General features: G+C 46.8%; 3 protein-coding genes, 2 long non-coding RNA genes and 2 pseudogenes across 15 annotated transcripts; 2 read left to right on the plus strand and 5 right to left on the minus strand.

Annotated features, from left to right (window-relative positions):
* Window positions 1-4,117: 4,117 nt before the first annotated feature.
* On the minus strand, window positions 4,118-12,248 carry LOC147572275 (uncharacterized). 3 transcript variants are annotated; one of them, XR_015246417.1, is made up of 5 exons: window positions 12,100-12,248; window positions 10,287-11,949; window positions 8,150-8,924; window positions 7,055-8,060; window positions 4,118-4,943 (listed from the first exon to the last, which is right to left on the minus strand). It is a non-coding gene; the product is annotated as an uncharacterized LOC147572275 (long non-coding RNA). The 3 variants fall into 3 exon arrangements; XR_015246418.1 differs by having other exon boundaries at window positions 8,150-8,529; window positions 8,705-11,949; XR_015246416.1 differs by having other exon boundaries at window positions 8,150-11,949.
* SLAMF7 (SLAM family member 7) lies at window positions 6,992-22,816 on the plus strand. Its single transcript, XM_025915238.2, has 7 exons — window positions 6,992-7,094; window positions 16,482-16,814; window positions 18,084-18,356; window positions 18,571-18,687; window positions 19,628-19,731; window positions 20,470-20,532; window positions 21,290-22,816. Exons 1-7 carry the CDS (start codon window positions 7,043-7,045, stop codon window positions 21,359-21,361), a joined length of 1,014 nt encoding a protein of 337 aa, XP_025771023.1. The 5' UTR covers window positions 6,992-7,042; the 3' UTR covers window positions 21,362-22,816.
* Window positions 22,817-29,003: 6,187 nt separating this feature from the next.
* LOC147572276 (uncharacterized) lies at window positions 29,004-33,381 on the minus strand (annotated as a pseudogene). The gene is made up of 6 exons (XR_015246375.1): window positions 32,662-33,381; window positions 32,120-32,354; window positions 31,747-31,830; window positions 31,468-31,562; window positions 31,100-31,258; window positions 29,004-30,039 (listed from the first exon to the last, which is right to left on the minus strand). The product of XR_015246375.1 is annotated as an uncharacterized LOC147572276 (transcript).
* Window positions 33,382-36,664: 3,283 nt separating this feature from the next.
* Window positions 36,665-39,316, minus strand: LOC147572277 (uncharacterized). The gene is made up of 2 exons (XR_015245879.1): window positions 39,215-39,316; window positions 36,665-38,776 (listed from the first exon to the last, which is right to left on the minus strand). It is a non-coding gene; the product is annotated as an uncharacterized LOC147572277 (long non-coding RNA).
* Window positions 39,317-41,786: 2,470 nt separating this feature from the next.
* LOC147572278 (large ribosomal subunit protein uL15 pseudogene) lies at window positions 41,787-43,056 on the minus strand (annotated as a pseudogene).
* Window positions 43,057-48,086: 5,030 nt separating this feature from the next.
* Window positions 48,087-76,616, plus strand: LY9 (lymphocyte antigen 9). Of its 7 annotated transcripts, none has more exons than XM_086694409.1 (10): window positions 48,090-48,256; window positions 51,830-52,156; window positions 64,511-64,786; window positions 65,281-65,586; window positions 66,679-66,948; window positions 68,438-68,605; window positions 69,429-69,482; window positions 71,752-72,005; window positions 72,380-72,451; window positions 75,435-76,616. In XM_086694409.1, exons 1-10 carry the CDS (start codon window positions 48,133-48,135, stop codon window positions 75,501-75,503), a joined length of 1,920 nt encoding a protein of 639 aa, XP_086550535.1. In that variant the 5' UTR covers window positions 48,090-48,132; the 3' UTR covers window positions 75,504-76,616. The 7 variants fall into 7 exon arrangements, with proteins under 7 accessions (XP_086550534.1, XP_086550538.1, XP_086550536.1 ...); XM_025915120.2 differs by having other exon boundaries at window positions 48,091-48,256; window positions 68,438-68,545; XM_086694414.1 differs by lacking the exon at window positions 66,679-66,948 and having other exon boundaries at window positions 48,092-48,256; window positions 68,438-68,545.
* Window positions 76,617-78,392: 1,776 nt separating this feature from the next.
* On the minus strand, window positions 78,393-110,424 carry CD244 (CD244 molecule). 2 transcript variants are annotated; one of them, XM_086694488.1, is made up of 9 exons: window positions 110,010-110,422; window positions 89,864-90,196; window positions 89,505-89,774; window positions 87,528-87,635; window positions 87,020-87,087; window positions 84,317-84,376; window positions 82,066-82,128; window positions 80,783-80,839; window positions 78,393-79,696 (listed from the first exon to the last, which is right to left on the minus strand). In XM_086694488.1, exons 1-9 carry the CDS (start codon window positions 110,065-110,067, stop codon window positions 79,616-79,618), a joined length of 1,098 nt encoding a protein of 365 aa, XP_086550614.1. In that variant the 5' UTR covers window positions 110,068-110,422; the 3' UTR covers window positions 78,393-79,615. The 2 variants fall into 2 exon arrangements, with proteins under 2 accessions (XP_086550614.1, XP_086550615.1); XM_086694489.1 differs by lacking the exon at window positions 87,528-87,635 and having other exon boundaries at window positions 110,010-110,424.
* Window positions 110,425-141,770: the final 31,346 nt, after the last annotated feature.

Raw genomic sequence — 141,770 nt, forward strand, 5'->3', positions numbered from 1 at the left:
ACACTAATTTCACTATTTCACAGTGAGTTGGAAAACGCATGCTATTGAAGATGTCCAAAAATCCTGTGAAATTGTGGTGAAAGTGTATCAGTGAGAAAGCTCTCAAAATGCTCCCGTATAGTTTTTAGCTCGGAAGCTGAAGTTCTCTATTCCACGTTTTAATGCCACGCCGAGTAATTTCACACAGAAAACCATTAAATGATAATCGGGTGCCAAATCACATCATAAGAAAAGTTCTGCAGTGTTTGCTACATGGTCACTTTGCATAAACATACTCTAATCACAGGTGTTTTGAAAAAGAAATAATCTTGAAAGAGACGTTTCTAAAACGACATGAGCTGTAACAGTACTGTCAGGGTTTAAAGCAACAGCCATTTCTCGCTTTGAGACGACACAGATTTCCCCCTGGAAAGATACAAGCATTATTTTCTCTCATCCCCTAGAGTCTTCCCCCACCTTGTGCTCTGCCACGATAGAGTTCTGAGTCCCTGAAAACTCTCATCCCTTTTCTATTCCCAATTTTCCTCTCCAAATAGAAAAAAAGGAATGGTGGGTGTCATTCACAATTACTCAATTTCTATTACTCCGGATAGTCATTCATTCACTCAACACATGTATTGAAGACCTGCTATGTACCGGGCAACGTTCTAGTTGCTGAGAATAGAGTAGTGAGCAAAACAAAGTCTTTCTTCTTACGATTTTTGGATTTTAGTGTGGTAAATACTACAGAAAACAACAACAACAACAATAATAATAATAACAATGTAAGGGAATAGGAAGTAAAAGAGGAGTGCCTGGGTGGTTCATGCAGTTAAGCATCAGACTCTTGATTTTGGCTCAGGTCATGATCTCACGGTTCGTGAGCTCGAGCCCCAAGCCGGACTCTGTGCTGACAGTGCGGAGCCCCCTTGGGATTCTCTCTCTCCCTCTCTCTCCGTCCCTCCCTCCCTCCCTCTTTCTCAAAATAAATAAACAGTTAAGAAGAAAAAATGTTTCTAATTTAAAAAAAGAAAGTGAAAGATCAGGGAGTGATAGTTTATCAAGGGGACAAGGAAACCCCCTCTAATAAGTAATACTGAGTAAATCTTAAGGAAGGGAAAGCCACGTGGATATCTGAGGGAAGAGATTTCCTCTAGTGCAAAAGCCTTGGGGTGTGCCTGGGGCATTCAGGAACAGTGAGGTGGTTAGCGTGGTGGGCGTGGAACAGGCTGGGGGAAAGAATTAGGAGATGACATCAGAAAGGTGACTAAGAGCCATCATGTAGGGTCAGAAGCCTTGAAAAGTCCTTTGCATTTTATCCCAAGTGATCTGCTAAGCAGGAAAATAGCATGGTTCGGTGTACGTGTTCAATGTATCACCCTAGGGACACCTGGGTGGCTCAATCAGTTAAGCTTGATTTCAGCTCAGGTCATGATCTCACAGTCGTGAAATCAAGTCATGAGATCAAGCCCTGAGTTGGGTTCTGAGTTGGGCATGGAGCCTGCTTAAGATTCCCTCTCTTTCTCTCTCCCTCTCTCTCTCTCTCTCTCTCTCACTACCCCCTGCCCTCCCACACTCATGCACATGCTCACGAGGTCTCTCTCTCTCTCTCTCTCTCTCAAAAAGAAAAAAAAAAAAAAAGATCATTCTAGTGACCTGTGAAGAATAAGTTCCAGGAGACCAAGGTGGAAGCATGGATATTAGTTAAATAGCCTTTGCAATAGTGTAAGGAAGAAATGGCAGTGGTGATGGTTGGTAAGACTGACAAGAAGCAGTCTGTTTCTGAGCATATTCCAAAGTCAAGACAATAGAATTTGCTGATGAATGGATATGAGATATGAGAAAGTGGAGTCGAGGATAATTGTAATTTTCTGGCATGAAAACCTTAATGACTAGAGCTATAATTTGCTGAAGTGAAGAAAACAAGTGGGGGAGGAGGTAAGAGGGAGGGGAGCAAGAGTTTGATTTGGTACAGGGGGAGTTTGGGATGCCTCATACATTCAAATGGAGATCCAGTGTAGGATACACAAGCCTGGAATTCAGGAAAGAGGTCAGAGCTGAAAACAAAATTGGGTGTTTCAAACCAAGAGACTGAATGAAATTGACTAAGGAATTGGGGTAAATAAAGAAATGAGCGAGTCTAAGGACTAAAGCCAGAGACTTTTCAATATTCATGGACGGGGAAAATTTGCATCATTAAACAAAGGAAAATGAGAAGGCTTGGGTAGGAGACAACCAAGAAAGAATGGGGTCTCATGGGCCAATTTAAAAAGAGAAAATGATTAAATGACACATGCTGCTAATATGTGTTATGTTACAAAAGTAGTTATTTTCTGTTTCAGCACAGCCTGAACATTGTTTTAGTTTCTGTCTCCAAATGTGGCTTGATGGGGTGCCCCAGGATTTTTCACTGATGTCATTCTGCCCAATTCTGCTGCTTCTCATATCAAAATAGTTTCTTTTCCTATCTTCCCATAAACTTTGGCTTGGTCAGCTCTAGGACAAGGAAAGCCATGATGGGAATCACTAAAGTGAAATTAAATGAGAATGAGAGGGGCGCCTGGGTGGCGCAGTCGGTTAAGCGTCCGACTTCAGCCAGGTCACGATCTCGCGGTCCGTGAGTTCGAGCCCCGCGTCAGGCTCTGGGCTGATGGCTCAGAGCCTGGAGCCTGTTTCCGATTCTGTGTGTCTCCCTCTCTCTCTGCCCCTCCCCCGTTCATGCTCTGTCTCTCTCTGTCCCAAAAATAAATAAACGTGGAAAAAAAAATTTAAAAATAAATAAATAAATAAATAAATAAATGAGAATGAGGCATCTGCTTCAAAACCATGGCTGGATGGATTTCAGTGAAACACCTCCTCTCCAACCTCATTTTTCTGCCAAGAATGTCAGCATTCGAAATCGCAGTATTTCAAAGCTGCTGTCTCTGCCATTTCCACATTTGTGGAAGTATGTTTACAAATGGGTGATACCTCATAATGGAAAAATCACTGGCTTGAAGTCAAAATATTTGTGTCGTATTCTGACTCTGCTAATAAAATTCTGTGTAACATTGGGTGAAATACCCTTCTATCTCTTCATCAAACTAGATCAAGATAAGTAAACAGGTGTCAACCTGTAAGCCAAGTTAGAAAAATTACCTGTGTAAAATTATGGCTGTCTGCTGGAGTCGTTGTTTACTCTCTTATCAGTTCTCATAGTTTGTCTGCAGATTCTTTTGCATTCCCTATATCAGCAGTGATGTGATCAGAAAATAGTGGTAATTTTTCTCTCTTTTTTTAAACCACATACAGCTTATTTATTTTTCTTGTCTCATTGCTCAGGCTAAGACACTAGTTCATTAACGAATAGTAGCCGTAACTAGAGCAATTCTCATCTTATTCCTGACTTCGATAGTATTGCTTCTAAATGTTCAGCCTTTACGTATGATGTTTGCTATAGTTTTTCACGAATTTTTTTAAATTATGAGTAAATATTAACTTGTACCAAATATTTTATTATGGCTTCTGAGATAATCATACGTTATGCTGCCTTTAGTCAATGTGATGGATTATACTGACAAATGTTTATAATATTGGCCTATTCTCACATTCCTGGAATAAGTGATATTTAATCATGACATATTTTCGACACACCACTAGATGTGATTTGTTAACGTTTCATTTAGGATCTTTGCAACTATGTTATAAGGGACACAGGTCTATAATTTTCTTTTCCTGTCTTTTCATAAATTTGGTATCAAGGTTCCTTTTAGATGTATGTTTATCTTAGTTTTCAACAAGGCTATAGACTTTAATAGATTTGAAAATGTTTCTTCCATCATTACCGTGTTTTTCAAGTCAGATAAGAAAAGTTATCCATGGGGCGCCTGGGTGGCTCAGTCGGTTAAGCGTCCGACTTCGACTCAGGTCACGATCTTGTGGTCCATGAGTTCGAGCCCCGCGTCAGGCTCTGGGCTGATGGCTTGGAACCTGGAGCTTGCTTCCGATTCTAGGTCTCCTTCTCTCTCTATCCCTCCCCCGTTCATGCTCTATCTCTCTCTGTCTCAAAAATGAATAAACGTTAAAAAAAATTAAAAAAAAAAGAAAAGTTATCCACGTTGAATTCATTTCACAAATTAACAAAGTCCTTTTAAAAGATGTCACCATGATTTCATTGGAGTCAGAAGAGAGAAAGGATATAAAAACACATGATCGTGTTCCTCGTTCCGGAAAAGATGAGGTAGACACATTTCTCTTTATTTTCCCCACTAAGTACAGATAAAAATACTGGACATTGTATATAAAACACAACCACAAGATAATTCTAAAAGCTGGAGAGGTGGCACCTGGGTGGCTCAGTCAGTTAGGCGTCCAACTCCTGATTTCAGTTCAGGTCATGATCTCACGGTTTGTGGGTTTGAGGCCCACGTAGGGTGGAGGCTGCTTGGGATTCTCTCTCTCCCTCTCTGTCTCTCTGTCCCTCCCCCCTCAAAATAAATAAATAAACAAACATTTTTAAAATATATGGATAAATATAATAGACTATCCTCCTCTTGAGTTTTCTAAATTATATTTGATAATTGAAGCAAAAACTATAACATTACCTTACATGGTCCTCAATGTATATAAAGGATATATTTAAGATAAGTTATTAGGAAAGGATAGTAAAAGAATCTAATACAAGTAAGGTTTTACACTTTAGTTGAACTGGTAAAATGTCAATACCAGTAGACCATAACTTATGTATGTGTAATAAAATGCATAAAGCAGCCATTTAAAAATCTGTTCAAGATACACTGTAGATATGGGGCGCCTGGGTGGCTCAGTCGGTCGAGTGTCCGACTTCAGCTCAGGTCATGATCTCACAGCTCGTGGATTTGAGCCGCACGTCGGGCCCTGTGCTGACGGCTCGGAGCCTGGAGCCTGCTTTGGATTCTGTGTCCCTCTCTCGCTGTGCCCCTTCCTCACTCGTGCTCTCTCTTTCTCTCAAGAACAAATAAAACATTCAAAAATATATATACACTGTAGATAAATCAAAATGAAACTATAAAAAACATTCAAGGGGCACCTGGGTGACTCAGTTGGTTAAGGGTCTGACTTTTGCTCAGGTCATGACCTCACGATTCGTGAGTTTGAGCCCCACATTGGTCTTTGTACTGACAGCACGGAGCCCGCTTCAGATCCTCTGTCTCCCTCTCTCTCTGCCCCTCCCCTGCTCATGCTCTTTCTCTTTCAAAAATAAATAAATACTGGGGCGCCTGGGTGGCGCAGTCGGTTAAGCGTCCGACTTCAGCCAGGTCACGATCTCACGGTCCGTGAGTTCGAGCCCCGCGTCGGGCTCTGGGCTGGTGGCTCGGAGCCTGGAGCCTGTTTCCGATTCTGTGTCTCCCTCTCTCTCTGCCCCTCCCCCGTTCATGCTCTGTCTCTCTCTGTCCCAAAAAAATAAATAAAAACGTTGGAAAAAAAAATTAAAAAAAAAATAAATAAATACTAAAAAAAAAGAATGAACTGAAATTTAAAAAATATTTCAAGTGACCCACAGAATGACTAAGACAGTAAAACAGAAGAATGGCAATGGCAACAAAGAAGAAGAAACAAAGAAATAATAAAATGGTAGACTTGGGCTCTAGTAAACAATAATCACATTATGTAAACGAATGGAACAGAATAGATAACCCAAAATACACCCATGCAAGTATGGCCACGTGATTTCTCCGTAAATTGCAGAATCATTTAAATATAGAAAGGATTATCTTTTTGACAAATGGTGCTGGAATAATTGAACATCTTCAGGCAGAAAAAAGGAACCTCAATCTAAACCTCACACCTTACACAAAAATCAACTCAAGATGGAGCAGAGATTTAAATACTAAATATTAAAACCGCAATAAGATACTACTGCACATCTATTAAAACAGCTAAAATAAAATATGGTAACAATAGCAAATGCTGACGAACATATAGAAGAATCAAAGCTGTCCCAAAGTACCAGTGGGAATGTAAAATGTTACCACTCTAGAAAATGGTCGGTCAGTTTCTTAAGAAATTAAACAGACATTTACCATCTGACTCAGCAATCATACTCCTGGGCTTCTATCCAAGAGAAACTTTTTTTTTTCTACTTTTTGAAGATCTGTGATTACTAGTGAGACACATTTATGATTGTTATGCATCCAGCTCTTGGTTTTAGCTCAGGTCATGAGCTCACGGTTTGTGGGATCGAGCCCCATGTTGGGCTCTGCCCTGGCAGTGAGGAGCCTGCTTGGGATTCTTTGTCTCCCTCTTTCTCTGCCCTTCCCCCACTCTCTCTCTCTCTCTCTCTCTCCCTCCCTCTGAAAATAAATGAACAAACTTAAAAAAAATTTTTTTAATGGAGTATCTATTTCAGTCGCTTATGCATTGGGTCGTCTGCCTAATTCTTACTGATATGTAAGACTTCTTTATGTATTATGGATATAAGACTCTTGTGGAATTAAAGTATTAAAAATATCTTTTCAGACTATGTGGCTTGCCTTTCTGCCTCTCATAATGGTTTCTTTTAATTAAAATAACTTTTTAATTTTGCTGTAATATTGTCCAAGCCTTCACTTTCTCGTCTAGGAAATAAGAATTATGGTGGTATCTCACAGGAATTAAAAACAAAAAGCGCATATGCTCCTGGGATTTAGCAAAGCCCAATAAATACTGTTATTATTCCCTGTGCCACCCTTTGTTCCTCCTTCTGACCTTCTCTTTGCTTCCACTTCCTCTGTTCTGAATATCTGAGAGATGATGTAATATAGCAGAAAAGACTGGCTGTGTGGCCTTAATCAATTCCTAGCCTCTGTGAGCCTGGTTTCTTCTCTGTAAAATGGGGTCTGCATCACCTTCGGGGCTCAGTTCACTCCTGACACCTTTCATTGACCACCTACAACTAAAGTGAAACAAGCATGGGAAAAAAAAAAAAAAAACACAAAACTAGAGACAGCTCATGGTCACATGTCACTTTCATGGTCCCTCCTATAAAAACGTCAGCTAAAGGAGAGGTGTGTGCACTGTGCGAAGGAGGCGGAATCATTTGAGTGACTGACACCCAGACAACAACATGCTTGCTTACCTAGCAGGCTTCATCCTTGTCCTTCTCTCACAGCATCCGGGTGAGTCCAGACCGTCCTGTCCTCCTGACTGCCTTCCCCATCCTGTACACCTCTAGGCTTTGGGGTCCACTCTGGGACTCGGGCCAACTCAGGAAGGAAGTTCTGCTCCCTCGTCTCCTATTATTTTCTGCATCTCGTGACCTCGAAATCAGAGGACAGGAAGAAACAAGAGGAGAAAGGATGGCTCTGGGGACAGTCGCCCCTTCTGGTTGTCCCAGGGAAGGAAGGGCTGAGGGAAGGGTGCTGGATATCAGAAAGACCTGTGTTCTGCCATGATTTAAATGAAAGATGTTATCTTCCCCGAGCCTCAGCCTTCCTTCCCTTGGAGGGCAACTTTAAAATCAAAACGAGAGCGTACTGGTGAATGTTTCCTTATTTATAAGTATACGTTTTTTAAATATTTAGAAGTCCATATTTAAAAATAGGTTTTAAATATACTTAGAAAGATATTTTCAATGACTGTGCATAACAGGGAGGTTAATGGCAGGAAAGGTTTGAATTTTCTCTCTTAACCAGGCCAATGCAACCCGTGTCCACTCAGAAGAGCGTCTCCTACTGTAGGCACTTTATGTTTACTAACACGAAGGACCGAGGCTGTTGCTTCTCCGGTCCCAAGGGTTCTACTCTTTGAAGATGTTACTAACCTCAGAGCTCTCAGAAAGGACCTGGAGCCCCATCGGTTAGGACTATCTCTCCAGTCACCCAACTCGCAGGGCACCCCCATGAGGTCTCCTTCTGGGGACTTGGCACAGGTGGTCCGTTTGTGGGCACCCCACGACTTCCTGCGGCGACCTGCCCCAGACCACACAGTCGGTCGCTGCTGCCAATCCTTCCCGGCCTCACTGAGTGCTCAGCATCAGCAGACCCTCGCCTCCCCTAAGTTCATTAGAATTTTGCATGCTTTTAGGAAGCTCCTGGCTCGAAGCAGGTGGTCCTACCGTGGGCTTTCGCTTTACAAATGGCTCCCTGAATAGAAACAGTAATCAGAAGTGGAACTTGAAAAATGTGAAGTGGGGGAGGAAACAGCGGGGCTTTTCAAACCCCCAGGTGCTTACCTGGAACGCGAGCTGTGGGCAGCACTGGGTGCTACACCCCCCGTGGTTGAAGGGAGTCCACGATTGTCCTAGGGCCTCTAGTGGGCAGGGCAGAGGAAGCAGTGCCAGCCCTGGACAAGGACCCCCGGGTTTGACCTCGTCGTATTGTCGTGAGTAAGGTCCTCGGCCTCTGTACGCGAGCGCATAGCCTAACTTGCAGAATTATTGTGATGTTTTAAATGAGATACCAGGTACCAAACAAGTACAGTACTAATCGCATGTATTACGCTCCTGCTGCACATGCAAGGCGTTTTTCACACCGTGTCCTCATGAGCCTGTGAGATAGACGTCATCACCCTCCGTTCTTAGATGGACAAACTCGGGCTGGAGAGGTCAGGTATCTTGGGCGAGATGGTACAGCCGTTAAAAAGTAGGGCAGGGACTGGGTTTCCAAAGCTAGTTAGTGTTCTTTTCATCACACCCAGTTGCCTGACAATGCGCTGGACCCCGGAGAAGCCCTCTGTAATTGCGGATTTGAGCTGAATCTTCCCCAGGAGAGCTGTTGAGATTCCTTACCTCTCCAGCTACCCGAGGCCAAGGTAGGGACTGAAGATGCCCAAGAAGAGAGCAGGTGACTCCAGGCTCAGGATGTGGATGTACCAACAGGAACCACCTTGGCCACATTCAGAGGGGCCAAGAAACAGTGCTTGTGGACTCAGGATTCTCATCTGGAAAATGGGCTCAATAGTCTGCTTCTCCCTCACAGATTTTGGGAGGACTAAGTGATACAGCGGGGCTGAGGAGACCATGTTTTCAAAATTTTTTTGACTTTTCTCTATTTTTGAGAAAGAGAGTGAGAGAGAGAGACAGGGCGTGAGCAGGGGAGGGGCAGAGAGCGAGGGAGACCCAGAATCCGAAGCGGGCTCCGGGCTCCGAGCTGTCGGCACAGAGCCCGACGCGGGGCTCGAACCCGCAAACCGCGAGCGAGATCGTGACCTGAGCCAAAGTCAGACGCTTAACCGACTGAGCCACCCAGGCGCCCCGAGGAGACAATTTAAAGAAGGAAAACAAGCCTAGGTGGTTCAGTCGGGTAAGCATCCGACTCTTGATTTCAGCTCAGGTCATGGTCTCACCGTCGTGAGATCAAGCCCCACGTCAGGCTCGGCGCTGGGCGTGGAGCCCACTTAAGATTCTCTCTCTCTCCCTCTGCCCCTCCACCACCCCTCTCCAAAAAAAAAAAAAAAAAGGAAAACAGAAAACGTGGGTGAGCAGGTATTGAGGAGATGTTGAAAAAAACCGGAAGAGCCAAGAGGGAGTGGGGGTGTAGATGACCGAGGGGCAACCTCTGTCTCACGTACCTAAGACTGATTTAAAATCCTTTCTGTGGTAGGTGAGGTAAGGGGAAGTTGGGTAAGGAACAGTAGTTTCCAAAATTGGTGTTTTTCTTTCTTAAGCAACAGTTTGCTTTTATGAAACACAACCTTATGCAGAATCAAACATGTAAATTACTGCATGGAGTGGAAGCCTCCCTGTCGCAAGAAGACTTCCCCAGCCTCCTTCCCATCACCCCTCCCCATCTCTCACCCCCTGGACCTTCTCTCAGCTCTCCAGAAACACCCTGAGGCGCTGCCACCGGCCTCAGGGGTGGCGGGGGCATAGCTTGGGAAGCCCTGCCTTAGGAGTCCTGGCTCCACTGACTGAGAACACGTCACCGTGACCCTTGGAGGGAGCATCAGTCTCCTCATCTGTGAGGTGGGATAGGACTTCGTAGTCCCTAAGGTCTCTCCCGGCTCTGAGATGCTCTGGCTTCCATGAAGAGGATGCCATGAGATGCTGGTACATTCTAATGGACCGCTAATGGACCGTTAACCAACTGAGCCACCCAGCTCCCCCCTTCTCCACTCATCTCTTAAGTCTTGTGGGGGGAAACAGGTTATGGTGGAGGAAGTGATAACCCAGAGGAAAGATACGTGACAAAAGGGAGGAGCTGTTGTCCCTTCCTGTTGTGAACAGTGTCTTAGGGCTGATGCTCCTGCTGTCAAAACATCAGAGTCTTGGCCGGGACAGAAGGCAGAGGGCCTCCTGCTCCAGCTCCCCCCCCCCCCCCGCCACCTCCAAAGGCAGGTTGGCAGGGGACATTTGCTGCGGGAGTTCTTACCATGCGGGGTGATTGGGCATAACCATTCTGCCGTGAATTAGCCAGTGAATGGTCAAAAGCATTAGGCTCCAGACCATCTTCTGAGAAGTTCATCCTGCTGAGAAGCCAACCAAAGAAGTTTGGGGAAATCTGTTTCTCACTTCTAGCCATCCTTAGGGAAATGGAAGTCAAAATGAGACGCGTTCTCAAGGCCTGTCTCCTAGATAAGGCTCCCCTCCCCACCCCCCGTTGGCAGACGGCTCTGAACTTCTCAAAATGCTTTCAAATCCATGTCGCCCCTTCATCCACCCCAAATTCTGGCAAATAAAGGTTATTTTTCTCGATGAGAGTTGAAAACACTGAAACTCAAAGTGCTCAGTGGCAAGGCAGCCGTGTGAAGAGCTTAGGCCTCTGAGACAGAAGGACCCGCTAGCTTCCCGTCCCACATCCACCACTTCTCGGATTGGGGCCGTGGGGAAATCACTCAGCATCTTGGAACCCCAGTGTCCTCATCAATAAGGTGAAGTTTTAGCAACCTCTATCTCATGGAGTTACTTTCAGAAATAAAAAAGCCTAACGCCCATTAAACCAGTTTAGGAGCTAAAGAGTGATACCAAGTGTTTGTTGCTTATCACAGAGGAACCAGAATGAACACGGGTCTCCTGGCTCCCCGTTAGGCCAGAGCACTACCCCTTTCACACTGTTCCATACGGCCTGGCCATCCCCATCCCTCCCTGGGTGTGACCCCAGACCTCACCACCAGGTGACCGGTTATTGGTCAACAAATGGTACGTTCACCCACCGCCCAGCGGAATAACTCCTTCTGGGGACTTTAAAGTAGAAAATCAAGTGTGGTAAACTTCAGGGGGTGGACGTGAGAAAAAAGTGGAGGCTTGCTCAGGGAAGGGCTTTATGGGTCTTGAATAATACTTGGACGGGCAGAGAGACGGATAAAGCACAAAAAAATGTGGGGTGCAAAGTAAACTGGGAGTCAGGTGAGGGAGGCTGGCTGCTTGTCCGGCGGTAGTAAGTGACGTCATGTCTTCTCACGACATCATAGGGTCATCCTGCCCTTGGGCAAAAGCCCTGGACTTTTTTGAAGAGTCAGCCCAGTTCATGTGATACTGTTGACCTAATTACCATGCCAGAGGAAGGCTATCCCTTGAGCTAGGTGCCCGTCAGTCTTACCCAACCCATGCAGCTGCTACAAAATGAGGAAAGGGTAAGGTGGATGCGGAAGAGGCGAGTTAGGACAGTCACTGCACTGGTCCTCCAGGTGGGAGGGTAGATGAGTCTCTTGAGGCCCAATCCTCCCGGGCCTTTTTGGTAGGTGTTAGTATCCACTCAATCTCTAGAGTGTCCCAATCTTACAGATCACGTTCACTTTCCCTACTGTAGGTTCCCCAAACGCCTGCTGCATCCCGTTTTATAACCCATACAGGTAGTTAATTAATGACTATCTCCTGACCCCATGAGTAGGAGTTGCTCCCTAGTTATATCCTCAGCTCCTAGACACAAATATGGAACTCCTGGCACAAATGTGGAGCAAAATAAATCCTTGCGAGAGGAAGGAGTGACTGAAAGAGGAAACCATGACCTACCTAGGCATGGTAAAATTCGATAGGATCAGGGCAGGTGGAAAAGCCAACCACAGAACGCGAAGCTTCGGTTCAGTCTTGAAATACTGAGAAGAGAAGTCTCTTGTTTCTGGATCCCTTTTCCCCCCACCAACTCTGAAGAACTGAGTTGTGAAACTCTGGGAAGGTCTTTCCACAGAGGAGGAAATAAAACTGGTTAGGACTCACCCACCCGGCCCCCTATCCTCTGAACTCACATTTGGGGAATGGCATGGAACCACTTTCTTCTTTCATGACCCGTCTTTTCATCCTGAAGATACAATTAAGGTAGAACGATAGACTCCCTCTAGGCTCCTGTGGGCAATTTGCACCGTGAGGTCTTCCAATTTCATACTGACAAGGAGCAATGAATTTGGAGGCATGTTTTTTTTTATATATATATATATATCGCCACACGAAATTTGCAGCTCTTGACATTCAGCCTGCAAAAATAGAACCACATGTGTGAACAAGTGAGAAGAATAATCGTGCATGGCCTAAATGGGTGCACACAGCCACTAAAGCCACATCCTTGCATTTTGCCACCTCCCCAGCTTACACATCTCCCCCCAAACCTCATGCGAAAATGATATTATTCAAAGGTGCCCTAAATCCAGGATTGCACCTATTTAGGGCCAGGGGATACCCAACCTTCATTTGACTGCAGAATATTCACCTTATTGTTGAAGTAAAAGGACACAAACATTAGTTGATCAGTCAAAAATTGAAAACAAAATGGACTTTGTCTGTTGCATGTACTGGGACTATTTAGACACCCGTTGAGATGGTTAAGCCACTGGAAACCATCCTACTTCAGTATTAGAGATGCAGGGGAGAAGCTTTTTGAAAAATCAGATTATTTAACATAATGATTTAATAAAGGCTTGATGGATCTAAAATATATATGCACTGACTGATAAATTATGGTGACAAGGGGCCAGAAATGTTTCGAACAGGAATCAGCCCCTCAAAAGGCATTTACCCAGGGGAAGAAGCCATAAATTTATCCCCCTCCCCTGCAAAGAAAAAGGTTGGGAAGAAGCCAGTACTTTTGGACACAAATTTACCACCACCACCCCCAAAAAAAGGTTGGTCAAGATCCCAAAACTGTGATCGAGGGACTAGGGGGACTAGGTGAACATTTAGTGGCATCAGATTCCCTTACTCTGGGGCACCGGCAGCTCAGCTCAGGCTTGAGGGAAGTTCACCGAAGGACATGAAGGGGAAACCAGGATCTGTGAGGCCCAAAGTCTTCAGGGTTGACATCTGAGCCCTCCTGGGAGCTGATGAAGGGGAGAGGGCTAGAGGTGGCACAAATGCCCCAGGGCCTTCAGACTAAACCAATGGGGGGACATTGGGTTAAATCCTCAACAAATCATCACCTACTAGCTTTGTGCCTTTGGACAAGTTACTTAGGGTTTTTTTTGAATCTCGGTTTTCTCATCCAACCATGAGCTGACAAGCTTTTGCTGTAAAGGGTCAGATAGTCAATATTTTAGCCTTTGCAGAGGATATAATCTCTATTGTAACTTCTCAAGTCAGCCTTGGTAATGGAAAAGCAGCAAGAGACACTATGTAAGCAAAAGAACATGGCTGTGTTCAATTTGAACTTTCTTTACCAAAACAGGCAGCGGGCCACATTTGGCCCATGGATTATAGGTTGCTGATCCCTGTGCAAAGGGATCAAAATTCCAAGTTTTCAGGATCGTTTTACATATTAGGCATAATCTTTACGACAAGGGATGGGCACGGATTCAACCTTAATACATAGCAACTCTATTGGGAACTCTGTCAGAGTAGTTGGGTTGTAACAGAGACTATGGAAAAAATAGTGCAGCCATTTTCGATATCTGGATAGGCCAGTACAGGAATTTGTATTTTACTAGAAGAGGGATAAGTTACAGCGGTGCCACTGTGGTAGAAAATATTATGGTAACACTCAATGCTAAAATAATAATAATAATAATCCAATGAAAAATGAGCAGAGAACCTGAAGAGGCATTTTTCCAAAGAAGATGTAGGGATGACCAACCAACACATGAAAAGATGCTCAACATCACTAATTATCAGGGAAATGCAAATCAACCGCCATGAGATATCACCTCCCACCTATCAGAATGGCTAGGATCCAAAAGACAAGAAATAACAAGTGTTGGTGAGGATGTGGAGAAAAGGCAATCCTAGCACATTGTTGGTGGGAATGTAGATGGTGCACCCACTGTGGAAAACAGTATGGCGTTTTCTCAAAAAATTAAAAACAGAAATATCATATGACCCAGTAATTCCACCACTGGGTATTTACCCAAAGAAAATGAAGACACGAATTCGAAAAGATATATACACCCCCCCTTTGTTTATTGCAGCATTATTTATAATAGCCAAGATGTGGCAGCAAACCCAAGTGTCTATGAATAGATGAATGGATAAAGAGGATGTGATGTATATACATGATGGAATATTACTGAGCCATGAAAAGGAATGAGATCTTGCCATTTGCAATCACATGGTTGGACCCAGGGGAGTTACGCTAAGTGATAGAGGTCAGACAGAGACAGACAAACGTCATATGATTTCACTGATATGTGGAACCAAAAACAAAAAAAATTGAAACAGACTCATAAATACAGAAAACAAAGTGGTGGTTGCCAGAGAGGTTGAGGGGTTGAGTGAAATAGGTGAAGAAGATTAAGAGGTACAAACTTTGAACTATAAGATAAATAAGTCACAGGGGGGAAAAGTACAGGACAGGGATTAGAGTCAATAATATTGTAATAACTTAGTCTGGTGACAGGTGGTGACTATGCTTATCATAGGGAACACTGCGTCACGTATAGAATTGTTGGCTTACTGTGTTGCACACCTAAAACTAACATGAAACTCTACTTCGATTTAAAAAGTATGGCAACATATAGAAATAGAACCTGGATGCTTGGTCAATCATACGGAGCCACTGAGGCACAGGGCCCGGGACCTACGATAGTTTTAATTTCAGAATCAGAAGAAAAGTAAGTATAATGATAACAATTAATATATAATAATGAATCCAGCTGGCATTACAATTCATCGTTATGCCAATGCAGTCATAAAATATAATTTTTAATATTTTTATGGTCGAAGGACCAACTACGGCAAAAGTGCACGCAGCCTACAAAAGTCATAATGGGGACCAGCAGTTACCTCATTATACTACAATGGTCAGGAACCTATAGTTTGGATGCTCTGTTGGATTTGGAAAAGATTTTCTTGGGGCATCTGGCTGGCTCAGTAGGCAGAGCATGCAACCCTTGATCTCGGGGTTATGAGTTCCAGCCCCACGCTGGGCAGAGAGATGACTTAAAAAGGTTTTCTTCAGGGCACCTGGGTGGCTTGGTTGGTTAAGCGTCCGACTTCAGCTCAGGTCATGATCTCACGGTCCGTGAGTTCGAGCCCCGCGTTGGGCTCTGTGCTGATAGCTCAGAGCCTGGAGCCTGTTTCAGATTCTGTGTCTCCCTCTCTCTCTCTGCCCCTCCCCTGTTCATGCTCTGTCTCTCTCTGTCTCAAAAATAAATAAATGTTAAAAAAAAAAAAAAAAAGGTTTTCTTCGTTTTTTTCTTTTTTCCTTTCTGTGCTTTCCGTGATGGAACTAATAAAAATTCTCTTAGAAATTTCAGCGTGACGCATTACGGTAAAAGGCAGAAGGGAAGAAAACTGGGTTTTGTGCTTTTATGGAGAACACCTTTAAGAAGCTTTGGGTTCTGGTTTTGGTTCACCACTATTCGTGATCCTTGAGTAAGTTCTCTCACCCTCTGGCATTTAGTTCTCTCATCTGTAAACAGTGACCTATAAGACCTCGACCCTGTGGGTACTGATGTGGGCTTTCCCTCTTACAGACTGTAATTTCCACAAGTCATTTAACCTCATTGTGGCTCAAGTTCCATATATATATATATATATATATATATATATATATATATATATATGAATCCTTCCTCTAAGCATTGTTTTAAGAGTTAAATAAGCCTCACTACAAGTCCTAATCATTGGGCGTAAGGATCACGGGTGCCCCTGGACATACTGCAGGGCATCCAGTAACTCACCCCTTGCCTTTCCACTCAACGAAGGACACTGAAATTCAGGTCAATGAGAACCTCACTCAAGGATGATCTTGAATGCACCTTAATCTACCCTAAAACAGAAGACCAAGTTTCCCAGATATTGTTATCATTAGGAACTTAGAGCTCCCTCCCCAGTGTCTGGTCTGTGCTTCTGCATCCAGATCAGTTCTCCCAAGGGAGTCTGGGGGAAGGGGACAATAAGCTCCCCACTTGTCCCCTAACGGGAACTTGTCAAGGATGGAGCCGGGCCTTATGACCTACCTCAGAGTGTGGTCTTTCCAGACTGAGGTCTCTGGGAAGGGATGGGTTCGCCTGCAGTCACTGCTTTCAGGCAAGGCGCTCTGACCTCAGTGCCTTCGTGTGAATGAGGTTTCAAAGGGTTTCCCAGAGGTTGGTTGGGTTGGCTCCACAGGGTTTCTCAGGACCTTCCCAGGACCCAAAGCAGGCGAATAATTGGTGACAAGGGCAGGGACATGGGTTTATTTTACGGTTCTCTGTCTCTGCAGGGCCAGCAACCTGTGGAGCCCCGAAGGAGCTGGTTGGTAACCTTGGTGGGTCTGTGACTTTCCCTCTGAAGCTCCCAGGAATTCAGATAGACACTATCGTCTGGACGTTCAACACAACCCCTCTCGTCACCATAGAGCCAAAAATGCCAGACAGACAAGCCAACGTCATAGTGACCCACAGTCGTAACAAGGAAAGGGTGAAGTTTTTACAAGGAAACTACTCCCTGAAGCTCAGCAAACTGAGTAAGAATGACTCTGGTGACTACCGCATGGTGATATACAGCTCTTCCCTCAAAGACTCCTTCAGCCAGGAGTATAGGCTGCGTGTCTATGGTGAGCAGAATCGGTTCCCAAAGTGGATGACTGTTTTCATAAAGTGGTAAACTCTGATACTGGAGCTGTTCAAGCAAAGGCTGGATGAACTCTTAGCAAGAATGTGGAAGAGGGAACTCTTGTATGGATGAAGTGAATGTAGTTGACCCCTAAGTTCCCTTCCTGTTCAGAGACTGTGAGAGGCAATGCAGATAGACAATGGATGATGTGGGACACAGCGACCACACAAGCCAAATGCTGGGTGCTCTACCTACTAACTGCATAGCCTTCGCCAGGTTACTTAAGCTCTATGAAACTCCGTTTCCCTATCTGTAACGAGGAAGAAAGTGATCCCTATCTTAGAAAGACTTTTGTGTATAAACATCAATTACACCTTCTCCCCTACCAACGCCAACCAATTGAGAAATGGACACAAGAATCAGGAGGAAGATAAAAATATCAGTTATTTTTTCTGACGAAGCTAGATAGTAGAAATATTTTCCCCCAACTCTAGATCACTCAGGGAAGATGAACTTACAAAACAATGACTCAACCAGCTGTAAGAATAGTTGTCTCACTCACTGAGCTACAGTACAAGGGATGCCAGGAGATGGGCCTCCAGGTTTGCCCTTAAGAAGTAGGCTATGGACCTTGAGCCAGGTGGTCCTCCATATAGACATAATTGAGGGGATCAGGGGGACACGCGTTATGTGGCCAGACTAGCTGCGGGAGGGGAAAAAGGTCAAACCACATCTAAACAGAAATCGTAACAGCGCAAAGTAGACAGATGTAGTAGAGAAATGTAGAGGGTGGATGTCAGGCTCTCACCATCTCATCAATGAGCAAATTGCTCATTCTCTAGGGGAGAACAGTGAGCAGAAGAGAGAGGGGGGGCACCAGAGGTATTATTCCCACACTATTGTCTCCCAGAGAGTAAAGCGAGAGTCGCTTCAAGGAAGCCTGAGGACAGAAGAATGGGGAGCCTCTGGAAAAGATAAAATTAGCTCCCATCTACGATGCATCTAGCACAAGGCTGGCCGTATAGCTGTGCGTTGAAAATGGCGGCTGCTTTCTTGTTGTATTATTATTATTTCTACTGCTATTGGTGCTTTTAGGTAGCTGTGGGAAAGCAGACCTAGGTAGCTCTTTCCCAGATAAGAATAAGAATTCTTCCCTGGACTGCTGCTCCCTCTCTGCTCTGTAGCACCACAGAGATTCAGCCCGAGATCTACAAGAATAATTCAGAAAAGGCATAGTTTCCACCCTTGGTGGTCTGTTTCTCTTTTGCAGAACACCTATCAAAGCCCAAAGTTACCATGGGTCTGCAGAACAATAAGAATGGCACCTGTCTCACCAACCTGACATGCTTCATGGACCAGGGAGGAGAGGATGTGACCTACAGCTGGGAGTCCCTGGGGCAGGCAGCCAATGAGTCCCATAATGGCTCCATCCTTCCCATATCCTGGAGGCTGGGAGAAAGGGACACGATCTTCATCTGTGTGGTCCGGAACCCCATCAGCAGCAACTCTTCAAACCCCATCTTTGCCTGGAAGCTCTGTGAAGGTGACTCTCTCTCCTCTCTCTCTCCAGGGGCCTCTGGTCTCAGGACCTATACCTTCTTCAGTCCCTGGTCCCCTTGGGAACAGCCCATGAAAACTGGAGACCCCCCGGAACTTACCAGACTGGGAGGGAGGTGGCACTTGCCTCAAAAGTTGGGTCATTTTCCCTATCTGACTCTTCTCCCTTCCCTGTGCCCCCACCTATTCTATCTTTAAAGGTGCGGCTGCTGACTCAGAATCCTCCATGATCCTGGCTTCCCTGGGGGTGCTGTTGCTGATCAGTGCCTTTGCACTGATGCCAGTTCTGTTGATTATGCAGAGAGAAAAAAGAAAAGGTAGAGTATACACTATTTTTGCCTTCAGCCTCATCCGTGCATGTGCTCCCTCGTTTATTCAACAAACATACGTTGAGCTGTGTGCCAGGCTCAATACTAGGCACTAAGGATACAGAAATGAAGAAGCCATACTCTGTGTCCTCAAGGAGAACACAATCAACCTTCACTCCTTAGTTCTGGAGTAAGAGAGTGCTGGAGTCCTTAACTCCTCCCCTAAGACCAAACTCCTCCCATTTCCCTCCCCAGTGCCACCCCTACCCTTCCCCCAAAGGGACTTACTGGCGTGACTCTCCTGATGACACAAACCCCACACTGCTGACTCTGCTCCCCCGACCCGGGAGGTGACAGCCTCCAACTCTGAGGTCCCATAGAGCGGCACACCCTAATCAGCCCTTCCAATCCCCATCCTTGTCAGAGGCCCCAAACCAGTTCTGGCCCTCGTCACCGGACCAACTCCAGAGACCTCTCTTTACTCTGTACCTCAGTCTAGATACATTCCTCCTGGAGAAGTCTGTCTCTGCCTCTTTCCATGCTATATCCCAGGCTCTGCATCCCTAAACCCTGCTGATTTGTTTTCTCAGGTTCCCACTGATACTGTTTGTGTGGGGTGTTGGGGAGGGACCTAAGCATCAGTTGTGTATAAATTGCAAATGTTAAAATCTTTCTTCCCTCTTGAAAGAGCTCTGAAGGCATTTCTGACTTGCTCTGCTTCTCCTTTTGGCTGACTTGGTCCAAAAATTGGGAAGTGAAGTGCTGAGAGTAACCAGCTCATCGTGGGATCTCCCTGAGTGTAGCACTGAGAGTCCCATGTCCTGAAACACCCTTCAGTTGTAGGGACTCAGCATGGCAGTAACCTTAAGTGGGTCTTCCAGGGGGTGAGCTGGTGGGGGTGGTGAGTGGAAGGAGGTTTGGCCCTGATTCTCTCCCACCTCACTTTCAGAGTCCATTGAAGGGAGGAAGGGAATGGACACTCATCAGGAAATTCCTAACTACTACCCCCCGTCTGGAGAGACCCCAGTTTACGACACAGTCACTTGCGTTGATGTGAGTCCTTTTTCTATCTTTCCTGGAGCCTGATCTTATTCTCTAAGGCCCTTCTTGCTTTAGTTGAAATTTCTGCATGGACTTGGGTAACATGGCTATGAGGATGTATAGTCCTTGAAACCCCATGTGTCTCCCCAAGTCCTTATGAATTCTGTCTTGTGCAGGATTTGGTGGCCTCTGTTTCTGACCCAGCCAGTAATGCTCACCATGTGATCCATGGAATCTTCCCTTCCCTCCACAGTTCATGAGGGCCACTCAACAGGCCCAATTTCTTTTTCAAAGGACGGCAGGTAGAAAAGCGTGACTCTGGCCTGATGTTTAAGTTATAATGTAGTTCTGTCGTTTTGACCCATCGGTGATCCTCACATATTTGCTCCAAGGACCCTTCAGGCTAATGGAAAAATTTACTTGCAACTTTAACAATATTACTTCCCATTATACTTCCATCACCTTAGGCTGCTCATAGCTCACAGGACTTCTATATCTTACACATTTTTAAACTTATTTAAATACAGCACAGTTTAACAATCGGGCAATGTCTTCTTGAAAAGGAGTTATTAATAATTATAATAACACTCACCAACAAGAGCTTCTCCCTTCCCCATTCCTCTCTTCCTTCCAGAACCTCTCTTCCTTCTTGCCCCTTCTCCCATCTCTGCTTTCCCTTACTCTAGACTCTGGGTGTCTCTTTGGCCTTGTCGAGCTGACCCTATGATTTCTTCTTTGTTTTTTTAATAGCAAACTATTCCAGAGGAAAAGCCAGAAAAAACACTTTATTTCTCAGTGCAAATACCTCAAAAGGTAAGAAGCTTTAGAGCTGAGATTCACCTTACTTGTCTCATCCTTTTTCCTGGTTCAAGCTTAGCGAAAAATGTCTTGGGCCCCAAAGATCTTGTATTCTCTGGTATTAAACGTTTCCCCAGTATGTTCCCATTCTCTTTGCTGGGGGTTTACCCAAGAATAAACAGAATAAATGAGAATTATGTTTTAGGAGTTCAATGGGGCAATATGGAACAAATAGAAAGGGAGAGAAGAAGCTCTAGGGAAAATCAGCAGGATCCCGAAGACTTGGGTTGAGAAAAGTCCAAGGCTTGGGTCATGCCTCAGAGGGCTGGGGAGGCAATGTCAGCTTGCTGCTGAGCCACCAGTAAGCCGGAGGTGGGAGAAATTTCTGCTGCTTTTCTTTGGTCTAGCTACGTTGCATCGTGTTCGCACCCTCTCCCTAGTCAAACTACTAACGTGCTAAGCTTTAATAGCTTAACCCTTCACAGATCACGCTTCGCAGAAGTGGTGATACTGTCCCGTCTCTCCTCCCAACCAGATCAGAAAAGATGAGGATGGGCCAAGCACTTTGCTTAGTTAGCACTTTACTTAGGAAAGCAATAGGATTATTGGAAGTAAAGTGCAGCTCGTTAAGCATTCAACAAGATAAATGTGGTTGGAACTTAAGTAATAATTGGGTGACCCTGGCTAGGAAGAGCGTCTGGGATGGTGGGGTCTTCTGGTGGGATCCAGAGCCCTCCCACCTCTACCTCTGATCTTTATATCTGCCTAACAGATGGAGGAGCCCCACTCTACACCCATATCCCCAGACACACCAACGTTATTTACCTATGAGACCGTCAACTAAACAGCAGTGCATTGCTTCTGCCTCATGAAGATGGCGAAGAAGGAAGCCCCTGCCCCTCCCAAAGCCAAAGCCAAAGCAAAGGTTTTGAAGGCCAAGAAAGCAGTGCTGAAAGGTGTCCACAGTCATAAAAAAAGAAGATCTGCACGTCACCTACATTCCGGCGGCCCAAAACACTGCGTCTCCAAAGGCAGCCCAAATATCCTGGGAAGAGCAGCCTCAGGAGAAACAAGCTTGACCACTGTGCCATCATCAAGCTCCCCCTGACTACCGAGTCAGCCGTGAAGAAGAAAATGGAAGACACAACACACTTGTTTCATCGTGGGTGTCAAGGCCAACACGCACCAGATCAGACAGGCCGTGAAGAAGCTCTACGATATTGGCGTGGCCAAGGTCAACACTCTGATCAGGCCTGATGGAGAAAAGGAAATATATGTTCGACTGGCTCCCGACTATGATGTTTTGGATGTTGCCAACAAAATTGGGATCATCTAAACTGAGTCCAGCTGGCTAAATCTAAATATAAAATTTTTCACCATAAAAAAAAAAAAAGAAAATGGTAAAAAAAAAAAAAAATCACTGAATTGAGCAGAAATATCAAGGAAGAATGAATTATTGACTTCCTTCCAGAGCGACTATCTTCAGATTTGAGGTCCTTCAGATGAGTTCCTAATTCCATCCACTCCTGAGAAATGTCCTCAAACCATGAATGGGTAACCATCTTTTCCTGGAAATGTGATGGTGAGTTTATCAGCCAACCCCAAGCAAGGGGCTTAGAAGTGTCTCCACAAAATGTAAATGCAGCGTCTGTCATAAGACTGACAGCTCCCATTCTAGGGCTTGGAGGTCAGGAGTGGACCTAGAGTCTGGCAGCCAAAAGGGCAAGAATATAGGAATGGCAGACATTTCCAGAAGAAGCAGACGTAGTAGCCAGAAATGGATTCACTAACCACCTCATTAACCGTGTTCCTGGCACTGTGCTGAGCCTACACTGATTTTGGTCAGGTGTGATCTCTGCCCTTATGAAATTGGTTCCTCATGAATGACTTCTGTGGGCATTAGGAGCAGGTCTCACCACAAATCCCCAATAACCGGAGAGCCAAGTGTGGATCCACAGGACCTGGAGGTCAAAGAACACAAGGACAGAGAAGCCAGGCAGAAGACTATGGCCGGATGGAAATTTTAAAGTGTGTTGGGACTGAAGACAAGGACTGCTGCCTCAGCTCTATTTACACTCCGTGCTGTAGGTGAGAAGGTCGTGCCTTAGGGCTGTACAAAAGCCCATCTCAATGGAGACATTGAACCTGAAGACACATTTCGAATCTATTATAAAAGACGCAGAACTAGAGGTGATCATGTATAAATATTTAAAGTTGTGTAATTCATTCAACCAATATTTATTGAGAATCCCCGCCAGGTCAGTCTGGCAAATAAAATGTATGTAATCCCCGCCCCTCATAGAGTTTCCCTTTTTAATGAAATGAAAAACGTGGGGAGGAGGATAGTTACTTTTGATATATTTATGGACGCATCTTGAAGGAAAATGGTGGGAAGGGATATGATGCTCCAGGTCTGAGGGGGCCTGAACTGCCAAATCACAAAACGAAAACAGTTTTGTTTAATGCCTTTTATTCAAAAGAAAGCAACCCACGGATTGGGGGAGCACAGTGACTCCCAAGCAGTGGAAACTCTTCTCAAGGGACTTGGGAAAAGAGCAAATTTTATAAAGCATTTGAAGAGGCAACATGGAAACAGGGCATAATTGGCTAGGAGGGTAGGGACTTCCTGAGTAAGGTGAACATCCCCACAACAGGTGAGTTTTCTATGACGCCCCTCTCCCACCCCCATCCACATCCCACAATCTCTTGCAAGGAGCCAGTTGCTTTCATGTAAAGTAAAGTTTTATCCTATGGGTCCTCACATGACTCCTACAGGACAAGCTGGCCTAGGTACTTGTGTCCACTCTACAAATGTTGAAATTGAGGCAAAGAGAAACTGCCGTATACAACCAAAGCTAGAAAAAAAGCAGTGCCCACTCCACCACCCATCATCCACCAGAGGATGAGGAAGATGGGGACTCAAAGCTAGAGAGGGGTGGGGGCACCTGGGTGGCTCAGTTAGTTAAGCATACGACTTCGGCTTAGGTCATGATCTCATGGTTCATAGGTTCAAACCCTGAGTCAGACTCTGTGTTGACAACTCAGAGCCTGGAGCCTGCTTCAGATTCTAGATCTCCCTCTCTCTCTGTCCCTCCCTTGCTCGCACTCTGTGTGTGTGTGTGTGTGTGTGTGTGTGTGTGTGTGTGTGTGTATCTCACAAGAAATAGATATTTTAAAAAAAAAGGCTAGAGAGGAGTGGATCCCCCTCTTCCCAAGTGTAGCATGAGGGAAATGGCATAGCTTTGGAGACAAGCAGTCTGGAGTCAAAAGCCCTTACTAGCAGAGTGACCTTTGCCAAAGACTATTTTCTCATTTCTTGTTTCTATTTTCTTATTTCTAAAGCCATTATAGGGCTTGCAGTGTGGGATTATATGAAACCAGTGTTAAGTGCATGGTATGGAGTACAAGATTCATATATGGCTCATGATGCTTGGGAAGGGAATAATACAGGGGGAAAAATGGCTAACTTCCTACAAGTCAACTTGGATAAGATACAAAAGCATTAAAATAGAGAATCAGCCCTTAAAAGGGAGGTGTCTGGTGTAGGGGAGGAGAAACTTTCACTTCTTCCTTTCTAGGTTCTTTGGCTGGTATAACAATTAGATTGACAAGACAGATTAACAGGTGAAAAGAATTGGTTTCATATATTCGGGGGCCACATAAAAATATGAGACCCAGCCAGTCAGGTAATTGAGGCTTTAACACTATCCTGAGCTAAGGAAAGGGGTAGGGGTCTAGGATTTCAAAGGGGAGAAAGGTGATTCACAGGAGGATGAGAAGAGCAAATGTTTTGTACACAATGTTTGCCCTGCCGTGTAGATAAGTCTCTTGGATGAAAACATTACCTCTGGTAGTGGCTCTCTTTCTGGTACAGACCCTCTTTCTAAATTCTGTTAGAATTAGAATTTGGAGAGGCAGAAAGCTTTTCCTGAGCCTGCTGGGTCTTGATTGATGACAGTTCCAAGTAATCCACATGCCAAAGTGGCACATTTTGAGGTGGTATATTCTGCTTCCCCGCACTGGAGTTAAAAAATAATTAACAAAAAGTAGGTAATACAAACAAACTTTATTAAACACTTCATGAAGTGGGCAGTCTCCAATCAGGGAACTGCACAATGGAGTAGAAGGCAAGAAGCCTTTATAGGATAAAGAATAAAGAGCAAGGAAGAGAAAAATAGAAAACATCTGATTGACTAGAGCCACATAGCCAGCCTTGTTTGGAGTGAGAAGGTCCCAAGCTGGCTTGGCATTTGGAGGTTGGTTGACTGGAAATGCCACTGAGTTTCTGGTCAAGTGGAACATTTGCAGGGACACAAAAGGTATTCAAGTTTTGATTTGCTTCCGTGGTACCTTGAACAGAAGTGGCCCATCTTGGACCTAGAAGTGTATTTCAACACTGGTTTACAGCAAAGGGGGCAGGAAGAGATGGGGGAAATGGAAATTTATTTTCCTCCAAGTGTTGAAAGAACTTGGAAACAATGCTTCCCGGGGCACCTGTGTGGCTCAGTTGGTTAGGCGCTGGACTCTTCGTTTTGGCCCAGGTCATGATCTCACGATTCATGAATTCATGTACCCATGGCGGGCTCCATGCTGACAGTACAGAGCCTGCTTGGGATTCTCTCTCCCCTCTCTATCTGCCTCTCCCCTACTCAAGCATGCACACACACTCTCTCCCTCCCTCCCTCCCTCAAAATAAACTTAAAAAAAAAAAAAAAAAAGCTTCCTGGCAAAGAATGGGATTGAGAATCATCTTGTCTCAAAAAGACACTGGGAGATTTACATACAAAGATTATGCATTATTTTCCCATTTATTATAGTGAAATTCTGGAAACCACCGAAGAGTCTACCCACAAGGAAAGGTGAAGCGAACAGGCACGTTAGGAATTATGGGCTATAAAACTAGAAAATGTTATGACTTTGACTTTGAAGGGTCGTTGAATGTGCCACCTCAAAGTATGCTTCTTGAGCATAAGGATTATTTTGAGCTGATTATTTTTAAGAAACCGCAGACAGAGACGATCTTTTGTCCTTCTTGTAAGGGACAATTACATCTATGAAAGAAAGCTCCATATGTACAGGTGTCTCCCTCCTGTACCAGAAAGAGAAGGATGGCTCTGAATTACAAAAGAATCTTATCAACAGAGGAGGCACCAACTTAAATCTACAGGACAACCATACCCTTTATTATACTTTTCCTGCTAATTTCCCATAAAGGGCTTCTCCCTCAAAACATCTTTCTTTTGCCTTTAGTTGAAGATGATATTTAAGATGGTGGCTTGGGCCATTTGGGGGAGTTTTATTCAGTATCTGGGTATTTCCCCTGTATATGTGTTACTAAACTTCTGTTTTGTTTTTCTCTTGTTAATCTTTTGGTATGAGAGGTGGAGGGTCTCAGCCACAGAACCCAGAAATGGATAGAGATTATTTTCCCTCCCCTACAACGTCACAAGTGAAAAAAAGTCGAAAGTAAAATTTAGTGTGATGTATGATTACAACTATGTTTTAAAAATACCAATGCAAGGAAAAACTTAGAAGAAAAAACATCAGAATATTAACGCTGGTTGGAGGTGGGTGGGGCGGGGCAAGTGATATCTTAGGTGGCTTAGTTTTCTTCTGCTTATCTTCATTTTCCAAATGTTCTTTAATGAGAAATCATGTCTTACATAATGGAGTGGAAGAAGTTTTAAATAAATGTTCAGTGAGAATAAAGAGGTGTGACCCACTGTGAGGAGTTGAGGGGAAAGTCTGAGACCCCTATCCTGGGGGCGGGGTGCCGTGGAGGAGGATGGAAAGTGCCTCCTCCAGCTAAGAATGAGGTGAGAAGAAGAGAGAAGCCCCTAGGACAGTGATGATCAGAGGAAAAGATTACTCTGCCTCAGAGAAGGTGGTTTGAGGGTGGAGTAGCTTTAGAGTGGGCGAAGCTTGGGAGGGGAGAGTAATGACTGCCAGGCTTCAGAATGCATCCGTGCCCACCCCCTCTCCTTTAAGCCAGTTCAAACGGTGAAATAACTAGACTTAGCCCCCCTTTTTAAACCAGTGACAAAACTGAGCCCAGGAATCCCAATAGATCTGGAGTCTGGACCCTCAGTAAGACCTTTACCAAACCCACGCACAGAAAAAGGCTTTGCCTCATGAGCTCAACTAGCAGGTAAAGGAAACCGCCTGCTTGTTAGGACATCAAGAGTCATCAAAGGTGGCAAGCACCCAAAGCAGTGTGGTTTGGGGTTTCTGAGCTGCTGATACTGGATTCTCAAATATAGAAAGTCTGGTTGGGGAGAGAAAAAGCTGTCAGGCAGGTATTCACTTACCCAGGCATGCGTGCCTTTATTACTGACTCATTCAGCGGGACTTAATGAGCATCGCTAAGTACCAGGTACTGTGCCGAACACAGAAAATAGAGCAGGGACCAAACAGAGGTCTCTGTCCTCAGGGCGCTTAATTCTAATGAGAGAGGCTATGATATTGAGAGATAGTAATAAATATAAATTTGGTCTGTCTCCCAGTTTCCTTCCACACAGCTCCTCAAACCCTTGGAATCTTCAAAGAGATAAGTGTCTTTTTGTAAGCGAATGAGGTGACTGGTGGCTGAAGGTTCCCAGATAGCCTCAGGGTGTAGGCTGGTTGCCAGAGGAACCCACAAAATGATTAGAGGGTTGGAGCTTCAACCCCATTTCCCGTAAATTCCCTACCTCCTATCCCAACATCCAGGGATGGGAGAGGGGCTGGAGATAAGGTTTTGTCACCAATGTCCAACGATTAATGGATCATGCCCACCTAATGACACCTCCATACAAAGATTGTGTTTCCTCAGTTCTGTGAAGCATTCTAGCAAATTATTGACTCCTAGGAGAGGGTTGTGGGAACCCTTAGACCACCGTGGGCTGGTCAGAAGTATGGCGCGCCCAAACCTGCCACTGGCCTCTGAAGCGGGCAGTCTCTTGGGACTGGGCTCTTCACTTGTCAGGTCTGACGCTGATAGTATCAAAATTTTATTGAACTGTAGGACTCCTAGCTGGTGTTGGAGAATCGGTTGGTGTGGGTGAAAGAGCCACACAAAATTTAGTGCCAGATGTGTTCGCTTTGAGCAGAAAAGAACAGAGAAGTCATCCTTTAGTTGGTGCAGTAGAGAGGGAAAAGAGTTTCCTTTTTAAAATTTTTTTTTTTTTTCAACGTTTATTTATTTTTGGGACAGAGAGAGACAGAGCATGAACGGGGGAGGGGCAGAGAGAGAGGGAGACACAGAATCGGAAACAGGCTCCAGGCTCTGAGCCATCAGCCCAGAGCCTGACGCGGGGCTCGAACTCACGGACCGCGAGATCGGGACCTGGCTGAAGTCGGACGCTTAACCGACTGCGCCACCCAGGCGCCCCAAGAGTTTCCTTTTTAGAGGCCAAGAGTCAAATTATTCTTCAAATACCACTGCAGTGGCAATGACTTGTATGAAAGAAAGATGCATGGTGCAGTGGTAACCTGCACCAGGGGTGCTGCCAGGATCCAGGAAGGTTTCTCCCACACGGTAATGATCGAGCTGAGATCTACGGCGAGTAAGAGCTACTTACAGGAAAGCAGAGCCAGGGCAGAGGGCAGAGCCTGTGCCAAGACCCTTCGACATGGTGAGAGGACATGAAAGAAAGTCAGTGTATCTGGACCAAAGGAGTGGTGCTTCTAAAATTTCAGCGGAAGAAACCGATTATAGGGTGTCAAGGCTAGACCCCAACAAACTACTTAGAAGGTGTTGGGAAGGAAAAATTCCCTCTGCCCTTCGAGGTCCTTCCAGCTGGACTAAGAATCAAACTGACAGGAGGCAGATTAACAGGAGAAAATCAATTCAGTTTTCTGCGCGCAGGGAAGCCACACAGACATGGAATTCCAAAGACAGTGAGGCCGCACGAAGCCTGTGTGAGCTCAGGAAAGAGGTAGGAGTCTGAGGATACAGACGGGAGGAAGGCCGTTGGCGGGAAGGTGAGAGGAAAGGTTTGGAGAACAAATATGCCCTATTAGGCAGCTACGTTTCTTAGGTAAAAAGGAATCTCTGTTAACAGCTCACTTCCTGGGGCACCAGAGTGGCTCGGTCAGTTGAGCGTCCTGCTCGGCTCAGGTCATGATCCCAGGATCATTAGATGAAGCCCCCACATGGGGATTCACAGTGAGCGTAGAGCCTGCTTAAGATTCCCTTCCTCTCCCTCTGCCCCTCTCCCCCACCCACTCAAAAGCACCCCATCAAAAGCAGAAAGAAAACACACACGGTTACACACACAATGGTACAGGTCCCAGATTTTTACGACACCTGACGGTCTTTGAACTTAAGACAAAATGTTCTCAACTCTCATCCGTTGGTTATTCATTCATTCAAAAAATACTGAAATATCCACCACAAGCCAAGCACTCTGTTGCCCTCTGAGTTTGCAGTTGTGAGTTAAACAGATACAGCTCTTGTCCTCATGGAGCTGAGCGTCTTGCGGGGGAGAAGAGACGGTAAACAAAAAGACCAACAAAGAAGTATTTATTTACGGATTGTGATAATTTGACCAAACTGAGCTGAGTACAACATTATGAATAAGAGGAAAGATTTGCTTAAGTAAGGTGGTCAAAAGGCTGCTCCGAGGAGAAAAAATTTAAGTTGCCTCTGGGCCCATTTCCTTCAATGTTAACAGAAGATGAATACACATATTCACAACACTTAATCACTTCATGAACCTTCTTATGTTTCAAACGTTCGACTTTTCTAAAATGAATAAGCCCTCTTTTCTTTCTGAACACTTTAAAGTATGATTGAACAGAGGCACCCGGGTGACTTAGTCGGTTGAGCGTCTGACTTCGGCTCAGGTCACGATCTCACGATTCGTGGGATCGAGCCCCGCGTCGGGCTCCGTGCCGACAGCTCGGAGCCCGGAACCTGCTTTGGACTCTGTGTCTCCCTCTCTCTCTGCCCCTCCCCCGCTCGTGCTCTGGCTCTCTCAAAAAGAAATCAACATTAAAAAATAATAATGAAATAAAATAAGATTAAACAAAACATAAACAGGTTATTTTATTTTTTAAGTTCAGTCATTTTGAAAGAGAGAGGAAAAGAGAGCACAGGGAAGGGGCAGACAGAGAGAGAGAGGGAGAGACAGAATCCCAAACAGGCTCGGCCCTGTCAGTGCAGACGTGGGGCTCGAACTCGCGAAATGTGAGATCGTGACCTGGACCAAAATCCAGAGTTGGATGCTTAACTGACTGAGCCACCCAGGTGCCCCAAACAGGTTGTTTTAAACCGAAGCTATGTCACAGCTTGTTGGCGATTCCGAACTCCGTTTGCAAATGAAATAGGGTTTATGTCTTACTCGGGATTGGTGTCCCTCTCTCACCGGGAGATGTCGGCAGCAGGTGGCACTCATGTCTGTGTCTCACAGGGTGACCCCCCTCCTCACATTATTTCTCTTGACTTCTCCACGTGTCAAGGTCGAATGTATCCAATCAGCAAAGGTCCCAGGACCAAAAAGAGAAGAAATTCTTTCTTCAAGGAGCAAAGTAGGAAGGAGGCTGAATGAAACAATGACCACAGGTTAGGAACTGGCGTCAAAGGAAGGAAAGAGAAGAAATGGAAGACAGGCAGACAGGGGAAGGGATTTCCAAGAAAAGAAGTCAGAAGTGTGGGTGGGCTGGAGGCCCCTTAAGGAAGCCGAATCAGGGGGAAGGAGGTGGACTGCCCTCCGGACGCCCTGGAAGGGCCGGGAGAATGTTAGCGTCTGCAACCCGTGACCATGTGTCCTTGGGTCCTGTCACACCCAGCACAGGCTGCTCCCTAAATACACCTCAGAGTCGCATGTTTCACGCCTATTCCATGCTGTATATTGGAGACACAGAAGGAACTAAGAATGAGCATTGGTCTCATTCAATGGAGAAGCCAGACACGGTCAAAGGCTCTCGTACAACTCGCTCTGTCCCCGCTCAAGTCATTTCGTGGGGTCAGGGGCGAACTGTAACAATTGTGACTGAGCTCCCAGAGGGGTGGCGATGTATCCAGACCTCTCCTCGAAGCCTCCAACAACACAGGCACCTTCTAAATGCTCGGGGCGGGGGGGGGGGGGGGGCGCCTGGCTGGCTCAGTGGGGGGGAGCATGGGACTCAGAGACAGGGAACAGAGAGACGTCCAGAAGTCGGCCAAGAAGAGGGAAGAGGGACAGAATGTGTTTGGACCGAAGCGGTTTCCCGCAGCGGCCTGTGGACACCGGGAGAGGCCGTCCCGGATGCCACAGGAGCCACAGCCTGGATCTCCCTCTCAGAGCAGCTCCAGGCTTCTCTGAGGACGCGGCCAAGGTCTGGGGCTCCTCCTCAGTGGGTCTGCAGGAGCGGGTGGGCCGGGGGAGACCCAGGAGTGAGCCAAGCGCAGGGTCTGGGGCGGACAGACAGAAGCTGGACAGCAGGCCCTGGGGTGATGGCACCAGAAGCGTCGTTTCCTGCCACCCCAGAGACACTCACTGCCCTCAGTGATCCCGCCCGCCTTTTCCTCGACCAGCCCTGGAGTCCCCAGCAAGCCAGGTGGGGATGCTAAGGACCTAGGCCCAGGCTGTCAAGGAGGGGGCTCACAGGAAGGGGTTACCTGCCCAGAGGGGCCCCGTGGGGACTGAGCCCGAGCTCTGACTGACCGGTTCCTGGCCGTGCAGCGATAGCTGTCGCCGACCCCAGAAGTCCAGGTGACGTGAGAGTGGTCCCCCACCCCCGCCACCCGGCCAAGAGGGGCCCGACTGTACCGCGCATCCTCTCAGGCCTGTCGCAGGGAGCCCGTCAGGGGGACACAGCGGGCCCCACCCTTCGCCATCCGGGAACCGGCAGCGATATCGGGCTCCCGCAGCTTCTCTCTGTGCGAAAGTCAAGTTTAAGCTCTGAGGAGACTCTGGCCTGGTCAGGCAGGGCAGAGCGGAAAGGTGAAAGTTCAGATGTGAGCCCTCCGCCCCCCCCCCCCCCCACAGACCCGCAGGGTGAAATCCTTGGTGGCGTTGACAAATAGGCAGAGTTATCCAGGCTCCGGAGGGGCCAGGGCCCTGCAGCCTTGGGGACCTGATCTGCAGAGAGGACACACAGTCGTTCGCTGTAAGGTCCCTAAGTCCCAGCAGCCAGGATTGGTTTGCCTCCGGGTCCTGGTTGCATAACAGCGACAAGCTGTCCAGAGCTCCAGGTAACCTTTTCCACTTCCTGCCCGGCTGGGACCTCCAGGGGCCGAGTGGCCGACTCCCCAGGGATACCTACCGAACACTGTCTCCCCGACCGTGTCCCCTCCCAGGATCCCTGGCCCTGCAGACAGACAGAAAACCACAGCTTCAGTGCTGGGGTCTCCCTATGCACTCAGGGCAGCCCAGCACCCCCCCCACCCCCCACTGCTGAGCGCCTCCCGCCCAAACTCCTCCAACCTCCCCACTGGCCCCCCTAGGCCTTCTCCTCCTTCTCCCCCGACCACACTGGCCCAGACGCCCTCTCTCGAGGGTGTTAGCCCCTCTCCCCAGGGCCTGCGCAGGACCAGGACTCCGTCCTCCACCTTCCGTCCCCTCCAGAGCTGCGGCACAGGGCATGTGCTCCGGGGGGCCAGGTACCTGCACACAAGAGCGGCGCTGAGACGGGTTACTGTTACTGACTGCGTCCTGGACCGCGCAGGTGAAGGCCACAGCACTGTCCCCGGGGCCTCAAGGAGACACCGAGGACAGACCCTCCGCAGGACACAGCAGTCCGGGGTCCCAGAGGCATCCGGCTGTAGGCCACAGAGGTTCCTCTGCTTTCTGCCACACAAGTCAGGATGAAGATGCATTGTCCATTGTCACTGATCCTGGAGCTCGGTGCGACACGGGGCCGGCCCAGCTGCGCTGCGTGTACAAAAATCACCAAGGGAAGACTGCAGAGCTACCCTGGGCGCTCCCTTCACCGGGCAGAAGGCACGAGGCACTGACACCGAGGTGGTTCACCACCCTGAGTACGCACAGGGAGAGACAGAGGCCGAATCTGCCCACGTCTGTTGGAGAGCTTTGAGCTTTCAAGGCCAAGTCAGTGGCCTTGAGAGAAAGGCCACTATCTATTTTGAGAGAGGGAGGGCACAAGTGAGCGAGGGGAGCAGAGAAAGAGAGAGAATCCCATGAGGGGCAGGGGTGGGGTGGGGAGAAAAGCAGGGCTCACCCAAAGCGGGGCTCGAACTCATGAACCACGAGATCCTGACCCCAGCAGAAGTCAGACGCTTAACGGCTGAGCCACCCAGGGGCCCCGCTTCATATGCTTTGATTCCCCCGGAACAACCCTACGAAATAGATAGGGGAGGTTTTGTACCTATTCCATTTAACAGGCTCAGAGAGCTTCCAGTAACTCGCCCAGAGTCTCAGCCATTGCGTGACTGACCCAAGACCCAAATCCAGTGGCTCGGACCCCAAAGCCTGGGTTCCCACCCTTGCGCTGACCTGCTGCAGGCCCTGTGTGTCTGCGCAAGCGCGGAACCGTGTTGTAATTACATCTCTCCCCAGTAGGGGTCTCTGCAGCATACTTTGAGTTTCCGGGCGCCCAACAAGGCTTCCCCAAGATTGGGCCCTGTGCCTTTGAGGTTTCTCCCGCTCCTTTGTGCTCTCTTCAACCCACACCCCATCCCTTCTTCCCCCCAGGACCAGGAACTCAGATGCTTCCAGAAGATACCCATGTGGCCATTATTCGCCTCCCCAGGGCAGAGCCAGGAGCCTTGGGGGTTGCAGGGAGAGCAGCAGCTGCGGACAACGGACAGTCAGGACACTCAAGAAGGCCACAGGCACGCGAGAAGCCTGTTCTGTCATTTGGCCTCAGCCCTGGGGCCCTCCCCATGGCAGCCGCAGGGGCGGCTCAACTGGGCAAGAGAGGACCACACAGCCCAGAATGTCCCCCCGGGGGAGAAGGCAGGCTGCCACCTCCCCCCACCCCCACTGTGTCTCCTCCAGCCTGGGCCCCACACCCTTCCCCCACGACTCCTTCTGCAACGCATAAACGCAGTGACAAACCAGAAGCGCAGGATGTGGCAACAAGGTGCATAAGTTCTATTCCCGGCTCTGCCACTTTTGTCGAGGGGTCGTTTTTTCTCTCCGACACTGTTGCAGCAGCTTAGAAATAAAAACCCCTTCCTGCCAGCTGCAGGGCTGTCGTGAGGCCCCAGTGACTTGGGAAACTCCCTGCGAAGGACAAAAGTCTGGCCTATTGCCTTCGCTATTGCCACCTCGCTGGAGCGTAGCGAGAGGGGCTCTCCCACAGCGCTGGGCCCACCCTAGTCAAGAGTCCCACCGACGTCCCAGAAGCCCCAGTGCCCTCGCCCTGTTTGAGAAAAGGCCATGGCCGGCCCGGCCTGATTTATGGCAGAAACGCTGTCTCCCCGACCATGGGAACCTGACCGTGGAGCAAATGCATCTTCCTGCACTTAAATAAAGGAGGCGGGGCAGGGGTGGGGCGGGGCCGGTGCCTGGTTGGCTCAGTCAGTTAAGCGTCCTACTTCATTCAGCTCCTGTCATGACCTCGTGGTCTGTGGGTTCGAGCCCTGCATCCAGCTCTGCGCTGACAGCTCACAGCCTCGGATTCTGGGTCTCCCTCTCTCTGCCCCTCCCCTGCATGCACCTTCTCCGTCTCTCTCTTTCTTTCTCTCAAAAGTAGATAAACATTCAAAAAAAAAATTGTTTTTAATGCCTCATCAAATAGGAATATTTCCTATCACACAAACTCAACCCCGAGAAGCTTCTCTGAAGCTTTCCCTCCAACACTCAGCTTCCACGTGTTCATCCTCACTCGCTAACCGTAGCTTTTTCTTCCCGCTGGAGGAACAGCTCTGCCATGGCTCCCCGGTGACTTTGCCCGTGTCACCCAGGCAAAGGCTGGAACCACGGGCTAATCTGAGTCTGGGCAAAATGCCCTGCGATCCTCCCAGAGCACGAGAGGACAGTGGCCTGTGAGGCCCCGAAGCCAGCTCCACGGACCTCTCTGTCTCCACTGGGAGGCACTCGGGTGAGTCAGTTTCTTATGAGGAAGGACGTTCCTGCTCTACCCGCTCAGGACAAAGCTTCCGACCCCCCCACCACCAGCACTGTGCTCAACTGACCCCATTGGCCTTTCCTTCTGGTGCGAAGGACCCGGGTTACTCTTTTCCTATCGATGTGAGTAATAAGTAATAATAATACTTTCTAAATGAGTCGTAATATGATTCTAAAATGGGCTTACTCTACTTCTACTGGCCACACCAGTCTACCTTGGCCTTCCTCACTGCTGTGGAACCTTCTTGACATCGTTGGAATATCATCTTGCCAAAACTAGCCAGCACCCAGGCACCCAGCTGGCCCAGTGGATACAGCAAGCAACTCTTGATCTTGGGGTCGTGAGTTCGAGCCCCACATTGGGTGGAGAGCTTAGTTTAAATAAATGAAACTATTAAAAAAAAATTGGGGGGCGCCTGGGTGGCGCAGTCGGTTAAGCGTCCGACTTCAGCCAGGTCACGATCTCGCGGTCCGGGAGTTCGAGCCCCGCGTCAGGCCCTGGGCTGATGGCTCAGAGCCTGGAGCCTGTTTCCGATTCTGTGTCTCCCTCTCTCTCTGCCCCTCCCCCGTTCATGCTCTGTCTCTCTCTGTCCCAAAAATAAATAAACGTTGAAAAAAAAAATTAAAAAAAAAAAAATTGGCCATGGGGCGCCTGGGTGGCTCAGTCGGTTAAGCATCTAACTTTGACTCAGGTCATGATCTCATGGTTCGCGGGTTCGAGTCCCGCGTCGGGCTCTTTGCTGACAGTTCAGAGCCTGGAGCCTCCTTCAGAGTCTGTGTCTCCCTCTCTCCCTCTCTCTCTGCCCCTCCCCTGCTTGCACTTTGTCTCTCTCTCTCTCTCTCTCTCTCTCTCAAAACTGAACATAAAAAAAAAACAAAAAACTAGCCAGCACCCTTGTCGAGAAATGAAGGCTACCGCTGCTCGGTAGCATGACCCGTCTCTGTGGGCAAATTCTTGCAACACTGACACCCAGTCCCAGGAACCAGAAGGTTTGAAACTGACCCAGGTGTGCTGCACAGTGACTCAGAAAGAAAAGGCTGCCTGGTTCCAGAAGGCTCCGGACCCTGATTCAGAATGGGATCCAAAAGCACCAGCTGCGTCCCTGGTCCCAGGCCGGGTGCTGAGTCTCTGTCGAAAGTTGACCTGGGATGTCCTGGGACAGTGGCTGTGGGGACAAGGGGTGGGAGAGGGGCTGCTGCCCTGTGAGAGTAGGCGCCCCAAGCCGGGGACGTGTCAGTTTCCTGTGAACCCACCACGCCATCCGCCGGACAGCCTGGGGTCCACTTGTGTGGCGCTGCGACGGCTCCCACGTAGAGAATGACGCACGCCGACGGGAAGCCTACCAAGGCGGCCGGTGTGGGCGCGCTGGCCCCGGGGCCTGCGCCCTGACTGAGCAGCTTGGCCCGTCCTCGTCGCCTGGAGTGCAGTGACCCATCAGGCCTCGCCCAAGTGCCGCTTCCTTGCTGGGCTCCGTACTCGTGATCCAGCCATGCCCCCCACCCCGGTTTCCTTCAGCCCGTGCTTTCGTTGGCTTGTTGGGTTTTAAGCATTCGCTTCGCCCTGTCGCATACAGAGGGCCCCGTGCGGGTCTCTCCTGGTGGCTCACAAGCCCCAGGAGAGAAGGCGGAAGGAAATTAGCATCTGAGGGAGCAAGGCAGGGGGGTGGTTCGGCCTCTGGGTTAGGTAGGTGCCCTGGGCGCGTGTAGGGCTTCTCGGTCTGAATCCTGTTTCTGGTTCAGGTGAAGGGAGACACGGGGGGATCAGATCAGGACACGAACCCCAAACGTCGGACACCGTGCCGAGTAGGGGAGGCGCGTCACAACAAACCCGTAAGGTGATTGTTCTTATTCCCTCTTTAGAGAGAAAGATCGTGAGACTCAAAGCTCTTGAGAAACTTGCCCCAGGTCACCAGCCAGGAAGCAGCAGAGTCCATATGAAAATCCAAGTTCGTGTGACCCCACAGCTGACACTCTGTCAACTCCACCATAGTGCCAATGATGGGCTTTCGTCATCCTTAATTCCACCCCCCCGGGTCCCGCTGACCCCTGTCCTCACCACACACGCAGCACAGGACCCAGGACACAAAAGCATGAGTAGATGTTTCCAGAACCGAGCCGAACCAAAGAACTAAACATTTTTTTTTAATGTTTATTTATTTTTGAGAAAGAGAGTGTGAGCGGGAGAGGTGCAGAGGGAGAGTGGGGAGGGGGACAGGGGAGAGCCGGATCTGGGGCTTGAACTCACGAACCGTGAGATCATAGCCTGAGCCGAAGTTGGACGCTCCACTGACTGAGCCACCCAAGCGCCCCTCCTTTAAGGCACCCTATCTTTAAGGCAGTTCCTGTCTTACCCATTATTTTGCCATATGCCTGGGAGATGTCCCTGTGGACAGGGGCCACCCAGAGCCTGGCCTGGAGAGAGAAAAGCTCCCAGATGGGCTTGCTCTGTGAGGGAATAGGAAAGCAGGGGTGAGGAGAACCCGACATGAATCTCCATGCCAGTTCTGCTGCCTCCGTCGAGGACGCTGTTCTGGGAGCTTCCGTGTTGCCGCTGCTGGGCTGCACTCACCTCCATTTTCACAGATCGCCAGCTGTGTGTCCCCAAAGATGTCACCTAGTCTCTCTGAGCCTCAGTCCATCATCCGCAAGGTGTGTGTGATACTGTCTGCCTTATCTCTATCACAAGTATGTCGTGGGGATCAGATTTTTTTTTTTTTTAATTTAAGCAGACGTTGTTTATAAACGTCTGTAGGGACCAAGGGCAGGCCACCCCAAGAGGGGCCAGTTGGGCATATTTGGTTATTTTTTTTTAATGTTTATTTATTTTTGAGAGAGAGAGAGCGCACGAGCAGGGGAGGGGCAGAGAGAGAGAGAGAGGGAGACACAGAATCCAAAGCAGGCTCCAGGCTCCGAGCTGTCAGCCCAGAGCCCAACGCGGGGCTCGAACTCACAGACCTCGAGATCATGACCTGAGCCGAACAAAATCGGACGCTCAACCAACTGAGCTACCCAGGCGTCCCTATTTGGTTATTTCAATAAGTTACTGGGGCGCCCTGGTGGCTCAGTCGGTTGAGTGCCCAACTTCGGCTGAGATCATGATCTCACAGCTCCTGGGTTCGAGCCCCGCATCAGGCTCTGTGTTGACAGCTCGGAGCCTGGAGCCTGCTTCGGATTCTGTGTCTCCTTCTCTCGCTGCCCCTCCCCTGCTTGCACTCTGTCTCTTTCTCTCTCTCTCTCTCTCTCTCTCTTTCTCTCACTCTCAAAAATAAATAAACTTTGGGGCGCCTGGGTGGCGCAGTCGGTTAAGCGTCCGACTTCAGCCAGGTCACGATCTCGCGGTCCGTGAGTTCGAGCCCCGCGTCGGGCTCTGGGCTGATGGCTCGGAGCCTGGAGCCTGTTTCCGATTCTGTGTCTCCCTCTCTCTGCCCCTCCCCCGTTCATGCTCTGTCTCTCTCTGTCCCAAAAATAAATAAACGTTGAAAAAAAAAATTAAAAAAATAAATAAATAAATAAATAAACTTTAAAAAAAGGTTTTTTCTTAAGTTACTTAAGAGGCAGCCAGTACAGGGGTTCTCAGACCCTCCTCTGACCCCTGAACACAGGAAATAAATCTCCCATGTGAAAGGCACCTTCCCTGGACCAGGAGGTGAAGAGTATCCTTATCACCAGAGGTGAGAAAAATAAACAACTATTTTTCACTAAACTACTCCCTGCCCAACGTCTGTTTAGAATTCTTTACTAGTTAAAGCCCCAAAGCTAAGCGTTCTTTGTCCGCTCAATTCCTCGCAGATTTCTCTAAAAAGTATAAAGACTGCCTTCTCGGGCATGTCTGCAGGTCTCCATTTCATTATCGGGTCTCCATATGCACGTCCTCAAACTCAGGGTGTTTTTTTCTCCTGTGAACCTGTCTCACATCGATGTAATTGTCAGTTCGGGTGGGAGACCTTGAGGGTAGCGAAGAACTTTTCCTTCCCTTCACCGCCAAGTTTTAAACGCACCAAGGGATCCACCTTTGGGGCCTAGGGGCCCCCCTAAAGCCTGGGGTGCGGACAACCCTGAAGGCAGGTGACCTTCAGAACTGTGCCCTCGTTTTCCCCCCGAAGGAGAGTGAAAGCGAAAGCGTGAAACTTGCTTAGACCGGAAAGAGCCTGGCCCAGTCACCGCAGGCTTCTGGCGAGCTTCGTTCTCCCGGGGCCTCTGGTTCCCAGGCCTGTCTCTTGCCCCCGCTCAGGTCCTCGGGGACAGGAGCAAGCAGTGCGAATCTAGAGGGACAGAAACAGCTGCCAAGTGCCAGGCCTGAGATCCCCTCCTCAAGTCATTTCATGACGGAGGGTGACTCACAGGGGCTGGTGGGAGAGGGAGGAAGGGGACTGGGACACCCGAAGGTCATGCGTGAAATGGCAAGATGAAGAGGCAGGTCCTCGATCCCATGACCCCGCCATCAGCCAGTGTAGGGACACCCGGGCTCCCTGTGACTCGTCAGCAGAAGAAATGTGAGGGTGACAAGGACACAGACTGGGCCTGCGCGGTCTGAGACGGCAGCATGTGCAACACACACACACACACACACACACACACACACACACACATAGCCTGGCTCCTGGGACGCAGCATCTTCAGTGAAAATTACCCGTGGCTGGAGCAACACCCTGCGCGGGCAGCTGGAGGCGCCTGGAGGGTAGTGGCAGGGAGAGACTTACCCACGAAAAGACCAAGCAGGAGCAGGGACCCCGGTAGAGAAAGGCCCATAATATTCACCGGCAGACCGGCCTGCCTGCCGACAGGTGGGCCGACTGCGAATGTGTGAATATCAGCCCCCAGTCATTTCCTGTTTTTAGGGTTCACCACAATAATCACATGCGGCTTTGGAGTCACAAGATGCAGAGACGAGAGGACACGGGAGAGAGAAGGGTGGGAGGCCGCCGTGAGCTACTTAAGAGCCAACGCCGATGATGCTCACAGCCGTGCTTTAGACCCTTCCGAGGTCCCCCGTCCCCTACAAGGCAAAGCCTCGGCTCACAGCCCTGGTGGACGAGGCCTTTCACGTTCTCTTGCTTCCTGATGACCTTGGCCTCCTGCCGCGTCGCCACATCTCAGATCTTGGACTCCAGGCCGCTGCACGCTGCTTCTAGAGTCTCCCCGCACCGCCCCGAGGGCTCCTCACCCCCGTAAACTGGCTCCCGCAAGCTCCTGACCGCATTGCCCTCGTCTCTGCCACCTACCCCACCTACCTCGCACTAGCTGGCTCCCACTGGCCCTCCCCAATGTCATCACCACCGTGGGAAAGACTCTCCTGAAGGCCCAAGCTAAAACAGACGCCCTCTTCTGGCCTCTCCGGGTCCCCCGTGCCTACCTCTATCATGACATCTATCCCGACTGTATATAAATACCTGCTCACCTGCACGTCCTCCCAAGTACACTCAGCCCCTCGAGGGTAGGAGCCTTCCCCGCTCTTCTTGCAATTCCCAGTGACTGGCTCAGCGTCAGCACAGAGTAAGGGCTCAGTTCCTGCGTGCTTGGTTGAGCCCGTGAGCAGACGGGAGTCAGCAGGCGGAGAAGCTCAAGTGCAGATGGCCCGAGGACAGAAGGGTGGAAGGCACGGGCTGCTGGCTGTAGCTTCTTTAGCACAGGGCCCAGGCCGGAAGGATCCAGGGGACAAGACCCTTGGGACCACCTCTGCCTGCAGCCATGAAACACTGGGCCAGATGTTATCTTGCTCTCTTGCCCTTTTGCTGGCGTGGTTGAAGGAGTTGCAGGAAAGTCCTGATCCGCGGGGAGAGGGGTGAGGGGAGAGCTGGCACGGGTGTGGCCGCCCCTTCCCCCCACCTCTCTACACCAAATAGTCCCGAAGGCTTTGCTGGGCTAGGCAGAGCGCTGGCGTCTCCGTGAGGATGTGACCGTGACTGGCGTCTCCTGTCGGGCCCCGTACTTCTCACACTTTGACCGGTGTCTCCCTGGCCTTCAGGGCCTAGAGGTCAGGTGCCCCGGCAAGACTTGAAGAGGATCCGCATTGCTTTTAACAAGGTACGACTGACCTCTCCTCGGCCACGGCCTGCAGACCCTTTGGTCCTCATCTTGTATGACCACCAGTTAAATTTGACAGTGGGACCCTCCCTGCTTGAAAGTCTCTCCTCTCTTGGACTTCTGGATGCCACTGTCACTGAGTTCTCTTCACTCATTTCTTTGCCATACAGATGAGCTCCTGCCGGGCGCCACCAAGGCGCCGTGCAGAGGTCTGGGCGTCCAAAGACGAAAGGAAGTCTCTGCAAGCACATTGTTCACAGGCTAGTGGGAAAGAAAATCACGTTGATAGAAAAACAAAGTAATGCGGAATGGTTTAGCCTCAGGGCTGGGTACTGTGGTGTGGAGGCGAAGCTTTCTGATTTGAATCGCACCTCTGCTGCCTACTGATGACCTTAGCACACGACCTCGCAGGCAATAATACTTCCCCATTATCATTTATTTCCTAAGAGATGGGTTTTGTGCATTAAAAAATTATCCATAGGCAGGGCGCCTGGGTGGCTCAGTCAGTTAGGGGTCCAACTTCGGCTCAGGTCAGGATCTTGCGGTTCGTGAGTTCGAGCCCCGCATCAGACTCTGTGCTGACGGCTCGGAGCCTGGAGCCTGCTTCGGATTCTGTGTCTCCCTCTCTCTCTGCCCCACCCCTGCACGCGCTCTAGCTCTCTCTGTCTCTCAAAAATGAATAAATGTTTAAAAAAATTTTTTTTAATTATCCATAGGCTATATTGCTTTAAAGAATTCATATTCAGAGCGCCTGGGTGGCTCAGTTGGTTAAGGGTCCCACTTCAGCTCAGGTTGTGATCTCATGGTTTGTGGGTTCGAGCCCCGCATCGGGCTCAGTGCTGACAGCTCAGAGCCTGGAGCCTGCTTCGGATTCTGTGTCTTCCTCCCTCTCTGCCCCTCCCCTGCTTGTGCTCTGTCTCTCTCTGTCTCTCAAAAGTAAACTTAAAAAAAAATTTTTTTTTAAAGAATTCATATTCAATTTACTAAAAAAAGAAATTCAATTTACTAAAAAAAAGGCCAGTCTTAAGGGCAGTTCAGCTTACAAATCATATTCTATTTACAAATCTGGCAACCCTTAACCCCCTTCTTGGGGGCTATTGATAATATTTGACTCACTTTACAAATGTATGAATCGATTCCTTTAAAAACTTTAAATCCCACTGTTGAATGTAATATGTTTAGTTTCCTTTTAAAGTGTTTTCTTTTTTTTTCAAGGTTGAAAACAGATTTTATGATATAGCTCTTCTGCTTGCTTTTCTTTGTTTAAGACACAAGATATAAATATTTTTTATTTTTTTATTATTTTTATTCCAGTAGAGTTACCATACAGGGTTATGATGCTGTGCACGGCAGGGGCACACCTTCATCCGCACCACCGGTGTGCCCCATCCCCCCAGCACCTTGGACGAAGTATTTGAACCAACAAATAAGATTCCCCAAATACTTAAAGAAGGCTTGTAAATCGGGGCACCTGGGTGGCTCAGTGGGTTAAGCGTCTCAGGTCATGATCTCACGGTTCTTGAGATCGAGCTCCGAGTCGGGCCCTGCACTAACAGCACTGTCTGCTTAGGATTCTCTCTCTTTCTCTCTCTCTCTCTCTCTCTCTCTCTGAAAATAAATAAATAAACTTAAAAAGAAAAAGAAGGCTTGTAAATCTAGTACATTGAGCTTCTAAGTACGGTCATTCTTAAATTGCCTTAAAGTATTGCAAGCTTCATATAAACTTACTCATACGTTTTTGGTTTTGTTTCTAGGTTCTGTTTTTTTTATTCTCCCACTCGTCGTATTTTCAGAGGACACGATGCAAAACAGGCCTTTCAACTCTAAGACACACACACAAGCTAGTGACGAATATTCTCGCTTTATAGATGAAAATGTTCAAGGTACGTCGTGGGCCAAGTCCTCCAAGTGCTGGTGCTATCTCTTGCACGCTTTCTGAGGTGAGTTGGCAGGGGAGCCTGGGCCCTCATACCCTTATTCCTGGAAGCTGTTAGGTGGCTTTCCAATGCACAGAGAGAGAGAGAGGTAGGGGTGCAAGAGAGCTCGTGCTCAGACCGGAAGAGAAAAGCATTTGGTAATATTTAATGGACCTCCCTCCATGTGGCTTCAAGCTAACAGGACACAGGCTCCGCCCACACCCTTGATCGTCTCCTCGGCTCTTCTACTGAAGAACATGGCCTTCACGATGACAGGCTCTGCCAAGGTTGACAGTTGGGCAGAAGCTCTGGTTCCTCCTTAAGTGCTAATGCCTCATGCCAACTTTTCCGAAGTAACCTGGATGATTCTTGTCAAAGTTGATCCCATGGTGATGCATGCCACCAGCATTACCCCAGTCTCTTGGGTGCTTCTGGTGCTTGTCGATGTGGCCATGGCCATGGCTCACGTGGCCCGGAAGTTTCCTGCATGTCGGCAGCCCAGAGGAAAGAGCTGGTTTTTGGTTTTTTTTAATATAATTTATTGTCAAATGGGCTAAACATACACTGGGGAGAGTGTGCTCCTGCTTTGGGGGGTAGATTCCCGTGGTTCATCACTTACATTCAACACCCAGTACTCATCCCAACAAGTGCCCTCCTCGATGCCCATCACCCATGTTCCCCTCTCCCCGCCCCCGCCCCACCCCATCGACCCTCAGTTTTTTCTCTGTATTTAAGAGTCTCTTATCATTTGCCTCCCTCCTTCCCTCTCTGTTTATAACTATTTTTTTCCCCTTTCCCTCCCCCATGGTCTTCTGTGAAGTTTCTCAAGTTCCACATATGAGTGAAAACAAGATATCTGTCCTTCTCTGACTGACTTATTTCACTCAGCCTAATACCTTCCAGTTCCGGGGCACCTGGGTGGCTCAGTCGGTTGAACGTCTGACTTTGGCTCAGGTCATGATCTCGAGGTCTGGTCCATGAGTTCGAGCCCCATGTCAGGCTCTGTGCTGACAGCTCGGAGCCTGGAGCCTACTTTGGATTCTGTGTCCCCCTCTCCCTCTGCTTCAACTCCGCTCACACTATCTCTGTCTCTCAAAAATGAATAAACGTTAAAAAAAAATTAAAAAATAATACCTTCCAGTTCCATCCGTGTTGTTGCAAATGGCATGATTTCATTCTTTCTCACTGCCAAGTAGTGTTCCATTGTATATATAAACCAGATCCTCTTTATCCATTCGTCAGTTGATGGACATTTGAGCTCTTTCCGTAATTTGGCTATTGTTGATAGTGCTGCTATAAACATTGGGGCACACGTGTCCCTATGCATCAGCACTCCTGTATCCTTTGGATAAATTCCTAGTAGTGTTATTCCTGGGTTGTAGGGGAGTTCTATTTTTAATTTTTCGAGGAACCTCCACCAGTTTGCAGAGCAGCTGCACCTGTTTGCATTCCCACCAACAGTGCAAGAGGGTTCCCATTTCTCCGCATCCTCGCCAACATCTGTAGTTTCCCGAGTGTTAATTTTAGCCACTCTGACCTGCGCGAGGTGGTATCTCAGTGTGGTTTTGACTTGTAAATTTGCTCACAAGGTTAAGGCATTATACTTCATATGAACTTGGGTTCAACTGTAACACCGCTAAGTGGTGACAGATGTCAGCCACACGTGTGGTGAGCACAGCATGCTGTATAGACTTGTCGAGTCACCATGTTGTACGCCTGAAACTCATGTAACATTGTGTGTCGACCCTACTTCAATAAAAATTAATTAATTAATAAAAACAAAATCGCAAATGTAAATCAATTACTCAGTTACATAGTTCAGATCAGAACCACAACGTTACCCATTACTTTAAAAGGCTAGATGTCTCAAATAATACATATATGTGAGCAAAAATTACTGATACCTTGAGCACGCCTACTCTGAATTCCTTCTCTCTCCAGGATTGAAAACGTAGCCACCAAGGACCCAGTTATGTCATCTCAATTCCAGCTGTTTTCTAGGGCACCTTCTCCACCAGCTAAGGTTGCTTAGGGACCAGAAACATCACTGAGACGTTAACTGCTGGTCCCTACCCAGGTCCCTTCACCTGCTTTGTCGACGTCCTCTAAAAGGCTGGTCTCATAGCCCATGTCCCTAGATTCGACTTGCACAGCGATATCGCCTAAGTCTTCCCTTTACTGTAACCCTAGCACTTGCTTTGATGTTGCGTTGCTTTTTGCTCTTAAGACCTTTAAGTGTCTTTCTGTTTGGGTGTAAAGAGTTTTAACCTTATTGAAATTCTGTATTCTTTTCATATTCTTTGAATTTGCAGGAGTAGAAACATGTTAAAACCCCATATAATATCCAAAGTGAAGTCAAAAAATATAATCGTGTAAAACGCAGGGTCACCTTCGTTGCAAAGTTAATGAAGGGCTGGTTGGGGGCTGGCAGTGAGCCTGTGCAGCAGAACGTGGGACAGTGGCTACAGGATCCAAATTGCAGCCCACGCTGGGGTTTGATGCTCTCTGGGGGCAATGCCCAGGAGATGGGCAATTCTGGCACCCATGGCCAGCTGGACTCTTGGGACAGTAGCAGGGATTCCAGAAATGTTCCAGTCGTTTGTCCACATTTGCTGGCCTGGCCCAAGGACACTGAGAAACTGGAGATACCAAAGCCAACCTGCCTCTTCCCTGATTCCCAACACGAGGTGCCTTTTTGTCCACAGCTCAGGGAGAAGATTCGCCTTCCCTCTGTGCAGATAGGGACTGAGTGAGTACAGGACCTTTGCCAACTGCATTATATCAAAATTCACATTCTTTTAGGTTTTACGGTTCTTAAATGCTAATACTTCAGTTGGATTCTACGTGTCACAAGACCGTGTCCACCTGTGTCCACACTACAAAGAAGGTTATTTCAATGACATTTCCCTTGCTAAACCTCAGTTTTTTCAACTCTAAAGTGAGGATAATAAGAGTACCAACTAAGGGCGCCTGGGTGCCTCAGTCGGTTAAGTGTCCTACTCTTGATTTCGGCTCAGGTCATGATCTCACAGTTCATGGGATCGAGCCCCTGTGTCAGGCTCTGGGCTGACAGCACAACCACATAGGGTTGATTTGAGGAGCAAAAGAAAATATATGTAAAGCACGAAGCGTCACTCATCGTTGCTATTCAATACAGGTTAGTGACGAGTCTTATTATTATCAGTATCTTGGAACCCTCTCCCGCCTTTGCCCTCTCCTCCCACTCAGACTGGCTGCCCTCTTGCTCTTACCCAGGCTCCTTAATAGCCCCCTACCTGTGCTTTCACTGCAGTCCCCTCCCTTCCATGCCCTCCCCCCGCTGCTGGACCAAGTTTCCAAAAGGTCTTTGAATAACCCTGCACACCTGCTTAAAAATACCTGTTGGATGCTCTTTGCCTTTAGTCTGACGTCCTGCTCCATTCAGGCTGCTCTTAACAATAACACCATAGACTGTGTGGCTTATAAACAGCTGAACTTTTCTTCTGACAGTTCCCAGAGGCTGGGAAGTTGAGGGACCAAGGCACCAGCAGATTCGGTATCTGGTGAGGACCCACTTCCTGCTTCAGAGACGGCCATCTTTCCCATTGCCATGTCGCATGGAGGGAGGGGTGAGGGCGAGCTCTGGGGCCACTTCCACAAGGACACTAATTCTGTTCACTAGGGTTCTACCCTCATGACCTAATCACCTCCCAAAGGTCCCGCCTCCTAATATTATTTCGTTGGAGATAAGACTTCAACATATAAATTTGGGGGGGAGGGGGGGACACAAACATTGAGTCCATGACACCTGGGTTATAAGACCCTTTATCCGGGCTTCTTGTGGAAACATCTGGCCACATGCCCTGCAGTTCTCTCTGGACAATCATGCTGTAGCCACAGGGCCAGGACTAGAGTGAGGCAAGAGAGGTGCCTGCTGCACAGAATTAAGGAGGCCCTGACTCTCAGGCTTGTGCAGCATGAAACTCTGAAGACGCCCTCTGATAGGAGATGCCTGCCATCCAACTTGTCCCCTCTCTCCCCCCTTCCTCCCAGACTTCCTGGGTTCAAGCTCTTACTTAACTATAAAACTCAAAGTAAGCTAATTACCCTCGTTGTACCTCAGTCTCCTCATCTATAAAATGGGGGTGACAAAAAATACCTGTCTCATAAAGCGGTCGTGAGGGCTAAACGGATCCGTGCATGTCAAGTCTTACGAGAGGGTCTCACGCCTGACAGGTACTCACTGGATGTCACCGGAAACGACCCGTGCCCGCTTCCTGAAGTTTTCTTTCCAGGTCCTCTCATGCTACGGCCTTGTAGCAGCTGTCAGCGCAGAGCCTGCTGGGGATTCTCTCGTTCTCTCTCTGCCCCTCCCCCACCCGCTCTTTCTGTCTCTCTTTCAAAATAAATAAATGAATAAACAAACTTGAAAGAGGACATGTTTTAAAAATCAACAGGGATATAAGGGAACTCAAAACAGAATACAAACAGTAAAAAAATCAAATTTCAGGGGCGTCTGGGTGGCTCAGTCGGTTAAGCCACCAACTCTTGATTTCAGCTCAGGTCTCGAGCTCCCAGTCTGTGAGCCGGAGCCCTGCATCGACAGTGCCGTGCCCGCTCTGGATTCTCTTCTGTCTCCAGTTTCCCTCCAGTCTCTCCCCCCGCCCCTCCCTCTCCATCAATGTACTTAAAAAAATTAAAAGTCTCTCCGTTGTATGTGACTTGAAGCCAATGCAAACTGGCTTAAGCAAAACCGTGAATTCATTGGACCATATTTGTTATCGACTGTTGTGTAACAAACTACAGAACTCAGCAGCTGAAAGTAAGCATCTTGTATCTCACAATTTCTGTGGATCGGCAATCCGGGCACGGCTTAGCTGGTGCCTCCGGCTCGGGATCCCTCACTGGTCAAGGTGTCCTCCCGGGGCCAGTACCACCCGCCTCACCCCTGTAGCTCTTGGCAGCCTCGAGTCCCCATGATCTGTTCGCAAAGACATCACTTCCTCGTTGGGTTTTGGCTGGTGGTCTCCCTGGCTCCTTGTCTTGAAGTCTTTCGCTCACAGCATAGTACCCGGCTCCTCAAAAAGAGCTGGGAGTTGGAAAGAGAGAGGGAGACGGAGGGAGAGAAAGAGACCGAGATGAAAACGCAACCTTCCAGAACCTAATCTCAGAAATGACAGCTTATTACTGCTGCCACATTCTACTCACGAGCAGTAAGCCACTCCACCCAGCCCACACTCAAGAAGACGTGATTACAGGGCGCCTGGCTGGCTCAGTCAGTAGAACATGCGACCCTTGATCTCCTGGTTATGAGTCGAGCCCCACAGTGGGTGTAGAGATGACTTAAAATCTTAAAATAAAAAAAAGAGGTGATTACACACGGGCACGATTACCAGGAGGTGGAGATATTGAGGGGCCACCTTTAGGGCCGAGTTTAGAACCCAAGTTTCCTGATGCTGAAGAAGGTGATTCCCCCCATGGATGTGCAAATCCCACGAAGGCCCTGAAAAGACGTGGGACCCCCTACCCCAGCCTGAGCATGTGGGAGGAGTCTGTGGTACCAGATATAAATAACCCTCCCTGGGACACAGACACACACACACACACACACACACACGCGCGCGCGTGCGCGCGTGCACAAGCAGGGAAGCTGTGGTAAGCACTTCCTCTTTCAGCCTGAGGTCTGAGAGAAGATCATCATGGCGGGTCCAAAGAAACACCCAGATGACTGGGTGCTACGGTCCTTCTCCAGGAAACCACAGAAGAGTCAGCCGCACGTATTCTCTCCCTTACTGTGGACACATCTCCTCTTCCTGCTCGTGGGTAAGTCCACATTGCGGCCACCACCGCTTGCTCGTGGTGTCCCTCTGGGGCCGGTCACATTCTTTGCCGGTAAACTCAGGAAACTCTTCTCTTCGTGGTCATTCTGCGGGTTCCACCTCATTCCCAGCTGTGTCTCCGTGTGTGAGTGCGTGCACAGTCACTCACCATGAGTAGATGGCATCCTAGCCCCAGTCTCGTAAACAAGTCTGGGCTCAGACTGTGTTCCTCTCGCCCTCACGTTTTCCTGCTGAGAAATGCTGAGTGGTGAGTTTGCTCCCCACACGGTGTGGATAGAATGCACGGAGAGATACGGAAGTTTCCCCTGATGACTAGCCACCCCCCTTTCTTCGGGACACATAGAACTCCTGGAACTTCTTTCTACGTTCTGCCATGTTTACCTTCTATCCCAAACTTCAGGCTTCCCTGGGGATCTGGAGATGGTCTGGTGGCACTGGGCCTGATGGCTGCTCTCTGAGTGTCCTTTTCTCCTCACATCCTACCTCCCCATCAAGGCCCAAGTCCTGCAAGTTTCTGGGAAACGTCTCTCGGCAGCATGGCCAGCAGGCAGAGCTGACCCACTACCCCAGGGAATGTCTCAGCCACCCGGTGTGGTGGCATCTACTGTCCCCTGGTAATCCTATTTTCCCCAGGGCCTTGGAGCACGGTACAGTAACATAGGGACCCGAAAAGTAGTGGGAACAGGAGGGGTAGGCAGTGAGGGGAGTTCTAGAAGAACTCCCAGATGCATGTATGGAAGAGAGGGGCCTAGATTCCAGGGCTGAGGTCAAGTCTGAACTCTCCTCATTTTCCATTTTCATCATTGCTCACCGTAAAAACATCGGAAGCATCGTGGCTCTTTATATCCACACCCAACTTTTGGGGTGCTTCTTGGTTGTGTTGGATAAACCCGAAATTAGCCAATGCAATGTCACCCAAGCCTCAGGTGACCAACAAGTCAATTTCCAGGCAGAGAGGCATCTCCCTCTGTCTAGCTCCACCAGACGGGATAACCTCAAACTTCCCTGTTTTGGTCTAGCAGGGAGTTACCTTGATGCTTCTGTGGATCCAAGGAGTGGTTTCAGGAACTTAGGAGACAGTAGGGTGAAAAGTCCTTCCGTTTTAGTGTGTCAGGGAGCAGAACGTCCTGTCCCCTGTTTGGAGAGTAAGGATTCCTGTCCCCTTCAAGGTCCTTCCAGCTGGACTAAGAATCCAATTGACACGAGACAGATTAACAGGAGAAAATACAACTTAATAGTGTATGTATGGGGAATCCACACAGACACGGAATTTCAAAGACAGGCAAAATGAGGTCTGTATGTCATCCCAAACTAAGGAGAAGGGGGCAGGGGTCTGGGACTTCCGAGGGGAGGCGAGTAGTTCACAGGGCGACAAAGAGAACAGATGTTTGGTAATTAGATGTTCGCCGTGCCATACAGATGGGTCACGCAGATCAGATTTATTTCTGTTCATAACCCTTATCCTGGGAAAGACCCCAACTTAGAGTCTTCTATGTAGTGAAGGGAGGGGCAAAGTTCCTCTTGAGCCCACACGGTCTCGATCGCCTTCAGCTCAGAATAACCTTCATGCCAAAGTGGCTTACCTTGGGCCAGTCGGAAACATTTGAAATTAAATCCTTGTTCCATTACTTCCGAGCTGTATGAGTCTCTGCGTCCTACGTAGAGAATGTGATTCGTAAATTGGATCATGCAAGACTCTCTCAATAGATTAAAAATGATACATGTCAGTGCTCGGTACCTAGTTGGTAGAAGCTGATTGTTATAATGATCACTAAGTGGCTTATTTGGAAACTAGTAAAGGCAGAGAAGCCAAATTCAGTTATCACGACCGTTGAATGCCGTTTGACGATTTGCCACAATAATAGTTCAAAATAAGTAGTTCGAAATAAGGTGGCTGATACCTGTTATGTAGCATTGTTTGCTTCACCAGGTAACAGGGTTTGACCGACACGAACCGCCTCCTGCTCCCCTTGCTGACAGTCTGGGGACCTTTGCTGATCTTTGATGTGAAGAGAGAGCTGACCGACCCTGTCGTCTCAAGCAAATAGTTAAAACGCTTGAAATTTTAGCTCCTCATCTGTGAACAAAAAGGTGGGGGGGGGGGGTGGCTAGTCACCAGGTAATTTTGAGGATTGAACGAGGTGATTTCTCCATGACGTAGCAATCGCCAGCATCTTCCAGATGAGAAGAGCTCTCTGTAAGGCAACTTCAAGCCAGCATCGAAACCAATCAAGTTTCTCCCTTCTGACTACCCCCCAGAATTCACCTGAAGTGACCTAGCCTAGCTTGTCCAAGGTCCCTAGCTCTGCGTCCTTCTAGCTGCCTCTCCACAAGGTCCAAGTGCTTGGATGATGATGGATAGAGAACCCTCCACACACACACCTGATCTGCACCAGTCTGGGAGTCTCTTCTCTGTATCTGCATAATTCTGTACCTTCTGGGTATTCAGAGCATGTCTCAGCCTTTTTCCATCAGTCCAGGCTGTACCTGGGCCTTTCCTCTCTCTCTCTCTCTCTCTCTCTAACATTTTTTACTTATTTTTCCGCCCAGATTCCTGGAGTAATCTGGGGCCTGAACCCATCTGATCTAGTCCGGAGTTTTCAGAGGACTCTCCAGAGCCTCAGAAGTCCTTGAATCTGGGGATCCAGGCTGGGGTCACCCAGCCGACATTCCCAGGGCCCCTACAAGGAAATGAGCTGCCTCGGACAGATGCCGGGCCTCTGGAAGCCGCGGTAACAATGTTTATCGGGGATCTTGGTCTCTCCTGAGATGAGGCAATTAGGAGAGGATTCGACGCTACTTACTGTCCCGAACCCCAAACCTTGCTCCTAAGGACAGACCAGATTTCCCCGGCCAAGGCAAAGCCAGTCTGAGATCCCCTGGGCCATGAGGGAAAGGAAGAGTGAGACAGATGCTCCGTTTGTTGCTAACATCTTATTATGAAAATTCTTGAGCCCAGAGAAAGCTTGAAAGAATTTTACACTAACACTCAGATGCTTCCCACCCTGGACCTGCCATCACTTGGATTTCACTCGCCTTCTCACACACCTGTCCATCTATCCACGCTGTTAGGCATCCATCTCGCCATCTAATTTTTAAAAAGGTGCTCCTTTTTTTTTTTTTACCTCTTTTGGTCTTTATGATTTACAGCAACGTGATTTTATTCCAACCCTACCATCTCTATTCATTCACACCCATAACGAACATTTCTGTCCTATAGATGAGTAAACTGATTCTCAAAGAAATTCAAAAATTCACCCAAAGTCACAAGGCTAGTTTCCCTGCTGGGACAGAGACCTAGAATGTCTGTTTCACTGATTGTTGTAGATGCATTCATGGGAGAAAGTGAATGAAAGTTAATTTGGGGAATGAATGAATGATTTTGTTAGGCAACAAGCCTAGAGGAAGGAGGGCTGGCATTTTATTTCATTTCTCATCATCTGGGATTTATTCCCACTATGTTTTTATTGAATGAGTGAATGAATGAATGAATGAATGAATGAAGGCTGACTTGAAGGGTCCAACTGCTCCTCCACTCCCTCTTCTGTCGCTGTAGGACTAGAAGCCTCTGGAAAGGACTCACCCCCAACAGTGGTGCCAGGGATTCTAGGGGGTTCGGTGACTTTCTCCCTGAACATTTCAGTGGACACAGAGATTGAGCACGTCACCTGGAATGGTCCCCAAAATGCTCTTGCTTTAGCAGTCACAGAAACACAAGTTATCATTATGGACAAAAGCTACCAGAACCGACTGAACATCAGCTGGAACTATTCCTTGTCTATCAGCAACCTGACTTTGAAAGACGCAGGATCCTACAAAGCCCAGATAAACCGCAAGAATTCTAAAGTCACCGCTGATGAGGAATTCATCCTGCGTGTCTATGGTGAGTTCTAGAGGGCTTCTGTGGGTTTTGATCTTTTGGGATTTTTTTTATGTTTATTTCTTTATTTTTGACAGAGAGGGTAGCAGAGAGAGAGAGGGAGAGGGAGGGAGAATCCCAAGCAGGCTCCACGCTGTCAGCACAGAGCCTGACGCTGGGCTCGAACTCACAAACTGCGAGTGAGATCATGACCCGAGCCAAAATCAAGAATCAGACACTCAACCGACTGAGCCACTCAGGTGCCCCTAATCTTTTATTTTTAAAAGCAGATTTTTTTTTTCTCTCCAGCAGTTTATCCCTCGAGGACAGATAGGACTATCTTGTTGGTCACTTTCATCCGGTTCCATAAATATAGATGTCAGAGTGAAAACACAGACAAAATAGGTTTAAAAGCCATTTGTATTCTCTTTTCTGTAACCCTGTTATAATACCCTTTACCCATCTATACTAGCTTGCTAGGGCTGACATGACCAAATACCACAGACGGGGTGGTTTAAACAACGGAAACTTATTTTCTCACGGTTCTGGAGGCTGGAAGTTCAAACTCAAGATATCAGCAGGTTGGGTTTCTCCTGCGGCCTGGCTTCCAGGCTTGCCAATAACTACCCTCTCGACACGTCCTCACGCGGTCCTATCAAGAAAAGAGAAGTTAAAAAGTGTCCTTTTAAATAAATTGTTTACTGGTTAATGTAGAATCCATGTAAGTCACTCTTTATTTTTGGGTTTTTTATTTTAATTCCCGTATAGTTAACATACAGTGTTATATTAGTTTCAGGGTACGATATAGTGATTCAACACTTCTGTACGTTACTCAGTGCTCACCAATATGAGTGTCACCTGTTCCCTTTGTCCCCTTCACCTGTTTCACCCATTCCCCCACCACGCCTCCCTTCTGGTGACTAGCAATTTGTCCTGTAGGGCTGAGAGTCTGTTCCTTGGTTTCTAATTTCAACTTAATTCCTTCTTTATATTTTTTTTAAGTCTGTTTATGTATTTTGAGAGAGAGCGTGCGCGCTAGATGGGTGGGGGAGGGGCAGAGAGAGGAAGAGAGAGGGGAGAGAGAGAGGGAGAGAGAGGAAATCCCAAGCAGGCTCCGCCCTGTCAGTGCAGAGCTCAGTCCCACGAACCATCAGATCATGACCCGAGCAGAAATGAAGGGTAGGACACCCAACTGACTGAGCCACCCGGGCGCCCCTCCTTAATTATCTCTTGAAAGGCTCTGTCTCCGAATTCAGTCACATTCTGAGGTACCGGGGATCAGGACTTCAACATATGAATTTTGAAGGGACACGATTCAGTTCATAACAGTCTGCCCTCCGGCCCCTCCAAAACTCACTTCCTTCTCATATGCGAAATACATTCATGCCATCTCAGCAGACACCCCACTATCAATTCTACGTCCAAAAGCTTATCTAGATATCATCTAAAGCATTATGGGTGAGACTTGAGATGTAATTGGTCTTGAGGCAAAATTCCCCCCGGGCTGTGAAGCTGTAAAACCAGACAAGTTATCTGTCTCCATACTGGGATGGTAGGATAGGCATAGGATAGACATTCTTATTCCAAAAGGGAGCAATAGAAAAGAAGAGAGCGGCCATGGACCCCAAGGAAGTCTGCGATCTAGCAGGCCAAATTCCATTAAATTTTAACCTTTAAGAACAATTTTATTTGGCCCTATGCTCTATCCTCTGGGCCCCCTGGGTGGCCGCCCCCCCGCCCCCTCCTTGGCCCTGGGCAGCAACCCTGACCCCTGGAACCAAGAAGGAAATCGCCCCACCAACGGCCCCTGGGTCTGGGCCCTCTAGGCCGGGGGGGGGGGGGGGCAAAGGCAGTGGCAGCCCTATCCATCTCTGAACTGCTCTTGGGCATTGGGCATATTCTTCCCTCTTCTCGAAGGATAAGGCATGATCTCAACTGAGTAGCTCTATTGGCCCATCCTGTAGAATCCCACAAGTGTGACAGCGTTTCTTAATTTTGTCCCACCTCTGTCCCTTCAGTCCAGGCTGGAAACACTTCTGCTGATAGAGTTGACTAAATCCATGAGTCACACTGTAATCTCTTCAGCAAATGTTGTCTAGCCACACCTTATAGGCTGAGAATTTTCTAAATCTTCAAGTTCTGGTTCCTTCTTTCTCAACACTTCCTTCTTCAATTTATGGCCCTCCTCTAAAATTTTACGACAAGCAGAAAGGAAAAACCACATAGTGCCCTCAATACTTTGCTTAGAGATCTCTTTAGCGAAATACTCAAATTTATCATTTAAATGTGCCGCTTTCTTTTTTTAAAGTTTGTTTCCTAAATTTTTTTTAAGTTTATTTCTTTCGAGAGAGAGAGAGAGTGTGCATGTGTGAGCCGGGGAGGGGCAGAGAGAGAGAAAGGGAGAGAGAGAATCCCAAGCAGGCTCTGCACCGTCAACGCAGAGCCCGACCCAGGGCTCAAACCCACAAATCATGACATCATGACCTGAGCTGAAATCAAGAGTTGGATGCTTAACCAATGGAGCCACCCAGGCACCCCTGAATCTGCTACTTTCTACAAAACACTGGAACGCAATTTTTCTAAATTCTTCACCACTCTGTGACGAGTGGGTCACTTCCTCTAGTGTCCAATAACATGTTCCTCGGTTACATCTCATACCTCGCCAGAAACACCTGTAGGGTTCATATTTCTACCAATATTCTGCTCATGATAATACCCTGTGTGACTCTAGGATAACGGAAGCTTCTTCTTCAGCTCTCCTCTCTTCTTTCTGAGCCCTTACCAGAACCAACTTTAACATCCATATTTCTACAGTCTCTTGAGGACAGTCTAGGCTTTTTCTAACACATGCTTCAAAACCCTCTAGACCTGTAGCCATTAGCCAAGTCCAAAGCCACTTCCACATTTTTCGGTGTTTGTTACAGCAGCAACCCATTTCTGGTACCAAAATCCATACTGGTTTGCTAAGGCTGCCATAACCAAGTACCACAGACAGTAACTTTAACAACAGAAGTTTACTTTCTCGCAGCTCTGGAGACCAGTCAAGATGTCGGCAGGTTGGGTTTCCTCCAAAGCCTCTCCCTTTGGCTTGCAAATAGCCACCTTCTCTCTCTGGGTTCTCACACGGTTGTCATTCTGTCCGTGTTGTCTGTGTCCCAGTCTCCTCTTCTTAAAAATTTGTTAATGTCTTTATTTTATTTCTGCGAGAGAGAGAGACAGAGAGCGAGCGGGGGAGGGGCAGAGAGAGAGGAGGACACAGAATCCGAAGCAGGCTCCAGGCTCTGAGCCATCAGCACAGAGCCCGACGCGGGGCTCGAACTCACAGACCGCGAGATGGTGACCTGAGCCGAAGTCAGACGCTTAACTGACTGAGCCACTCAGTTGCCCCCTCTTCGTGTAAGGACACCAGTCATATTGGGTTAGGGACCATTCTAATGACCTCATTTTAATTTAATGACTTCTCTCTCCAAACACAGTCCTATATCCATATAAAAACATATTCTTAGGTACTTGGAGTCAGGGCTTTAACATCTGAACTTTGGGAAGACACAATTCAGCCTATGACACCATCTTTCTATCAGGTAGGTTTTTTTAATTGATTTGTAGAGGGCTCCGCATATATTAAAGAAATGGAATTCTATGCTGCGAATAGAAATAGACTGAATCAACTCTATTGAATCAATGATCGATTCTATAATGAATCAATGTGCACCGACATACAATTCCCAAGATATAGTGTTAATTTTTTTTTAATTCCAGCATAGTTAGCATCCACTGTTATATTAGTTTCAGTGATTCAGCAGTGATTCAACACTTCATACAGCACCCAGTGCTCATCACATGTGTAGCCTTTTTTAAATGTTCATTTATTTACTTATTTTTGAGAGAGAGAGCACACATGAGTGGAGGAATGGACGGGAGAAAGGGGGTCAGAGGTTCTGAAGGGGGCTCTGCACTGAGAGCGGTGAGCCTGATGTGGGCTCGAACTCACAAACCATGAGATCATGACCTGAGCCAGTCAGATGATCAACCGACTGAGCCACCCAGACACCCTCATCATAAGTGTACTCTTAATCCCCTTCACTTAGTTCATCCATCGCCTACCCACCTCCCCTCTGGCCAGCCATCAGTGTGTTCTCTGTAGTTAAGCATCTTTTTTTGTTGGTTTTTTTTTTTCTTTGTTCATTCTGTTTCTTAATTTCCACATATGAGTGAGATCATATAGTATTTGTTTTCCTCTGACTGACTTATTTCACTTAGCTAAATACTCTCTAGAGCCATCTATTGTTACAAATGGCAAGATTTCATTTGTTCTTATGGCTGAATAATATTCACTTATATATACCATATCTTCTTTATCCATTCATCAACCGATAGACACTTGGGCTGTTTCCATAATTTGGCTACTGTAGATAATGCTGCAACAAACGTAGAGGTGCATATATCTTTTCAAATTAGTGTTTTCATATTCTTTGGGTAAATACCCAGTTGTGGAATTACCGGATCATATGTTAGTTCTATTTTTAATTTTCTGAGGAACCTCCATACTGTTTTCTGCAGTGGCTGCACAAGTTTGCATTCCCACCAACAGTGCACAAGGTTCCTTTTTCTCCACATCCTTACCAACACTTGTTTCTTGTGTTTTTTTGTTTTAGCTATTCTGGCAAGTATGATATGATGTCTCATTGTAGTTTTGATTTGCATTTCCCTGATGATGAGTGATGATGACCAACTTTTCTTTCTTTTTTTTTTTTTTTATCTATTTATTCTGAGACAGAAAGACAGAGAGAGAGACAGAGAAAGAGAGAATGAGCAGGGGAGGGGAAGAGGAGGAAGAGAGAGGATCCCAAACAGGCTCTGCATGGTCAGCAGAGCCATAAGATCATGAGAGTCAAAATCAAGAGTCGGTCGCTTAAACAGCTGAGCCACCCAGACGTCCCAAATATCTTTTCATGTGTCTGTTGGCGTCTGGATGTCTTCTTTGGAGAAATGTCTGTTCATGTCTTCTGTCCATTTTTTAATTGGATTATTTGTTTTTTGGGTGTTTAGTTGTATAAGTTCTTTATATATTTTGGACACTAATCCTTTATGGAATACGTCATTTGCAAATATCTTCTCCCGCTCAATAGGTTGTCTTTTCGTTTTGTTGATTGTTTCTTTTGATGTGCAGAAGCTTTTTATTTTGATGTAGTCCCAATAGTTGATGTTTGCTTTTGTTGCCCTTGCCTCAGGAAACATATCTACAAAAATGTTGGTATGGCCAATGTTAGAGAAATCACTACCTGGGCTCTCTTCTAGGATCTTTATGACTTAAAGCGTCACATTTAGGTCCTTAACCCATTTTGAGTTTACATTTGTATATGGTGTAAGCAGGTGGCTCAGTTTCTTTCTTTTGTATGTAGCTGTTCAGTTTTCCCAACACTATTTATTGAAGAGATGGTCTTTTTTCCATTGAATATTCTTGCCTCCTTTGCCGAAGATTAATTGGTATATAATCCATGGGTTTATTTCTGGGCTCTCTATTCTGTTCCATGCATCTCTGTGTCCATTTCTGTGCCAGTGCCATACTGCTTTGATTACTAAAGTTCTGTAGTATATCTTGAAATCTCGTATCATGATACTTCCAAGTTTGTTCTTCTTTTTCAAGATGGCTTTGGCTATTCGGGTTCTTGTGTGATTCCATACAAATTTTAGCATTGTTTGTTCTAGTTCTGTGAAAAATGCTGTCGGTATTTTGGCAGGGAGTGCATTAAATCTGTATATTGCTTTGACTAACCTGGAAATTTAGTAATATTTGTTCTTCCAATCCATGAGCATGGAATATCTTTCCATTTCTTTGTGTCTTCTTCAGTTTCTTTCATCAGTGTTTTACAGTTTTCAGAGTACAGATCTTTCACCTCCTTGGTAAAGTTTATTCCTGAGTATTTTATTAATTTTGGTGCAATTGTAAATGAGATTGTTTTCTTAATTTCTCTTTCTGCTGCTTCATTATTAGTGTATAGAAATGCGATGGACTTCTGTATATTGATTTTGTACCCTGCAGCCTTACTGAATTCATTTATCAGTTCTAGTGGCTTTTTTTTTTTTTTTGGTGGAATCTTTAGGGTTTTCTATACATAGTATCATGTCATCTGCAAATAGTGAAAGTCTTACTTTTTTGTTACCAATTCAGATACATTTTCTTTTTCTTGTCTAATTGCTATGGCTAGGACATACAGTACTAGTTTGAATAAAAGTGGTGAGAGTAGACATCCTTTCTTGTTCCTGACCTTAGCGGAAAAGCTCTCAGTTTTTCACTATTAAGTATAACGTTAGCTGTGGGATTTTTTATATATGGGCTTATTTTGTTGAGGTGTGTTCCCTCTAAACCTACCTTGTTGAGGATTTTTACCGTGAATGGATGTTGTTCTTTGTCAAATGCTTTTTTTGTATCTATTGAAATGATCAGATGGTTTTTTATCCTTTCTGTGTTTATGGGATGTATCATGTCATTTGATTTGTGAATATTGAACCACCCTTGCATTCCAGGAATAAATCCCACTTGATCATGGTGAGTGATTTTTTTTAATGTATTGCTGGATTTGGTTTGCTAATTTTTTTGTTGAGGATTTTTGTATCTATGTTCATCAGAAATATTGACCTGTAGTTCTCTCTCTCTCTCTCTCTTTTTGGTAGTGTCTTTATCTGGTTTGGAATCAGGGTAATGCTAGCCTCATAGAATGAATTTAGAAGTTTCCTTCCTCTTCTATTTTTTGGAATGGTTTGAGAATAAGAGGCATTAACTCTTCTTTAAATGTTTGGTAGAATTCATCTATAAAGATGTCAAGTCCTGGATTTTTGTGTTTTGGGAGTTTTTTGATTATTGATTCAATTTCATTGATGGTAATCAGTCTGTTCAAATTTTCTATTTCTTCCTGATTCAGTTTTGGGAGGTTATATTTTCTAGGCATTTATCCATTTCTTCTAGATTGTGCAATTTATTGACATATAATTTTTCATAATATTCTCTTATAATCCTTTGTACTTCTGTGTGTCAGTTGTTATTTATCCTCTTTCATTTTGGATTTTGTTTACTTGAGTTTTCTCTCTCTCTCTCTCTGTCTGAGTCTAGCTAAAGGCCTATCAATTTTGTCGATCTTTTCAAAGAAACAGCTCCTGGTTTCATTGATCTGTTCTATTGTTTGTTTGTCTGTTTTGAAGTTTTGATTTCATTTATTTCTGCTCTCATCTTGATTATTTCTTTCCTTCGACTGGTTTGGGGTTTTGTTTGTTCTTCTTTTGTAGCTCCTTTAGGTGTAAAATTAGGTTGTTTATGTCAGATTTTTCTTGCTCCTTGATGTAGGCCTATATTGCTATAAACTTCCTTCTTGGAACAACTTTTGCTGCATCCCAAAGATTTTGGACTGTTGTGTTTTCATTTTCATTTTCTACGTGTATTTTTTTTTATTTCCTCTGATTTCTTGGTTGACTCATTCATTGTTTAATAGCATGTTATTTAACCTCCATGTGTGTGTATTTTTTCCAAATTTTTTCTTGTCATTCATTTCTAGTTTCATAGTGTTGTGGTCAGAAAAGATGCAGATATGACTTTGATTTTTTTAAGTTTGTTGAGACTGGTTTGGTGGCCAAGTATGTGACCTATTGTGGAGAATGCTGATGAGCACTTGAAAAGAATGTGTATTCTGCTGTTTTAGGATGAAATGTTGTGAATATATCTATAGATCCATCTGTTCCAATATGTCATTCAAAGCCACTTGTTTCCTTGTTGATTTTCTGTTTGGATGATCTATCCATTGATGTAAGTGGGGTGTTAAAGGCCCCTACTAGTATTGTATTACTATCGATTACTTCCTTTTCTTTATGTTTGTTATTAGCTGCTTTATGTATTTGGGTACTTCTACATTGGGTTCATAAATATTTACAATTGCTATATATTCTCATTGGATTGTACCCTTTATGATTACACAGTGTCCTTTTTCTCTTGTCACACTCTTTGTTTTAAAGCCCATTTTGTCAATTATGTAAGTATTGCTTTGCCAGCTTTTTTTTTTTCATTTCCATTCACATAATCAATGATTTTCCATCACTTCACTTTTAATCTGCATGTGTCTTTAGGTTTGAAATGAGTCTCTCATAGGCAGCATATAAATAGATCTTGCTTTTTTTTTTTTTTCAACGTTTATTTACTTTTTTTTGGGACAGAGACAGAGCATGAATGGGGGAGGGGCAGAGAGAGAGGGAGACACAGAATCGGAAACAGGCTCCAGGCTCTGAGCCATCAGCCCAGAGCCCGACGCGGGGCTCGAACTCACGGACCGCGAGATCGTGACCTGGCTGAAGTCGGACGCCCAACCGACTATGCCACCCAGGCGCCCCAGATCTTGCTTTTTTTTATCCATTCTGCCATGCTATGTCTTTTGACTGGAGCTTTCAGTCCACTTACATTCAAAATAATTATTGACAGGTATGTACTTACTGCCATTTTGTTGTTTGTTTTGTGGTTGTTTTTGTAGTTCTCTTTCTTCTCTGGCTCTCTTCTCTCACCATTTGTTGGCTTTCTTAGTGATATACTTGGATTCTTTTCTGTTTATTTCTTTGCATATCTATCAAAGACAGATATGATTTTTGATTTGTGGTTACCATTAGGTCTATATATAACATCTGTTTCATATAGCAGCCTGTATTAATTTAATGGTCATTTGAATTTGAACCTATTCTTTACTCATCTCCCTCCCACATGTTAGGTATATGGTGCCATACTTTACATCTTTTTATTTTGTGAATCCTTTGACTGATTTCTACAGATAAATTTATTTTTATTGCTTTTGTGCTTCCTACTTCTCTCACTCCTACTTATGATCTTTCCTTTCCATTCAAAGAGTCCCCTTTAACATTTCTTGTGGGGCTGGTTTAGTAGACATGGATTCCCTTAACATTTGTGTCTCCTTCTATTCTGAATAATAGCTTTGCCTGATAGAGTATTCTTGGTTGCAGGTTTTTTCCTTTCAACACTTTGAATATATCATGCCACTCCCTTTTGTCCTGCAAAGTTTCTACTGAAAAATTAGCTCATAGCCTTATGGGATTCTCCCTTGCATGTAACTGTTTTCTTTTCTCTCGGTGTTCTTAAATTATTCTCTTTATCACTACTTTTTGCCATTTTAATTCCTATGTGCTTTGGTGTGGACGTCCTTGGGAGATTTTGGGGGGCTCTCTGTGTCTCCTGGATCTGGATTTCTGTTTCAGAAATCAGATTCAGCAAGTTTTTACTATTATTTCTTCAAATTCTCTTCTCCTTCTGGGATCCTTATAATGCTATTATTACACTTGATGGTGTTGCTGAGCTCCCGGTCTATTTTCTTTCTTTTTTTTTTTTAATTATTTTTTTCCTCTGTTCAGCTTGATTGTTTTCCATTACTTTATCTTCCATGTCACTGATCTGTTCTGCTTTCTCTGGTCTTTTTATTCCATCTGTGTATTTTTAATTTCAGTTGTTGGGTTCTTCTCTGTGTGGTTCTTTTTATGTTTTCTATCTCTTTTTTTAAAGAGAGGTCTTCCACTCCACTGAGGTCCTCCACTCTTCTCAAGTCCAGTAAGTATCTTTATGACCATTACTCTAAATTCTTTATCAGACATACTACTTATCTCCATTTCTTTTATTTCTGTTGCCATGATTTTGTCTTGTTCTCTCATTTGGGACATAGTCTTCTGTTTCCTCATTTTATCTAACTCTCTGTATCTGTTTATATGTGGTAGGAAAGTCAGTTTCATCTCCTGCTCTTCAAAGTAGTGGCTTGGGGTGCCTGGGTGGCTCAGTCAGTTAAGCATCCAGCTTCAGCTCAGGTCATGATCTCACAGCTCATGAGTTCAAGCCCCATGTCAGGCTCTGTGCTGACAGCTCAGAGCCTGGAGACTGCTTCAGATTCTGTCTCCCTCTCTCCCTGCCCCTCCCCTGCTTGTGCTCTGTCTCTCTGTACATAAAATATAAATAAACATTTGGAAAAAGTAGTGGCTTTATGAAGAAGAGGACCTAGAGTGCCCTGCAGTGCAGTGTCCCTTGTTCACCAGAACTTGGAGCTTCAGGGGTGTCTCCTACGTGTGTTGTGTATGCCCTGCTGTTGTGGCTGGGCCACTTTTGCCTTCAGTCCAGTCATCTGCAATGGCTGTCCTTTCCTGTTGTGGGCAGGGTTTGGTCCTTGTATTGTTAGTGGGCCAATCTGGGGCCCTGGCCTTGAGTCAATTCAGACCAAGCATTTGCCAGAGATGCAGTAGCACTGAACTGCAGGGTGCTTTCCTTGTTTTGTTTCCAGAAAAGCTTTCATTGGTGGGCAAGGCCTGTAGTCAGACCAGATGTCTGTCCCCGGCCCATTGCTGGCCCCTGCTGGCACTGCTTGCACACTGCCAGGCTTGTGGCCTCACTTTGGATGGGCTCCACCCAAGAGTGCACTGGAGGGGGCAAGGCCACAAGAGAAAGCAGGGGCAGGCTTGGCAGCATTATCAAGGTTTGCGCTGGTTGGTTGCAGAAGGGGACCTGTAGCCAATGGGAGCCAGGCAGGCTGGGTTGGAGGGGACAGATCTGCAAAAGCGGTGGGGCCGGAGGAGGAGGGATTAGTGTGGAGGACAGGGTGTCTGGTGTTAGCAAGGTTTGTTCAGGTCTGCCGTGGGAGGGGACCTAGAACAGAGGCATAACTGGAGAGGGCATATCTATGGGAGAATGCAGGGATGGAGTGTGCGGCTAGCAAATTAGGTATTAAGTGTTGGCCCTACACTGGTTCCCACAGGTGTCCATGTGTCTGGGCTGGCGGGCCAGGGAGGGATGTGATTTCCACCAGCTCCCTTGTTCCTGGAGAAGCTCTCAACAATCTCTGCCCCTACAGCACACACTCTGAGATTAGTAAACAAATGTCTTTCCCATATATTACAGGGGTTTCAAACTGCTGCTTCTATGTTGTATCTCCAGAGCCGTTTGTGGTGCTGCCTTTTTAAGGGCAGGTACTCAGTTTCCTCTCCCCCTCCCAGAGCTGAGCCCACTGACTTTTAAAGTTTCAGGTGTTAGGGCACCTGGGTGGCTCAGTCGGTTGAGCATCTGACTTCAGCTCAGGTCATGATCTCACAGTTCGTGGGTTTGAGCCCCAAGTCAGGCTCTGTGCTGACAGCTCGGAGCCTGGAGCCTGCTTCAGATTCTATGTCTTCCTCTCTCTCTGCCCCTCCCCCACTCGTGCTCTGTCTCTCTCTTTCTCAAAATTAGACATTAAAAAATAATGTTTAAGTTCCAGGTGTTAAGCCCCACTGATTGTAAGAACTCATGAAATTAGGCCCCACTGTTTTTCAAAACTAAATGTTATGAGGACTCATCTTCCCTGTATGAGAGTCTGTTTCTGTCCCCTCTTGCACCTTCCCTCCCTTGGACAGTCCTGTGTGTCCATTTAGCTCCCAACTGCATCTCTGCCCTCCCCACCCTCTTTGATGTGACCTCTTCTATACATTTAGCTGTGGAGAGTTTGTTCTACTAGTCTTCAGGTCGTTTCCTGGGTTATTTACGTTGATGTGGGTGCTACCTGGTTGTATCCATGGGACAAAGTGAGCTTGGGGTCCTCTTACTTGGGGTCCATCTTCCCCAGAAATCCAATATGTTGTTAGATTTTTAAAGGGTTCAGAACAGTATATATAGTACGCTATCATGTATGCATCTATACCTAGGATATTTCTAGAAAGATCAACAAGAAATGCCTCGGAATAATTCCTGGGGAGAGGAAATAGGTGTCTGGGACAAGATAGCTTGCTTTTTAAATTATATACTCTTTCGTGTATCTTTTCAATTTTATGTATTACTAATTCCCCAAAAAAGCAAACTTAAACACACACCTGTACACACACACACACACACACACACACACACACAGTGGATAGGGGAAATGGAACAAAAGGGAAGGAAAGGACTAGGAAGGAGTTCTGGAAGCACAATGGGTCATAAATTCAGATCAAAAGACAAAAGGAACTCAAAAGTCTAGAGGCAGAGCTCCCTACTCCACAGTGTTTGGGGCTGACTCATTTATCCATTTATTCACCAAACATTCAAGAGTGACTTTCATGGGCCGAGCCTGTGTTAGACGTCCAGGCACAGGCATTGGCCCTGTCCTCAAGTAGTTCAGATACTGATGGGGAGAGGAGTAATCAGTCATGTTGAGTCATGGAAATAACACCTGTCGAGGATCTACGGAAATGTACAAAAGAGGCAGTCTAGCCTGAAAACTTCCCCTTGAAGGATGCTGACTTCTTCCTTCTCTGCCTAGCTCCTCTGTCATCATCACCTTCTTCTCTCAGCCTTGTCCTGCTGCAGAAGGAGTGTGAGTAGTCTCATTGCTGTTGTCCATACAGAGCAGGTGCAGGTGCCTCGAGCTGTCGTGAAGTCCGTGAACATGTCTGATAGTGCCTCCTGCAACATTACCTTGATTTGCTCTGTGGAGAGGGCAGGGACAAGTGTTCTGTACAGCTGGACCCCGAAGAACACCCATGCTTCTGAATCCCATGGGGCCTCCACCATCACCATCTACTGGATGCCATGTGACCCAGACCTTCCATACACCTGCACAGCCAGGAACCCAGTCAGCCAGAGCACCTCCGGCCCCATCCATGTCCGGCAGTTCTGTACAGGTACAGGTTCCACTTAGGCCCTCCTGGCGATTCCAGAAAGTCTGAGTAGCTATGGAACCCTGCCAGGGTTCTGGCAGGACACAGGTGGAATAGGGAAGCAAGAAGATAGGCTTGAAGACCCCTCGTACTCTACCATCTGAGGCCTGAGAGAGACTGATGGGGCATCTAGGAACTACCAGGGAACTGAAACTCTAAGGGTAGAACAAGGGAAGGGAAGAGAGTTTGGATGAAGAGATCCAGTTTGTTCTTTGCTTGGGTGGGGGTATCCCCTGGGGTCTCCTCAGAAGGTCAGGAAGGGCAGGAGAGGACTGGGTATGTGAAAGGCAGAGCCAGGTGCATATCTGTCTGTGACAAGTGTTCCGCGGGGATGCCTCGTGATAGGAAGGGAAAGGGGGTGTGGGCAGGAGAGCATGTGGGACTTCAGTCTCCTTCAGGCAGGCTGAGGGTTAATAGGGCCAGTAACTAAAGTCACAATGTCTCATCTCTGATTGCAGCTCCGGGAGCCTCCAGAGGAGGATCAGCGGGGGAGACAGTGGTGGGGATCCTCGGGGAGTCAGTCACCCTCCCCCTAACACTCTCGGCCAGTCACTACGTGAACAACATTGTCTGGATGTTTAACACATCTATTATCACCAAAAAGCAGGAAGTGAAGCCCAAGATTCCTGACAAGAACTCTGGCCAAGACTACTCCCTGAAGATTGGCCAGCTAAAGATGGAGAATGCTGGCCACTACTATGCCTATGTGTGTTCAAAGGCCTCCAGAGTCATCAGCAGAAAACATTTCACCCTGCTCATCTACCGTGAGTTTCTGAGCAGAGCGCTAAGCATTAGATTCCTTCCCTGAAATGTTTCTCCTCTTTGCTGCTTTCCCTGCCTCCTGCTTCCCTCAAGCCTCTCCTCCTACCAAAATGCCTCAGGCCACCTGAACAACTATTGGGTCCACACCAGTCAACTCACAGGAGGAAAAATTTTTAACCAGCAGCTGGGCAAAATCCACCTTCCAATGTCCCCCTTCTAGACTTCCAGTTAGGTCTCCACCATCCAAATTTCAATACTCGCCACTGTTTTCCTGCATCACTTATCGTTTGTTTTTTTTTTATAGAATATTATCATTTTTGAATAAGAGAACAGCTGGCTGGAGTGGAATTGGAGAAGACTGAGGAGAAAGCCTTTAGTGTCCAAAGACCCTCTGACCCCCCATGAGGGCTGCTTGGCTCTCCTGTCATCACATCCCCTGCCTGGGTTTGTTGATGTCTAAGTAGCTGAAAAGAGTCACTGTCCATGGTTCTGCTAAAGTATGCTGGAAGTCAGCTAGTCCACGTCGATAGCAGCTGTGACTCAAATATAATTTTTTTTTAAGCAAGAAGATTTAGTAAAAATAATAATGCATTGGGAACAACTGATGCCCATCTTACATTTCTGTTAAAATTGTTAACATTTATTGGGCACTAACTCTGTGTCAGTGCTGCACTCACCTCTCTACACTTTATCTCCTGAATAAAAAAAAACTTAGACGATGGCACCTCAACACATAAGCCTTGAAGAGTCTTTGGAGCACATGGAATGTTGTGCTTACTTGTGTGGAAGGGTTTGCTCGTCCTTCACAGGGTACTCCATAGAATGATGTGGTATCTTTGTTTTTCTACTTTTTATTAACTCCTTTAACATCCAAGCATCAAAGGCCCAAGAGTTGAAGTGGTATGTCTGAGATTTCATGGCCACTAAGGGAAAGGCCAAGTGCACTCCAAAATGTCTGTGACTCCTGGAGGCACTTTCTCAGCCCTAAGGCAGTTCCAACACACAATTTCATGAGCATATTCTGAATGAGTAAAGACGTGGTGACTGCCCAGTGGGTGGGCCTGACTCTACATTAGGTCTTTCTCCCCACACAGGGAGGCTGAAGAAGCCAAAGGTTACCGGGAGCCTTGAGCTCACTGAGGATGGCATCTGCAGGGTCAGCCTGACATGTTCAGTGGAGGACAGTGGACACAATGTGACATACTTATGGACCTTCCTACAGAAAGGAACTGTCATGTCCCAAGGGGGATCTCACCTCAATATCTCTTGGAGAAGTGATGAAAATCATCCCAACTTCACATGTACCACCAGGAACCCTGTCAGCAAGAGCTCCCAGTCATTTCTTCCCGGTGACATCTGCCCAGGTTGCCTTGGATCCAAGAGTCTGCATTCTGAGTGGTTCTTTATGAAGTGCAGCGAAGGAGTGTGGGCGAGAGTACTTTAGAGTAGCACATTCCAATAGAAATATAATGGAAACCACACATGGAATTTACATTTTCTAATAGCCACATTAGATAAAGCAAAAAGCAACAAGTAACATTAACTTCAGTAATATATTTTGCTTAACCCACTATATCCAAATATCATCATTTCAATATGTAGCCAATATGCAATTATCCTTGAGATAATTTACATTTCATGTTGTGCTAAATCTTTGAAATCTGGTACGTTTTTACACTAACAGCACATCTCAATTCAGATGCCACATTTTCATGGGAAGTACTTGATCTGTATTCAGATTTCATAAAACTTAGAGTTGAAAAGCTAGATTTACATATCCAAGTTGCTCCAAACCTACTTATCAGGTTTTTCAATAAGAAACTGAATAGCCATACTTCAATTTCAATTTTTTTTTTAATTTTTTTTTCAACGTTTTTTATTTATTTTTGGGACAGAGAGAGACAAAGCATGAATGGGGGAGGGGCAGAGAGAGAGGGAGACACAGAATCAGAAACAGGCTCCAGGCTCCGAGCCATCAGCCCAGAGCCTGACGCGGGGCTCGAACTCACGGACCGCGAGATCGGGACCTGGCTGAAGTCGGACGCTTAACCGACTGCGCCACCCAGGCACCCCACAATTTTTAAAAATTAAATAAAGTAAGCAATTCAGCTCCAGAGTCATCCTGGCCACATTCCAATGGCTCCTGCCATGGCTCGTGGCCACTATACTTGAGAGTAGAAGCAAGAAATGAAGCCCTGGTGGCTCTTACTAGATGCCAGGCACTAGTCTAGGTCCTTGTGAGTTTTAACACAGTCAGCTTTACAATAATCTAATGTGGCAAATATTCTTATTATTCTCCATTACATGAAGAAACCGAGACTTGGAAAGTATAAGGGACTTGAGCAAGGCCACACAACAAAAGCATGATTGAAACCCTGAGCTCTGTGCTCTGTTCTGCTCTAGAAGGAAGTAGAAAAAAGGAAGGTTTACCTAGAACGTGACAAGGCTAGGTCAGGCTAGCAGATGGATTTAGAGCCCAATTAAGTGGGAATTTTGACTCTGTCTTGAGCCTGGAACTGCCCTTATACCATTGCCAGAAAGGGGCGGTGTAGTGTGATGGATAAGGGTGTTTAAGAATCAGGCAGCCTACGTTCAAATCCCGTTCAGGATGAACTCTGCGACACTGGGCAAGGGGCTCTACCTAGAGACAGTGTCTGTCATAAGACAGACTATAGCTTCTTGTCCAGAACAATACCTGCTCAATGAATAGTTGTAGAATGAATGAAAAGGAATATGCTCTGCAATAGCATGAAATTTTAAGAGGCAGGTAGGATGGTCGTTATGCTGTGTCCACTGATTGTTCCAACCTCTCTACCATTATTTATACTAATACCATTCATTTCCTCTCCAAAGGGCACGAGAGAAACATGAAGCTCTACATTGGACTCTCCTTGATGTCTCTTATTCTTCTGTGCTTTGGGATCTCCATCTGGTGGTGCATGTGGAAGCAAAAAGGACGGCGTGGGTTTCTGAGATCAATGGCATCTGCCCTAGACCATATCCTGGGACCTTTGCAGGCTTGTCTGTCCTCTGATGATCCCCCCCTCCCCCACACTCCTTTCCGCACCCCCCCCCCCGCCCCTCCTCCGTCTATCCGAAGACCTCATTTCTTCTCAGAGTGATGGGGAGGAGGGGTGCTCGTTGTGGGGAAGGCAGGGAAGGAGCTGGCCTTAGGGACAAACGTTACCAGAGACTCAAAAATGACCAGAGCTCTCCATCTCTCACCCCTACTTTGTCCTTCGAGCCAGCTTAGTTCTTTCCTACTGACCCCAGCCGATGGGTGGGGTGGAGTGTACCACAACACAGCAATTGCTCTCTCCAGACGCACACCTACTAGGGGATCCGCCACCGGGAAGAGAAAAAAGAGGTTTCCCTCCAACTCTCATTTGAAAGATCTCTGATTGGCCTGGCCTCGGGTCATGTGACCATGGCTTGGCCCAATCACCGTGGCCAAGGGGATTAGCTATTATGATTGGCAGCTCCCTCGGAATCTCATATTGCAGTGGAAATGGACTAGTTCCCAGAAAGAGCCTATTGGTTAGAACACGTAGGATCCCTGGAATAACTGATGCGAGCCAACAAACCAATCTGAGGAGTGGCTACCACAGATGGGGCAGAGGGATGGCAGGAGGCTCCAGGGCCGCCTTCTCAGCTGAAGATGACCTTAGACTCTGGTCACCCTTTCACGTAGGTTCCTGCTCACATCAGGGTTCACCTCCTCCCTAAAGCCTTTTCCTTGGCCGTGTCCCCAGAAATCTCTCCCCGTCTGTTTCGACGCTCACGAAATCAGACGCCTCTCTCCTCACAGCCCTACTGATAAATCTTCTCTACTTTGGTTTCTCAGACTCAGTCCCAGACTCCAGCTCCAACCAAGCTGAAACCCCAGCGGATGCGCCAGGTAATATCCCCAATGACACAGGCTATGGGGTCCCTGGGCCCGATGGGAGCTCCAAGGCCTGGCTATTTATTCTATGTGGTCTGCCAACCAGCGACATGAGTATCACCCAGGAGCTTGTTAGAAAGGCAAATCTTGGGCACCACCCCAGAATACTGAGCTCTAGTCCGCATCTTCACAAGGTGAATCATATACCTATTAAAGTCTGAGAAATAATGTGGTTTGGAGAAGGAAGGCGGTTTGGGGTACAGAAACCACAATGAGGATGGACTCCAGAAAGAAGGTGACCAAAGCTAGGAGAGGCAGCCTGCCCTCTGGGGTCTCTAGAGCTCCTCAGGCTTTAATCATTATCACTTGAACTTAGCCTCTGATGAGGGTGGAGTGATTTTCCTCATTCTGAGAATGGAGACACAAAGGCCAGATGGAATGGCAAATCCGCGGCAGAAGCCAAACTAAAACCCAATGAAAATTAAACCCGTGAGACCGTCTAGACACCTATGACCCAAGAGCATCACTGAGGAAGTAGTTCCCCAATTTCTGAAAAAGCTAAGGCATGCTTTCTTCAAACAAAATACTGCGCGACACCCCAACAGCACAAAGTGTGTGAAGGCGGGCCTGTCCTGACAGGTGTTGGGGTGGTGAGCTGAGATGCCTGCATCTTACCTTCCCACCCCCGTTCCCATCCCTTGGTGTCCTCAATTACCACCTTGAGCTCTAAGCTCTGGAGTTCTAAGGAATCCCCAAACTCCACCCACTCAAACAAATCCTCCTTTTAAAAAACCCCTGGTAACCCCTCCTGGAGGAGCTCCCCCATGGAGATGTACTAAGAGGAGGGACTGGGTGGGAGGCCAGGGGCTCAAACAATCCAACAGTGCACGCTTCTCTGAAGAAAAGTATAACCAAGAGAAAGGGGCCAAGAAACAGGACTGAGGCTAAGGGTGGAGCTTCCCACCAGCTGCCTCCTCATAGCTGGCAGGGCAGACTCTGGTCTCCCCCAGCCTGTGCCCTCATTCCTTGGCACCCTGGGCACAGCAGGAGGAGGAAGGTAGTACTGGGGACACCACTGTCACCCTGCCCTTCCGCCCTCCCCAGCGCACCTTTCCTCCACTCCCATGGTCTGCTTCTTTAACCTCTCCACCATTTCTCCAAAGCCTCTCCATCTTCTGTCACTGCCTAGGTTCATGCTGTCACCATTTTTTTTGTTTTATTGAATAGGATTTTTTTTTTTAATTGAAAACTCATATAGTCACATGGTATACAATGAAATCTCCCTCCAAATCCCAATCTCCTAGTCTCTCCAGCAGCCTTCACTGTTAGGATGTATTTCTAAATCCTTTCAGAGCCTTTTAATGCATTTACAGGCGTCAGATATATTTGTGCGTGCGTGCATGTACGTGTGTGTGGTGGGTGTGTAGGTGGGTGCCTTTCATTTAATTACACATATGGAAGCAATCTGTAACGTTTTTCTGAAACTTGCTTTTTGAATTTAACAGAATATCCTAGTAATATTAACATATGTATATTAAGACTGACTCCCATTTATTCCATCCTACGGATGTGCCTTAATTTATTTCACCAGACCTCATCACTAGACATTCCCATTCCTTGTTCCTTCTTCCCTAAAATAGCGTACTAGTTTCCTAATTGGCCATTCCTTCTCCTTTCTATCCCTCCTCCTTCAAGAGCAGGTCTGGGGCACCTGGGTGGCTCAGTTGGTTAGGCATCTGACTCTTGATTTCGGCTCAGTTCATGATCTCACAGTTGTGAGATGGAGCCCCACGTCGGGCTCCTGGTTGGGCAAGGAGCCTGCTTAAGATCCTTTCTCCCCTCTCTCCCTTTGCCTCTCCCCCGCTCACTCACATGCCCATGTGCATTCTCTCTCTCTCTCTCTCTCTCTCTCTCTCTCTCTCAAGAAAAAAAATAAAATAAAATAAAGAAGAGCAGGCATAATGACCTTTGTGTTTTCCCAGAGTACCCATCATGGCACTTATGATGGTTCACCCAATGGGGCCACTTCTGCTCCCTGAGAGTTGCTAAGTCGTCAATGCTTGAAGGGAAGGAGGAAGGGAGAGTGGGATGGAACCCCCTAAGGGAAGACTGGAGAACAACGTTTCCTCCAGTTCTTAGGGCCTCACCCGGGGTAGAAGTCAGAGTAGCTTGGCTCCTTCCACAAAACAAGAAAGAGGCGGGGGCGGCCATACTTCCTACCAACCCTGCACCATGTGTTCAAAACGCACCGCTGGCCACACACTGTGCAACATGCTCTCCCAAGGGTATGAGAAGCTGGACACTCTTCTCAAGACTGCCAAGCAACGGTCTAGGCCCCCCTCTGCCAGCAGCTCTGACAGCAGTGGAACAACCGAGGAGACGACAGACATGGTCAAGGCTGGAAGATACCAGGAGGACACTGGACCTGACTCGGCTTCTGAGACGCCAGCAGAGTACGATCTCCTCATGCTGAGGAATGCGCCTGCACCTACGGCCCAAGACAACACGGTGTATGCGCAAGTATTCCTCAACTTGCAGGTGAGCCCTTTTGACCAGTACACCTTCCCTCCTCCTCCAGTTCTAACACCATCCAACATCCCGGATGACTTAGTCCCCCCACACGGGGAGCCAGGACCAGCAGCACACGAGCAGACAAGTGTGGCTCTGCTCATGTTAACCAAACATTGGGATCCCTTGGAGTGAAGGAGCTCGTCCTCAGCTCCCAATGTTGGGCTATTAATAAGGGAGATGTCAAACAACCAGAAGCACTGTACCCACCGCACTAAGACAGCCACCGCCCTCTGTGTGAAATCTGAACCTGGTGGGTGTCCCCTCTCCTTAGCGGCTGAGAGTGACACCCTGAAAAGCTCTCATCTGGTGCGTACAGATAGTCTGATGTTGATCTGTTACAGGGAAAGACCCTAGTTCCTCAACAGAAAGAGGGTTCGGCCACAATCTACAGCTGTATCCAGACACCCCAGAAGGTGAGAACAATTTTCTCTGTATCCCGAGGCTCTTAAAGTAAGGAATTATTGTGCAGACCATTTTAACTGAAAGTCCTAGATTCCCATGGCAAAGGAGCTTAAATCCTACCCACTGTCCACCCCCCCCCCCCCCAGACACACTCCGTGGTCAATAGAGATGCTTACACAAATGTTTCCGATTTATATCTGTTTGGCCAAAGGCTGAACATTTCTAATTGAATTAATAATATTTTATACTGATTGTTCTTACCACTAACTAGCATAAGGGGCTGCAAACACAAATAGTGTATAATCTATGTATATTTCTAAATCTATTTCTTTTCTTTTTCCTTTTTCTATAGCTAATCTTTATTGCTTACGTTGTGCCAGGAATTGTGCTAAATGCTTCACAAGTTGTTGTTGTTGTTGTTGTTGTTGTTGTTACTGTTGTTTTTAACGTTTACTTATTTTTGAGAGGAGGAGAGAGAAAGAGAGCGAGCAAGCAGGAGAGGGATAAAGAGAGAGGGAGACAGAATCTGAAGCAGCTCCAGGCTCTAAGCTGTCAGCACAGAGCCCGAGGTGGGGCTCGAACTCACGAACCGTGAGATCATGATCTGAACTGAAGTCGCATGCTTCACCAACTAAGCCACCCACATGCCTCCTAAATCTATTTCTAACCCATCTCAATCCACCAAAATGGCAATTTCCCCAAATAATTAGAAATTAGCCAAGAGTCCAATGCCAAGATGTTTTGGAGAATGTGCCATTAACTACAACACATTGGTTTTATTGTGGTGTTAAAAGATCCCTTAATGGTAGAACTTACCATTAAATAATAATAATAACCCACTTTAACACGACATTTTACAGTTTACAAAACATTGATATTCTCGCGTGATCCTTAGGACAGCTCTATAAATGTGCTGTCATCCCGAAGCCGAGATCCGGAGAAGTTAAATTTGCCTAAAGTCATACAGATAGTAGTTGGACTTTAAGTATTAAAAACCACAAGGAGCTTTAAAATAATCCTGAGTAATCTTAAACAATTAACCTTGGCTTGAATCTAGCTGCCTGCTTCACTTTCACTTCCCTGAGAACATTGGGTTCATATATACTTTTGCTTTCAAATCTCCAGAATTCCCTCCCTGTTTTCCTCCTTGTTTAAACATGTCCAAACAAGATTTTTTAAATGAGTATTTTATTTATTTTGAGAGAGAGAGAACGTGCAAGCAGGGGAGAAGCAGAGAGAGGGAAAGAGAGAACCCCAAGCAGGCTCCAAGCTCAGCGTGGAGCCCAACACGGGGCTCGATCTCACGACCCTGAGATCATGACCTGAGTCAAAACCAGGAGTCGGATGCCCCACTAACTGAGCTGCCCAGGTACCCCCAAAACAAGACTTTAAAAAAAAAGAACCCTCAAAGCTTTTCAGTTATGCTACTACCCTGTGATTGATGAATCAATCAGTAGACATTTATTGAACACCTTTGGTTTGCCCAGAACTGGGCTCAGGGCTCTGGGGATTCAGATGTGCTTAAGGCACCATCCTACACCTTGAAGACCTGTTGTCTTATTGGCTTTCGGTGGAGGAGTGGAGCCACTTCAGTCACCTGCAGGGGCAAGGAAAACACTCTACATTAGTTGGGCAGTTCCCAAGCGTTTTCCAGACATTGGAAGCGGAAGATACCACTGCACTGAGGTAGACAGGAAAGGCTCCACGAAAAAATTAATTTGAATTAGACCTTAAAAGATGGAGAGAGGGGCGCCTGGGTGGCTCAGTCCGTTAAACATCCGACTCCAGCTCTGGTCATGATCTCGTGGTTCGTGGGTTTGAGCCCCAAATCGCGCTCTGTGCTGATAGTGCAGAACCTGCTTGGGATTCTCCCTCCCTCTCTCTCTCTCTCTCTACCCCTCCCCCACTTGGGTTCCCGCATTTACACACTCTCTCTCTCTCTCAAATAAACTTGAAAAACTGGACAGAATTTGCTCAGTAAAAGTTTGTGCAGATGTGTAGCTCAGTTCAACCACCATTGGCCTCCTGTCCTGTCTTGTGGGAACGTGGCCTATGCTGAGCCAGTAAGGGACATCACCTATGGCCTTGAGGCCACACCTGTACTTTTCGCTGGATTCTCTCTGACCTGGCCCTCTGTGTTTGGGCCAACACTGGTCAATCTTAAAGTCAGGGACGTCAGTCCCTGCTCTGAGTTTCAGAATGGCCTGGAGTCCCCACGTGTCCGGTCAGTGGTACATGGGTCCCACCCCAGGGACTCCAGACCCCTGCAGCCACAGCCTAAGTGGAAAGCAATGCATTTCCCCAGCCAAGGTCTTAACAGGATTTATCCCTTGCCTTCAGAATTTTGAGGACCCGTCCTGATTCCGGGTCCCCTAAGGCTCTCGCCCACTTGGGCAGGAAATTCTCAAACTTATTTTCTCACCCAAGTCCCGGCACGACATCTCGAAGGTTTAAGCCACCGTCAAGCTATTGCCGGCCCCCCGCCTCCCCGCCTCCCCTGCTCCCCGCATCCGCTCACATCTCAACTGTTCCTCAGAGCCCTCCCTGAACAGTCTCCAAAAAGGAGTCCTCAGAACCCTGGGACCACGAAGGCCTACTGGTCTGGGCCATGACTTTGATCCATAATCTCTGCCACCCGAAATAGCTTGACGTCTTTACATTCTCCAGCTGGGGCAGAGGCTGAGTTCATGAGACCATGGCTTCTTGAGAGCGAGGCCTTTTATTGTCATTTTTGTGGCCCCTCACCTTGCAGCGCTAAACTGTCCTCTCCCTCGCAGAGAGCCTAGCCAACTTCCCATTAGGAGAGTCCCCATAAATGCCTGCCGTCAACTTGATGGATTGTTCCATTGCTGGGCCAGTCCATATGATCCGACTTCTACACCATGGACCAATCTTAGCCTGGCCTCACCTCCCTGTCTCACCGGCACAGGGGCGAGGAAACCAGGGCCTCCCAGGCTTTACTAACCATATTCTTGCGTGTCTTTTGGCTCACAGGTGGTGCCACCACCACAGCAGAATGATCTGGAGTCTCCTGAAACCCCTACCTATGAAAATTTGGACTGAAAGGAAAAGCAGCTGCTGCTTCTCTCCCTGTGGTCGGAGAGGGTTCTGGACTGTGCAGGGCCTGATGCTCTTGCAGACAGAGCACTTCAGAACTGCCTTCAGCATCTCAAAGGTGCCTGGGTTTGACCCTCGCCCTTCCTTTCTAAACCCTTGTAACTTCCCAAGCCCATGAACAGATCAGAACAGGCTCCTTCTTGGAGTCCCTGGCTTTCAAGATGCCCCTGCTCCATCCATCTCCACGCAGGCTCAGTTTCCCCCCCTCAGTTCAGAGGCACCACCTTAGAGCTTTGCCAAGGCTGGCCACATGTGGCCGAAAGGGCCCTGGACCTTCACACCATCTTCTAAACAGGTGATAAAATGGATCCAACAGATATTCTCACTCATGGGCACGAAGATCTGTGTAAAATTATGTCCACTGCCATATCTTTTAAAATAGAAGGACAGGGGCACCTGGGTGGCTCAGTCGGTTAAGCGTCCGACTTCAGCCAGGTCACGATCTCGCGGTCCGTGAGTTCGAGCCCGCATCGGGCTCTGGGCTGATGGCTCAGAGCCTGGAGCCTGTTTCCGATTCTGTGTCTCCCTCTCTCTCTGCCCCTCCCCCATTCATGCTCTGTCTCTCTCTGTCCCCAAAATAAATAAACGTTGAAAAAAAAAAAATTTAAAAAAATAAATAAATAAATAAAATAGAAGGACAGAGGGGCACCTGCGTGGCTCAGTCGATTAAGTGGCCGACTTTGCTCAGGTCTCGCTGTTCGTGACTTCGAGCCCCACGTCAGTCTCTGTGCTGACAGCTCGGAGCCTGGAGCCTGCTTCCGATTCTGTGTCTCCCACTCTCTCAGCCCCTCCCCCATGCATGCTCTGTCTCTGTCAAAAATAAACTTTAAAAAAGGGGCGCCTGGGTGGCTCAGTCGGTTGAGCGTCCAACTTCGGCTCAGGTCACAATCTCACAGTTTGTGGGTTCAAGCCCTGCATCGGGCTCTGTGCTGACAGCTCAGAGCCTGGAGCCTGCTTGGGATTCTGTGTCTCCTGCTCTCTCTGCACATCCCCCCCGCCACTTGTGCTCAGTCTCTCTCTGTCTCTCAAAAATAAATAATAATGTAAAATAATTTTTTTTAATAAAAAAGTAAATAAACTTAAAAAAATTGAATGAAAACAGAAATAGCCTAAATGTCCATTTAGGAAGAATCTGGCTAAATGCCCAATGGCGTATCCAGGCAACAGCAAGCCCTGCCACTTTTGTAAAGAAAGTGAAGACCAGTGTGTGCTAATAAGGAATGAGCTCTAAGAACAGAAAGAACAGGGTCCAACACAGTACGTATCACTTGCTACCAGTTGGATAAAGAAGAAATGTGTATCGGGGCACCGGGGTGGCTCAGTCGGTTAAGCAGTCGACTCTTGATTACGGCTCAGGTCATGATCTCATGGTTCGTGGGTTCGAGCCCCACATCGGGCTCTACTCTGGCACCACAGTCTGTTTGGGATTCTCTCTCTCCCTCTCTGAAAAATAAATACATGTTAAAAAAAAAATAAAAACGAAGAAATGTAGATCTGTATGCTTATGTAGTTATGCAAAAGCTCTGAAAGAAAATAACAAAAAAACTTATCAGTGGCTGCCTCTGGGGAGTGAACTAGGTTGTTGTTTTCACTGTATGCTTTTCTGTACCTCTTTTTTTAATCATATGTGTGTATCATTCTTTGGATATCTTTTTTAAGGGCTTAAAATGCCCCTTCCACATAAACTTCCCATATTTACCCAAAGGAACTTCCCTCCTTATTGTCAGGTCCGGCTGTAGAACAGTCATAGTATGTCTCCTCTCCCCCAGACTGTAGCACAGCCTTATCCCCATGAGTTGTTCTACCCTTGACTTATAGTCATGATACTATAGTGTACGTTTGTGTCACATGCACCTCGAAGCCCATTTTTTTTTAAATTTAAGTTTCTTTATTTTTGAGAGAGAGCGAGCGAGCACGAGCAGGGGAGGGGCAGAGAGAGAGAGAGGGAGACGCAGAATCTGAAGCAGGCTCCAGGCTCTGAGCTGTCAGCACAGAGACCAACGCAGGTCTCGAACCCACCAACCATGAGATCGTGACCTGAGCTGAAGTCGGATGCTTAACTGACAGCCACCCAGGAACCTCAAAGCCCATTTATGTCCTTTAACGTTGGAATTCTGCTGTCATACTCTCCTGCACGTGGCCGTGGAGTCAGTAAATCTTCTGTGTCCTACAGTGGGTACCCCCCCGGGGGCCAAGCAGTGCTTCATACACAGCAGGAGCTTAATTACTGCTTGTTTGCTGGCTGGTCGTTGCATGGATAATTATCCTTGTAAGGCATTATTTCAGAAGCCCAATGAAGACACATAATATGATGATGTTGTACATTATTACACCCCAGAATACAGCGTCCCCAAAAGCCCTGGGCCCCTGGGGTCTCTTCTGCTCCTTAGATAAATCGGGCCAACTCAATATCTACACGACTCAGGATGCATGAAAGGCCAAGTCAATGGCGAATGTCTTTGGTGTTCATCTGAACTGTTCCAACACCCATCATTTCCTGCTCCTTCTGCTTCCAGACTCCTGACACTACAACTCAGCTCCCAGTACATGCCCCGGAACCCCCAGACTCCTTTTGCATATGTTTTCCTGGTGTTTAGCCCTGACACCTCCTCCAAAATGAGGTCTGTCCACATCTGTCTCCAGGAGGAAGCCAGCCAACCGGCCACACAGCCCCCAGGGGACAGGGACCAGGCAGGACATGAGCAAGTGTGTACTGTGTGGCTCTCCCCCACGAGACTGAGTGGCCCCGGATCTGGGAATCCCGGGATCGTCTGCTCCAGTGTGAACAAGGCTGGGAGACCCTGATAGATTGCAAGGAGTCCAGACCCCTCTCCGTAGGAATCAAACAGACATGTGTTTAGTGATGGGCACAACTGCCCTTTGGCTATGACAGAGAGGAAAAGTACAGAATATGGAGGGGAAGCATTCAGAAAAGAAATTTAGATTGCCTCCGAATAACAGCATAGTCTTCTGTTAAATTCATATGTTAAATACAGAGCGGGGTAATTGAAGAACCAGGCTCCACATGCTGCCTTAGGGCGTCTGGTCTCTGAGTCGGACCTCTTCCCGTTCACCCTCACCCGTCTCCTGGGCTCAGCCAGTCTCAGGCCTGGGCCCCACAGCTTGGTGGAAGAGTCTGGCCCGAGGACTCTGGGAGCCCAGCAGAGTGCCTAACTCGCAGCTGCTCGGCTGGCTGAGCCCTCCCTCCAGCATGCGCCGTGGAGAGCGCTCATCGGCACTCAGAACTTGAACAGAATATGGTCTCTAATTGTGAAGAAGCTAAGACAGATTTCTGAATATGTGTTTTTAATCAATAACGGGTTAATAATCACACATCATACCGCAGACAAAACTGGTCCCACGGCCCAGTTACTGGGACAGCATGGACTCACGGTGATTTTTCCACTCTGAGATGGTTTACTTTGTACCATCTGCTCTCACTCCTGCCCTCTCCCTTGTGACCAAGCGGCCAGAGGTAAAGGTTTACTATGTGGTGGGGGAGTTTTTCCTCTGTTTTTGAGGACAGCCTAAGTCCGGTCCCTTGGAGAACCTGCCGGCAGCTTACAGCTACTTAGTTCATCCTCGTGGGGTGGAGCTGTTTCTCTCCCCCTGAGTCACCATGATCTTTCCTTCCCCTTTGGAAGAGGGGCCTGGGGCAGGGGAGGGTCTAGAAATGTGGTCTTCTCAGATTAAAGAAGAGGAGAGATGAGGAACACATTAGAAATCCAGGGGAAGGGATCTTGATGCTAATAATACAACACTCTGCATTTGCATAGCATTTGAGAGACTGGTGGTGCGCCCGCCCGTGGACCTGCTTTGCAGTCTTTCGTGAACTACCCAACCTCTCCGCCCAGTCTTGTCCAGTCTGTAAGTTGAGAGATATTATTTAACAGTCTTGGCTGAGAGAAATCATGTTAAGAACAAGATATAGACCCTGAACGAACTCCCGTATCCTCTCCAGACCAGGCACCATTCTGTAGACTCATGTGGTATCGTCCACTGGGCTGAGTCCCAAAGCAGATACTGGGATGTGAGAGAAGGGAGACCAGCGGCAGCAACTAGGAATACACAGAAAAGTTCTCCAGCTCCCTGCGGCTCAGTCGAGCTGGGTTCTGGGCTTTGAGCTGTCTCTTTCCAACCTGCGGGAGAGAAGAAGAACTTCAGACCCTCCCACAGGAGAGCCTCACAACACCCTTGTGAGGTATGAATTGTTGCCCCCATTTTACAGATTAAGAAGATGAAACGTGGAGTGGTACCACAAATAACTCAGGCTCAACAACGAATATGAAGTAATGGAGGGGCTTGAATTCAGTTCCTCTGGCTCCAATCCTAGTGTTTGTTTTTTTAACCACCGTTCTTCATGACCCCATCCTAGATTGCGTTGGCCCACTCAGTGTCCCCTACAACACCGGGCTGTCCCCGGGGCTGTCCAGTTGGCGTTAATGTGGGGCTACAGCTGAAGTGCCAGGAATCCCAGCAGACACCCATCCGCCTTCTCCCTCACGACCACTGGCAACATCTTTCTTGGACCACAGGTGGAAGCTCTGGTGTACCATGAGTCTAGTGGGTGGGAGTGCCCTCCATGCCTTCGTTTCTCTGAGTAGAAGTGGGAAGTACAATTATCTCTACCCCCATAGCATTCTGTGAAGATTAAATGAGATAACTGACTTGAAACCACTGTCGGGCTACAATACACCGGATACACCTCCGATATACCCTCAACTGTTGAGTCTCTATTTTCCAGTCCTTAAATGGCCTGATGGGAATCCATTCAACTACCAGGATCAATGGTCACTTTACAGTGTCCGCCCCCAGCAGCAGCTTAAGATGACCTGTGTCCTAGAATGGTTCCCAATTACTTGCTAACTTTAGAAAATCGTTTAGATTTACTTATCCTCCCTTCTCCACACTCCTGCCTTACACACCCTTGGAAAGGAGAGACATCCAATGTGCAGCCCACAACTGGGGACTAGCCAGAGGACAGCCCTAATTTAAAACCCAAGCTCCCCAGTGGGAGTCCAACACCAACACATGATACAACCTTGAATTAGACCCTCACTTTCCTTCGACTTCAGATTCTTTGTCTCTAAAATGAAAATTTGGATTAGGGGATCCCTAAAACCTCTACGATTCTGAGACCCTATGCATGACTTTTTCACAAACGTACAACTTCCAGGCCATCCTGTGGGCACTAGACCCCTCCGGAAGGAGCTCCAGAATCTTACCTCTTCATAGATAGTATTATTGAGGGAAGGGCCGTGGTTCTTCTTCTTGGATTCAGACTGGAAATTCAGACAGTAAAGAGTACTTAACTTCAAGTTGGGAAATGTCCCACTCCTAACTGACGTGAGGCTCCAGAACAGACCTCTGAACCCACTTCCCACACCCACATACCCCTCAGGCCCGCACGCATACACATTCCCAGCACATACACATGTGTCTTCAGACAGACCTGATACAAATACCACCTGTGACCATGCGTCTCATCAACACGTAATAGACACACCCCCGCAGCGTAAGCAGTTCTAGAACACACGTGAGAACTAACCGTAACACCTACCCTGACCCTGACCACGGTGAAACACTGGAAATGCTGGAATTCAGAAGCACTTTCAGTAATATGTAGTCTCCCAAACAACACCAAGCATGTGACCCTGGTGCCTGTGACCATCCATATGTCCTTGTATTACGGCACAGAACTTAAATACAAATATCTCTTGAGGTGGAAGCCAAGTTGATTGAATGGCTTATTGGAAGGAGAGTGAATAAAAAAGCCTGAAAACCTGTTTGAAACCTCTCCCCCCATTTGACCCTGACCTGCAAGTACTCAACACTTCCGCAGTTTGGCACATTCCCAACTTCCCATACTCTCATGTTAAGTTTATGTCTTCATACTGTGACTCCAACCTTGGAAATACCATTCTTCCAACCCCTCTCCCACCCAAGGTGAAAAGATGACCATGGGCACCGGGTACACATAAGACCTGTGAGCTCAGCTTGGAGCAGGGTTCGAGAGGACCATGACGGGTTGCCTCAGCCTAGAGCCCTCCATCAGCAGATGACTGGCCAGAACCGTTTTCTGGTTCCCTGAAAATCACCATTGCGTCTCTCTAGGTCCTGACTACTCCTCTGGCTCTGGGCTATATTCTCCCACATTGGTAACCCCTCTGGTGTCTCTCTCCGCCATAGCCTCAGCTGACCTGCTAAGGACTCCATGGTCCCTGTGCACAAAGCACTGCCCTTCTGTCTCTGATTGTACTTGTCTCACAGAAACTCCTAGAGACACTCCTTTAATCCACTGTTCTCTTAGACTCCGACCTGTTCTTTTTCTCCAAATAGACTTCTAGTTAGCCCATTAACATTTAAGTAGAGCCCTTGAACCCGAGCTGCTCAGATACACACACAGCAGAAGACATCTCACAGGGAAGCACACACACCACACTCGGCAAACGCGCACCTGCCTGTGCACACGCAAAATACACAGCACCCCCTGCGGGAAAAGACTCACCTTCCGGGAAGGCTGTACCAATGCATACAAGGTGTTTGCTTCTTGTGATGTGGAAGCAGAAGGCTAATGAGAAGACAAGTAAAAGTATTTCAGAAGCATAGATCCAGGACAATCCTAGGGAGGGAGGTCACCTCTTCCACGCCTCCCCCCAGTTCTGCCCGGACAGAGCTGAAAATATTATTCAAAGGAGCCCTGGACTCCAAGAGGTCAGACAGCCTGGATGCTGGTCCTGCTGTGTCAGTAAACATAGCTGCTATCCGTTCAGCACTTACTGTGTACTGTAGGGCCCCCCAACCCTTATAATACACCCCTGTGATAGGAACGATCACCATTTGCCCCATTCGGCAGATGAGGTTCCTAAAGGGAAAATGGCCCAAGTCAGACAGTATGTTCGCAGGAGAAGCAGAATTTAAACCCCAGACTCTCCACAGCGCTGTCCTCAGCCCCTCAAGTGCCTCCCTTTGGCAACATGCCTTCCTTCTTCTGCACCTGAACCAGGTGTCCTCAGAGGCAGGTAACCGTCTTCCTTCTAAGAACTCCAGAAGACGAGGCTCCTTCTCACTCACTCAACCTCTCAGTCTGGGATGACCTCTTCCTTGCATATATTCAGACTCCTTTCGTGGGAATCCAATGTGGCTAAAGCCAGAAACCTGGCAGATATCTTACATCTCTCTGGAAGGCGCTTTGACTTGGACCCACTACCAGGGAATCACATTATCTTATGGGGAGCAGGACGAGGAAACGCCCAGCTTGGGAATTCCAAAGCGGCCATGAGGGTTGAGCACCTCTCTCCCTCCTCCCCTCCCTTCTTCCTCCGCTCCCCTCTTCCCTCATTGTCCTCCCTTCCCCTCTACCCCATTCACTTTCTCTCTTCCTCCTCTCTTGATCTTTCTCTGAAGCCTGTCACCATCCCCCAAAGATTTTCTCTGCCCCGCAGCTTAGCCACCAAATTGGAGAGGCTGCTCCTTCCGGACTTAATTCTTTAAAAAATAAAAAATTAACGGCTCTGGAGTGGCTCAGTCGGTTAAACCTCTGACCCTTGATTTAGGCCCATGTCACGATCTCACGGTTTGTGGGTTTGTGCCCCGTATCGGGCTCCGTGCTGACAGTGGGAAGCCTGCTTGGGGTTTCCTCTCTCCCTCTCTCTCTGCCTCTCCCCTGCTCGTGCTCTCTCTCCCTCTTTCCCTCTCAAAATTAAAGAAACATTGTTTACAAAAAAGAGTTGCTTTTAATTTTTTTTAATTTTTAAAAATGAAAACTTAAAAATCTTTAAGCCATTTTTATCAGAGACTTTTCATCACTGCCACCTAGAGGCAGTGTTACCCTTGAAGGAGATACCCTGGCCTAGGGTGTAATGTCGTTTTAGTTGTCGAAATTAGAGGATGTTTCTCCAGTTTAGGGGCGAATGTCTGTAATCCCAGCATGTTAGAGGTGGGGAGGGGCAGGTGGAGTGGAGGCTCAGAAGCCCTTTAGCTCAGCTTTGCCACCACCCAAGTCTGTGGCCTGGGGCACGTTAGTTAACCTGTGTCTGTTTCCTCATCTGAGAAATGGAGGTTGTGTGAGACCTACTTCGTGAGGCTGCTTTGTGAGATTCATTAAGAAAATAGACGTGGGGGCGTCTGGGTGGCTCAGTCGGTTAAACGTCTGACTCTTGAGCTCAGGTCACGATCTCACTGTTCATGAGTTCGAGCCCCATGTAAGGCTCTGCCCTCACAGTGCAGAGTCTGCTTGGGATTCTCTCTCTCTCCCTCCCTCTGCCCATCCTGGGCTCTCTCTCTGTCTCTCTCTCAAACTAAATAAAATAAACTTTAAAGGAGTGAAAATAGACATAGTAAGGACTTAATAAATGTTATCATGAAGTCATAATAAAAGAGAACAATCCAGATCCATTCCTGAAAACACATATAATAAAGAGCAGAGATCTTCTTAAAAACTATAAGGGCCCCAAGTATTGGCAGTAGCAGGGAGGGAGAACAGAAGCTGGGTCCCCTGACGAGCTCCCTCTTCCTGCTGACTATCTGGGCCATACCTGCTGCCAGGCATGGAGAGAGAAAGAATGCCTGCACTGGTCTTCCCCGCTCTGTTCAGCTCTGCCAAGGTACTTCAGAACCACATGGATCTTTCCACCAACTTAACGCAGACTCTAGGAGCACCAGGCTCTTATTTTGCCGTTCAAGAGTGCGAGCTTCCGAAAGGCATCAGGAAGCCCCATAGACAGGTATGGAATGGATTCGAGAAAACAGAACCGTACCTGGGACTGGATCATGGAGTAGATGGTGCTCCCTTCTCCAGGGGGATTCGGCTTCTGCTCCTGCACAAGAAATTGTAAAAGGGGGGTGGGGGAAGGGCCTGGGTAGCTCTGTCTATTGAGCATCTGACTTCCGATTTTGGCTCGGGTCATCATTTCACAGTTCGTGAGATCGAGCCCAGCGTCAGGCTCCACACTGATGACACAGAGCCTGCTGGGAATTCTCTCTCTCCCTCTCTTTCTGCCCCTCCCCCGCCTGCTCTCTCCCTCTCTGTCTCTCTCTCAAAATAAGTAAACATTAAAAAAAAGAAAGAAAGAAAAGAGCCCCTGGGTGGCTCAGTCAGTTAAGTGTCCGACTTCGGCTCAGGTCATGATCTCACGGCTCATGGGTTCAAGACCTGCGTCGGGCTCTGTGCTGACAGCTCGGAGCCTGGAGCCTGCTTCCGATTCTGGGTCTCCCTCTCCCTCTGCCTCTCCCCCCTATCTCTCTCTCAAAACTAAACAAATATTACCAAAAAAAAATTTTTTTAAGACGGTCTCCTGGAAGGAGGTGGTCATTAGTCACCCCAGGATGGGGAAAAACAGTAGAAAAAGCAACTCACACTGGAGTCATTAAGTGTCACGTGCAAGGAACCACCCAGGTGTGAAGGGATCCCACCGAGTGACCCTGTCCAAGGGGTCTCCGGCCACTTCCTTTACTTTGGTAACTTAGAAACTTGCATTTGCCACATAACCATTGATAACGGGTTGAGCTCTGAGCCTTACGTCAGGGCCTTCACATTCAGAGGTTTTCACTGTTTCAAAGCCCCCTCTCTAGATCCAGCCTTAGCAGCTAGTCTGCCCTTGGCCTCCAGCCAGCGCCTGGGCAGCTACGGAGCCGGATGAAGTCCTGGACACAAGGCCAATGGCGCGTGCCTTTCCTGTTCTCTTCCTGCCCACAGGAGACGGGGCTGAAGGTGTTTTGTGCTGCCCACTCCTGACTACATACTTCCAGCTGGGCTCTGATGAGGAAGTGAGAGGAGGCCAGCAGGGCTCGTTGGACAAGGAAGAAGCTAAGAGCAAAAAAACAGCAGCCGTCTTGGAGGGCTAAAGAGTTGTGGGCATCTGGCAAGAAACAGGAGCTTCCTCTTTTTCTTTTCTGCCCAGACCTGAGGGAAGTGTCTGCAGAGAGGTCAGAAGCGAGCCCCAGAGGAAGATCACATGAACTTGAGATTTAGGCCTGCAGACAGAACCCTGGAGCCAGGAGGGAAAAGCCAGCAAGGGAGGAGGTCCCAGAGGGAGGCGCTCCTGAGTCAGAAGCAGAGAAACAAGCCTGAGTCCCCCAAGGGGTTTCTTATACTCTAAATAGATTTCCTCTGGGGGTGGCTGGGTGGCTCTGTTGGTTGAGTGTCCGAGTTCGGCTCAGGTCATGATCTTGCGGGTCTGTGAGTTCGAGCCCCGTGTCGGGCTCTGTGCTGACAGCTCGGAGCCTGGAACCTGCTTCGGATTCTGGGTCTCCCACTCTCTCTCTGACCCTCCCCTGCTCACGCTCTATCTCTGTCTCTCTGTCAAAAGTAAATAAAACGTTAAAAAAAATTGTTTTAACTAGATTTCCTCTGTTCTCCTTCATAGACCTAACTGAAAGGAGAGGCAATTTGTCATGAGCATGGGCTTCAGTGACTGCAGTCAAGATACACTTGCCCTCAGGAATTTGTCCCAGCAAATGGTGGTGATGGGGGGAAAAAAGACCCTTTGTGTTTCTTACCCCATTATTCCACTGCTGAGCAAGGAAACAGGGGCGGGGGTAGCTGCCCCGATTCGTGGTTCCCCCCAAACCCAGACCTGAGGGAAGTGGCTTCTCTGTTCTACAAGGCCTCACGCAGAGGAGCCCAGCCCCTGTGACTTCCTGCCTTGCCCTCTCAGGCCGAGCTCCAGGAATGGGGATAGGAAGAGGGCCTTCCTACCCCCCCCCCCCACCCTGCCCACTGGGCAGTTCGGTTAGGCACTGCCTTTCCCCCAGGTCTGTCACCACTTCCTGCCCTGTCCAGGGGCAGAGCGGTGGGGGGCACCCTGCACCGTTCTGCAGTTCCCTTCTCTGCTGCACCCCCCCCCCCCCGGGGACCAGGCGGAGTTGGCCCCTGCCTGCCGAGGCTGGCTGGAGAGGTTCCCAAGGAGGCCACGCCGGCTTCGCGGCTTCGTGCTAACCTAGCTCCCTTCTCCAGCACCTCAGCCGGACTCAGGCCTCTTCCCAAAATGCCGTGAACGCAGACCACGGGGCCAGCTACAACGCTCTTACGCTTTGGCTGGTCGGCCTGGCATCCTCCGCAGCCTGGGCGACGGCCAAGGGACCCAGAAAAGCAAACTTGGACTTGCAAGGCACGAGACTCTGCGGCCAGGCGCAAAATACGAGACAGCTGGACTCTTCCCAGGGCTTAGCCCAGCTGGAGAGGCTGGGCAGAAAGGAGGACGCCGGGGCACCATTTGGCCAGGCAAGAGCAGTGCTCCGCCGTCTGCTGGGGATTTGTCGGGCTCCGTCCTTCTCAGCAGGTTTTCTCTTGTTTTCTGCTTTTCCTCCACAGCCAGAGCTAGCAGGCTGGTGGGGAAGACGGACGGAAAGGCCACGGGTCACTTGGAAAAGACACTAGTGTCCCTGCTCCTGATGGCCATCCTCCCGAGAAGCATCTCCCAGGCTAGTGAAGAGACACCCCGGGCCCTAGGGTACCGTACCTGATTCCTCTTGATTTGCACGTTGTTGACATCTTCATAAACCGTCAGAAACTCCTCTGTGCCGTTCTCTGTGAGAGAAAAGCAGCAGAGACAGAGATGCAGAGACCTCCCGAGGACGTCCTGTCCAAGCTTCTGCATTGCATGGTCCCACCTCCAGCCCAGGTGGCCAAGACCTCGAGAAAGGTTCTAGAAAGGAGGCAGACGGGTGCTCTCCCCAGAAGGCCAGCACGGGACCAGCAACCACCCGACACACCTACTCCATCAGGCCCCGGGCAGCACCCCAGCAAGCCGGCCACCGGCAGGTAGATCTGCACGTTGGGCTGTATACACCTCGAGGAACCCTGGAAGGCGTGAGCTGGGAGAAAGGCCCCCCAGACACACACACACACGCACGTGCACGCACACACGTCCCAACACTCTACAAGAGAAGCAGGTGCTGTGCTCCCAGGCGGATGCGTTGGGGGATGGCAGGTCGGGCAACAGCACGTCCTGGGGACCCTCCACTTACGTGACTGCTTCATCTTCCTCCTCCACACACAGAAGCCGGTGAGGGCGCCCAGGAACAGCGTGATTAGAAGGACCACGATGATCACCAACAAGTGCAGAGACTTGTCCTCTGGGGACATGGACGCGTGAGGCCTGAGCACTCAGCCTTCTCTCTCCTCCCTTCCCGTCTGACACAGGACTTGCCTGAGACCCACACTCCTCTCTCAGGCCCCGCTGAGCTCGTCAGCAAGGCTGGCTCTCTGTGCAGTGGGGTGACCTCCCCCGAGTGATGCTAAGAGCGTGACCTCCCCCGAGTGATGCTAAGAGCGTGGATACTACTGTCTCACAGGCCTGGCTCCGTGCCTTTGGGCAACTCCCTTAACTTCGCTGAGCCTCCATTTTCTCACTTACAAAAGGAGACAATGTTGGGGCACCTGGGGCTCAGTCAGTTAAGCGTCTGACTCGACTTCAGCTCAGGTCATGACCTCACGGTTCGTGGGATCACGCCCCACGTTGGGCTCCTTACTTCCGGTGCAAACACTGCTTGGGATTCCCTCTCCCTCTCTCTCTCTCTCTCTCCCTCTCCCTCTCCCTCTCTCTCCCTCTCTCCTCTCTCTCTGCCTCTCCCCCACTTGTGCTCTTGCTTCCTTCTCAAGATAAATAAATAAACTTTTTTTTTTTTTTTTTTTTTAAAGAAAGGAGAGGGGCAGGGCGCCTGGGTGGCTCAGTCAGTTAAGCGTCTGACTTCGGCTCAGGTCGTGATCTCACGGTTCGTGGGTTCGAGCCCCACCATCGGGCTCTGTGCTGACAGCTCAGAGCCTGGAGGCTGCTTCGAATTCTGTGTCTCCCTCTCTCTCTCTCTCCGCCCCTCCCCCGCTGACATTCTCTCCCTCTCTCAAAAATAAACAAACGCTTTTTTAAAAAGGAGATAATGTCATCTACATAAGGGGGTTGACCACACGATCTGATATGTGCACGGCGTATGTTACATCTGTCCATTCTTTTGTTAACTCAACAGAACGTATTGCACCCCACTACGTGCCGCGAAATTCTCCCATTTCCCCTTCCTGCCCCTCCTGCCTCCGCTGCTCTTCCTCATTCGAACTTCCACATTTAACGTCAGTGTCGCACATGCAGCCTGCTGTATCAGCCCGCCCGCAAGGGGAGAAGGGAAAGGAATTACGTGCTCTTCACAAGCATTACCTCATCTAATCCTACCGTCAGTCCCGCCAGGTACCTGTTATCATCCCCCATTACCCGGCAGAAAAACTGAGGCTCAGAGAGGTTGGGGAAACTGCCTGAGATCACGGAGCTAGTGAATCATGAGACCACAGCTGACATGACCCAAAAGCCAGTGTCCCTGTCACTCCAAATCACTTCGGCTTGCTCATTTCTTTTTTGCCCAGGAATGCCTAGTTTTGTGGCCCCTGCTGGGCTGTAAGCTCTTTAAGGACAGAGACAGCAGGTAGGTTTTTACCTGCTGCGCCCGTGCTGATGGAACATTTTTATCTGATAAAAACCGGTGCAAACTTAACTCAGGGTAACTCTTAGGATGTGCATGAGCAATAAACCAAGAACTCTTCCAGGAACCCCTGTGGCCATCCTGATGTTCCCCTGCCCCAGGACACTGCTGTTACCTCTTGGGGAACTACATGGCCTGGGGGAGTTATCACTTGGGAGGAGGAAATAGGTTCCCCATCAGTCTCTCCCAGGAAGGGATAATCAGCAGCCATAGCAGGGCTGTGACTCATCAAACAGACCAGCATTCCCTAAAATGAAGGAAAAACTCGAATCTTCTGGGAGATGCTTGATGGGGATGAAACTCATCCCGACTAAGATAAGCCTGGTTTATGGGAACTGTGTGCCCAGAGACCAGGACTGCCCCAAGGAGATGCTGCAAGGCAGCCAAGGGATCTCATGCCCAGGTATGTCGGGCATGAGCCTGGTTATGGGGTCCAACACTTTCAGCCCCTGTTAGAGCCCAAAGTGCTCCACTTACGCTGGGAGTCACCCGGACAGTGCAGGATGAAGGTGCGGTTTGTCCAGCTGACCGAGTTGCTGACATTGCAGGTATATATGTGCGAGCTGTTGGCGTTGATCTGGTCCTCCAGCGTGCTGTGATTCCTTGCTCTCTCGATCAGCACGCTCCCTCTATACCAATCATAGCTCACGTTATCACCGCTGGGGACCGAGCAGGACAGAGTCACTTGGCACCTCCCTCCCTCCAGGACCTTCGAGTCCTGTAGTACGTGGGGCTCCCCTACGTGATCTGGAAGCAGAGATTCTGATCAGAAAGGCACTGGAAATAAAAGTCCTACAGGAGTCCGAGGGGCAGGCCACGCCGTTCTAGGGACTCACCAAACACAGAAACCTGGAACATGTAGTTCTGAACTTTCCCACGCTCATCAGTCGCCTCAAAGATGTAGAAGCCGCTGTCCTGCTGCTGAGCTGCCTGGATGGTGAGACTGAAGTTCTGGGTTATAAAACCGAATCTTTTGTTGAGATGACTCAAAGTCCAATTTTTATCGCTGCAATAATTAGACCCACACTTCCATGTCAGTATCACAGAAAATTCTGAAGGTGAGGGCCCCGGCCTCTTCCATTGAACAGATTCTATGTTCTTTGTCAGTGTCTTGGGAGGCCATAACCGGAGACATGTTCCTGAGAGTCCAACCACACGCTTAGCAGAATCTAGGGATTCCAGAGAAGAGAACTCAGGCTGGAGGAGGTAGGAAGGGCATCAGCCCTGAACATTGTGGGCAATCGGATGGGACTTCCCTTGTGGCAAGAAGATGGGGACACCTATGAGGAGACCAGAGGCTAAGAGAGCCTAGAAGTGTACTTCCCTTTCCTGCCTCCCCTCTCCCCAGGCTCTGTGCCACTTGTCTAAAGGAGCCCACCGGCCAGTAATAATAGCTAAACTCTCTCGACTTACTATTGTGGGCAGCAGATTTTAAATACTTCATGTGTTTTAACTATATTTAACTACATGTTTTAACAGTGACCTTATGAGAGTTTTATCCCCATTTTACAGGTGAAAAAAAAAAAAAAACTGAGTTAGAAAGAACTTAAAAGTAACTAGCCCAAGCTACACGGTAAGAACAATGAGCTTGAAATCCACTCAATTTGCTTTTACAGGATGGGCTCTTAACCACAATGTTACAAACACCATATCCGACGTGACTCCCTCCCTGCGGTGCTGAGGCAGCCACTACTGGCCAGCGGTGACTGCTGGAAATTCTGAAGGGCCACACCCAGGAAGCCTGGCCTTCCAAGTTGAATCCATAGCTCGCTCCGCTGTCCTCCCACAGAGCGAGGTTCATAACCCTCTCTGGTAGCACTTAGCACATCAAACTGTGGTCATTACTTACTAATGTTTGCCAAGTTTCTAGTCCCTAGAAAGTCTCCATGGGGATTGATCCCTAAAGAATAATTAGAGAAAGGGGCGCCTGGGTGGCTCAGTTGGTTGAGGGTCCGACTCCGGCCCGGGTCGTGATCCCGCGCTTCCTGGGTTCAAGCCCCGCGTCGGGCTCTGTGCTGACGGCTCGGAGCCTGGAGCCTGCTTCGGATTCTGTGTGTGTGTCTCTCTCTCTGCCCCTCTCCTACTCTGTCTCTCTGTCTCCCCAAAATAAATAAACATTAAAACAAATTTTTTTAAGAAAAAAAGGAGAATTAGAGAAAAATAAAAGCACACTGCCTTGGTATATGCCAGCACTTGTCCTCCACAGGGATCGAGATGTATGCTAATTAACAGGGGTGTGACAGAGCTGCTTGCTGTTGCCTGACCTAGGAAAGCCTAGTGCTGTCAGTGAAGAAAAACAGAAGTTTCAGTGGCCATTTTTGGCAGGGGAGCTATGTGGCATGGCCCCGTGGATGCAGGAAATGAAAAGGTCTGCCAGAGAGGCTCAGAAAGAATTTGGAAGAGAGAATAAGAGATGGGGATTGTTATACAAACAAATCTGTTAACATAGAGGACGTTGAGGGGAAAGCGAGGGAGAAGGAGATTTTTAGATGTCTTACATGCATTATAAATGCCCTCACTCCCAACCACACCTTCACCTTGGCATTTCCTCAGGAGCCGGAGTAAATAATCAAAGAAAGTTTAATTACTATTTGGTTGATAGACTGTGTTTCTTTGATCTTGACACTCCTAAGAATAAAACACATAGGGTTCCTGGGCACCTGGTTGGCTCGGTCAGTAGAACATGCGACTCGTGATCTCAGGGTTGTAAGTTTGAGCCCCGTGTTGGGTGTAGATACTACTTTTTTTAAAAAAAGAATCTTTAAAAAAACACAAAAACAAAGAAAACACACGGGATTCCTATGCATAGTCTCATGATTTGAACTGGCTCAGCCCATTGCCAAACTTGAAACAGACATTGTGCCTTTGTCTCCTATGGTCCTATGTATGAGAACAGGCCAACCTATCAAATATTGCACAGAGATCCTGAGAACAATCCCCAATGGTTACAATCCCCAGTGTGACCAGGGCCCTGAAGAGGTGGGGCCTCTTTGTGTTTAAGACATGCTTCCTGACTCCAGAGGGTTTGTGATCTGAGAGCAGAACATACTTTTATTTCACAGCATACACTGAAGAGTTAAGAAAGTCATCTAAAGAATTCTTTTTTATTTTTTAATGTTTATTCATTTTTGAGAGAGAGACAGCATGAGGGGGTGAGAGGCAAGAGAGAGAGAGGGAGACACAGAACTCGAAGCATGCTCCAACATGCTGTGCTGACAGCTCAGAGCCTGACACGGGGCTCGAACACACAAACCGTGAGATCATGACCTGAGCCAAAGTCAGACGCTCAACCGACTGAGCCACCTAGGTGCCCCTAAAGAATTCTAATTCTAATAATGGAAGACCACATTAATACATGCTAACCAACCCTCCCACAAAGAAAAACTAGAAAAAAAAAAAACGAGCAAAATATAAAAGCATGTTGCTAAAGGCATCAGGGAGCTAACAAAACAGTGAAATATTATGGAGCCAAGATCTGGAAGAAGGAAACTCAGAGAGGTAAGACCAGCATTTTTTACTTCTATCCCTGGAGGTTTGCAATAAACTCAAGGAACTAAAAGAACATGGGGTTCAGGGACCTCGTGTTAACAAGTGGGTATACCTAACATCCATCAGATTTGGTGGTAGTACCATGAAGAGCTACACTCTGAGAGTAACAGTGAACAAGAAGTAGACAAGATCTCACAGGAACTGAAGCCTAGTTTTGAATGATCTCAACTCTGAACTGGATTAAAGTGATCTAGAATTTCCAGTATTTCTGACCTGGCTGTCTACTAGAGGCAAATGTAAGTTATTCCTGGAGGAAAATAACATCGACACGGGCATTAAGTTATTTCTAATGCATAGTGTCCAAAATGAAATAAAAAAACAAGCCAGCATAAGAAGAGGAAACGTGTTCAGGGCGCCTGGGTGGCGCAGTCGGTTAGGCGTCCGACTTCAGCCAGGTCACGATCTCGCGCTCCGTGAGTTCGAGCCCCGCGTCGGGCTCTGGGCTGATGGCTTGGAGCCTGGAGCCTGTTTCCGATTCTGTGTCTCCCTCTCTCTCTGCCCCTCCCCCGTTCATGCTCTGTCTCTCTCTGTCCCAAAAATAAAAATAAACGTTGAAAAAAAAAGAAGAGGAAACGTGTCCAAAACCCAAAAGAAAATACAGGCAATAGAAACAGGCTCAAGGGGCATCTAGATAACAGAAGTATCGGTCATAAACTTTAAGGTAATTATGTTTAATGTTTCAAGGAATTAAAATTTAAAGTTTGAAAATTTCAGCAGAAAACCAGTGTGATAGAATGCAAATCTGGCCATGCCTCTTGCAATGTGACTTTGTGGCTCCTCCCCTCGTCAAAAGATGGGGTTCGTTTCCCTACCTCCTGTAACTGGGCTGGCCTTTGCAATACATTGCAGCAAGAATGAGGTTGTGCCGATTCTAAGCCTATGTCTGAAGAGGCATCGCCCATTTCTACTTGTTCTCTGGGAGCCTTGTCTAGCTGACGTGTTAACAAGTCTAAGATAGCCTGCTGGAAGATAAGAGATCACACAGAGCGAAGGGAAACAACCACAACTGAGGCCACCCTAGATCTGCTGCCATCTGTAGCCAACCTGACAGCTGACCATATATGCATGAGTGACGCAAGCAGAAACCAAAAGAACAGTCCAGTGAGCCCAGCCACAATTGCAAGCTAGCACATTCGCTGTTGTTCTAAACTACTAAGTTTTGGGGTCGTTCATTATGCAGCAACAGTTATCAGAGAAAATGGATTTTTTTAAGAACCAAAGGACAATTGTAAAAATGAAACATAAAATAACTGAAAAACTGGAACTGAACTCATTGGAAAGATATAAAAGCCATTTATGCCACTGAAAAGAGAATCAGAAAACTGGAAGATAAGGCAGAACAAAATATTCAGATTGAATTACAGAAACACAAAAGTGGGGCACCTGGCTGGCTCAGTCAGTAGAGCACGTGACTCTTGATCTCAGGGTCGTGAGTTCAAGCCCCATGTCGGGTGTGGAGTTTACTTAATAAAAAACATATATTTCAAAAATGAGGGTGCCTGGGTGGCTCAGTGGGTTAAGCATCCAACTCCTGATGTCAGCTCAGGTTGTGATCTTGCGGTCGTGAGATTGAGCCCCACATGGGGCTCTACGCTGGGCAGGGCCTTCTTGGGATTCTCTCTCTCCCTCTGTCTCTGCCCCTCTGCCACTTACTTGCACGCATGCACTTTCTCTCTTTCTCAAAATAAATAAGCTTAAAAAAAAAAAAGAAAAGGATGGAAATATACAAGAAAAAGTGTAAGAAACGTCTGAGATACGGTGAAAAAAATCTAACCAAAGCGTAACTGGAGAGCCAGGAGAGGAGAGGGAGATAAATTCAAAAGAAATAATGGATGAGAATTTTCTAAAACCGACAGCCAACAAAACAGATTTGTAAGAAGCAGACTCATAAATATAGAGAACAACTGGTGGCTGCCAGAAGGAGGGGAGATGGGAGGATGGACAAAAATAGGTCAAGAGCATTAAGAGATAAAACTTCCACTTATAAAGTAAGTCAGAGAGATGAAAGATGAGATGAAAAGTACAACATAGAGAATATAGTCAATAATATTGTAGTGACCAGGGCGCCTGGGTAGCTCGGTCCATTGAGCATCCGACTCTTGGTTTCGGCTCAGGTCATGATCTCACTGTTTGTGAGTTTGAGCCCCATATCAGGCTTCACACTGATAGTGCAGAGCCTGCCTGGGATTCTCTCTCTCTCCCCCCCTCTCTCTGCCCCTCCCCCATTCACTGTCTCCCTCTCTCTCTCTCTCAAAATAAATAAATTTAAATAATAATAATAATAATAATAATAATAATAATATTGTAGTGACCTTGCATTTGACCAGCAGCAACTATACTTATTATGGTCAGCACTGTGTAATGTATAGAATTGTCAAATCACTACTTTGCACACCTAAAACTAATATAACATTGTATATCCACTGTAGTTCAATAATAAAAAAACTAAATAATAAAAATAAATAAGTATAAATAAAATGAGGAAACTGATAATAAGCTAGAGCACAAAAAAAAAATTCTCTAAGACAGATTTATAGAATGTACTACAAATACCAGGAGCACCTAGGTGGCTCAGTTGGTTGAGCATCTGATGCTTGATCTCAGCTCAGGCCTTGGTTTCAGAGTCATGAGTTGAAGCCCCATGTTTAACTTGTTAAAAAAAAAATGTGCTACAAATCCCAAGCAATATTAAAACAAAACAAAAAAACCCTAAGCACACTTTTAAAAATTATGCGAACCAAAAGCAAAGAGAAAAATCTTAAAATAGCCAAAGGGGCAAAAAACTAAATGGCGTTCACAAAAGAAACAATTTACCGCTGACATTTAAACATAAAAGATAAAAACCAGAAGATAATGAAATGATATTTTCAAAGTGCTGATAGAACATAACTACCTACCTAGAATTTTATACCAGTGAAAAAAAATACTTCAAAGATGAAGATGAAATAAAGGCATTTTCAGAAAAACAAAAACTGACAGAAATTGTCACAAGTGGATCCGTATTAAAGAAAATGCCAAAGGATACCCTTCAGATACAGAAAATGACCCAAGATGGAAACTCGAAGATAAGAATAAATAAATGAAGAGCAACAGAAACCATAAATACATAGTTACACATAAATGAATGCTGACTGTGTAAACACATAATAATGAGGTCTTGCGGAGTTAAAATATTGAGAGCATTAAAATACAAACAATAATAACACTTAATTTGAAAACAGGACGAAGAAAATTAAAGTGCCTTGTCCAGAAGTGACAAAAAACTAGTACTTTATATTAACTTTGATAAGCCAATAAGGCATCCTCTAATCTGTAGGCTGATACCTAAATGAACAGTAAGATGATATGTAATTATGAAGTTAATGCATAGTGTGAAGAAAGAATGAAGAAATAAATGTAATCAATCCAAAAGGAGAAAATAAAGAATTAAAAAAAAGGAGTATAGAATAGGTGGAACCGGGGAAGGTAAACGGCAATATGGTGGATTTAAATCCAAAACACTAAGTAATTACATTAAATATAAACAGACTTAATACTCAGATAAAAGGCAAAGATGATCAGACGGTATTAAAAAATAAACCCAACTACATGCTTCTTACAAGCACCATTTCAACATTTTTTTTTAATTTTTAATGTTTATTTATTTTTGAGAGAGATAGAATGTGAGTGGGTTGGGGCAGAGAGAGGGAGACACAGAATCAGAAGCAGGCTCCAGGCTCCAAGCTGTCAGCACAGAGCTCCACGTGGGGCTCGAACCCACAAGCTGTGAGATCATGACCTGAGCCGAAGTCAGACGCTCAACTGACTGAGCCACCCAGGCGCCCCACCATTTCAACATTTCTTACAATTGAAAAATACATGGGGCACGTGGGTAGCACGGAGAGTTAGGCATCCAACCCTTGGTTTTTGCTCAGGTCATGATCTCATGGTTCATGGGTTTGAGCCCCACATCAGTCTCCATGCTGACAGTGTGGAGCCTCCTTGGGATTCTCTCTCCTTCTCTCTCTGCCCTCCCCCACTTGCTCTTTCTCAAAAATAAACAAATAAACTTAAAAAAAAATTTTTTTAATGAGAAGTATGTTCCAGGGGTGCCTGGCCGGCTCAGTCAGAAAAGCATGCGACTCTTGATCTCAGGGTCATGAGTTTGAGCCCCACACTGGGTGTAAAGATTATTAAAAAATAAATAAATAAACTTTAAGAAAATGAAAAATATGTTTCATACAAACACTAACCATAAGAAGGTTGGTATAGCTATATTAAGATTAGCCTACTCTGACACTTAAAGTCTACTTTGAACTTTAAGGGAAAATGCATTATTAAAGATCAAGAGGGATCACTATGTTGTATACCTAAAACTAATATAACACTGCATGTCAACTATACTTTAATGTTTATTTATTTTTGAGACACAGTGACAGAGTGCAACCAGGAAAGGGGTAGAGAGACCAGAAGACACAGAATCCAAAGCAAGCTCCAGGCTCTGAGCTGTCAGCACAGAACCTGACCAGGGCTCGAACTCACAAACTGCGAGATCATGCCTTGAGCCGAAGTCGGACGCTTAATCAACTGAGCCACCCAGGCGCCCCATATGTCAACTATACTTTAATAATAAAAAATTTTTAATTAAAAAATTTAAAAACAGGGGCACCTGGGTGGCTCAGTCAGTTGAGCGTCCGACTTCAGCTCAGGTCAAGATCTCGCAGTTTGTGAGTTTGAGCCCCGTGTCAGGCTCTGTGCTGACAGCTCAGAGCCTGGGGCCTGTTTCAGATTCTGTGTCTCCCTCTCTCTCTGCCCCTTCCCTGTTCATGCTCTGTCTCTCTCTCTGTCTCTCAAAGATGAATAAACATTTAAAAAAATTTTTCTTTTAATTTTAAAACAGATAATTAAGTCATTAAAAAAAAAAGACAAATAAGAATGCTTAATAAAAACACAAAGTCCAATACACCAGGAAGATGTACAGTAAGTTTGTTTGAACAATTTAAAATTGTTTCAGCCTTAAAATTTACAGAAGTAAAAGGAAAAATGGAAAAAAGCCACAGTCATAGCAGGAGCTACCAATAATACCCCCAGTAACAGATGGAAAAAGCCAGCCAAAAATAATAATAATAATCAGTAAGGATATAGATTTGAAAAACAAAACTAATTAACAAATTTGACCTAAATAATCTATTTAGGATACTTCACCCAGTAATGTCAAAATTTACATTATTTTCAAAAGTACATCAACATTTTGGGGAGCCTAGCTGGTTCAGTCAGTGAGGCATGCAACTCTTGATCTTGGGGTTGTAAGCACCAGCCCTACGGTGGGTGTAAAGATTACTTAAAAATAAAATCCTACAGGGGCGCCTGGGTGGCGCAGTCGGTTAAAGCGTCCGACTTCAGCCAGGTCACGATCTCGCGGCCCGTGAGTTCGAGCCCCGCGTCGGGCTCTGGGCTGATGGCTCGGAGCCTGGAGCCTGTTTCCGATTCTGTGTCTCCCTCTCTCTCTGCCCCTCGCCCGTTCATGCTCTGTCTCTCTCTGTCCCAAAAATAAATAAAAATAAATAAATAAATAAAACAAAAATAAATAAATAAAATAAAATCCTACAAAAAAAAAAAAGAGAGAGAGAGAGAGAGTACATAAACTTTTACAAAATTTGAACCATAGGTAGAGCCATAAAACGATTTTAAAACTAGAAATCAACATAAGGAAAGATACCTTACAAAAAATTTCTATTTGTTTGACTGAACTCAAGAGAGAGATAAGAAATCACAACAGAAATTAGGAAATATTATGAACTAATTAATAGTGAAAATACTATATATCAAAATTCATGGGGCAGCTCTTTCTGCCCACAGGTCCCGTCCCTGTGCTTTAATAAAACCGTAATTTTGCACCAAAAAAATGAATAAATAAAACCTCATGAGATGCATCTAAAGCCATGATTAAAGGGGAAATTATATATATTATACATATATTTAAAAATACATATAGGGGCGCCTGGGTGGCGCAGTCGGTTAAGCGTCCGACTTCAGCCAGGTCACGATCTCGCGGTCCGTGAGTTCGAGCCCCGCGTCAGGCTCTGGGCTGATGGCTCGGAGCCTGGAGCCTGTTTCCGATTCTGTGTCTCCCTCTCTCTCTGCCCCTCCCCCGTTCGTGCTCTGTCTCTCTCTGTCCCAAAAATGAATGAACGTTGAAAAAAAAAAAAAATACATATAAATACATATATTATAAAAATATCAAGGTTGAAAATCAATTATTTAAGCATCAATCTCAAGAACCCACAAAAGGAACAACAAATTAAGTTCAAAAAAAGAGAAAGGATGCAGAGAAAGAGGAGGTGGAAAATAATTACACAACAGAGGATCAACAGCCTTTTTTTATTTTATAAAAAAAATCAAAATATGGTTAATGCATAGATAGATTGATCAAAAGAAATGTGAAAAGGTACAAATAAGCAACATCAGGGTTTTTTTAAGTTATCACCACAGTTCCTACAGATATTAAGACCTTAAGAGTTGTAGGGGTGCCTGGGTAGCTCAGTCAGTTAAGCGACTGACTCTTGATTTTGGCTCAGGTAATGATCTCAACAGTTGCATTAGTTCGAGCCCCACATTGAGCTCCACGCTGACAGCACAGTCTCCTTGGGATTTTCTCTCTCCATCTCTCTCTGCCCCTCCCCTTCTTGTGCTCTCTCTGTCTCTCTCCAAATTAATTAATTAATTAATTAAAATGTATATTTTAAAAAAAGATCTTAAGAGTTGTAAACTGCTTTCCATCAATAATTTTTTATAATTGAGATTAAGTAGAAAAATTTATTAAGTACATTGAATCTATACTGAAAAACCTTCCCACAAAGTAAACTCCAGACCTAGTTAGCATCCCTAGTTAACTCTAAGAAATATTTTAAAAGAAAGAACTCCAATCTTACACAAATGCTTTTAGAGATGGGAGATAATATTTCCAAATTTGTTTTATTAGGTTAACATATTTATCAGGTTGACACCAAAATCTTCAAGGATATCACAAGAGAAGAAAATGCAAGGCTCTTTCACTCAGAAACAAAAAATCCTAAGCAAAAACTAGCAAACTAAATAGATCAAAATATATAAAAGAACAAGAAAGCACGGCCTATTTATAAGGGGGAGGGGCGAGGGGGGAAGAAAGTAACAGAAACTACTTGTGAAGAAGCACAGACATTGGACTTAATAGGTTCTCTTAAATATGTTCAAAGGGCCAAAGGAAACAAAGAACTGACAAAGAACTGAAGGAAGCCAGAGGAATGATGTCTCAACAAGTAAAATATCGGGGCGCCTGGGTGGCTCAGTTGGTTAAGCGGCCGACTTCGGCTCAGGTCATGATCTCGCGGTCCGTGGGTTCGGGCCCCGCGTCAGGCTCTGTGCTGACAGCTCAGAGCCTGGAGCCTGTTTCAGATTCTGTGTCTCCCTCTCTCTGACCCTCCCCCGTTCATGCTCTGTCTCTCTCTGTCTCAAAAATGAATAAACGTTAAAAAAAAAAATTTTTAAACAAGTAAAATATCAATAAACAGAAATTATAAAAAGGAATCAAATAGAAACTCTGGAGCTGGAAAGTATAACAACTGAAATGAAAGATGCACTAGAGAGTTTCAACAGCACAACTAGAAGCTAGGTCAATTGACATTATTCAGAGTGAGGAACAGAAAGAAAAAAGAATGAAGAAAAATATGTGAGATGCCCTGTGGGATGCCAGCAAATATACCAACATGTGCATAGCAGGAGTCCCAAAAAGAGAGGAAAGAGACAAAGGGGCAGAAAGAATCTGAAGAAGCAAGGGCTCAGAACTTCCCAAATTCAATAAAAGCCATGAATATACACATCTAAGAAACCCAGGGAACTCCGAGTAAGTTAAACGCAAGAGATCCAAACTGAGATAAACCCTAAAATGTCGAAAGCCAAAGACAGAATCTTGAAAGCAACAAGAGAGAAACAACTTGTCACACACAAGAGATCCCCAGTGAGATTAACAACCAATTTCTCTGTGGAAACCATGAGGCTAGAAGGTGGTAAGGTGACATATATAAAGTACTAAAAGAACAAAGCTACCAACCAAGAATTCTATATCCAACAAAATTATCTTGCATAAAAATGAAGGACCAATGAAGAAGTTCCCAAACAAAAGCTGGGAACTGTTGCCAACAGATCTGTCCTGCAAGGCATGCTTGAAGGGACAAAGATGTGAGGCAGTAACTCAAAGCCACGTGAAGAAATATAGAACAGCGTTAAAGGGAATTACGTAGATAACGATAACAGCCAGTATTATTGCATTCTGGGTTTGTAACTCCTCTTTTCCTATCTGATGTGGAAAAAAAAAATACTCAAAACAACAATTATAAATCTATGTTAATAGGCACACAACGTATAAGGATGCAACTTGTGACAACATGAAGTGGGGAAGAGAGAGCTGTACAGGAGGGTTTGTATTCTCTTAAAGCTGAGTTGGTATTAATTCAAACTAGCCCCACACCCTATCCCCCAGAGGGCAGACAGGACTGGAAGCAGAGTTAATAACTGATCACGTCTGTGTGAGAAAGCCTCCATAAAATCCCAATAGCACAGGGGCGCCTGGGTGGCTCAGACGGTTAAGCATCCGACTCTCGACTTCGGCTCAGGCTATGATCTCACGGTTCGTGAGTTTGAGCCCCACATAGGGCTCCGCACTGACAGTGCAAAGCTTGCTTGGGATTCTCTCTGTCTCTGCCCCTCCCCTATTCTCACACACCTGTGCTCTCTCTCTCTTTCTCTCTCAAAATAAATAAATACACTTTTTTAAAAATCCTTGTTTAAAAAAAAAAAAATCCCAATAGCACAGGTCTGGGAAATTTCCAGGTATGTGAACACGTCCACACCGGGAGGATGACACACACCCCAACTCCATGGAGACCGAAGGTCCCGCACTCAGGACCCCCCACCCCAGACTTTGCCTTATGTGTCTCTTCATCTGGCTGCTCATCGGTATCCTTCGTCATCTCCCTTAATAAACTGGTAAACATAAGTGTTTCCCTGCTCCAGCAAATTAATCGAACCAGAAGAGGGGGGTGGTCCTTGGAACCTTTGGTCTCTAACCAGTTGTTCAGAAGCACAGGTGACAACCTGGGTTTGTGACTGACGCGTAGTCTTGTGGGACTGAGCCCTTAGCCTGTGGGGTCTGACGCTATCTCTGGGTAGACAGCATCAGAATTGAGTTGAATTATAAGACGGACACCAAGCTGGAGTCACAGAGAATGGGTTGGGAAAACTCCCACACAGGTGGTGACTAGGAGTGTCAGAAGCAAAGCATTCTGTGTGAGTAGGAACGGAGACACCCGGGAAAGGAAGCCAAGAGGGGGAAACTGGGTGGTGTTCCAACACAGTTTTTTTTTTTTTTTGAAATGTGAGGGGAATGAACGGGGAGCGGAAAGCCAGCAGAAACGGAGCAGTTGAAGGTCAGAGATGTCATCAGGGGTCAAGCGGGTCTTGGACGGACTCGTGGATGAAGTGGTGATGCCCAGAGCACGCGGAAAAACACCGGCCACGGAAAGGCACAGGTGGATGGGGTTGCTCGTGGGGGTAAACGAGGTGCTTGACATTGGGGAACCCCTCACCGGCGTCTCTGACACTGGGGAATGGTCAGCGGGTTGCTGGAATCCCTCCCTGGCATCCGCTTTCTTGCAGAAGGAGGGGGTAGGCTCATGAATGAAGCCTGTGTCCGTGGCACAGACCCTGGGTGAGATGCGGAAGGTCTGGAATCAGCTTTCTGGGGAATAGGAGGAGCTGAGGGCCAGAAACAAGGATTCCCAAGACACCTGTTGCTCGGCTGAGGTTGGAGGCTCCGAATCGGTGGTTGCTCTTTGGTGCTGAATTACCCTCTGCAGCCCTCACCAGCCTGGTGTTGCGGGGGAGGCAGGAGGTTGGAACCGGCCGGGGCTGGAAGGGGATGCAGGCGGGGTGTCGTGGGGAAGGTACAGTGGAAAAGTGAGCAAGCAAGCTACTGTATACTGGGTGCTGTGACTCAGTCCCTGTCCCGGGGGGCTTATACGCCAAATGGAGACCCAAGAAATGCCAGTGTGAAAACAGAACCTTCGCACAAGGTCAGCCCTGCTGGGTGAGAGATGGAGAAGGTCTGACAGGGAGGGCTGGCTTTTTCAGAGGGGAGAAGCCACAGCAAATTCCGGTGGTCAGGGGAGGCCCCCGGGGCCACCACCACTGCTGTTGCTACTGCTTAGCAGCTCTGGGGCCCCTCTTCCGGTGGTTAAGAGCAAATGGAGTAAAACAGTAGCTCTGCAGAGGGAGGGCAGAGGACAGGTGATCAACTCCACCGCCAACTCGGGACGACATGGGCAGCCCCCATGGAGGGCGGTCAAGGACTCCAGGGAGTCGCTCAGCCCAGAGCCCGGGTGCCGAAGCCGCAGCCTCTAAAGCCAAGCCGTGCAGCGTCTGCAGTCAGCTCCCTCTGCCTTGGACCTGCTGGTGGAGGAGGGGTGCGGCCTGAGAGCCTGGGAGGCAGGCGGGGGAGAGGCTCGGAGCAGTTTGCTTCCACCAGCCAACAAAAGGATGTTGAGGTTTTCTCAGCTCAGGGTTGTGCCACCAGGCTCGGGGTGAAGGCGACGCAGAGGGCAGCCGCTGGGGACTTAGTGAACAGAGCTCAGTGAGATCCCAAAAGTGCTGGGGCAGGGCCGGCTCCAGTCAAAGCAAAATCATAAAGTAGATAAAACACCCTCCAGGGCCCACGTCCCATATTCCCTCCTGTCTTCCTTTTGACTTAGCCCCACCCTTGGGGCGCTTCACTGGCTATATCGACTCCTCTGCTCAGACAAGGCAACCCCCTAACCTCTGTCGACCTTACTCAGCCCATGCCCTGCTCCCCAACTCCTTGTATCGGTTAACTGGATCAGCTCATTTCTGCTATCTTTCTCCAAGGTAACAGGTGCACTTGCTTTTTGTTTCCCGTTCAAACCCGGTGTTTTCCCTACATCCGTTCAGCTGTCCCTCTGCTCACATTATCTTTCTACCTTATCCCCGACTCCTAAGCAATTCTTCATCCTTTAAGGCCACCCCCAGGCTCCGCTCTCCCACCAGAAGCAATCTCCATTTTCTCAGCTCCCACTGTGCTCTAAATGAATCTTGCCCATCAGTGACACTGAGCGTTTTCGGTCTTCCCTTATCATCGCTGCTGCGCAAGCCTGTTTTCCTCCGTCTGAAAGATTCTGAAGGATACGATCAACAGGTTCTGTCTGTGCTTCACCCACAGAATCTCTAGAAGTTCTTGGAACACAGTAAAGCCTTAGTGAAGTTATTTATTTAATCAATTAAATTCAAGAATGCATCTCGGCTAACTGCCAGAAAGGACTCTACTGTAGGGATTTCCAAAGAGAGGTGGTTCCCTGGGCTGTGACCTTTGCCTTCCAGGCTCCCCACCCTCGAGCCTTCACTTCCCATTTGTAGGGCCTCAAAACAAAAGCCAGCAGCCCTGAAGCATCATGGGACTCTCATATACTGCTTGGTTCAACCATTTTGGCCAATGGTTTGCCAGCATCTGCTGTAAGAGTGCACACATACCCCCACGAGTCTAGACATATACTCAACAGATGCATGTAAACAAAAAGCATGTACAATAGGCTCCCAGCAGCATTATTATAATAGGGGAAGGACCCCAAAAACAAACCAAAGATTCATCAGTAGCATAATGGACGAATAAGCTCGTACATATAGTCATACATTGAAATGCCGCAGAGTCATATCATACCAGCTACAAGTAATAACACAGATAAATCTCATCAGATGTTGAGCCAAAAAAGCCACACACAGGGCACGTAGCACATGATTCTGTTTATATAAAGATCAAACCAACCTATAATGTCAGAAGTCAGAATAATAGTTGTATTTGGTGTTTTGTTGTTTTGCTAGTTTATTTATTTGTTTTGAGAGAGACAGAGCACGAGCAAGGGAGGGCCAGACAGAGAGGGAGACACAAAATCCGAAGCAGGTTCCAGGCTCCGAGCTGTCAGCACAGAGCCCGACGCGGGGCTTGAACCCACGGACCACGAGAGCATGACCTGAGCCGAAGTCGGACGCTTCACCGACTGAGCCACCCAGGCGCCACTAATGGTTGTATTTGTGAAAGAGAGAAGAGCTAACAAGTGGAGAGGATGTGTGGTAGATACGCAAGCGTGTTCATTTCACAGTAACACACTGAGATGTACGTTTCCCATTTTGCACGCTGTTCTGTACATGCGTCACACTTTAATAAAAATGTCTGTTTACGAAGACAATGGCCCAGCTATCCCTAGAGTGATGTCTATGGAACCAGTTCCCTCCGGGATGGTGCTGCAGCCCCGAGCTCTCTGAGTCCCAGTCCACCCCCTCTGCCCGATGACTTCACCGTTCACTTTGCTTCACGGGAGGTGCAATGAGGAAGAGATAAATAAAAGGAAGGGCAGCCGTCTTAGAACTTGCCTGGATCCCAGCCAGAGGGGTCGGAATCAGAGGCTCCTTCCTAAGAAGTGAAAATTCAACACAATCTGTAAGAGCAGCCGGCAAGCAAGCCTTAGAGTCTAGAATCCATGAAATGCTGCCCCGCCCTTTTGCTTTGTCCACGGCCCCTGGGCATTCACAGTCTAGCATGTCCTTTGGGGTTCGCTCAGTTCACGGCTGTGATTATAAACCGAGTCCTGTGACAGATGTCAGCTCCGTGAACAAGGCGCCCATGTAACGATTCACCATTGAATCCTCAACACCTAAGCCCAGGGCCTGGCCCAGAGGCGCTCAGGCACATCAGGGAAGGAGCAGGAATCAAGAGTGTGGAAACAATTAGAATGTTTTACAATACAACAGAATATAATACATAATACAACATAATAATAGCACTGATTGTCTTGAATGCATGTTCTTGTGTGTTAAAAATGTTGCCTTCTCTGGGGCACCTGGGTGGTTTTGTCAGCTGAGCATCTGACTCTTGATCTCGGGTCAGGTCATGATCTCGCGGTTCGTAGGGTCGAGCCCTGCGTCAGGCTCTGCTCTGACAGTGTGGAAGCTGCTTAGGACTCTCTCTCTGCAACCCCCCCCCCCCCCGCCGCCTCTATCTCTCTCTCTCAAAAATAAATAAACTTAAAAAAATGTTGCATTCTCCCAAAGATCCTGGTTATGATGGTGAAAACACCCTCAGAAAAGAGTCCCTCGTTAAAACTTATCATCTCATGCAGAATTCTCTAATTCACTTTTGACTCAATGAATTAGCCAGCAAATTAGTCTCTCTTCTTGAGTCTGATCACCAAACTAAGTGAAACATAGTCCCTGCCTCCAAAGAACTGAGTAACACGAGGGATCATTTTGGGGGGCTCGGTATAAGAACACCTTTCTTTTTTTTTTTTTTTTTTTAATTTTTTTTTTCAACGTTTATTTATTTTTGGGACAGAGAGAGACAGAGCATGAACGGGGGAGGGGCAGAGAGAGAGGGAGACACAGAATCGGAAACAGGCTCCAGGCTCTGAGCCATCAGCCCAGAGCCCGACGCGGGGCTCGAACTCACGGACCGCGAGATCGTGACCTGGCTGAAGTCGGACGCTTAACCGACTGCGCCACCCAGGCGCCCCAATAAGAACACCTTTCTAAGCACGTTATATACCGTACCTTCCCTAATGCTCACACATCGCAATAGAGCAGCCACCACTGTTGACTTCACCTTGTGGATGAAACACTGAGAAACAAGAGGTTAGTTAACTTCCTCAACGCCACGGCGTAGTCTGTAGCCTAAAATCTAGAACAGCTTTTCCCAGTGAAACTCTCCGGTAGACAAATAAACTCTCACTTTATTCTACGGATTCTTTATAAAGTAGTCACCCATCTATTCAACCAATAAGGATACATTGAGACTCTAATTGTGCCAGATCCTGTTCTAGAGGCTGAAGATACAGCCATGAACAAAACAGAGCAAAGCCCTGGCCTCGAGGATCTTATGTTCCAGTGAGGTAAAGAGGTGCCTGGGAGACGGAAAATAAAGAAGCGAACAGTAGAGCCCACACAAGGGAGATGAGAACTGTGGAGAAAAATAAGCGGAGAGGGAGGTAAGGTGTTGCAGGGTGGCAGGTTGGCACTCTTAGTGGGAGGCCATCACTGAGACAGTGGTATTTGAGCAGAGTCCTGAGGGGCTGCGGGAGCAGGCCAGGCGGCCAGCAGGGAAGCGGCATCCCAGGAGAGAAAACAGAGTGCAAAGCCATGGCACGCGTTTCGTGCATGTATCGTAGCAGGTCGGGGAGGCTGAATGCAGTGCTATGGGAGAGAGGAAGGGGTTGGGGGTCAGGGAGGCCAGATCTCATAGGCCACCGTGACATGTGTGGCTTTGACTGAGCCTGGAGAAGCCATTGGAAAAAGCTTTGCAAAGCACGAGAACGATAGAAACTTCTTACATATATATTATGCATATCAAATTCTTCAGTAAGCCAAGTTTTGTTGTTTTTTAAAGGGTTTCACTGCCATCATATGTCCTGATGGGATGCTCTGAAATAGAGCATCACTGGTGTGGTATTCCTGCCCAAAATGCATAGCCTGGATCACACAAAGGAGCCTCAGACAAACTCAGATTCAGGAGCCTTTCACCAAAACAATGTCTGGTACTCCAAAAATGTCAAAGTCATGAAAGAAGAAAAAAGGCTAGGGAACAGTTGTAGATTAAAAGACATAACAGGGGCACCTGGGTGGCTCAGTCGGTTAAGTGTCCAACTGTTGATTTCAGCTCAGGTCATAATCCTGGGGTGGTGGGATCGAGCCCCTTATCAGGGCTCACGCTCAGCTTGGAGCCTGCTTAGGATTCTCTCTCTCCCTCTCCCTCTCCCTCTGCACCCCCCCCCCCCAAAAAAGACAGACCAAAAGAAGGAACACCTGGCTGGTTCAATCGGTAGAGCATTTGACTCTTGATCTCGGTGTTGTAAGTTGTGGGTGCGGAAGCCTACTTAAAAAAATTTTTTTTAATAAAAAAACAAAAGACATAACAAAAAAATATGTAACTGAATGTAATATACGATCTTGATGGGATTCCGCACCCGGGGAGAAGGAATGCCATTAAGCCCGTTTTGGAGACAACTGGTAATATGTAAATATGGTGTCTTTGATGGTATCTATGTTAAACTTACTAAGTTTGATAACTGTGCTGACATAATATAAGAACGCCCTTGTTCTTAGAAGATACATGCTACAAAATTTAGGAGTAACAGGGCACAATGTCTACAACTCAGTCTCAAATGGCTCAGCAAAAATTATTATTATTATATTATACTATATATATTATTATGTATATTATATATAATATATATTATATATACTACATATAATATATATTGTATATATAATATTAAATTATTATTATACATTTATACGCACATATATATATATATGGACAGAAAGAAATAAAGCAGAATCCTTTGTACTATGCTTGCAACTTCTCTGGAACTCTGAGCTTATTATTTTAAACTTTTTAAGGGTTTAAAAATGACAGCAAATAAACAGGACAGCAGCTTCAATCAGCTTACACCAGGCCAGCCCCACAGATGCAGGGCACAGCACGAAGAGAAAGAAGTTCCTTGAGACCAAAGCCCAGGGGCCCCAGAGCCCGGCTCCTGCTCTCCCTGCAGTGGGTGGGCTCAGCCGTGCCCAGAGACAGTGCCACGGCCCCGGGTGTGGGCACGGGGCCGCCCCTTTCTCCGGTCACACAGATTCACCATCTCAGACCGCCTCCACTTCTGGCACTCCCATCCCCAAAGCCAGGCACCAAATCCCGTCAGTCCTGTCTCGGCTGTCCCAGCCGCTTCCAAGGCTCCTAAGACGGGGTTCCAACCCCCCTCTCCTGCCGAGGGTCCTGGGTCACTGGGTCCCACAAGGGCGCACACGGGAACCCAGGCTCCAAAGCTCCCTTCTGCAACCTGTTCCCAGCACCCTCTGCCCTGCTCTGCCTGTATTTGTTATAGATTTGTAAATACAAAGTCATTTGTATTTATATTTACAGCCCCCACCCCCCAGTCCTCCGGAACCTAGACTGTGTCTTTAAGGACGCAGGAGTGCCTGAGATGGGTCTTGAAGGGGCTTCTAACAGGCCCTGCACAAATACCGTCCAATGCCCCACGCTCTGCCCTTTGCACCCAGAGGGGGCCCTCCTCTTACTTTCTCAGCCATGATGCCCCTCGAAGAGCCACTGATCTAGAATGCAGGCTCCCATCTCAGAGCACCCTGGACTCCACCATCAGAGAATTGGGGGGGTTGGGGGCAGCCCTCAGCTCTGGAAGTTTCCGGATACCATCTCCTTCTTCCCCCCCTTCCTGACCGCCTGACCCAAGCCAACATTTCCTGAATAATTCTCAGGTCCCTAGGAGCGCCTGAGGGGCTCAGTCGGTTAAGCGAAGGACTGCGGCTCAGGTCATGATCTCACAGTTCGTAGGTTCGAGCCCCACATCAGGCTCTGTGCTGACAGCTCAAAGCCTGGAGCCTGCTTCGGATTCTGTGTCTCCCTCTCTCTCTGCCCCTCCCCTACTCTCTCTCTCTCTCTCTCTCTCTCTCTCTCTCTCTCTCTCTCAAAAATAAATAAACATTAAAAACATTTTTAGGGACGCCTGGGTGGCGCAGTCGGTTAAGCGTCCGACTTCAGCCAGGTCACGATCTCGCGGTCCGTGAGTTCGAGCCCCGCGTCGGGCTTTGGGCTGATGGCTCAGAGCCTGGAGCCTGTTTCTGATTCTGTGTCTCCCTCTCTCTCTGCCCCTCGCCCGTTCATGCTCTGTCTCTCTCTGTCCTAAAAATAAATAAACGTTGAAAAAAAAATTTAAAAAAAAAAAAAAAACATTTTTAATAAATAAATAAATAAATAAATAAATAAATAAATAAATAAAAAATGCTCAGGTCCCTATAGCCTCTGGGCTGCTGGAGGCTGCCGAGGCCTAAGGGACCAGGCCATTCATGCAAAGTGGCTGTTGGCCACTCCCTTCCCCTCCGTGCTGTTTCCCTGCCTCGGGGAGCAATCTATCAGTCTCCGCTTTCCAGAACCACCCAACTTCCTTAGAGAAACCCAAGCCCAGGGGTCACTTCTCTCTGTTGGTAATCGTACCAAATTAGAGCAGATTTCCTTTGTCCTTCTTACAGCCAGCAAGAGGACGCTTTCTCCCCACTACACAGAAAAGTCAATGGAAGCCGGCGGAAAGGAGTCTCCTTGCCCCGGGCTGCCCGGATTGCCGAAGGCATGGCCAGACAGACAGGCTTCTCGGGGGCCTCCCACACCAGCGCCAGCCCGTTCCGTCCTAACCAGCCCGCCCGGAGCTGTCAGGAGCCACCCAGACTCACACTTGCAGGTGACCACGTAAGTGGGCACGATCCAGAGGCTCAGGGCTCCACTCCCCCTGCGGGCCCCAGTCCCAAGTCCAGCCTCTCCCCCACCCACGCCAGGCTGGGCCTCCTTACCTTGGCCCTGAAGCCCCTTGAGGAACAAAAGTGTGAGGACGAGAGACAGCCCCCACATCCCCAGAGGACAGACGGGTCAGCCGGCTCCTCTCCCGCCAGACACGCTGCTGGGCACGGGCTCAGCTGCAGCCAGCCAGCAGCAGAGTGACTGACAGGGGAGCAGAACTGCCTTGCTGTTTGTCCGGCCACAATTTCCTCAACTCAAGGCTGTTCTCAGCGGCTGAGAGCTAACAAGGCCACTGAGAAAGTCCCAGTACATGGACCTGGTCCGACAGTTCATACAAGCTGAGCTTTCAAAGTTGGCCTCAAGTGGGCGGGTGCTGAGAGTTCACAGTGACTCACAAAACCAGCTTCCAAATCCTGTCCATCGCTCTGCCCCAGCAAGGCTTCCTTGTTCAAAGAGCAGACTCCCGGGACATGTTCCGGTTCTGGAGGAGGCTGCATGGGGACCCAAGAGCCATTATCCCACACTGCCCCCATTCCAACAGGCACTGTGAAGGTGGGAGGGCTGGGGGCGCGTGGGCTGACAAGTGGAGCCCTGCCTAAGGGGGTGAAATGTGGCAGGAAAGGAGCAGGGGACCCCAGGGAGGTCGAAGAGCTGGGTAAGCTCTGCAAGTTGATACCCGGGTCTAAGCACAAGCCAACTGCAACATCCTTACCTAGACTTGCTTTTGCTTGTCTCCTATCTGTGCTTCTATATCCCCTCCTTTCCTCTTTTTCTACTTTCCCGCGGCGTCCTCTCTGCCTCTCTTGCCTTCTGTCACCCAGACAGGACACAGACCTGCCTTTGCTGTGCCTCCCCGCCCACACTTCAGTTCCACCCTCCGGGAAGGCCAGGCAGCTTTGATCCTTCTTATGCCCCCATGGAGGGGCACAGGCGGTGGTCCCACCTTCCCCAGAAAGCATCCGCTTTGAGGCCTTCCCCCGGAGGCCCCCTGCCTTTTTCTTTCTTCTGATTTCCCCTTCGCAGCAAATACTTTCAGTTCCCTTTAGGTCAGTCCCGTTCTTTTTTCATCCTTTGATCCATTTCCAATCACCCCAGCTGAAGCTGGGCTGAAGGGAGGCAGACTAGAGCCTTGGCTACCGAGGAAGGAAGCAGAGCGTTCCGGACAGAGCGCAGAATTGGAGGCAAAGACACAGTATACTTGAGTGTCAGGTCAGCAACTTAACAGCCTGTGTGATCCTGGCCAAGTTACCTTCCAAGCCCGTGGGGTCGGTCCTTGGCTCGGGTTCCTCGCAGGCTAGTTTTCAGGATCAAATCAAAAACTGTAGCTGAGAGTATGCATGAAAAAAACTCTGGACACAGGTAAGGTTCCATGTTTTTTTTTTTATTTTATTTTAGAGAGAGAGAAAGAGGGAGCCTGTGAGTACGAGTAGGGGAGGGGCTGGGGGAGGGAGGGAGAGGGAGAGGGAGAGGGAGAGAGAGGGAGGGAGAGAGAGAGAGAGAGAGAGAGAGAGAGAGAGAGAGAGAGACAATCCCAAGCAGGCTCCATGTTCAGGGCAGAGCCCCACACGAGTCTCGATTCCACAACCCTGGGATCATGCCCTGAGCTGAAATCAAGAGTCAGACGCTCAACTGACTGAGCCACCCAGGCGCCCCCCTTTTATTATTTTTTGTTGCATTTTATTTTTCTTAACGTAGCCCTGCGTGACTTATTCCAGCTGGTGCCATGGCTGTCAACTGTGCTGTTCTATGTCTCCTCCCAAGGGGCAGCCCCCACCCTTAGATGAGGCCAGAGCCCAACTAGCCATGCCCTTGACCTCGAGAAGGGGTGCTCAAGACTGATGCAATAAGAGTAAATTTCCTGCCACAAAAGATGAGGGACAAAAGCCAACCGTTCAAAGCAACTAACCAGCAACATTTACGAACCGGCTTCACCGATCCCGACCCCAACACCAGCTCCATCCTGTCTCCATCAGTTGCGTGGATGCCCCACCAACCCCTGGAAATGAACTGGGACCAGACATACCACTTGGGTCTTGTGGTCTTGTCAGCTAGAATGCAACGGGAAGTTACTCAAATCAGAGAGCTGAAAGCTATCAGCAGAAGGGAGGAGGAGAAGGGACAAAAGCAGGGAAGGAATGTGTTTTGTTTTGCAGAACTAACAGTTCTGCCCAAAGAGATGCCCAGCTAGGTGTGCCTCGCCTGATCAGCCCCTGATGCAAGCCAGCGTGAGCTGGGTTGGAGCTGAGGACCCCTGCAGAAGCCCCCCTAAGTTGTCCTGAAATTACCCTTAGCTCGTCATAATACTAAGATCTCCTCTGGGCAGAGTTTTCTGCCACTCTTCGAACATATGTGGTATGCACCAGCCTGTTAACACGCTAGGCGTGTGCGATTGAACTGAAGTGCTTTTGTAAGCTCCCTGCCCAAGTCTCCTGACACACTGAATGAAGGCTTCCTGTACTAACCCCACGGGAGACAGCCCTTTGAGAGCTCTCCCCCCGTCTCCTTACTTGTAGCAAGTAATGAAAAGTTCTTTGTTTTCAAACTTCCTTGGGGTGTACTCAGTGCATGCACCCCAAGCAGCGAGCCTCTTGAGTTCGGTTACAGTCTTAACCATACTCTACCACATGATAACTGCTATTCGTCTCCACGCTGCCCTGCCTGACACTGAGTGATTCATCATGAAGTCTGTGCTCTCCCTAGCTAGTGTTTCCAGAGCCTGGCCCAGTGTCTGGTTCTTAATAGTCAGTTACAGAGTGTTGAGGGCTGAAGGAATGAATGATTTCCCTGAAGAAAGCATTTTCCATCCATCCTGAGATAGTGCTAGTGAGCTAAGCCATTGCCATCCTGCCTTCATGGGGTTTAGAACTTGCCCTGCAGGGTCCTCGTACGGAGGGCCCTGCTGTGCAATTCGGCCACTTTAGCATGAAGAACCAAACCCCTACAAAGTCCACCTGAACTCAAGGACTCCCATAGCCCCACTTCCCATGCAGAGTCTCCAGGTCTCTGTGAGTCTGGGACATTGAAAATTCAGTGACCATCCAGGAAGTACAGGTTCATCAAGCCCTCCCTCTCATCCTTCTTTTTCTCGAACCATACTGGCATCATGTTTCGCTGAGTCAGGGTCATTCCTGTATCTGAGCCCAACTGCAAAAGTCACAAGTCACCAAGACCACCCACTTGTAAGATTAATTATATGTTTGGTGTCCCTACGACCCCCTTTGGTTCTGATAATTCACTAGAAGTCGCTTTAACAACCATTAACATGTGAGATACCTATGCCCTTTGACCTAGCAATACCCCCTCTTTGAATTCATACAACAGAAATACTCCAACGCACCAAAAATATTTTCACTAATGTCCAAAGATAAGTACGTTTCTTTCTTACAACACTGTTCAGTGAAAAAACTGAAAATAGCCAAAATGTTACTAAGTAGGGAATTTTTTTTTTTTTAATTTTTTTTTCAACGTTTATTTATTTTTGGGACAGAGAGAGACAGAGCATGAACGGGGGAGGGGCAGAGAGAGAGGGAGACACAGAATCGGAAACAGGCTCCAGGCTCTGAGCCATCAGCCCAGAGCCCGACGCGGGGCTCGAACTCACGGACCGCGAGATTGTGACCTGGCTGAAGTCGGACGCTTAACCGACTGCGCCACCCAGGCGCCCCTAAGTAGGGAATTTTTAAAAATGGTGTATTCATTCTATACTATAGTATATTAAGAAGGCTTTAGGGGCACCTGGGGGGCTCAGTCGGTTGAGCGTCCGACTCCGGCTCACAGTTCGCGAGTTTGAGCCCCACGTCGGGCTCTGTGCTGACAGCTCGAAGCCTGGAGCTTCAGATTCTGTGTCTCCCTCTCTCTCTGCTCCTCCTTTGCTCATGCTGTCTGTCTCTCTCTCTCTCTCTCTCTCTCAAAAAATAAACATTAAAAAAAAATTTTTTAAGGCTTTGAAAAGAGTAAGACGGGGTCACCTGGGTGGCTCAGTCAGTTGAGCAACGACTCCTGATTTTGGCTCAGATCATGAACCCAGGGTCATGGGATGAAGCCCCACATCAGGCTTTGCACTGAGCATGGCGTCTGCTTAAGATTCTCTTTCTTTCTCCCTCTGCCCCCTCCCCTGTTTGCACTCGCTCTCTCTTTCTCTCAAAGAAATTAAGAAACAGAGTAAGACCAAAGTATATATATATTCACATTAAAAGAGCTCTAAGACATTCACAAAACAATCTGCATAATGTAATTCTGTTCAGGTGGGCAGAACTGAGTGTGTGCATTTGTGTTCTCTGAGCGGGTGTAAAGGCAGAGAAATGTGCCTGGGGGACAGTATTCGTGACAGTAACCTTTAGATAAAGAAACAGAATTTTCAGGAGGGGTGAGTGAGAGGGTGACTGACTTTTTGTTCTTACCTATACTTCCGTTTGGAACTTTTTACAATGGCTATGTTACACGTGTGATGATTGGAAATAACAGTTCCCCAAGTTCCCAGGTTTTCGAGTACGTAACGTGAGACCAACGCATTAGCCAGGGATTTCCAGGGAAACAGAGCCACCTAGGAGACGTGTAGACATAGACAGAGAAACAGACATAAAGATAGAAGTAGAGATTTATCACGCAGAATTGGCTCATGCAATTGCGGAGCCAATGTCCTGGTTCGAGGGCCATCAAGCAGGAGAATTCTCTTTTACCCGAGGGAGGGTAAGCCTTTTGTTCTCTTCAGGCCTTCAACTGATTGGATAGGGACCACCCACATTGGGAGAGCCGTCTGCTTTACTCAGTCTACCAATTTATCTTTTTTTAATGTTTACTGATTTATTTGAGAGAGACAGAGCATGAGCTGGGAAGGGGCAGAGAGAGAGAGAAACACAGAATCGGAAGCAGGTTCCAGGCTCCAAGCTGTCACAGCACAGAGCCCCACGCGGGGCTCGAACTCACTTACTGCGAGACCATGATCTGAGTTGAAGTCAGACGCTTAACCAAACGAGCCACCCAGGTGCCCCAAAATTCCATTAAACTTTAAAATATCCCTACGCGCTGACACAGTATTTTCCAGTGTTCCTAGTCCAGAACTCACGTCACCAGGCAGTCTGCTTTTTCTGGCTCTTTAGAAAAGGTGAACTATGTTAATCCAGCTCAGGACACTGACCTTTGCTCTTGCCTGTCAGAGTTGTGGAGTCCCACATTCCCCACCTACTCCTGAGGGGGGCTTCCCTACCAGCTGCTAGCCTTAGAACGCTGCAGGATGTAAGTAAAGCCAAGGTCTCGATCACCAAAAGTATTAGTCACTGCCTGTGGGGCCGAGTGGAGGGGGACGATGAGGCAAGAAAGAGTATAAAAGTTCGAGGGCTGCAGGGTAAGAAAAATGTTTCAGCCTGGGGCACCAGGCTGGCTTGGTTGGTAGGGCATAGGGCTCTTGATCTCAGGGTCGTGAGTTCAAGCCCCGCATTCGTTGTGGAGCCTACATGCATATATACGTGCATACATAAATACATTGGAGCCTGCTGGATGGAGACCAGAGGAAAAGAAATGTGTCAGCCAAAAGGTGGTAAGGGGAGGAAAGAAGGAAGGAGGCAAGTTCATGACCCCCGGGGAAGCATGGAGCCTGGGTTTGTACTGGACAGGAGACCATGCAGTAAGGCACTGCTAGGGCTCAGAGAAAGATCTAGTGTCTGTAAGGGCTGTAAGAGGAAAAGATACGAACCACAGGTGACAAAAAGTGAGTCCTCGTTATCTACCAGACACTCCACGCTGATTAATGGCCCCGTTTTTCAGGTGAGAAAACCAGGTTTCAGACAGAGCTGGGACTTGAACCCGGGACTGAGTTCAAAGCCTGAGCACGGAATCATTAATTATGCAACAACTGACCCCACCAAGGGAACTGCTTGAAAATAAGAACTTTTACATATTCCTGCTGAGTGAGAAACGCAGAGGAAAGGAAGGGAAATTCGGCAGTAATGACTTCCTCTTGCTAGAAGTCATGTCTCCCAGCCTCGCTGAGAATCTCTGCCGAAACTAGAGAAAACGCCTTGAAACCTGTTGATGAAATGCAGGAGTGAATCCCCGAGCCCGTGAGAGCGGCTGAGCTGGGTGGAGCTCCCGGCTTGTTTCCTGGGGCCCCAGATCCATAAATTAAAAGAGATGCCAGGCTGAGATGCAAAGGGAAACAACCCTGTGGGCATCAAGGAGACAGCGGGAGACACTCCCAGTCAATACGTAGGTGCCCCAGGTGTAGAGGGTGACAGGCCACCAATCAGCTCCTGAGGAAATGGGGCTCAATCTCTGCTTCTCTGCACTGGAATGAAATGTTCCTACAGGGGCGCCCAGCTGGCTCAGTTGGTGAAGCACGTGACGATGATTTTCATCTTCAGGTTGTGAGTTCGAGCCCCATATTGGGTGTAGAGATTACTTAATAAATAAATAAAAATAGAATCCCTATAATAAAAGTGTTTCTTTTTTTTTTTATTTTTTTTTAACGTTTATTTATTTTTGAGACAGAGAGAGACAGAGCATGAACAGGGGAGGGGCAGAGAGAGAGGGAGACACAGAATCCGAAACAGGCTCCAGCTCTGAGCTGTCAGCACAGAGCCCGACGCGGGGCTCGAACTCACGGACCACGAGATCATGACCTGAGCCAAAGTCGGCCGCTTAACCGACTGAGCCACCCAGGCGCCCCTCTCTCACTTTTTAAAAACAAGTGCATGGATCACAGTTCAGTAATGTCATCTGGAACACAACCAAGTTGACTTTTCATTTCAATGATATGAATGTTCACAACAGACCATAAATAACATTGTTTTGACATGGCAAAACTTCATCCTGGAGGGTTTTATTCTTTTTTTTTTTAATGTTTATTTATTTTCGAGAGAGAGAGAGAGTGAGGCAGAGGAGAGAGGGAGACACAGAATCTGAAGCAGGCTTCAGGCTCCGAGCTGTCAGCACAGAGCCCAACGCGGGGCTCAAACTCACGAACTGCGATAGTGACCTGAGCTGTAGTCGGACGCTTAACTGACTGAGCCACCCAGGCACCGCATGGATGGAGGGTCTTATTCTATTTCATGTTATCATCTGTCACGTGTAATCCATATCCGTGTTGGCACTTTCCCTGATTGTGTGTAGTCACATCTCCCACACGGGTTCCACGTGCCCACACGCCCACTCGCTACCCCACAAGGATGAAGAGCCTAATTTGAATTTCCTGTTCCCGCAAGGATTCCCCTTTACCTTCCCCATCCGTGCCTCTGTCCCACGCCCCCACGTGACTTCCTCGCAAAGTCCTCAGAGTCTTTCTGGCAGACCTGTCCTTCTGGGTGTCTCTGATGCTGCTCCTTAGCACACCTGTGGGCTTCCCTCGCCGGGACGGAGCCTTGAGATCACACACTTTGACCTGCCCTTGCTCCACGCTCTTCCCTGACGCGTCTTTCCCGCCTTCCGTCCCAGCTGTACGGCCCAGCCTAAGTTCAGACACTTAGATACACCACCAAATGCCAAAAATCCAACAGCTTCATTCCAACGGATGCTTTTTAAGCATCGTTTCAGGTTTACACGTCCTTAGCAGAGACTTGCGCCACCTTGCGTTTTGGTTTTGGTAATTCTTCTCAGCCTATATCAAAGGCCAACTTTTGGGTCTGGGACCCTAGAAATTTGACTCCCAGCCCCTTAGTCAAGTCTTAAAAATAAGTTCATCTTTCACTTCTAGCCACTCGCTTTTCCAAATGTGGTGGTTCCTCCCAGCCTGTTCCTCTTTTTGCTCTTAATTTGTCGAGCCTTTAAATGTTTGCCTTTTTTCCTGGCTGCAGTCTAGTTTGCCAGTTCCGGTTACACATTTATTTTAGCATGGTCATGCTGGCAATATATCTTAAATATTTTTTGTGCATACATATGCATATGTATGTATACACATATGCATATATACATATGTATGCATATATAGTGACACAGCCTAGCTTTAATTACTTAAAACAAGTAATCACTTAACAGTTTTAACTACTTAAAACAAGTAAGCTTGACACAGGATTTATTACGTAAAACCTTCCACCCCACTTGAGGGAAGAAAAAACGTTGGAATTCCACCAGCCTGAGCTTTTAGATACTACTGATGAAATCCATGATCAATACACAGTGCTTAAGGAAAGACAAATGGGATTCCCGTTTTTCTATCATGTCAACCATTACTGACTGTCCAAGACTCGGTTGAATAGAGAATGAAAGCCATTGGCTTCTATTCAGAGAAAGGAGAGCAGAGAAACCATGTTAGGGATGGAGACGGTCTTCCGAGTCGAGTGGGTTTTTCCCATTCCTTAGGGGATTTGCCATGGGATACTACAGTTATTCACCGTTTTGAAATTTCAAGATAATGTGAACAAGAGACAATCATCTTTTCACTCTCAGGGTGCCTGGGGGCTCAGTTAGGCATCCGACTCTTGATTCTGGCTCCAGTCATGATCTCACAGTTCGTGGGATCGAGTCCTGCATCAGGTTCTACACTAACAACACGGACTCTGCTTGGGATTCTCTCTCTCTCTCTCTCTCTCTCTCTCTCTCTCTCTCTCTCTCTCCCTCCCTCCCTCCCTCCCCCCCAGCCCCACTCACTCTCTCTCCCCCTCCAACAAAACAAATAAATAAACTTAAAAAAAAATAAATTAAAAGGATGCTTGGGTGGCTCAGTCAGTTAAGTATCTGATTCTTGATTTCGGCTCAGGTCATGATCTCATGGTCCATGAGTTCAAGCCCTGAGTTGGGCTCTGTGTTGACAGCTCAGAGCCTGGAGCCTGCTTCCGATTCTGTGTCTCCCTCTCGCTCTGCCCCTTCCCCACTCATGCTCTGTTTCTCTTTCTCTCAAAAATAAATAAACATCTAAGAAAATTTTTTAAATAAGTAAAAGATAGACATTGACAGAATATATTTGCACCGCATAGTAACTAACAAAAGATTGGTGTCAATACTAATACTTAAAGAATTTCTATTAATCAATAAGGAGATAAGAAAAGGATAATCCAATAGAAAATCTGGCAAAATATATGAACAAGCTTTCCACAAAGAGACACATATGGCCAATAAACACATGAAAAGATATTCAACCTCCCTAGGAGTGGAGAAATGCAAATTCAGAGTGTATAATTGGCAAAAACAAGGAAGTCTAATGATACGCAGTGTTCAAGAGCATATGGATCAATTGAATAGTTATGTATTGTTGATGAAAGTGTAACTTGGTACGATTTTTTTAACTTAATAGTATCTTGCAAAGCTGAATATTCATAAAGTCTAATGATCCAGCAATTTGACTTCTAGTCACAAACCCAAAAGAAACTTGAGCAAATAGGTACCTGGAGACATACTCAACAATGTCCCCAGCAGCATTGTTCCTCACCAGGGGGGGGAAGAAAAAAACAAACAAACCTGGAAACAAAACAAATGCTCAAAAACGGAATAGCAGGAAAATTGTGCCATATTCATGCAGTGATATATATAAATAGCATTGACTATGAACATGTGAATGTGTAACCGCATAGGATAATCATAGTTATATATCATAGGGGACAAGGATGTTCCAAAGACAACATGTAACATGTTAGTATTTTCATACAGTTTGAAAACAAAGGAATTAGACAATGTATCACTTAAGCATATGTGTGATATGTACGCACATGTGTGTGATCGTTAAAAAGTAACTTAAACAACAGAATGATAACCACAAAATCAGACAGTGGCTACTACTGAGGCAGAAGCAAGGAGGGGGAGGGGAGGTGGAGTGATCTAGAGAAGCACACGGATAGGAGTAGGGTAATAATGACATCCTAGCCCTTGGGTTGTGCCGTGGTTCACAGATGTCTGCTGCATCACAGAAGACAGGGAGAGAGGGAGGGACACAGAAAGGGAGGGATGCCCTAGTTCCCATGCATCTCTGCTATTTGTTACAACCACCAAGAAAGGACCATTAATATTATTTCATCACGAGGCTAAAATGGTGTTTTGGAAGCCCCTAACCCTTGCAGTTCAGTCCTCAAAGGTACAGAATGTCTGTACCTGAACAGAGGGTCCCACAGCTCTGGCCCTGAGACTCAGCAAAGAGTAAGGAAAGGTCACATTCCCACACATACATACCAGCCACACACACACACACACACACACACACACACACACACGCACACTGACCAACAACCTTACACAAGTGCCCTTGATCCCCACAAGGACTCCCATGTTCTGTGTTACACCCAGTGACTCACTCCAACACAATATGCTCCTCAAAATCTGAAACATCACTTTATCACATGATCCGGCAATTCCACCCCTAGGCATAGACCCAAAAGAATCGAAAACAAAGACTCAGATATCGTACACCAGTGTTCATTACAGCCTTATTCACAATGGCCAAAAGGTGGAAACAACCCAGTGTCCATCAGCAATGATAAATGTACTATATACCTACGATGGATAAAAAGGAACGAACCTCGGACACACGCTACAACACGGATAAGTCTCGAGAATATTATGCTAAGTGAAAGAAGTCAGACGCAACAGGGTAAGTATTGTATGATTCCATTTATAGGAAGTACCTAAAACAGGCAAATTCACAGACGTAAAGAGAAGAACAGAGATCACCATGGGCTGGGGGATGGAAGGAATGTGGAATTATTATTGCTTAATGAGTACAGAGTTTCTGTTTGGGGTGATGAAAAAGTTCTGGAAACAAGCAGTGGTGATGCCACACGATAGTGTGAAGAGATTAATGCCGCTGAACTATACACATAAAGATGATGAAAATAGCAAGTTTTGTATCATGTATAGTTTACCACAATTCTAAATAATAACTCCCAGAAGACAAAAAACCTGATTGCCCCAACTGGGCTCTATTTAAATTCTTCATCACTCAGGGTTCCCGGCTGGCTCAGTAGGTTGAGTGTCGGACTCTTGACTTCAGCTCAGGTCACGATCCCAGGGTCGTGGGATGGAGCCCCGTGTCAGCCGTGCATCGGGCTCCAAGCTGAGAGTGGAGCCTGCTTGGGATTCTCTCTCCCTCCCTCTCCTCCCACCCCCTCCCTTCCCTTAAAAAAAAATCCTTCATCATTCCACCTCCTGCATGAAGGCACCCCTCTCTGATTTCCTTGCAGCCTCCGGGCAGAGATGGAGACAAAGGAGGACAGGTCCATTCTCGGGTGCGGCAGTGACCACAGCTAGAGAATATGCAGAGTTTCAGTCTCACTACCTTTTTGACACAAGACCAGCCTGTCCTCGCTACCAGCCCCGAACCATCCCACGTCTGTAGCACAGCCTGGGTGGCAAGGCCCTGAGAGGACCAGCGTCGTATCCACTCAGGGCCTCTGACCCCACAGCACAGACTTCCTACCTGCCTCTTTCCATACATCTCCACGCTTGTGCTGGGCCCTGTCCAGGGCACGGGGCATTCAAGGTAAGAAGACATGCCCTCAAAGGACTCATGTCTCAAGGGAGTTGCTGACAAGTCAACAGAAAAGTAAACTGAGAAGAATAAATGAAAGGCCAGCCCAGGAGAACAGCAGAAAGACGTGGAGACGGGACAGGAGGGTGGAGAGGCCCGCAGGGGGTCAGGTGGCTGTCAGGGAAAAGGTCCTCAGGGTTCCATCAGAGCGAGCTTCCCAAGCCTAATGACACCTTAGCTTATTCTGAATGAATAAATATGACTTACCAGTAGTGAGAAAAAGGGATTCAAGGCAGGGAGACAGCAAGGCATGGAGAAAAAATGTGTAGCATAGCCCAACCTGTTGAAGAAGTGGAAACAGATTCAAGCGGCTGAACCAGAGGGGGTGGAGTAGGGGGTGGTGGGACCGTGGCCACGAGGCTAACAGAGGGGCAGAATGAAGAACTTTGTGTGCTCGTCTAAACGTTAAAGAGTTCGCAGACAATTCCAAAGTCTAGAAGAATGAAAATATTCACAGACTTCAAGGTCAGAGGGGGTCAGTGCTTATGAGTTGAGTGTCCTCGGGATTGTACTTAACGTACGTGAGCCTCAGTTTCCCCGTACCTAAAATGAAACTGGTGCACATGATTTTGTGGGGGTCAAGTGAGATGATCTTTAGAAACATGCTTTGGTTCTTCAAAAAAAAAGAAAAAAAAGAAAAAAGATCAATAACAATGAAGAGAAATGCGAATCTTTAAAAGGCCTTTGTTACTGACCCTGTGGAGGAAGTCCTCACTCAATGTGAAGAGAACAGGCACAAAACAGACCTTGCAGCCACATCTGGAAATCCCAAGGCCACTCAAGTGGGGAGTGGCTGGGAGCTCCTACTAGACCCCCTCAGGGCCACACGGAGGCAGAGCATGGGCCCAGGACACTCAGCCAGCCTACACCCTAACAGCTACAGGTCAGATAACACCAGGGGTAAGAAATGATCAGTCAGCCCACGTCTCAAGTCTGCAGGGGGATGTGGCCTTGGTGCATAACAAAGACCTTCCCTCTGACCCAGGAGAGACCAGGCCCCTGGGAGCAGGTTCCTCGACTGGGAAATTCACGGACCTGTGTATTTCCCCAAAAGAAAATCGTTGAGAAGACCAGTATGAGTTGATATTGCTTTGGGGTTTTTTGTATCTTTTTTAAGATTTTTTTTTTTTTAAGTAACCTCTACGCCCAACATGGGGCTCGACTCCACCCACTGAGCCAGCCAGGGCCCCTTGTGGGTCTTTCTTACAAGGAAAAACTTTTTTTTAATTAAATATCTACCAACATTATCATTTTATTTAAAAAGGAAATTTCTTTTAATTTTTTTTTTAAGTGTATTTATTTTTGACAGAGACAGAGTGAGAGCATGAGCTGAAGAGGGGCAGAGAGAGAGGGAGACACAGAATCCGAAGCAGGTTCCAGGCTCTGAGCTGTCAGCACAGAGCCTGACACGGGGCTCAAACTCACAAACCGTGAGATCATGACCTGGGCCGGAGTCGGACGCTCAACCGACTGAGCCTCCCAGGCGTCCCTAAAAAGGAAATTTTAACAACAAAATAGGTACATGATCATTTCAGAATAAATATAAGCCTTTAGCTGAATTAAACTGAGCTCCATACAAAGACCCGAATTTGTTCTTCTTAATTTTCTCATTTTGCCACAAACTAGTGAAAATTTACTATAGGTGACCGCCAGTCTGGAGGAAACATTTGAGAATAAGTCAGCACGACCTGCCCCCTGATGCCTCTGACCTCCTCCACCGCCTTTCAGCTGCAAGAGAACTGATCAGGCCCTCCACGGTGACACCATGTACCTAATGCATATTATCATAGCACTGATAATATTGCAATGCTTAGGAAAAGGCTGTCTCTTTTTTGCTAAGATAATCTTTTCTATCTTTGTAGGCTCAGAGTACTGATTCACACCAAATACTCAGATATGTTGATAAAAAAGGAGAACTCCAGGGCGCCTGGGTGGCTCAGTTGGTTAAGTGTCTGACTCTTGATTTCGGCTCCGGTCCTGATCTCATGGTTTGTGAGTTCAAGCCCTGGATCGGGATTCTCTCTCTCCTACTGTTTGGGATTCTCTCTCTCTGCCCCTCTCATGCTCTCTCTCTCAAAATAAATAATAAAAAAAAAGAAAACAGAACAGCGCCCAAGAAAATAAGCTCCAAAGAAAATTTACATTTCTTTTGTGTTTTTATTGATTTAAGACACATGTGTTCACGTTTTGACGTTTTTAATATCATTCTGCATTTCCTCTTTAGTGGTATATAAATTGCGGAATGACCTATAGTTGATGGCACCTAAGAGTCTGGGAGGACAGCAGACCTAATCTTAGGGACGTCACCCCTCTGACCACCGCCACCCAGCCGCCACCCACGACTGTGTCCCATCGATCTCACCTCCTACCCCCTCTTCAATCTGTTCCCCCACCACCTCCCCCAGATCCCACTGCGCCGATGTTTATTTGGCTCAGGTCTAGATCGGCGAGGGTGTTTTCAGCTGTGACCAACAGAGATCCCATCTCGAAGTGGCTTAAACAAAAAGTGAAGAAACTGCCTCATGAGATGACACGAGACACGGCAACTCAGGCTTGATCTACTCATCAGCGCGTCCGTGCCTTCGAGGACCCCTTCGTTCCCCCTGTGCTGGCTTCGCCAGCTGCGTGAGACGTCGGCTGAGTTCCGAGCCTCGCCTGCGTATCAGCTTGCCAGGGCCTGCCCTAACAAAATACCCAGACTGGGGACTTCAACAGCAGAAATGTATTTTCGCACAGTTCTGCAGGCGGCAAGTCCAAAATCAGGGTGTCGGCATGTGTGCTCTCTCCCGAGGCCTCTCTCCTTGGCTTGCGGACCGACAGCAGCCTCCTCGCTGGGGCCTCACACGGTCTTGCCTCCGTGCACACGTCCCAAGTGCCTCTGTGTATCCAAACTTCGTCTTCTTATGAGGACACCAGTGAGGGGCCCCTGGGTGGCTCAGCCGATTACAACGTCTGACTCTTGGTTTCAGCTCAGGCCATGATCTCACAGTTTCGTGAGTTCGAACCCCACATCAGGCTCTGTGTGGACAGCATGGGGCCTGCTTGGGATTCTCTCTCTCCCTCTCTCTCTGCCCCACCCCTGCTCACACTGTCTCTGTCTCTCTCAAAAACAAGGACATACATAAACCCTTAAAAATAAATAAATGAATGAATGAATGAATGAATGAATGGAGACCCGTGAGATTCAACTAGGGACCACTCAAATGGCCTTATTTTAACCTAATCACATCTTTGCTGACCCTGTCCTCAAATACAGTCACATTCTAAGGCACAAGGGTTGAGGGTCCGACATACAAATTTGGGGGAACACAATTCAACTCATAATCTATACACCAAAAGAACGTCCAGAGGGAAGAGAGCTCCTCTCTTCCTGCGGCTCCTTTTAGGAGAGGGGATGCTTTTCCCAGAGGCCCCAGCACACTTCTCCTCATGTCTCAGTAGCCAGAGATGGGTCAGATGCCCACTCCTTGGGCGCCTGGCTGGCTCAGTCGATACAGCATGCGACTCTTGACCCCGGGGTCATGAGTTCAAAACCCATGTTGGGCATAAAGCTTACTTAAAAAAAAAAAAAAAAGCCCACTCCTGAACCAGACTCTGGCCAGGACGGTGGAACTTCCATGATCGCCTCAAACCAATCGTCTGGACCTGGGATTGATGTTGGTGACACCTATAACAAGGCCCTCCCGTGGCCCCCTTCTCTGAAATGGCCTCCTGACCACTTCCAATCCTCTTCGGTGTCCAGAACTGGCCCACCTCCATCCCTTGTCCATACGGCTGCCAACAGAGATCCTCCTGAGACCCTAACCACCTCCGCAATCCCATGGAAACATTCTCAGCATCTGCAAGAGCGTCTCGCACCAAAGCCCAAACTCCACACCATACGAGGTGTGTCTCAGTCACCTACTGGCGCGTAACAAAGCGCCCTGAGACTTAGCGGCTTAAGACAATCGTCGCCTCTTGCTCTTGAGTCTGCAGTGCGAACAGAGCTCAGTGGGACGGCGTGTTTCAGGGACATACGAATGCCCCCCCTTTTCTTCAGTCACTTCTCCATCTTTCTCTCCTCCCTCCATGACCCTTCTGCTCAGCACCTCCACTTTGCCACTCCCTCTTTCCTTTCCCTTCCTCTTTTGCTCTCCGCTTTCTTTACCTCCTGACCTTTCCCTCTGTCACACCCCTTCCTCTCTCTGCCCACAGCTGTCCCTGTTTGTCATGTTGCAACCACTCTCCAGCCACTCTCTTCCAGGCTGGAGAATGCTCCACGGGACACGGGCACACACTTCTCGGGTCTCTGCCTCCGCACCTCTTAGAGAACTTTTGCCACAGACTTTCCTTTGCAGACAGTACCAGAAACGGTTCTGGAAACAGGCTGTCGGGGTGGGATTTTGCAGCTGGATTGCTCACACGTCCAAAAGGAACAGTGACTCCATTGCTGTCGGTCAGCGGGATTGCCGGAATGCATCACGTTGGCCCTCTCCGCCTTTCTCCTCCCCACTTTGGGCCCTTTATACATTTTAGGTCAACTCCTCTGTTCACTGAACTTCCGTGTGCACTGGAAGACAGGAATCGGGGAGAGAAGGTAGAAGAGTAACAGGAGAACCAGCAAGGAATGTCAAAGCACGGGCAGTGGAGAGGAACTGGGGGGTGAGGGAGGGGTTAGGAGGTACCCATGGCAGCCACCCAGTCTTTCCACCATGCAACAGCCTAAATGCAGCAGCATGGCGGAGTTGGAGGCTGGGTTGTGCATGGTGACAAGCTGGAAATTGTTGGGAGGTGGGGTAGGGTTGGTAAGAACGTAAAAGAAGGAATAGATCAGGGAGCCCAGGTGGCTCAGTCCGTTGAGTGTCTGACTCTTGATTTCAGCCCATGTTGTGATCTCAGGGTCATGGGATCGAGCCCCACATCAGGCCCTGTGCTGAGCATGAAGCCTGCTTCAGATCGTCTCTCTCTCTCTCTCTCTCTCTCCCTCTGCCCTTCTCCCGTTTGTGCTCTCTCTCTCTCTTTCTCTAAAATACAATTTAAAAAAACAACAACACAAAGGAGTAAATAATTGCTTTTGATAGAGTGTTGCATCCAACTTCCGCTCAGGTCATGATCTCCCAATTCGTGAGTTCGAGCCCCGTGTCTGGCTCTGTGCTGACAGCTCAGAGCTTGGAACCCTCTTTGGATTCTGTGTCTCCCTCTCTCTGCCCGCTCCCCTGCTCACACTCCGTGTCTCTCTCTCTCTCTCTCTCTCTCTCTCTCTCTCTCTCTCAAAAACAAACATTTTAAAAATGTTTTTAATAAATGTTTTTTAAAAGTTTAAACCAACAATAACACTGGGAAATTCTTCAATTGCTGACTTGTTAATAGAAGGGACTGAACTTGGCTGCTGGAAGTGGAAGAAAAAATGTCCCCTCTCAAACAGGGTTTAGGCAGGTCTTCCAGATTACGATAAGAGCTTTCCCCCTTTTGTCAGGACTGTCCAACCCACTGTCACAGGCTCAATGCCTGGATTCTTCTGCTCAGCTAACAAGAAGTGAAAACTCATTTGCTGCTGGTGAGGGATGGAATTGTGAGGGTGGGGACCAGAGGGCTGGAAGATGTTCCTTGGACACAACAGTGACCACCCAGCTCCCTCTGGAGACCCCGAGGCCAGCAGGAGTAGCTGAGAGGGCACACCGTCCTTTCCATCCCACCCCCCACCCCCTTCGCAGGCACACGGCACAGAGTGAGGTCCCAGGCCACGCCTCAGCTACCTAACACCCCGACCACTGCAGGCCGGACCCCAGGAGACGCCAGCAATCCACATCACACAAGAGGGCTGCAAAGCGCAGCTTCTCGTCATCTGAGCCTCTGCATCGAGCCCAGCTCCGCTCCCGCCTCCCCCCCGCCCCCCCCCCCCCCCCCCCCGACCGCACGACACGACACTGCGCCCCAGAGGTGAGCGGGAGGAACTGCGGCCCGCTCTGCTCCCTCTGGTGGCCACAGAGGGGAACAGCAGGAAGCCGAATCTGGTCCTTGTCTAAAGAAAAAACGACACGCGTAAGGTCACCGGCTGGACTATCTTCTCTCTTCTCCCTCCCACCCCCGTCCTGCTGATGGTTAGAAATTTTTTATAGCGATGCAAAAACCAAAGCCATGTTTCCACAACCACTTAAGTGTTTACGGCAGTCAAAGTTATATTGGATTATTATTTGTATGGTTCCCCCAGTATACTCCCTAAATTCAGTCATGATGATCTCGGCAGAAGACTGCAGTTGTAACCCTCGCCACCAGAGGGCGTGCCCCGTGGGCTCCACCAAGGAGCACCTCCCCCAGGGATGCCAGGGCACATGTTATCCTTTTCCGTTGAGGGCCAGGATGCAAAGGTTTGGAAGCACTGACCCAGCCAGATTAAAAAAAACAAAAACAAAAGCAAAAAAAAAAAAAAAACAACGATTTTTGAATTAAATCAAATAAAACTGCATGAATGAATTCATGAAAGACATCAAAGTACTTGCTTTGCCTCTTAGTAACTGCAAATCACCAGCCTCTCCAAGCCTTGGATTTCCAGCTGCAAAGCGAGGACAGGACTTATCTTACAGGATTACGACGATTCATAAGGATGGGAATTCTTATGGGAATTCATAAGGATGCGGCCACTCTGGAAAACGGTATGGAGGTTCCTCAAAAAACTAAAAACAGAACTACCCTACGACCCAGCAATTGCACTACTAGGCATTCATCTAAGGGATACAGGTGTGCTGTTTCGAAGGGACACATGCACCCCCATGTTTATAGCAGCACTATCGACAATAGCCAAAGTATGGAAAGAGCCCAAATGCCCATCGATGGATGAATGGATAAATAAGATGTGGTGTGTATGTATGTATGTGTATATATGTATGTATACACACACACACACACACACACACACACACACAATGGAGTATTACTCAACAATCAAAAAGAATGAAATCTTGCCATTTGCAATGATGTGGATGGAACTAGAGGGTATTATGCTCAGTCAGAGAAAGACAAAAATCATATGACTTCACTCATATGAGGACTTTAAGAGACAAAACAGACAAACATAAGGAAAGGGAAACAAAAAGAATATAAAAACAGGGAGGGGGACAAAACAGAAAAGACTCATAAATATGGAGAACAAACTGAGAACAAACATACAGGAGGGGTTGTGGAAGGGGGGATGGGCTAAATGGGGGAGGGGCACTAAGGAATCTCCTCCTGAAATCATCATTGCACTACATGCTAACTAATTTGGATGTAAATTTTAAAAAATAAAAAAATTAAATTAAAAAAATATATATTCTTTCTCTCTTTCCCTCTGCCCCTCTCCCCAGCTAACTTGCTTTCTCTCTCTCTCTAAAGAAACAAAAATAAAAACAAACAAACAAAAAAACCAAGGTAAATGGATAAATAAATTGTGGTATATCCATTCAGTAGACATGTACTCTGTAGTAAAAGGAACATATTCATAGTAAATGTAACATGGATAAATCTCAAAAATCCGGCGCTGGATAAAAGAAGCCAAATACAAAATAGTATTGCTGTACTGTGTGCTTTCCATTTATAAATACAAATCTAAACTTCAGTGATAGAAAACAGATCAGTGATTGTTTGGGGCCAGGAGTATGGGATTCAAATAAACTGGCAAGGGGCCCAAGATAACTTTCAGAGTTAAAAAAATATTCTGTATCTTAATTGTCATGGTGGTTGCATGATGCACAGATTTGTCAAAACTCACTTTACTATAAATACAAACAGCACATTTTATGTTATGTAATTTTACCTCAATAAAGTTAATTTAAATAACAAAAAAAATTACAAGGAATGATGTAAGTTAAAGCGATAAAGCTTTATACCAATTTAATTATGACCACCTTTGGCCTTAACAACTAGTTACACCACCATTTCCCTAACTGACCGCCCTCTTCAACTTCCCCTCTCTGCCATGTACCCTGCTCTCATCAACAAACTGTTTTGGGGATGCCGTTCCCCACCCCACCCCCAAATCATTCTCCACATTAAAAACGTTGGCAGCTCCCCTTTGCCTACTCGGTCAAGTCTAACTTCACACCGCAAGGATGTCGGTCACCTGGCTGTCCCTCCCTCTGTTCCCCATGAACCCAATGATGGAGGGGGGAGGGGCTGGAGTCCAAGTCCAATCTGTCAGGTACACCAACAACTAGGGACGTAAGGTGCCAGGGTCAAGCTGCATTAGGCAAAAGCTTTCCCCAGAGAAGTCAGAAGCAACAGCACGAAGGGGCAAGTTCAACAGGGAGCCCAAAGTCAGAGCTGCAGAGACAGCATCCGTATTGGCTTTAGGGGCAAGGTAAGGACATAGGCCATGTATTTGAATAAGGATGGGCTCAATTACACTGTCCTAACAAACAATTTCCAAACCCCAGGGGCTTAACAGAACAGAGGTACATTACCTGCCGAGGCAAAGCGGGCAGCGGGTCTGGATGAGTGCGTGGTGACCGTGTCCCATGAGGCTATCGTGGCTGCAGAAGGGATAACACATCTGGAGGCTGGGGCAGGCCTTTCTTTGCCTCGGCCTGGAGCTGAAACCTTTTGCTCAGAACTCACTGCCCACAACTGGCCAAATGGCCCCACCTTATTTCCAGAGGACCGGTAAATGTGGCCATGGTGGATGGAATCCGAAAATACCACCCCAAGCCCCTCCCCGGAGGCGGACATCGCTCCTCCCGTCAGCAGTGTGGCTTATTTTCCCCTCCCTCAATCTGGGCTGGCATCGTGACCTCCTCTTACCGATGGAATGTAGCAGAATGACACAGGTGCAGGCTGGCCCTTAAGCCCAGCACCTTCCGTGTTTGCTGTCTTGGAACCCAGCCTCTGGTGAGACGGAAGTGGAACTCTCCTGCTGGAGAAAGATGGGCCCCGTCCCGAGGCCCTGGAGGGTGAGGCCCACATAGAGAGAGACCTGGGGCGAATTCCCAGCTGAATACAGCTGCGTAAGCCACCCGTGTGACCACTGATGATACGCATTGTTCAGTCAACACGAAGAATCCAGAGAAATAATGCAAATGTCCACCTGCTCCCAACCCGCGCCCTTGGGCTCGCTAAGCAATAGAAATTGACAAGAGGACGAATGGGAGTTTCAGGCCAGGTTTTACCGGGGCTTTGGCTTGAGCACAAGGGAGGCAGCACAAAGAATCCTCAGGCTGACTGCCCGAGGAGAGGTCAGGGAGAGTTTTCTGTTTTGTTTTGTTTTTTTGTTTTTTGTGGTTTTTTTTTTTTTGTTTTTTGTTTTTTGGTTTTTTTGTTTGTTTGTTTGTTTTTTCAACGTTTATTTTTTATTTTTGGGACAGAGAGAGACAGAGCATGAACGGGGGAGGGGCAGAGAGAGAGGGAGACACAGAATCGGAAACAGGCTCCAGGCTCTGAGCCATCAGCCCAGAGCCTGACGCGGGGCTCGAACTCACGGACCGCGAGATCGTGACCTGGCTGAAGTCGGACGCTTAACCGACTGCGCCAGCCAGGCGCCCCTGTTTTTAATTTTTTTAATGTTAATTTATTTTTGAGAGAGAGACAGAGACAGAGAGACAGAGCGTGAGCAGGGAAGGGGCAGAGACGGGAGGGAGACACGGAATCCGAAGCAGGCTCCAGGCTCCGAGCTGTCAGCACAGAGCCTGACGCGGGGCTCGAACCCACGAACCGTGAGATCGTGATCTGAGCCCAGTGGGCCGCATAACGGACAGAGCCATTCAGGCGCCCCTCAGGGAGAGTTTTTAAAAGAAACGTGGGTGGGAAAAGGGTCCTTGGAAGCATGTAGTGGCCGGGATTCATTAGCACCTGGGCACTTAAAGGTCATGCCTTTAAGGCGAGCCTCGCATGTCAATTAGCAAGTTCCATTTCTACCCCTGAGGGTGATTTTTTAGCATTAGGCAGAGGGGGGAAGTCAGTGAAAGGTCAGCACTGGGGTCCCTCTGGGCACAGACTGGTTTGATGGGTCTTCTCCAGTCTGTCCTCGCTATCCTCCCCAGATGCGACTCAAGAGGCAGTGAGCGTTAGCTTTTTTCCCCTTAGGGAGGCAGCCACAGAGGGGTTGAGGGGTTGAGGGGACCCGAGTCCAGAGACTGTTCTGACTCACATGAACTGATGATAGATAATTAAATATGGCAAATCCACAAAATGGATGACTTGGTGATTAAAAGGAATTAAATACTGACACAGGCTATAAAATGGGTGAACCATTTATATGAAATGTCCAGAAGAGAAAAATCTATAGAGACAGAAAGGAGATCAGTGGTTGGCTAGGCTGGGGGGGACTAGGGGGTGCGCAAGGGCACAGGGTGTGACCGCAGTGAGTATGGAGTTGGGGGGGGGGTAATGAAAATACTCAAAAAGGGACTATGGCGTTCGTTACAGGACTGTGTGAATATATAAAACACCATTCAATTGTATGCTTTAAATGAGTGGGATGTATGGTATGTGAATTATACCCCAATAAATGCTTTAAAAAAAAAAAAAATCAAGGGGCACTTGACTGGCTTGGTGGGAAGAGCATGTGACTCTTGTTCTCCAAGTTGGAGTCGCACACTGGGTGCAGAGATTACTTAAATGATAAAACTTAAAAAATAAAAATAAATCAAGGTTGGGGTGCCTGACTGGCTCAGTCCCTAGAGCATATAACTCTTGACCTCAGGGTTATAGGTTGGAGCTCCACATTGGATGTAGAGATCACTTAAAAATAAAATCTTAGGGTGCCTGGTGGCCAGTTAGGCGACCAACTTCGGTCAGGTCATGATCTCACGGTTCATGAGTTTGAGCCCCACGTCTGGCTCTGGACTGACAGTGTGGAGCCTGCCTGGGATTCTCTCTCTCTCTGCCCATCCCCCAGTCTCTCTCTCTCTTCTCTCTCTCTTCTCTCTCTCAAAATAAACTTCAAAAGATAAAAAATAAATCTTAAAAATACATAACAATAAATTTAAAAATCAAGATAATGGGGCGTCTGGCTGGCTCAGTCCATGGAGCATGTGGCTCTTGATCTTGGGGTCATGAGTTTGAGCCCCACATCAGAAGAGTTTACTTAAAATATATATATTAAGTAAACTGATATACCCTCAGAACTCTTAACAAAAATTATCCGAAATTTGGAAATAAGGTAAAAGCATGACCCCATGTCCTTTCACTGTCACACAAAAGCACAGTCCAGGAGGCTCACCCAAAGATTATCTAATTCTCTAGTTCTGGGCTGACCACTACTGTAACCATGAGCCACAGGTGTCCTGTGAGCACAACCGAATGCTTAACTTTATTTAATTTTCATTAATTTAAATTTAAATTTCAAAACTGGATACTTTTCAGGTGTCCAGCTGACTCAGTCAGTAGAGTGTGCAACTCAGTCTTGGGATTGTGAGTTCCAGCCACAATTTAAGAATAATAAAATCTTTAAAAATAAAAATAAAATCGGGGCGTCTAGGTGGCTCAGTCGGTGAAGCATCCGACTTCAGCTCAGATCATGATCTCACAGTTCGTAAGTTTGAGCCCCACATCGGGCTCTGGGCTGACAGCTCAGAGCGTGGAGCCTGTTTCAGATTCTGTGTCTCCCTCTCTCTGCCCCTCCCCTGCTTGCTCTCTGTCTCTATCTCAAACATAAACATTAAAAAACATTTTTTAATAAAAATAAATAAAAACTGGATACTGTTCAGTTACTGGGGAAGTTTCAAGTATGTTGTTAACTATGTCAGCAACACCTTTTTCAGCTGAAAATTTTATGAAATCTAAATGGAGATCAACAGTTTCTGGTGAAAATTAGCGTACAAATTGAGCTGAGCTGTGAGTATTAAATACACGCTGGATTTTAAGCAGCTGGCAAGAGAGAGAGGAGCCAGGATCGAGGAACAGCATGGAAGTTTTTTGTGTGTCTCCCGTCCGTGAAATGCAGCCAGACCAACACGAAACCATCCTACACACCTAGACAACTGATCGGAGGATGAACACAACAATCTGCACAACCCGAATCACAGCATTCAGCAGGTACGCGGCGCAGAGAGGTGACTTTGGGGAGCGAGAAGCCGCTGGGGATAGGGAACCGCTTTTGCGGGTGGAGAGAGGACGGAGACTGGGGAGGGGGGTAGAATTCGGGAAAAGCACCCCTCCCCAAAAGCAGCTGGAGAGAAAGTGGAAAATTGGAAACGGCCACAGGGACTAAAGAAGGGAGAAAGGAGAAAGGAGAGGGTTTTAATTCCATTAAGATCGTAAACAAGGGGAGCGCAAAGGCTGCAACTCCGCAGCTCCCTACCTGGCGGTGCTCTGGTGGGAAGGGCGGAGTGGAGGCCGGGAGGTCCTCGGGCCACATGGGAAAAGGCAGTTCCACTGCTGGAAGGACATTCGGTGGAGACTGTTGAAGCCACCTGGTCCCGGCAGACCCCAAAGAACGGCTACATTCACTGGTGCTGGAACAGGGTCGTTGGGGGTGGACCCTGGTGCCAGATGTGTTGTGATTTCCCATCATCCCTGAAACGCTGCTGCTGCACTAGCTCGCGAAGTTTTTCTGGGCCGGGCTGGCACCTCGGCGCAGTCTCGGGGCACCAGCAGCAGCAGGGTCCAGCGGGCGTCCCTGGGTGCAGCCGACATTTGGCCATTGCTCCGGGAGACCCTCCCGCAGAGGGGCGGAGCGGGTCAAGGCCGCAGTCCTTCAGAAGTAAGGGGCCGGGGAAAACAGCCGCGTCTGAGACAAAAGAAGATTGAAAAAGCGAGGAGTGGACGAGAGCTGAAGACAAAGGACAGGTGCGCTGATCCAGAAGAACAGACGGGGTAGCTGGGTGGCGCCATTTTAATAGCTCCCGCACATGCGCATACGCACCTACGAGCGCCGAAACACTCCACCCCAGTAGGCTAGCAGCGCCATCTAGTGGAGACGGGAGCCGTTACACTGAGCCCCGCCCAACTGGGCCAACTTCGCTCTTCAAGAACACAAGTCTCACCGCCGGCTTAGTTTATGGACTATAAAGCGCTTCATAGTCTGACAGCTACAAGAAAACGAAGTAATTTCAGTCCTATTTCAATCTGCTAGCAGGTCCATCTATGCAACTGTCTTTCTTTTTTTTTTCTCTTTTACACTACTTTTTCTTGAATACAGAAAGAGAAAAAATTCATTTTTATTTTCAATTTTTATTAAAAATATTTCTCTTTAATTTTCATTACTATATTTTTTACTTTGTGTAAATTTTTTCAAATCCTATTTTACTTCCATCATTTTATTTTAGTCAACTTCAGTGTATTCACCTTTTCAAATTTTCAAACGATTTCCTTTTTTTCTTCTTTCTTTCTCTTTTTTCTCTTTCATTTCTTTTTCTTGAATGCAGAAAGAGAAAAACTTCATTTTTACTTTCAATTTCTTTTTTTTTAACATTTTATTTATTTTTGAGACAGAGAGAGACAGAGCATGAACAGGGGAGGGTCAGCGAGAGGGAGACACAGAATCTGAAACAGGCTCCAGGCTCTGAGCTGTCAGCACAGAGCCCGACGCGGGGCTCGAACTCACGGACCGCGAGACCGTGACCTGAGCTGAAGTCGGCCACTTAACCGACTGAGCCACCCAGGCGCCCCTTTACTTTCAATTTCTATTAAAAATATTTTTCTTTAATTTTTTTACTATACTTTTTGCTTTTATGTAAATTTTTTCAAATTCTATTTTACTTCCATCATTTTATTTTAGTCTACTACAGTGTATTCACTTTTTCAAATTTTCAAAAACGAATTCCTTTTTTTCTTTTTTTAATCTTTTCATTTTTTTCATTTCTTTTCTTTTTCTTGAATACAGAAAAAGAAAAAAATCATATTTATTTTTAATTTTATTAAAAATATTTTTCTTTAATTTTTTCTACTATATTCTTTACTTTTGTGTGTATTTTTTCAAATTCTATTTTACTCCCATCATCTCATTTTAGTCCACTTCAGTGTATTCATTTTTTCAAATTCTCAAACGATTTCCTTTTTTTTCTCCTCCCCCCCCCCTTTTTTTCTCTAATCTGTCAAACCACTTTCAACACCTAGACCAAAACACACCTAGGATCTAGCATCATTTTTTCGATTTGTGTGCGTGTGTTTAATTTTTTAATTTTAATTTTCCTACCTCATTAATTCCTTTTCTCCCTTCAAAATGACAGAACGAAGGAATTCACCCCAAAAGAAAGAGCACGAAGAAACGACAGCCAGGGATTTAACCAACACAGATACAAGCAAGATGTCTGAACCAGAATTTAGAATCACGATAATAAGAATACTAGCTGGAGTTGAAAATAGATTAGAATCCCTTTCTGCAGAGATAAAAGAAGTAAAAAATAGAATGAAATTAAAAATGCTATAACTGAGCCACAATCACGTCTGGATGCCAAGTCGGCAAAGATGGATGAGGCAGAACAGAGAATCAGCGATATAGAGGACAAACTTATAGAGAATAATGAAGCAGAAAAAAAGACGGAGATTAAGGCAAAAGGGCACGATTTAAGAATTGGAATCAGTGGGGCGCCTGGGTGGCGCAGTCGGTTAAGCGTCCGACTTCAGCCAGGTCACGATCTCGCGGTCCGTGAGTTCGAGCCCCACATCGGGCTCTGGGCTGATGGCTCAGAGCCTGGAGCCTGCTTCCGATTCTGTGTCTCCCTCTCTCTCTGCCCCTCCCCCGTTCATGCTCTGTCTCTCTCTGTCCCAAAAATAAATAAAAAACGTTGAAAAAAAAATTAAAAAAAAAAAAAAAAAAAAAGAATTAGAGGAATCAGTGACTCATTAAAAAGGAACATCAGAATCATAGGGGTCCCAGAGGAGGAAGAGAGAGTAATAGGGGTAGAAAGGTTATGTGAGCAAATCATAGCAGAAAACGTTCCTAACCTGGGGAAAGACACAGACATCAAAATCCAGGAAGCACAGAGGACCCCCATTAGATTCAACAAAAACCGACCATCAACAAGGCATGTCATAGTCAAATTCACAAAATACTCAGGCAAGGAGAGAATCATGAAAGCAGCAAGGGGAAAAAAAGTCCCTAACCTACAAGGGAAGACAGATCAGGTCTGCAGCAGACGTATCCACAGAAACTTGGCAGCCCAGAAAGGAGTGGCAGGATATATTCAGTGTGCTGAATCAGAAAAATATGCAGCCAAGAATTCTTTACCCAGAAAGGCTGTCATTCAAAATAGAAGGAGAGATAAAAAGTTTCCCAGACAAACAAAAACTAAAGGAGTTTGTGACCACTGAACCAAGAAATTTTAAGGGGGACTCTCTGAGGGGAGAAAAGATGAAAATAGAAATAAATAAATAAATAAATAAATAAATAAATAAATACCAAAAGCAACAAAGATTAGAAAGGACCAGAGAACACCACCAACTCTACAAACATCATAATAGCAATAAATTCATATCTTTCAGTACTCACTCTAAACGTCAATGGACTCAATGCTCCAATCAAAAGACATAGGGTAACAGAATGGATAAGAAAACAAGCTCCATCTATATGCTGTTTACAAGAGACCCACTTTAGACCTAAAGACAACTTCAGACTGAAAATAAGGGGATGGAGAACCATCTATCATGCTAACGGTCAACAAAAGAAAGCCAGAGTAGCCATACTTATATCAGACAATCTAGACTTTGAAATAAAGACTGTATCAAGAGATACAGAAGGGCATTATATCATAATCAAGGGGTCTATCCACCAAGAAGACCTAGCAATTGTAAACATTTATGTGCCAAATGTGGAAATACCCAAATATATAAATCAATCACAAACATAAAGAAACTCATTGATAATAATACCATATTAGTTGGGGACTTCAACACCCCACTTACAGTGATGGACAGAACATCTAATAAAAAAATCAACAAGGAAACAATGGCTTTGAATGACACTCTGGACCAGATGGACTTAACAGATACATTCAGAACATTTTATCCTAAAGCAGCAGAATATACATTCTTCTCCAGGGCACATGGAACGTTCTCCAGAATAGACCATATACTGGGACACAAACCAGCCCTAAGTAAGTACAAAAACATCGAGATCATACCGTGCATATTTTCAGACCACAACGCTATGACACTCAAAATCGACCACAAGAAAAAATTTCGAAAGTTAACAAATACTTGGAGACTGAAGAACATTCTACTAAAGAATGAATGGGCTAACGAAGCAGTTAAAGAGGAAATTAAAAAGTATATGGAAGTCAATGAAAATGATAACACCACAACCCAAAACCTCTGGGACGCAGCAAAGGCGGCCATAAGAGGAAAGTATATAGCAATCCAGCCCTTCCTAAAGAATGAAGAAAGATCTCAGGTACACAACCGAACCTTTCACCTTGAAGAGCTGAGAAAAGAACAGTAAATAAAACCCCAAACCAGCAGAAAACAAGAAATAATAAAGATTAGAGTAGAAATTACTGTTATCAAAACCAAAAAAAAAGAAAACACACACACACACACACACACACACACACACACACACACAGAACAGATCAATGAAACCAGAAGCCAGTTCTTTGAAAGAATTAACAACATTGATAAACCACTAGCCAGTTTGATCAAGAAGAAAAAGGAAAGGACCCAAATAAATAAAATCAAGAATGAAAGAGGACAGATCACAACCAACACAGCAGATATAAAAACAATAATAAGAGAATATTATGAGCAATTACATGCCAATAAAATGGGTAGTCTGGAAGAAATGAACAAATCCCTAGAAACATATACACTACCAAAACGGAAACAGGAAGAAATAGAAAATTTGAACAGACCCATAACCAGGAAGGAAATCGAATTAGTAATCAAAAATCTGCCAAAAACAAGAGTCCAGGGCCAGATGGCTTTCCAGGGGAATTCTACCAAACATTTAAGGAACATTTAACACCTATTCGCTTGAAGCTGTTCCAAAAAATAGAAATGGAAGGAAAACTTCCAAACTCTTTCTTGAAGCCAGCATTACCTTGATTCCAAAACCAAACAGAGACCCCACTAAAAAGGAGAACCATAGACCAATTTCCCTGATAGACATGGATGCAAAAATCCTCAACAAGATATTAGCCAACCGGATCCAACAATACATAAAAAAAATGATTCACCACGACAAAGTGGGATTTATACCTGGGATGCAGGGCTGGTTCAATATCCGCAAAACAACGTGATTCATCACATCAATAAAAGAAAGGACATGAACCATATGATCCTCTCAATACATGCAGAGAAAGCATTTGACCAAATACAACATCCTTTCTTGATAAAAAACCCTCAAGAAAGTAGGGATAGAAGGAGTATACCTCGAGATCATAAAAGCCATATATGAATGACCCAACGCTAATATCATCCTCAATGGGGAAAAACTGAGAGCTTTCCCCCTAAGGTCAGGAACAAGACAGGGATGTCCACTCTCCCCACTGTTATTCAACATAGTATTGGAAGTCTTAGCCCCTGCAATCAGACAACACAAAGAAATAAAAGGGATCCAAATCGGCCAGGAGGAGCTCAAACTTTCACTCTTCGCAGATGACATGATACTCTATATGGAAAGCCCAAAATATTCCACCAAAAACCTGCTAGAATTGATTCATGAATTCAGCAAAGTTGCAGGATATAAAATCAACACACAGAAATTCTATCACACCAACAATGAAGTGATAGAAAAAGAAATCAAGGAATTGATTCCATTTACAGTTGCACAAAAAACCATAAAATACCTAGGAATAAATTTAACCAAAGAAGTGAAAACTCTATATGCTGAAAACTATAGAAAGCTTATGAAAGAAACTGAACAAGACACAAAAAAATGGAAAAAGATTCCATGCTCCTGGATAGGAAGAGCAAATATTGTTAAAATGTCGATACTACCCAAAGCAATCTACATATTCAATGCAATCCCTATCAAAATAACACCAGTTCTTCACAGAGCTAGAACAAATAATCCTAAAATTTGTATAGAACCAGAAAAGACCCCAAATAGCCAAAGCAATCTTAAAAAGGAAAAACCAAAGCAGGAGGCATCACAATCCCAGACTTCAAGCTATACTACAAAGCTGTAATCATCAAGACAGTATGGTACTGGCACAAGAACAGACACTCATATCAATGGAACAGAATAGAGAACCCAGGAATGGACCCACAAACGTATGGCCAACTCACCTTTGACACAGCAGGAAAGAATATCCAATGGAATAAAGACAGTCTCTTCAGCAAGTGGTGCTGGGAAAACTGGATGGCGACACGCAGAAGAATGAACCTGGACCACTTTCTTACACCATACACAAAAATAAACTCAAAGTGGATGAAAGACCTCAATGTAAGACAGGAAGCCATCAACATCCTCAAGGAGAAAGCAGGCAAAAACCTCTTGGATCTTGGCCACAGCAACTACTTACTCAACACGTCTCAGGAGGCAAGGGAAACAAAAGCAAAAAATGAACTACTGGGACCTCATCAAAATAAAAAGCCTCTGCACAGTGAAGGAAACAAAAAGCAAAACTAAAAGGCAACCGACAGAATGGGAGAAGATATTTGCAAATGACATATCAGATAAAGGGTTAGTATCCAAAATCTATAAAGAACTTATCAAACTCAACACCCAAAGAACAAATAATCCAGTGAAGAAATGGGCAAAAGACATGAATAGACACTTCTCCAAAGAAGACATCCAGGTGGCCAACTGACACATGAAAAAATGCTCAGCATCACTCATCATCAGGGAAATACAAATCAAAACCACCATGAGATACGACCTTAAACCTGTCAAAATGTTAATGGCTAACATTAACAACTCAGGCAACAACAGATGTTGGTGAGGATGTGGAGAAAGAGGATCTCTTTTGCATTGTTGGTGGGAATGCAAGCTGGTGCAGCCACTCTGGAAAACAGTATGGAGGTTCCTCAAAAAACTAAAAATAGAACTACCCTACGACCCAGCAATTGCACTACTAGGCATTTATCCAAGGGATACAGGTGTGCTGTTTCAAAGGGACACATGCACCCCCATGTTTATAGCAGCGCTATCAACAATAGCCAAAGGATGGAAAGAACCCAAATGTCCATCGATGGATGAATGGGTAAAGAAGATGTGGTATATATATATATATATATATATATATATATATATATATATATATATAATGGAGTATTACTCGGCAATCAAAAGGAATGAAATATGAAATCTTGCCATTTGCAACGACGTGGATGGAACTGGAGGGTATTAATGCTAAGTGAAATTAGTCAGTCAGAGAAAGACAAAAATCATATGACTTCACTCATATGAGGACTTTAAGAGACAAAACAAATGAACAGAAGGGGAGGGAAACAAAAATAATATAAAAACAGGGAGGGGGGACAAAACAGAAGAGACTCATAAATATGGAGAACAAACCGAGGGTTACTGGAGGGGGTGTGGGAGGGGGGATGGGCTAAACGGGTAAGGGGTACTAAGGAATCTACTCCTGAAATCATTGTTGCACTATATGCTAACTAATTTGGATGTGAATTTTAAAAAATAAAAAAATAAAATTTAAAAAAAATTAAAAAATAAAGAGTTGACAAGACAGTAAATTTTTATATCGGCTACACATTTTGGCTACACACACCCAAATGTGTTAATTTCACCTGTTCCTTTGTGTTTTATTTTATTGTTTTTAATGTTTATTTTTGAGAGAGAAAGAGTGAGACAGAATGTAAGCAGGGGAGGGGCAGAGAGAGGGGCAGAATCCGACGCAAGCTCCAGGCTCCAAGCAGTCATCATAGAACCCTATGTGGGTCTTGAACTCACGAACCGCAAGATCATGACCTGAGCCAAAGTCAGATGCTTAACCAATTTAGCTACCCAGGTGCCCCGGAAAATTGTTTTTATTCACCCTTATTTCTCAATTTTTTAAATATAATTTATTGTCAAGTTGGCTAACATACAGTGTATACAGTGTGCTCTTAGTTTTGGGGGTAGATTCCTGTGGTTCATCACTTGTATACAATACCCAGTGTTCATCCCAGCAAGTGCCCTCCTCAATGCCTATCACACATTTTCCCCTCTCCACCCCCCCATCAACCCTCAGTTTTTTCTCTGTATTTAAGAGTCTCTTATCATTTGCCTCCCTCCCTCTCTGTAACTATTTTTTCCCCTTCCCTTCCCCCATGGTCTTCTGTTAAGTTTCTCAAGTTCTACATATGAGCAAAAATATATGATACCTGTCTTTCTCTGACTGACTTACTTCCTTAGCATACTACCCTCCAGTTCCATCCACGTTGCTGCAAATGGCAGGATTTCATTATTTTTCATTGCCAAGTAGTATTCCATTGTACATATAAATCACATCTTCTTTATCCGTTCATCAGTTGATGGGCATTTAGGCTCTTTCCATAATTTGGCTATTGTTGAAATCACTGCTATAAACATTGG

This window comes from Puma concolor, chromosome E4 (genome assembly GCF_028749965.1).
Source record: "Puma concolor isolate L17-30 chromosome E4, mPumCon1.1.hap2, whole genome shotgun sequence".
Classification (NCBI taxonomy): domain Eukaryota; kingdom Metazoa; phylum Chordata; class Mammalia; order Carnivora; family Felidae; genus Puma; species Puma concolor.

Excerpts from the sequence above, each read along its gene's own strand:
- SLAMF7 (XM_025915238.2), top strand. The coding sequence starts at position 7,043 with ATGCTTGCTTACCTAGCAGGCTTCATCCTTGTCCTTCTCTCACAGCAT. Across the intron at positions 18,357-18,570 it reads TGCCTGGAAGCTCTGTGAAG|GTGCGGCTGCTGACTCAGAA; the intron begins GTGACTCTCTCT and ends CTATCTTTAAAG. Across the intron at positions 19,732-20,469 it reads ACACAGTCACTTGCGTTGAT|CAAACTATTCCAGAGGAAAA; the intron begins GTGAGTCCTTTT and ends TTTTTTTAATAG.
- LY9 (XM_086694408.1), top strand. The coding sequence starts at position 48,133 with ATGGCGGGTCCAAAGAAACACCCAGATGACTGGGTGCTACGGTCCTTC. Across the intron at positions 66,949-68,437 it reads TCCCGGTGACATCTGCCCAG|GGCACGAGAGAAACATGAAG; the intron begins GTTGCCTTGGAT and ends TCCTCTCCAAAG. Across the intron at positions 68,606-69,428 it reads CCTGGGACCTTTGCAGGCTT|ACTCAGTCCCAGACTCCAGC; the intron begins GTCTGTCCTCTG and ends TTGGTTTCTCAG.
- CD244 (XM_086694488.1), bottom strand. The coding sequence starts at position 110,067 with ATGTGGGGGCTGTCTCTCGTCCTCACACTTTTGTTCCTCAAGGGGCTT. Across the intron at positions 87,088-87,527 it reads GAGGAAGATGAAGCAGTCAC|AGAACGGCACAGAGGAGTTT; the intron begins GTAAGTGGAGGG and ends TTTCTCTCACAG. Across the intron at positions 82,129-84,316 it reads ACTCCATGATCCAGTCCCAG|CCTTCTGCTTCCACATCACA; the intron begins GTACGGTTCTGT and ends TCTTCTCATTAG.